The 106,533-nt window shown below is 41.0% G+C and overlaps 2 protein-coding genes and 1 pseudogene across 3 annotated transcripts; 1 reads left to right on the top strand and 2 right to left on the bottom strand.

The window, feature by feature from the left end:
* Nucleotides 1-16,243: 16,243 nt before the first annotated feature.
* Nucleotides 16,244-16,676, bottom strand: LOC124515756 (40S ribosomal protein S27-like; annotated as a pseudogene).
* A 19,122-nt stretch (nucleotides 16,677-35,798) lies between these two features.
* Nucleotides 35,799-57,812, top strand: CASP8 (caspase 8). 2 transcript variants are annotated; one of them, XM_047084362.1, is made up of 9 exons: nucleotides 35,799-35,899; nucleotides 43,533-43,871; nucleotides 48,559-48,664; nucleotides 49,476-49,614; nucleotides 49,721-49,765; nucleotides 50,162-50,226; nucleotides 51,953-52,094; nucleotides 55,632-56,133; nucleotides 57,265-57,812. In XM_047084362.1, exons 2-9 carry the CDS (start codon nucleotides 43,567-43,569, stop codon nucleotides 57,398-57,400), a joined length of 1,440 nt encoding a protein of 479 aa, XP_046940318.1. In that variant the 5' UTR covers nucleotides 35,799-35,899; nucleotides 43,533-43,566; the 3' UTR covers nucleotides 57,401-57,812. The 2 variants fall into 2 exon arrangements, with proteins under 2 accessions (XP_046940318.1, XP_046940319.1); XM_047084363.1 differs by having other exon boundaries at nucleotides 35,820-35,904.
* A 3,159-nt stretch (nucleotides 57,813-60,971) lies between these two features.
* FLACC1 (flagellum associated containing coiled-coil domains 1) lies at nucleotides 60,972-103,285 on the bottom strand. The gene is made up of 16 exons (XM_047085151.1): nucleotides 103,249-103,285; nucleotides 96,125-96,263; nucleotides 95,295-95,369; nucleotides 91,050-91,118; nucleotides 83,489-83,537; nucleotides 81,839-81,972; nucleotides 80,511-80,604; nucleotides 78,762-78,823; nucleotides 77,149-77,246; nucleotides 75,552-75,604; nucleotides 73,808-73,907; nucleotides 71,944-72,047; nucleotides 66,756-66,818; nucleotides 63,279-63,368; nucleotides 63,038-63,147; nucleotides 60,972-61,092 (listed from the first exon to the last, which is right to left on the bottom strand). Exons 1-16 carry the CDS (start codon nucleotides 103,283-103,285, stop codon nucleotides 60,972-60,974), a joined length of 1,398 nt encoding a protein of 465 aa, XP_046941107.1.
* Between the last annotated feature and the right edge of the window lie 3,248 nt (nucleotides 103,286-106,533).

Raw genomic sequence — 106,533 nt, 5'->3', positions numbered from 1 at the left:
GAGGATCACATGGTTTCTATCCTTTCTTTTCTTTTTTTTTTTGATTTAAATTTATTTTTTATTTTTTAAAATTTACATCCAAATTAGTTAGTATATAGTGAAGCAATGATTTCAGTAGATTCCTTAATGCCCCTTACCCATTTAGCCCATCCCCCTCCCACCACCCCTCCAGAAACCCTCAGTTTGTTCTCCATATTTATGGGTCTCTTCTGTTTTGTCCCCCTCTCTGTATTTATATTATGTTTGTTTCCCTTCCCTTATGTTCATCTGCTTTGTCTCTTAAAGTCCTCATATGAGTGAAGTCATATGATTTTTGTCTTTCTCTGACTGACTAATTTCACTTAGCATAATACCCTCCAGTTCCATCCATGTGGTTGCAAATGGCAAGATTTAATTCTTTTTGATTGCTGGGTAATACTCCATTGTATATATACACCACTTCTTCTTTATCCATTCATCCGTCGATGGACATTTGGGCTCTTTCCATACTTTGGCTATTGTAGATAGTGCTGCTATAAACACGGGGATGCATGTGTCCCTTTGAAACAACACACCTGTATCCCTTGGATAAATGCCTAGTAGTGCAATTCCTGGGTCGTAAGGTAGTTCTATTTTTAGTTTTTTGAGGAACCTTCATACTGTTTTCCAGAGTGGCTACAGCAGCTTGCATTCCCACCAACAATGCAAAAGAGATCCTTTTTCTCTGCACGCTTGCCAACATCTGTTGTTGCCTGAGCTGTTAATGTTAGTCATTCTGACAGGTGTAAGGTGGTATCTCATTGTGGTTTTGATTTGTATTTCCCTGATGATGAGTGATGTTGAGCATTTTTTCATGTGTCAGTTGGCCATCTGGATGTCTTCTTTGGAGAAGTGTCTATTCATGTCTTTTGCCCATTTCTTCACTGGATTATTTGTTTTTTGGGTGTTGAGTTTGATAAGTTCTTTGTAGATTTTGGATACTAACCCTTTATCTGATATGCCATTTGCAAATATCTTCTCCCATTCTGTTGGTTGCCTTTTAGTTTTGCTGATTGTTTCCTTCTCTGTGCAGAAGGTTTTTATTTTGATGAGGTGCCAGTAGTTCATTTTTGCTTTGGTTTCCCTTCTCTCTGGAGATGTGTTGAGTAAGAAATTGCTACAGGCAAGATCAAAGAGGTTTTTACCTGCTTTCTCTTCGAGGATTTTGATGGCTTCCTGTCTTACTTACATTGAGGTCTTTCATCCATTTTGAGTTTATTTTTGTGTATGGTGTAAGAAAGTGGTCCAGGTTCACTCTTCTGCATGTCGCTGTCCAGTTTTCCCAGGACCACTTGCTGAAGAGACTCTCTTCAGTCCATTGGATATTCTTTCCTGCTTTGTCAAAGATTAGTTGGCCACACTTTTGTGGGTCCATTTCTAGGTTCTCTATTCTGTTCCATTGATCTGAGTGTCTGTTCTTGTGCCAGTATCATACTGTCTTGATGATTATAACTTTGTAGTATAGCTTGAAGTCTGGGATTGTGATGCTTCCTGCTTTGGTTTTCTTTTTCAAGATCGCTTTGGCTATTCAGGATCTTTTCTGGTTCCATACAAATTTTAGGATTATTTGTTCTAGCTCTGTGAAGAATGCTGGTGTTACTTTGATAGGGATCACATTGAATATGTAGATTGCTTTGGGTAGTATGACATTTTAACAATATTTGTTCTTCCTATCCAGGAACATAGAATCTTTTTCCATTTCTTTGTGTCTTCTTCAATTTCTTTCATCAGATTTCTATAGTTTTCAGTGTATAGATTTTTCACCTCTTTGGTTAGATTTATTCCTAGGTATTTTATGGTTTTTGGTGCAACTGTAAACGGGATCAATTCCTTGATTTCTCTTTCTGTTGCTTCATTGTTGGTGTATAGGAATGCAACCGATTTCTGTGCATTGATTTTATATCCTGCCACTTTGCTGAATTCATGGATCAGTTCTAGCAGTTTTTTGGTGGAATCTTTTGGATTTTCCATATAGAGTATCATGTCATCTGCGAAGAGTGAAAGTTTGACCTCCTCCTGGCTGATCTGGATGCCTTTAATTTCTTTGTGTTGTCTGATTGCAGAGGCTAAGACTTCCAATACTGTGTTGAATAACAGTGGCGAGAGTGGACATCCCTGTCTTGTTCCTGACCTTAGGGGGAAAGCTCTCAGTTTTTCCCCATTGAAGATGATATTAGCGTTGGGTCGTTCATATATGGCTTTTATCATCTCGAAGTATGCTCCTTCTATCCCTACTTTCCTGAGGGTTTTTTATCAAGAAAGGATGCTGTATTTTGTCAAATGCCTTCTCTGCATCTATTGAAAGGATCATATGGTTCTTGTCCTTTCTTTTATTGATGCGATGAATCACATTAATTGTTTTGCAGATACTGAACCAGCCCTGCATCCCAGGTATAAATCCCACTTGGTCGTGGTGAATAATTTTTTTAATATATTGTTGATCTGGTTGGCTAATATCTTGTTGAGGATTTTTGTATCCATGTTCATCAGGGAAATTGGTCTATAGTTCTCCTTTTTAGTGGGGTCTCTGTCTAGTTTTGGAATCAAGGTAATGCTGGCTTCATAGAAAGAGTTTGGAAGTTTTCCTTCCATTTCTATTTTTTGGAACAGTTTCAAGAGAATAGGTGTTCACTCTTCCTTAAATATTTGATAGAATTCCCCTGGGAAGCCATCTGGCCCTGGACTCTTGTTTTTTGGCAGATTTTTGATTACTAATTTGATTTCCTTACTGGTTATGGGTCTGTTCAAATTTTCCCATTTCTTCCTGTTTTCAGTTTTGGTAGTGTATATGTTTCTAGGAATTTGTCAATTTCTTCCAGATTGCCCATTTTGTTGGCATGTAATTGCTCATAATATTCTCTTATTATTGTTTTTCTTTCTGCTGTGTTGGTTGTGATCTCTCCTCTTTCATTCTTGATTTTACTTATTTGGGTCCTTTCCTTTTTCTTCTTGATCAAACTGGCTAGTGGTTTATCAATTTTGTTAATTCTTTCAAAGAACCAGCTTCTGGTTTCATTGATCTGTTCTACTGTTTTTTGGTTTTGATAGCATTGATTTCTGCTCTAATCTTTATTATTTCCTGTCTTCTGCTGGTTTTGGGATTTATTTGCTGTTCTTTTCCCAGTTCATTGAGGTGTAAGGTTAAGTTGTGTATCTGAGATCTTTCTTCCTTCTTTAGGAAGGCCTGGATTGCTATATACTTTCCTCTTATGACTGCCTTTGCTGTGTCCCAGAGGTTTTGGGTTGTGGTGCTATCATTTTCATTGACTTCCATATACTTTTTAATTTCCTCTTTAACTGCTTGTTTAGCCCATTCATTATTTAGTAGGATGTTCTTCAGTCTCCAAGTATTTGTTACCTTTCCAAATTTTTTCTTGTGGTTGATTTTGAGTTTCATAGCGTTGTGGTCTGAAAATATGCATGGTATGATCTCGATCTTTTTGTACTTACTTAGGGCTGATTTGTGTCCCAGTATATGGTCTATTCTGGAGAAGGTTCCATGTGCACTGGAGAAGAATGTATATTCTGGTGCTTTAGGGTGAAATGTTCTGAATATATCTGTTAAGTCCATCCGGTCCGATGTGTCATTCAAAGCCCTTGTTTTCTTGTTGATTTTTTGATTAGATGATCTGTCCATTGCTGTGAGTGGGGTGTTGAAGTCTCCTACTATTATGGTATTACTATGGATGAGTTTCTTTATGTTTGTGATTAATTGATTTATATATTTGGGTGTTTTCACATTTGGCGCATAAATGTTTACAATTGTTAGGTCTTCTTGGTGGATAGACCCTTTAGTTATGATATAATACCCTTCTGCATCTCTTGATACAGTCTTTATTTTAAAGTCTAGATTTAAAGTCTGAAACAAGTATGGCTATTCTGGCTTTCTTTGTTGACCATTAGCATGATAGATGGTTCTCCATCCCCTTAATTTCAATCTGAAAGTGTCGTTAGGTCTAATGTGGGTCTCTTGTAAACAGCATATAGATGGATCTTGTTTTCTTATCCATTCTGTTACCCTATGTCTTTTGATTGGAGCATTGAGTCCATTGACGTTTAGAGTGACTACTGAAAGATATGAATTTATTGCCATTATGTTGCTTGTAGAGTTGGAATTTCTGGTGGTGTTCTCTGGTCCTTTCTAATCTTTGTTGCTTTTGCTATTTATTCATCTATCTATCTATCTATCTATTTATTATGTTTTCTCCCCTCAGAGAATCCCCCTTAAAATTTCTTGCAGGGCTGGTTTAGTAATCACAAAGTCCTTTAATTTTTGTTTGTCTGGGAAACTTTTCATCTTTCCTTCTAGTTTGAATGATAGCCTTACTGGATAAAGAATTCTTGGCTGCATATTTTTTCTGATTCAGCACATTGAATATATCCTGCCACTCCTTTCTGGCCTGCCAAGTTTCTGTGGATAGGTCTGCTGCAAGCCTGATCTGTCTTTCCTTGTAGGTTAAGGACTTTTTTTCCTTTGCTGCTTTCATGATTCTCTCCTTCCCTGAGTATTTTGGGAATTTGACTATGATATGCCTTGTTGATGGTTGGTGTTTGTTGAATCCCATTGGGGTCTTCTGTGCTTCCTGGATTTCGATGTCTGTGTCTTTCCCCAGGCTAGGGAAGTTTTCCACTATGATTTGCTCACATAACCCTTTTATCCCTATTTCTCTGCCTTCCTCTTCTGGGACCCCTATGATTATGATGTTGTTCCCTTTTTAATGAGTCACTGATTTCTCAAATTCTTAAATCGTGTTCTTTTGCCTTAATCCCCCTCTTTTTTTATGCTTTGTTATTCTCCGTAAGTTTGTCCTCTATATCACTGATTCTCTGTTCTGCCTCATCCATCCTTGCTGCCACGGCATCCATTTGAGATTGCAGCTCAGTTACAGCATTTTTTATTTCATCCCAACTAGGTTTTACTTCTTTTATCTGCACAGAAAGGGATTCTAATCTATTTTTGACTCCAGCTAGTATTCTTATTATCTTGATTCTAAATTCTGGTTCAGACATCTTGCTTGTATCTGTTTTGGTTAAGTCCCTGGCTGCTGTTTCTTCTGCTCTTTCATTTGGGGTAAATTCCTTTGTTTCATCATTTTGAAGGAAGAAAAGGAATTAATGAGGTAAAAAAATTACAATTAAAAATATTAAAATTTAAAAATTAAACACACACACACACACAGACACACACACAAAATCGAATAAATGATGCTAGATCCTAAGTGTCTTTTGGTCTGGGTGTTGAAAGGGGCTTGATAGATTAGAGAAAAAGGTGTAAAGAAGAGAACAAGGAAGCATTTTGAAAATTTGAAAAAATGAATACACTGAAGTAAACTAAAATGAAATGATGAAAGTAAAAAAGAATTTGAAAAAACTTACACAAAATTAAAAAATGTAGTACAAAAAATTAAAGAAAAATATTTTTAATAAGGATTCAAAATAAAAATGAATTTTTTCTCTTTCTGTTCAAGAAAAAGAAAAGAAATAAAAAAGAAAAAAGGAAAAAGGAAACAGAAAGAAAGAAAATTGAATAGATGGACCGGTGAACATACTGAAATACGACTGAAATTACTTTGTTTTCCCCTAGAAGTCAAACTATGAAGCGCTTTATAGTCCATAAACTAAGCAGGCAGAGAGACTTGTGTTCCTGAAGAGCGAGGTTGGCCCAGTTGGGCAGGGCTTAGTGTAACGGCTCTGTTTTCCACTAGATGGCGCTGCTTGGCTTACTGGGTGGATCGTTGTGGCGCTTGTAGGTCCATATGTGCATGTGCGGGAGCAGTGAAAATGGCATCACCCAGCTACCCAGTCTCTAGTATCAGAACTCTGTTCTCCCTGATCATGCACCTGTCCTTTGTCTTCAGCTTCTGTCCACTCCCCGCTCTTACACAGTCCGTGACCAAGTCCCAGGCAGCACCTCCGTCCTGAGTTTTGTCTCAGATGTGGCTGTTTTTCCTGACCCCTTACCTCTGAGGGACTGTGGCTTTGACCCGTGCTGCCCCTCTGCAGGAGGGTCTCACAGAGCAATGGCTGGGTGCCGGCCACACCCAGGAATGTTTGTGGGACCACGTTGCTGCCAATGCCCAGAGACTGCCGCTGGGTGCCAGCCTGTCCCAGAAAAAGTTTGCGAGATAGTGTAGCAGCAGCATTTCAGGGATTATGGAAAATTACAACCCACATCTGGCACCAGGCTTCACCCTTAATGACCTTGTTCCAGCACCAGCAAATATGGTTGTTCTCCCAGGTCCACTGGGGCCTTGCTTTTGGGGGACCCACACAGACTTTACCAAGTGTCCTCCTAGCAGGGAACCGCCTCTCCCCGTGTGGCCTGAAGAACTCTGGACTCCACTCTGCTCCTGGGGATTCACCCTTCCCACCAGAGCACCACCAGGTATCGAGTTGTGGAGTTTCAGTCTCTGCCTTCTCACTGTTTATAGTCTTTATGGAATTTAAACCATCTCCTTTCTCCCTTTTTAGTTCAGTCCCTGCAGCTGTTTCCACTTTTCCACTTTCTCTCCAGCTGCTTTTGCAGTGGGAGGAGGGGGGGAAGCTTTTCCCATATTCCACCCCCCCCCGCCCCCGTCTCCATCCTCTCTCTGCATGCAAAAGCGGCTCCCTGCCCTCTGTGGCTGCTCTCTTCCCCAGTTCACCTCTCCGCACTGCATACCTGCTGAATTCTGTGGTTCAGGTTGTGCAGATTGTTGTGTTAATTCTCAGATCACTTTTCTAGGTGTGCAGGATGGTTTAGTGTTGGTCTGGCTGTATTTCATGGACGCGAGATGCACAAAAAACTTCTATGCTGTTCTGCCATCTTGGCTTCTTCCCCCTCAGCTAGTATCTTTATAATTGTAGTTTTAAATTCTAGTTCAGACATCTTATTTATGTATTTAAAATTTTTTTAAATGTTTATTCATTTTTGAGAGAGAGAAAAAGAGTGCAAGTGAGGGCGGCAGAGAGAGAGGGAGACACAGAATCCAAAGCAGACTCCAGGCTCTGAGCTGTCACCATAGACAGCTCAAATTGACAGAACCACGAGATCACGACTTGAGCTGACGTGGGACATTTAACCAACTGAGCCACCCAGGCACTCCTTATTTATGAATGTATTGATTAAAGCTCTGGCCGTACTTCATTCTGTTCTTTCTTTTGGGGTGAATTCCTCCATCTTGTCATTTGTCAAGAGAAAAAAAAAGGAAGCTAGGTCCTAGGTGTGTTTTTGTCTGCTTGTTAAAAGAAACTAGATCAAATATATATAATTTAAAAAATATTAAAAATAAATTTTTAAAAATTGCTTTTTCTGCATCCCAAGAGGGAAAAAAAGAAACACAAAAGAAGCTACATCCTTTTTACCCTAGAGCTGAAGCTTTGTAGCACTCTATGATCAATAGAGTTGGTGTGTGCAAGAGGTTTGTGGTAGTCTTCTGGAGGTGAGGCCTGCTGTGCTGATTCTTGGGTGGACTTGCCCTAATGGAGATGCACCTGTAGGGTGCATGGGGGTGGGCAGAGCTTGGTGTAAGTGGCTCCAGCTTCCACTTGGTGGCACTGTTTTGCTCACAAAGTCTGTCAGTGCTGATGAGCATGGTGAAAATTGTGTTGCCCTGCTCTCTCCTCCTGGAGTAGGGAGCTTGCACCTGCAACTCTTCAGGGAGCCCTGGCAGAAGAGCAAATAATCACCTCTCTTGTGTCCCCAGCATCTGCCAGATCCCTGCCTTCACCCTTCTGCATCTCAGTTCTGTCTGCCAAGTCGCACAGTACTCCTGTGTTTTGTCTCAGGCATGTGGCTAGGTTTCAAAAGTCCAAATTTTAGAGATTTGCGCAACACAGAGCCGAGCAGATCCTCTGGGGGAGCGACTTGCTGTACTGTGGCTGGTTTTGGCTTGTCCCAGAAATTGGTTGTGTGACTGCACAGAGCTTTAGAGTTTATGGTAAAGCACTGCAGAATGCTGGCACCAAGGCTCGCTGCCCCCAGACAACATCCCCATTCCTATGTTAGTGACTGAGGCAGCTCATTGGTGCCCACTGGGTCTTTTGCTCCCAGAGAGGCCATTTTACATCTCCCAAATGCAGCCCAAGCAGGGAAACTGCTTCTCCCGGTACAACCTAGGGGATCCTCAGACCATGCTGCCTGATCCTGGGTCTCCCTCAGCCCTTCTTCCCCAATGGAACATTGCTAAGACCACCAGGTGTAACTCTGGTGATGGTGCAGACCTCCAAAATTTCAGGGTTTGTACTCCACTGTTCATAAAAACTTGCAGTATCCAACCCTTCTCCTTCTCCCAGTCAGTGGTTTTGGGGAAGAGTTTTTCTTGTGCAATTCGCTGTATGCACTTTCACTCTTTCTCTCTCTCTCTTTCCCTCTTGCTCCTCTCTCTGTGATTAGGGCTCCCTCCACATTGCAGTATCCACTGCTCTTCTCTCCTCCAAATCAACTCTCCACAGCTCCTACCTTCCACAATGTGGCAGTTTTTTCACCTCTAGTTGTGCATTTTTGCTCTCTCAGTCCTCAGACTGATTTCTTGAGTGTTCAAAATGATTTGATATTTATCTAGCTGTGTTTGAAGGATGAGGCAAACCTAGGGTCTCTGTATTCCTCTGCCATCTTAATTCCTCTCCATGTTGGTTTTTTTAAATGTAAAGTTTTCTTTTCTTTACTTTTTCCTTTCCTTTCCTTTCCTTTCCTTTCCTTGTCTTCTTTCTTTCTTTCTTTCTTTCTTTCTTTCTTAAGTGGGCTTCACCCCCAATGTGGCTCTTGAAGTCATGACCCTGAGATCGAGAGTCACGTGCTCTACTGACTGAGCCAGTCAGGTGTCCCTAAAAGTAAACTTTTCATTGAAATATTACATAAATACTGAAGATGCACAAGAGTCATAAATGTATAGTTTAAATCATTTTGATTTTTAAGCGTATTTTTTTTCACTTTCTTTTCTTCTCCAAATCTAGAGTTCACTTTTTCCACCAAGTACATTGTTCCCTGTTTTAGTTTGGGGACAAATTAATAACAGAGACTGAGATTATCTTTGCCAATAGTTTATTTAACACAGGTTCACTATGGGAATTTCACAAGCCAATAATAGCATACAGGATAATATCTCTTAATAAGCCAATAAAGAAATAACATACTCCAAATTAATGATAGTTTAGTCACATTATTGCTTCAGGCAAGGGAGATGAAAGGGAGAGACTTCAAATGTAGTTGAGGTGTACCTTTATTCAAGTTGGTACTAGGGAGGGACAGAGTAGCCAACTGAAAGCTGACATCTACCTGCCATGGCAAAGGTAAAAGTCCCTATTGGTAGAACATGTCCCTAGGGAACATTGGCATTGGTATTGGTGGATAAGATCACTGCTTGGTTTTCACCACTGCTGGTAAGAGTTGCCTTTATTGCAGCAGGAACTAATGCCCCAAGGTCTTTGAAGCACTTTTTAGTTATTTATTTATTTTTATTTTTTATTTTTTTATTATATGAAATTTATTGTCAAATTAGTTTCCATACAACACCCAGTGAAGCACTTTTTAGATTAGCAGAATCATCTTGCCCAGAATGAACCATCTCAGTCCTCACAAACTCTCAGTATTTAAAGTTTAAATGTTTTCTTGCCATAGTTGCTTCCTCAAATGTTTTAGTCCCCAGCAACACTCCTCAGGAGCTGAGTTACTGAGTGCTCAGTACCACAGATAAGATAAGGATATCCTGACACAGCTTACTTCAGTTTTATTTTTTTTTCTTTGCCATAAATAAATGGATTTGAAATCATATCAAACCAATCCACAACATCCCCTAAGAAAGTATGCTAGTTGGTAAAGTCTTTAGCTTATTTGTGCATCAATGGGTGGTTCTGTCATCTGGCTTCATCCTGGCTTAGAAAGACAGAAGTTAGAGTTGAAAATAATACTCTTTGGTTCTGTGCCAAAGCCACCTGTGGGCCAGCTCTTTTTGATGATGAAGCAACAGCGTTAGATGTCACGCATGACAAGAGTTAAAAGGTTAGCCTGGGAACAATGGAAAGAGGCATTTTGCATTTTCATTAAACAACTTTGGGAGCAGCCTGTGGGGTCCTGAATAAACATGTAAGAAGAACTTGGACAATAAAGATCTAGGCTGGAGTAGTCAGAGCTGGCTTCCTGGAGGAAGTGGATAGTGTTGTCTGGATTCACACTTTATTTTTCTTTTCTTTTCTTTTCTTTTTTTTTCTTCTTTTCTTTTCTTTTCTTTTCTTCTTTTCTTTTCTAAGATTTTATTTAAATTCTAGTTAACATACAAGTACAATATTGGTTTCAGGGGTAGAATTCAGTGATTCATCACTTACATGCAACACCTAGTGCTCATCATAACAAGTGCCTTCCTTAATGCCTATCACCCATCCTGCCCATCCTCCACCCACCTCTCTCCATCAATTCTGTTTGTTCTCTATCTTTAAGAGTGTCTTATGGTTTGTTTCACCTCTCTTTCTTTTCCCCCCTCCCATATGTTCAACTGTTTTGTTTCTTAAATTCCACATATGAGTGAAATCATACGGTGTTTGTCTTTTTCTGCTTGACTTATTTCACTTAGCATAATACACTCCAGCTCCATCCACATCATTGTAAATAACAAGATTTCATGCTTTTTGATGGCTGAGTAATATTCCAGTGTGTGTGTGTGTGTGTGTGTGTGTGTGTGTATCACATCTTTTTTTGAGAGAGAGAGTGAGAATGGGAGAGGGGCAGAGGGAGAGAGAGAGAGAGAGAGACAGGGAGAGAGAGAGAGAAAGACAATCCCAAGCAGACCTTACACCCAGCGTGGAGTCTGACATGGGGCTTGATCCCATGACCATAAGATCATGACCCAAGCTGAAATCAAGAGTTGGACACTCAACTGATTGAGCCACCCAGATGCCCCCATATCTTCTTTTTCCATTCATCAGTTGATGGACATTTGGGCTCTCTCCATAGTCTGGCTATTGATAATGCTGCTATGAACATTGGGATGCATGTACTCCTTTGTGGATTCACACTTTGGAGTATCGGATGGAGAGTGTTCCAAGATGGGACAACAAATAACAGGGGGGCAAAAATGAGAAAAGTGGGTGGAATAGCATGATATTATCAAGGACCCAATGCTGAGCTGGACTTGAGATACTGTAAAAAAGAGCCTTTAGAGGGCTTGTGGTGTCTTCTGGGAAAAGCAGAGAACTTGTTCTATTTGAAAAAGGTCCCTTGAATGTGTGGACTATCACTTAAGTATCCAAAGGTTATTTATGATGTAATTTCAGGGAATAGTCACTCCCATTCCCACACAGGGGCACTTGAACTTTTATTCTCTTTTCTCTTCTGAAATGCATTTCTCCTCAACTATTAGGTATCTTCATCTAATTTATTTATTTTGTTGCCTGATGCTTTTCACTTTTTGGTTAATAACACACCTTTTTTAGGAGTTCATAGATTCCCATCAGCTTACTTTTCTATGATGTTTCCTCCTTGAATCTCTGGTATCTTGGGCTGATTGTGCTTTGGTGTTATTTGCTTTCCCTTATGATCACGTGTTTCTGTTTTTCTTCTGTCCTGGCTTGGCAATTTTCACCCTTTTTAAGCAAGAGAATCCTCCCAGTTCAAATGTCACCAGTAATGGGCAGTGGCAGTCATTGCCCCATTGTCTGTGAGCTTACTCTTATGAAGCTCCCACTGCAGCAAGAATTGTGAAGCTTTTGACATTTCCCTGGTGGCTTCAGATAGAATCTGGTACAGCATTTGCCTATTGATAATTGAACCCAAACACATGAAACTGGGCTTTCTTCTGCTTTTCTTTCCAATACCAGCTAGACCCTACTCTCAGAGCAGTGGGGAGACTTTTGATCCCTTTTAGCCTATTTACTTGTCTCTCTTGCCTTCCTGAGAAGTGAGTCTATAAATTTTTGCATAGATATTCCTGAGGTCCCCATATTACTGAAGCCAGGTCTGTTTCTAGCATGTGGGAGGTAAGGCTTAGACCTGCAATGTTTCATAAGCCAAACAGACCCATTCCCACTATGTAAAGAATTCATATACCTAACAAAGCCAATACTTCACATTCATTTAATAAGGGGCAAAATAGATGAACAGTCAATTTATATACAAGAAAATTTCTGTTGAAGCAATTACAGGATATAGAAAAAGAAATTTTTTCCAACTCATTTTGCAAGGCTCAATTAGCCCTAAATCTACAACCACCATGTAAGCAACTTTTTAGGAAACTTAGATAAGAAAATCTTATAATCAACACCAAAATTTTTTTCCTTGATAATTTAATACCCCTTCCTGATTAAAAAAATACTAGGGAGCTTAAGTTGAAAAGAAGAATCTCTAACTTGATAAAAATAATTGTCAGATCCAGATGGCCAACAGACACATGAAAAGATGCTCAACATTATTCATCATCAGGGAAATGCAAAAGAAAATGGCAATGAGATATCACCCCACACCTGTCAGAATGGCTAAAATAAAAAACACAAGAAACAACAAGTGTTGGTGAAGATGTGGGAAATAAAGAACCCTCTTGCACTATTGCTGGGAATGCAAACTGGTGCAGCCAATTTGGAAAACAGTATGGAAGTTCCTCAAAAAGTTAAAAATAGAACTACCTTATGATCCAGTAATTGTACTACTGGGTGTTTATCCAAAAGATACAAAAACATTAATTTAAAGGGATACATGCATCTCAATGTTTATAGCAACATTATTTACAATAGCTAAATTATGGAAGGAGCCCAAGTGTCCATCGATTGATTAGTGGCTAAAGAAGATGTGGCATATATATATATATATATATACACAATAGACTATTAGTGAGCCATCAAAAAGAATGAAATATTGCCATTTGCAATGACATGGATAGAGCTAGACAGTATTATGCTAAACAAAATAAGAGAAAGACAAATACCATATAATTTCACTCATATGTGGAATTTAAGAAACAAAAAAAAAATGAGCAAAGGAAAAAAGAGAGAGAGAGACAAACCAAGAAACAGATTCATAACTATAGAGAACAAACTGATGGTTACCAGAGGGGAGGGAGGTGAGTGGATGGGTTAAATAGGAGATGGGGATTAAGGAATGTACTTGTCATGATGAGCACTGGGTGATGTATGGAATTGTTGAATCAGCATATTGTATAACTGAAACTAGCATAACACTGTCAACTATACTGGCATTAACATTAAAAAAAATAACTGTCAGAAACCTAAGTAAAAAATCATACTAGGAAAACTTTGTAGGCATTCTCATTAAACTCAAGAACATGATAAAGTTTTCCACACTGTTCTGGAGGACCTTGACAATTTAATGATCTAGACAACTTAACAAGTTAATTTAGCATGTATATCCAGTGTAGGGAGGGCAGCTTACCTGTGCTCTTGAAGAGGAAAAGCCTTTGTAATTGCATATGGCCAGGCCTGAAAGATCACACATAGGATTTTGGCCTCAACTCTATCTTTTGATTTTTTACAGCCCAAGGAATAAACATAGACTATCCCATCATGGGCCTGAATGAGTCAGATTTTGAGGGACTGTGTTAAGAACCAGGTAATTAGTCTGAGGTCAGAATCAATACCACTCAAAGGAGGATGATTGCACTTGCCTAGAGGATTAAATGTAATCATGAACCTCAATCATTGCCAAGCTAGGAAAAGATGTCCCATATTCCATTTGGGATTACTGTAGAGATCCTGGAGGTTTTTTTTCCTAAGGCTGGTGATGGATTGTTCTATTCTGCCAGTCTCATTGATCCAGGTACAACACAAAGTGCCAGCAGTTGCAAAGACCTCATGTTGGCTGGCTATAAGGAGTCAAGAGCTATGTAGTTATCCAACACTACTTGGGCCAAGGAACTGAGACTGATCTGTTGTGCTTTGAAAGCTGAAGTAGTGCCGTTGATGACCTCAGGTGGTACCTGACCCTTTCTGATTGAAGGACTCTGACAGTAGAAATAATAACTTGGAGTTGGTAATGCCTCCTGGTAAATCTCCTGAGTAACCAGAGTCTGCCTGGTTTTGGAGTTTCCATCCTAGTTGGTGTAGTATGATATGTCTAGCCTGGGTTGGGGGGAGGCTGTTTTGACTATTTATAAGTTTCTTATTATGAAATGCATGCTTCACTGCTAGGAGGAAGGCAGGTGAAGGCCTGATATTTACTAAAGAAATAACATTCTAAAGGGGTGCAGAAAGTGCTGTGAGTGGGCAGAGTCCTTGAATAGAATTGAAAAGTCTGTGTAAGTTGGGGCATGTGTAGAGGAGAAGGCCTTCACTACTGAGGTCAAAAATAGTCCCAGTGGTGGATCCCAGGTCTCTTTGCCAAGATGTTCCTAATGTCCCATTTCTGACAAGTTGACACCTAGGGAGGCATTTTTGCGCTTTCAGTGTCAGATTCAATTGCAGCAATACTTTGGGTTCAGAGTAATATGGTAGGAGTACCTGAGGTAACAGAAAGGTCCATATTTAGAGAAATGCCCATTTGTAGTATTTAGCAGCATAGCAGTCAGATGCTTATCTATGTGGTCAGGTGGTGGGTGACACATCCAGCAATTTGTCAAACATAGGACAGGGAAAACTTCCTGGGATGAGCGTGGCAATAAATTTGGTGATGTGGAAGTCACACAAGCTACTCTGTGGCAGAGGAGAGAGGTTAGATTTTCATCTCTCCCTTCTGCATAACCAAGCTCATAGGTCCAAAGGGGCTCACATCCTATCAGTTGGAGGGACTTCTCACTGACTATGAAGCAGGCAGTCTGTTCTGTACCATGAGCAAAGCTGACACCATTTACCCATCCCCCAAATGAATCCCAAATCTTCTGGTTTGGATCCTCTTGTGACTCAACAAAAATTTCTATTCTATATACAATACTCATTCCATGGGGCTACTGGGGGCAAAGTGGCAGGGTCAACTTAAGGAAAATATTGGGTTAAAAATGATAGGTTAATGGCGATTCTCTTCAAAGACCTTGTAGACAAAGATCCATGCTTTGTACCCTGGAGGGTAAATGAAGAAGGGGCTACTGACTCCCACTCCTTGTTTAATTTCTCTTCCAAATTCCCATCTATGTGAGTCTTCAGAAAGGGGTTGAAGGGAATAGAAGGACCTTGCACTGTTCCTCACAGAGACCAAAAGTGTAAAATTAGAGGAAAGGGCTAAACAGCCTGATCAAACATATGGTGCAAATAACAAGTGCCCTTTCAGGAAATTGCTGCCCTGAGGCCCAGACTTCTCCCCTGCTCACCCCTCACCATAGTACAGCCTGGGGTTATCTTACCCCCCTCCTACCAGCTGCTTAAGCCTGTCTTTTAATTGTCCATTAAAATGCTCAATCAGCCCTGTCACTTGGAGATGATATGGGGGCTTGGAAGCTCCATTATATGCCATATGATATGTGGCTTTGGGCTGTTATTAGATTCAGTGTGCTCAGGAAACCTGAGGAAGAAACAAATGTGGGCTTGTAGGTCCTGGATAGTGTGGCCTGAGTCAATGGAATACATGGGAATGTCTAGGCCAAATCCAGAGAGTGTCAACTGCAGTCAGGATCCAGCAAAACCCTCTGGATGAGATGAGAGGTTCAATATGATTTACCTGCAACATCTGACCCATTGGCTCAGGAATATGTCTCTGGGCAGGGTTTTTTGCCTTGTCTGTGATATGGCAGTCAGGACAGCTTTTCTATGCAGTTTCAAAGTCTTCTGAACACAGTCCATGTGTGTAGTCTTAGTCTAGTGTGAATTCCCATGGGCCACCCTCTCATGGATCCAGAATCCACAACATCTGCTTGTTCTGGGGTAAAGGACATTTTAGTTCCTGTGTTTAGTTGACAAGCATGGTTTGCCCATTGGTTTATGTTTCTCATTGTCAGGTTAGGAGGTGTTCTGGTGAACATCTATGTGGGTAACAAAAAGCATATTAAGAGCAAATTGATCTTTATCCAAATGTTTTGTTTCTACAATGGGGCTTATTTTATATACTAGTTTGAGGCTTGCCAGTGGCCTGACCAAATAGCCAGGCTGTTAGCACAGCCCATAAATCAATGAAATATAGTAGGACTCTTTCACTGAAGAGGACTAGAGAGCCATCCATACTGCATGAGGCTCTTCCCATTGTGCTGAACATTCCTTCTGCACTTGCTAAGGGACAAAATCTTTCAGGTTGGAAGTCAGGTGCACTGTCTTCTAGCCAGATAGAAGCTAACTGTAAAGGACCATCAGTGAACTAAGTCCATGCAGTTCTGAGAGGTTGGTTTTTTTTCACCATAATCAAAACTTTAATGAAAAACTGACACCAAAATAGGAGATGACTATTGTATACCTTACAAAATTAAACATAATTACATTATCTTGGTAGATTAACTGGAATTATTGAACTGATAAGGCTTTCTGCAATATAACACAAATTCAAGAGGTTGTGTGATCATTAGTGTTGCTTTCTTCCAAATGAACACCCTTCTGTGAGTCTGGCCTTTCCTTACGTTTGTTGGCACAACACTGTTGAACAGCCCACACAAAGAACCACCATCTGAGCATGGCTTAAAACTGTGGTAATCTTGTAGCAACCTGGGCATTTTACATCCATAAAACAGGAATTTGAGCTTTGAACTAGCCATTTCTTTTTATGTTTTTTCTTTTCCTCTTCCAAGGACGGGTGGAGTAAATCTCTAGCCAAAGTCATGTTGATCCTTTCGCCACCCCAGCCAGTCCCGATCTCTAAGGCGACACCCCTCCTGAGAGGTCTTTATATCTGGGCCAGTGGCTCCTCTACCAATATGCCTGGTGGGCAGAGGGGGATTCTTGAGACCATTTTATTAGTTGTGAGGCCCCAAGTGGCCCCAAGTGGCCCCAAGTGGTTTTGTCCACACATGTATATACAATTTCTACTTTACTACGGATGATCCTGAGCCACCCATACCCAGCAGTTTGAGACCTCTGCTCAGACTCACAACATGATTTGGATTTCTGGTCTTAAGATTATTTCACAGCTATGGATCATATACTTAGTATTCACCAATATCCAACAACAGGCCAACAATTATCTCTCAAAGGGTGTGTAATTTTTGGCCAAATCCAGGAGCTCATGGGTCCAAAAGCCCAACAAGAGCTTATGACTTGTAGCAGTGTCCTTTTGCCATAGGCTCCAATTCACAAGTGGGGAGGTTGCTGAGATCTGTAACTCAAATGGAATATGTGGTTCTGTGTGGCCCAGATTACACCTGAGAATTTCAGTGGGGTATTAGGACTTTGTATTTACCTGAGTTAATAGCCTAACTGTGTTGCCCCATGAAGGTCAACAGGATATTCAGTCCTTGCTGTGTGGTGTCCTTGTTTGGGCCCACCAGGAAGAGGCATTAAGAAAGCCTCCAGGAACAGGGCTTTTTCCAAATCATGGCCTACCAGTTGATGGTAGATAGCTGGGGAGTTTAGGTGGCCTTGTGCAATGACATTAAAGATACGTTGTAACTCATTTCACATGAAGGAAAAATAATCCTGATAATCAGATGGAAAGATGCTGAAAAAGGCATTTGCAATGTCAACTGTCACATACTAAATTCTCTCAGCCTAGTCAGTAGCCTCTGTAGCAGTCACAATGTCAGGTATCATCAGTGTAAGGGCAGTGCTATGGCATTCAGTCACCTGTAATCAATGGTAAGTTTCCAGGCATCCCAAGTTTTACACAAAGACAGAGTATTGAATGAAGAGTCTCACAGAGCACTTTGGCTTCCTTAAGCTCAGGCAGCCAACATTGTTTTGGGGAGACAAGAGCACTAAGTGCTGGTAGTTGGGCAGATTCATGGTCTTCTACATGCCCCAGTAAGATAGATTGCTCTAACAGTAGCAGTTCCTATCCGGATAGAGGGTGAAGATGATTGGGGATACACAGAGACAATACATCAATACCATTAATGTATTTAGTAGTGAAGGTGTAACAATGGAGTTTGGTATGGGATCAAAAGGACCATCCATAGTTGGGCTTGGACCGAGGTCCTGATGGTAGTGGCTTCAGTTCCAAATCCAGAGCACATTGTCTGTTTGGTGGTCAAATTGGTGTCAGGGGTTGGGAGACCATAGTCACCAGTGCATCAGTATCTAAAAGACCCCTGAAGTGAAATTCTTGCCCATTTTCTCATCAAACTAACCTTGCATATGGCCTCTAGTATCCCCCGAGGACAGAGAGACTTCATCTAAGCCCTAATCTTGTTTACTTTTGAAAATGGAGAGGTTTGGGTAAAAGCTTCTGGGACTCTATGATTCATCTAGGTCATCAGGAGGGATAGAATAATCTGTATTTGTCATAGATCGGTCAGCATGAGATCCTCGTGGTCTGTCAAGCCCCCTATGGCTTGCTGCCTGCTCATAAGTTCCTTGGTGCCTATCCATCAATTTCTTCTTTTGAGACCTAGTTATTGAGTAACCCAACTCAGAGATCTCTTAGGGAAGACCCTCACCTGATTGTCCAGATCATTTTTGCCTTTCTTTCTGTTGATCAAGTTGTGCTATTTTGGTAGTAGCTGCTTTTTCCATGCCTGAGAATTTGTCAGTTATGATCTGAATTGTGTCTCAGATCAATTCACCTGACCTCATGAGGAGGTTTAATTGGGTTTGGAAACCAGCAGGAGAGGCACTAACAAACCCAGAATTCTGAGTATGGTTAACAGTGTTGTCATCTGCTATTCAAAATTCCTCATTGTACATCCAAGGAACCATCAGGATAGGAACCACTGCTTGGGTTTGGAGTGAGGCATGGGCCTCCAGCTGCCACAGCAGCTGCCACAGATGTTGGGCAGGGATCTCCTCTGACACTGCCACTATGGCAAATAAGCTGTCACTGCTGAATTGGGCTATGTCCCTGCTAGTTTTCTGGTTGGCTGCTCCTTTCTCAGACCTTTGGCCAAACAGAGCAGGTTTTTCTTTTTGCTGTTGTTGTTTCTCTTTATTTTGTTCTATATAAGAAATGTTCATTGATGGTTCTATATTTGTAGCCCTGTCCAGTTCTCAGTCTGGCATATATGGGAGATAAAAGAAAACTTACGGGATAAAGCACAGAGTGTCCTTTTTCAAACCTCGAGACCTCTCCCTAGTCTGCTACTTTTTTTGTACCTCTGAGAGTCATTGTGTAATTGCTGAATTATCCTCAGGGTATTTGGCTACACTTGGGGAAGAGCAGGGAAGAGTGAACCTATGCAATTGTGTCTCAGAACTCAAAGTTCCTCCTCATTTTAACCAAGAAAAAATTCAAACTGAATCACATTACAAGGGCAGGATTTTTTTCTGTGTCCATCTCTGCTTTATACCAGAATAGTATCTGGCTTATAATAAAACCTTCTTCCCCCACATAATAACAAATAATATATATATATATATATATATATATATATATATATATATATTTCCCCTACCCAATGAATGAATGTCTTAACTGGAACCTTGGAAGAAAAATAAGACACTGAATGAAAAAAAAAGCATATCATCACATACTCATTAAATATTTGAACTGCAGGTATATTTTCTTATTTTATTTTAGAGAGAGAGAGAGAGAGAGCACGAGTGGGGGGGGCAAGAGAGAGAGAGAGAGAGAGAGAGAGAGAGAAAGAGAGAATTAAACAGGCTCCATGCTCTGTGAGAGCCCGACACAGGGCTCAATCCTACAATCCTGAGATCATGACCTGAGCTGAAGTCAGGAGTCAGACACTCAACCTACTGAGCCACCCAGGTGCCCCTGGACTGCAAGTATTCATAATGATTGCCTAGTCTAACTCCCTAACTCCCTTATTTGGGAATGTGGACATTAGACTGAGAACTGAATTGTGCAACACAGACTCAAGATGGGGTACCTCACTTTCTGGCCTGTGCTCTCTCCACTTTGCATCATGGCCTATCCTGCTGCCATGGCATAGAGAAAGGTGTATCTCATTTACTTCTTGGGTCCTCACTTTCTTCACGTTGATTTGCTGGGTCTGCTTTGCTTGTGGAAATTTCAGAGGATGTGTTCATAGGGTATGCTAGCCAAATGTTCTTTATTTGACTTTCATTATATTTTTGGAGGAGTTTCTTGGCAAGAACACATCCCAGAAAGAAACACCTGCATTTGCCCTCTGGTAAGGTTTATTTAGGATTGTAAGAAGGAACCGATTTATTCTAGAATTTCCTAGGCTGGTAGCCTCTGGGACATCCAGAAGATACTTTTCCTTGAACTGAATATGTATAAATTACACGTTGCCCTTGATATCAACTGAGAATCCAGTTGAGTTCTTGTAGTTTTCAGGTTGAAGGTCCTTCCTTCTGGCTCTGTCCTTTGCCCTCAGCTCCACTTTCCCCCAGGGGTTGCTGGATTTCTCAGAATTCCCTTGCACAATAAATTAATGAATAACAGCCTCAATTTTTAAGGTCTAGATACCCTACTTTCTTAGTCATGGTAATTACTTTTCTCTTTTTCCCCACTATTTAAATAATTAACAAGATAAAGACAAATATCCAGAACAACGGGTTCAATTAATTTGTTAGAGTGGCTCACAGAACTTAGGGAAACACCTATTTATGTTTACCAGTTTATTAAAGAATATGATAAAGAATACATATGAACAGCCAGATGAAGAGATATATAGGGTGAGGTCTGGGAGGGTCCCAAGCACAAGAGCTTCTGTCTCCATGACATTGGGATGCATCACCCTCCTGGTGTGGATGTGTTTGCCAGCCTGGAAGTTCCCAGAACTGCACTACTGGGATTTTATGGAGTCTTCCTCATGGCATGATCAATTGTTAACTCCATTTCCAGTCCCTCTCCCCTTTCTGGAGGATGGGGGAGGGGGTGAGACTAAAAACTCCAAGCTTCTAATCATGGCTTGGTCTTTCTGGGGATAAGCCCCAACCCAGCAGCCCACCCAGAGTCACCTCATCAGAACAAAAGATGCTCCTAGTGCTCATAGCACTTAGGGATCTCTAAGGTTTTAGGACCTCTGTGCCAGGAACCGGGGCAGAGACCAACATATATGTTTTCTAGTACCTCACAGATGGGGACATGGCTGAATGAGGTGGCTGTGACAATGATCACAAGTGGCAACATTATCAGTTTAGGTTTTCAGCTTGAGTGAATCTGTCCGTTAATAGTCACCTCAAGGAAAGATGCAAATTTTCCCTCAGAAGATCATGTGAAGGTTTTTCACTTCAGAGCTATGGCATCAAATGGGGCTGGGCTGCAGAGGGGATGCCAGCCTGTTTTCTGGTGACTGCCCTGTGTGTAACACCCCTTCTTGTTATCAACGCATCTTGGAGATTGCTCCACATCCTAACATTTCTTCCCCTGTTCGCTGGCCTGCCTTCGTGCTGCTGAGCAGAGGCTCTTAATTATTTTTTTTTAAGTTTGTTTATTTATTTATTTATTTATTTATTTAGTGCAAGTGGAGGAGGGGCAGAGAGAGAGGGAGAGAGAATCCCAGGCAGGCTCTGCACTGGTAGTTCAGGGCCCAATGCAAGGCTCGAGCTCACGAACCATGAGACCATGACCCAAACTGAAGTCAGACACTTAACTGACTGAGCCACCCAGGTGCCCCTGGAAGCTCTTAATTCTAAAACATCCTAGCCTATCAGGTTTTGCCTTGTGGTCAGTACTTTTAGGTCCTATAAGAGCCTTCCTTTACTTCAGTATCAGGAAGATATTCTCTTAGGGTTTCTTATAAAAGCTTTATTGCTTTCCCTTTCATATTTAGATTTATGATCCATGTGGGTGTGAGTTTTCTGTAGGAAAGAGATAAAGGCTCATTTTATTTTTATACAGCTGGATCTAGTTGATCTGTCATTATTCAATATAAAGATTATCCTTTTTTCAATTTACTGCAGTGTCATCTTTATCCATTAATTAGGGATCATAAATCTGTGAGAACTTTTTTTTTTTTAAGTAATAGACTTTTTTTTAAGGAACAGTTTTAGGTTTATAGAAAAATAGAGCAGAAAGTACAGAGTGTCTATATATCTCTTCCCAGACTTTCTCTCTCCACACACTTTCCTCTATTACTAACATCTTGTATTAGTGTGGTACATTTGTTTACAATTGATGAACCAATATTGACATATTAATTTTTTTGATTGTTTAAATTTATTTTTAATGTTTATTTCTGAGAAAGAGAGAGAGAAAGAGCATGAGTGGGGGAGGAGCAGAGACAGAGGGAGACACAGAATCCAAAGCAGGCTCCAGGCTCTGAGCTGGAGAGTCAGATGCAGGGTTGGAACTCAGAACTGTGAGACCATGACCTGAGCTGAAGTTGGATGCTTAACTGACTGAGTCACCCAGGTGCCCCTATTATTATTAACTAATGTCCATACTTTACATTAGGATTTAGTCTTTGCAGTTATTGTGCACTTCTATTGGTTTTGTCAAATACAAAATGTCATGCATCCACTATCACAGTATCATATAGAATAGTTTCACTGCCATAAAAATCCCCTGTGTTCCACCTACTCATCCTCCTTTCCTCAAGTTCTAGCAAACACTGATCTTTTTACACCACCCCACCACCCCACCACCCCAAAAACTAGTGTTTATTTTACTGATTGGCCTGAACTCACTGGCCTACCAATAGGAACTGCCTTTATTTTTCTTGTATCACTTTATTTATTTAGAGAGCATGTGAGTGGGGGGAGGGATAGAGAGGGAGAGACAGAATCCCAAGCAGGCCCTGTGCTGCCAGTGCAGAGCCCAATGTGGGGCTTGAAGCCACGAACTGTGAGATCATGACCTGAGTCAAAGTCAAGAGCTGGATGCTTAACCGACTGAACCACCCAGGCACCCCAATTTATTTATTTATTTTTAATTGAAGTATAGTTGACACACAATGTTACCATCTTCTCTTCTACATTACTTTCAGTGATGGTATGAGACATCTCCTGTGACAACCCTGACTAAACATTGGGCAGATCCCACAGTTTTTGGTTCTCTTTTGGTTAGAAGAAAGATATTATTTAGTAATTATGACCCATTTTCACCTACTAAAAATTTAGTTCAGATATTCTAAAATTTCCATCTCAACAGAAGTCAAAGGATCTCCATTACCTTTAGCTCAAGGGTGAGTCCTGGCTAGGGGACCTTCAGTAGGGGAAGGGACTTTTTTCTTTGTCATTTCAGTCTCCACCCACTCCATAGTTTCTGGCACCCCCAGAGTGGTGCAGGGGGACAAGGGAAAGAGGCAAAAGTCATTCTACTTAACTGTAGATCTCTCTTGGCAGTTGATGTCTACTGTCATAACAGGTATCCAGGTTCTGACACATCACACACAGATGTGTGGGGAAATTCCAACTTTCCACAGTTACAGTGGAGTTTTTGAGTTAATACAGAATCCTGCTCATCACAGTCAAGCTCCTAGCCATAGGGATGATCTCCACAATATCAAGGATCTGGCAACCAGTTATTCTGGGTGGGATCCAACCAGAGATTTTGAGCCAGGCAACTTTTGTCCAATAAGAAAATCCTGAATTGTACCTTATTTCCTTCCTAGCTTCCCTCTGCTGAATAGTGGTAACATCAATAATTTTCTTACCTTCTTCATGTTCCAAGTCAGATGCAGGCAGCAGTCTGCATGTTCCTACCGCTCCCAAATACCAGGGATTGCAAGTGAGACTCTTTCAAGAACTTTCTCAAAGCATTCCACTTCAATGGGCTTACTGTAATGGTCCTCTGAGCATCTGTGGTTCATCAAGCCTTCTGTTAGGAAGTACAGTGCAAGTCTTATCTTCTTTCAAGCACCCTGATCAATTTAAGTATCAAATAAAAAATTGAACTTTGCCCCAAAAGAGGGCTGACTTTTGCCTTTGGGAGGTAATCTCTGTGACTTGTAATGTCCTTTTCTTCCCTGGGGGAGCTGGACTATGCCAGAAAGTTTAAAGATGTGATTTATGGTGGGGGCTTTGGGTATCAGCTCAATCTCCCAGAAGGACTGGAGAGGCAGGCAGGCTGATCACCACAGATCCCCAGTAAAGACTCTGGACACCAAGGCTCAGATGAACTTCCCTCAATGGCAGTATTCAGTGCATATTGTCACATCTCATCGCAGAGAGGAGTTAATGTTCTCCATGACTCCATGGGGAGGAGACAACTAAAAAGTCAGCTTTTAGAATCCTTCTGGACTCTGCCTCATCTGTCTCTTCCCTTGGCTAATTTTAATCTGTATCCTTTATAAGATACACACAATCACAACCATGTAATAATACCACAACCATGAATATAACAGCTTTCAATGATCAAACCTGAGGGCATTTTGGGGAACCCCCCTAAAGGTACAATTGCATCAGAAGTGAGGGTGGTTTGTGGACAGTTGCCTAACTCTGTTGTGGTCCCCCCACTCCCCACACCACCAAGCCATTGACTCCACTTTCTGTGGATACTGATTGGATGTTCCATAAATTTAACTCAATTCTGACACTACTTACCTGAAGATAGGGTCAGATCCCACAGGTTAAGGGCTCAGTTCCACAAGACTGCTCTTCCCACCTTCTACTTCAGTTGCCAATAGCAAGTTCAAGTTGTTACCTGTACTTCTGACTGGTTATAAACTGGAGGTTCTCACAATCCCTTCTTTAGGTCCAACTGACTTGTTAGAGGAGCTTACAAAACCCAGAGAAACATTTTACTTACTAGATTGCCAGTTTATTACAGAGGATATTAAAGGAAATAAATGAACACCAAATAAAGAGATACACAAGGTGAGGTCCAGAAGGATCTTAAACACCAGGACTTCTGTGTCCATGGAATTTAGGGCCTGACATATGGATGCATCTTCACTAACCTGGCAGTTCTTCAAACCCCTTCTTTTTCGGGTTTTTATGGAAGCTCCATTATATAAGTATGAATGATTAGATTATTGGCCTTTGGTGATTAATTCAAAATTCAACCTCTCCCTCCTCCCCAGAGGTCAAGAGGTGGGACTCCAACTCCAACTCTCTATTCATGGTTGGTTCCCCTGTCAACCAGTTCCCCCATTCTTAGGGGATTTCCAAAAGTCATCTCATTAACTAAACTCAGTTGTGGTTGAAAGGGGTTTGTTATGAATAACAAGACATCCATTTCACCATTATGGCTCTGAAGCAATTTCAGAACAAATGAAAAAAGACCAAATATTATAACAAAAGAAGCTCTAATCATTGTTATCAGAACTTCCAAATGTTTTGGGTGCTGTGAGCCAGGAAGAGTGAATGAAGACCAAACTATATATTTATTATAAATCATAACATCATACTAACTTTACACTAAGTATTTTTCCCCATCTCCTTCCTTACTAGGACACCGTGGACAAGTGCAAGTCCTTTCTGTCCCACTGGACCCCCTCTTACCTATGCTTCAGTTGTCCTTTGTTAACCTTAAAAACAAAACTGTTATTTTACCAGCAAAAGATGGGTTTATTCAAGAATAGAGAAGTGCAATCCAGAAAAAGCAAGCTATAACAAAACCATAGGCAAGTCTGCAGAACAAAGGAGAGAAACACTCTTTTATGGAGGAAAGGGGGGAAGTTGGGAGGGTCTTTATAAACAAAGAGCCCATTGCAGTAAATTAGGAGTTAGGAGTACAGTGGCTTCTCATTGGCTGAATTGTGACAGTCTCTCATTGACTGGGCTGTTGCTGGGGAAGGAGGAAAGCCTTCCTTTCTCCTGCTGTGGTGGTAAAGTAATATCCGTGTGCAAGATCTTTCTCTACTTGTTGGATTTGCAGTTAACAATGTGTAGTAGGGGGTGAGAGCTCTCCCAACCTGCTGACTCCATTCTTTTTTTTTTTTTTTTTAAGATTCCTAAGTTTCATGAGATTAAAAAAAATTTTTTTTTAATATTTATTCATTTTTTTGAGAAACAGAGCGTGAGCAGGGGAGGGGCAGAGAAAGGGGGAGACACAGAATCTGAAGCAGGCTCCAGGCTCTGAGCTGTCAGCACAGAACCGAACTTGGGGCTTGAACCCATGAACCATGAGATCATGAACTGAGCCAAAGCTGAACGCTTAACCTACTTATCCACCCAGGCGCCCCCTGACTCCATTCAGAATGAGGTTCCCTTTTGTTAATTTTCACACCTTCTGCTCTGATTTTCTCTCAAGGAACTTCATCTTCTGCTCCTGTAGACTATGCAGAATGGGATTGAAAATGTCAGAAAAGCAGTGTGGCTGTTTTAAGGGTAACTGCAATTTGTTTTAATAAGGTATGGTAAGACATGCAGATATGGAAATGACTGTCTTGAGGAGAGAGTTTATATTCACGGATCCCAAGACGAGTGACACACTATTTGGGTCCACATGGAAAAGCACCAGCTTGGTCAGGAGGCAGAGGGAGTGAGGGGGAAATGCAGGCATATTGTGATTTCTTAGGCAAGGAGTGGGTGAGATAGGGTAATCAGGCTTAGGATGAATTTGTTTCCATAATTTCAGTGAGCCCTGGAATATAAGGGGCTGTCCCTAGTCATTTGGTACCTGGCCTAGAGTATTAGGGCAGGGGAATAGTGGCCTGGAGTAAGAGATCTCATAAAAGAGGTGGTTGGGGATATGGACTCCGGATTAATTGATTTGCATATGAAAGACTTGCTCACAGGCAGCTCGTTTGCTCTCTCTAGGAATTAACTAGCTCTGGGAGCGGCAGTCTTTCCAGGATCAGCAAGGCTTCAAAATGTCAAAGCATCAAAAGTACAAAATAAAAGACATGACTAATACGTTGTCTTTTCTTATTACTATGAGGATGTGTTTAGCATATCCTCTATTATTTGGAGATACAACTGTCCTGACTTGTGGATATTTTGCTGAAAGTCTGAACTATCAGGAAAATTTCATTTACTGCCCTTGCACAAAGCAAGAGGAAACAACAGGCCTGGCCATGATACTTTGCATCTCCTCTGATCTGTCCTTGGGGTCTTTCCTGACACTGTAGAGAAGGAAAAACTTTTCCCCTTTACCACCCCTACCTTCTCTGAGTCCCTGAAAACTAGACCAATAAAAGACAGATGAAAAAGAGGAAAAACAGTTTATTAATGCATCAGAGCACACCAAGTGGGAGAAATCTCTGTGATGGGTAACTCAAAAAGGTTAAAACTTGGGCTTTTATAGCATCTCAGCAAAGAATATTATGTACAGAAGTGATAAAACAAAGGCAAAGGCTTTTAGGCTTCTAAGAGCAGCAAACTGGGAAGGTAACTCTATGGAGCAAACTAAGTTGGTGCCAACTTTCCTTCTTTTTCTTGGTCATAAAAATTCCCTGGGAGAGGGGATTGTGGCCGTTTTCATTTCTCAAAAGTTTCTACTTTTAATTAGATAAGGGATGCTCCAGAAGGCTTCTTTCTTCATCTGTTGATTCTCATTTGCCTCTAACACAAAATAATCCTTATGCCAAATGGGCATATTTTGGGGTGGCATGTTCTGATCTCCTATATGTCGTGTCACATGAGAAGTGACTCATTTTCTCAGAAACCAGAAGTTTGTAAAACACTATGGTAAATTACAAAAGAATTAATTTTATAACCTAGCTTCTATGTCTACTCATGACCTTTTCTTTTTATTTTCTAACACAGTTAACTGTCACTGGGTGTTTATCCAATGTTTGTTTAATAATGAGTGAACATGAATGTTACCAACACCTCTAATATGTTATGTAGAATGAATATTATCAGGACTCTTTCATTTAATCTCCTTCTGAATACCTTTAGAGAAAAGAAAAAGTCTAAAAGAAAAAATAACATGCCGAACCCTAGTGGCAGAAGACCCATTTCTAAAATCTAGCCCTTTTGCTCACAAACTGCCACTGATTGTGAGTGAATCAAACAGCCACAGCTCCCAGGGTCAGCCTCAGGGTCAACACGGCATTTTTACTCTTCAGCATTGTTGTTCTAAGAAGCCAAAATGGGCTTCAGAGTCCTTAAGAACTCTGACTTAAACGCACATTGTCCCAAGCGGTATTAAACTTTAGCCTAGATGCAGAGAGTGGTAATAGAGGATTGAGGTGGTTCATAAAGTACTGATGTGAAGAGAGCTACAAGATGGGTTTAGATGAAAAAGTTGTAGAACACATAAACGTTTATACAAATATGCAAATCATTTGTGCACAAACTAAAGTTAAGGTAAATATATGTTTACTTTTGGTTTTGTATAGAATATCCCAAGAAAGATAAATAAGAACTACATTAACCCTCCTAACACAGCACACAGATAATACAGAGTTATCATTCTGGTTGAATGTCTGTTGAGAGCAGGATTTGTAGAAACAGACTATGGACTCTGAGCCTGAGACAATACCTCTGGGGGAAGAAAGAGTGTCCTGTGTGGGGGAAGATACCAAACACACACTTTGCCTTCTTGACAGTCTCACCTGGGGCTTGCCTATGCCTGCACAGTAGCTGTCCTACTGAGGATGTGTATATTTTTATTATTTTCACTAATAGTTTTGAGGGAAAAAAAATCATTGCCCATTTAGAAAAAATGAATGCTTTGCAGTTGTTACTATTACAGATGTTCTTGAAATCCTTCTATATTGGGAACAAATAAAATGAATGTCCTTTGTGGAAAGTGAGAAATGACTTCTTTTAAAATAGAGAAAATATATGTTTTGGAGAACAATTCACCCATCTATTTTAAGAAGCAGTCGCTAGGGCTGTATGTAGATGCAGGAGCTGTGTAGGCCCAGCTCAGTCACTGCATCTTTCTGAGAGCTTCAGTTTCCTAAATGTTTTTGTAACACCTGCTCTGCCTGCCTTGGACCAAAAAATGTGGTTACCGACAAGGATCAAATGAGATAAAGTAAGAAAAATGCTTTAAATTAAAGAAATTTAAATTTAAATTTAAGGAAACTGCATTGTGCCTAAAGAATATATTGTTATGTCATTAAAAGTGGCTCTTGGATTGTGGTGATGGTTGTACCGCTATGTGAATGTACCTAATGCCACTGAACTGTACACTTGAAAATGGTTAGGATGGTAAATTTTATGTTACACATATTTTACCATAATAATTTTTTTAAATTTTTTTTAAGTTCTTTTTTTTAAAATTTTTTTTAACGTTTATTTATTTTTGAGACAGAGGGAGACAGAGCATGAGTGGGGGGAGGTCAGAGAGAGAGGGAGACACAGAATCGGAAGCAGGCTCCAGGATCTGAGCCGTCAGCCCAGAGCCTGATGCGGGGCTTGAACCCACGAACCATGAGATCGTGACCTGAGCCAAAGTTGGTTGCTTAACCGACTGAACCACCCAGGTGCCCCACCATAATAATTTTTTTTAAATGGCTCTTGACATTTGTCTGTAGGGTTTGAGGTGCTGCATTTCTTGGGAAGCAAGACAAGGACCCTTACCTTGTCTAGGCTCAGGCCTTCAAGAAAATATAGAAAAAGTTAGGTTGATGACATAAATATTGGCTCAACATTGACCTCAGTTTCCTCCTTTCTAGATCAGTGGTACGTATTCCTCTCTGCAGTAGTTTCTTTTAGAAAGTAGAGGGGGCAGGTATTGGTAACCAGCAAGTTGCAGAATATACATATTGAAATCAGTGACTATAAACTCTTCCGTCTGCCCATGACTGTCTAATCATCTCAATATTGAAACAAAAATCAAAAGACTTAAAATCCCAACTGTTAAAAACTTTTAGATAGCTAGTTTTAGATAGCTAGTTTTAGTTTTAGATAGCTCGTTGAAGGGAATGAAATAAATTGATTGGAATGCAATCTCTTTTCCTTTCTCTTACCACTCCCTAAAAGGAGTCTAGGGCCAGAGCCAAGGCTGGCTGCCAGAGCCAAAAAGGGCTAAGAGGTGGGGTGCCTGGGTAGTTGGTTAAGCCTCAGTTGGTTAAGCCTCAGACTTCGGCTCAAATCATGATCTCACAGGTTTGTGGGTTTGGGCCCACGTTGCGCTCTGTGCTGACAGACGGCTCAGAGCCTGGAGCCTGCTTCAGTTTCTGTCTCTATCTCTCTCTGCTCCTCCCCTGGTCACACTCTGTCTCTCTGTCTCTCAAAAATAAATAAAATGTAAAAAAAAAAAAAAAAAAACAAACAAAAAACGGCTAAGAGGGGTCCACAAACCAGACTGCCTGGACTGTGGGTCAGTTATATACAACTTTTTAATAAAGAAGCAACAAAAGAATATGCACATTCCAGGGATTTTTGTTTCGTGGTTAGTATTTGTCTTTGACTAATGTCCTCTAGTTCAAGTCCGGATCAATGGCAAGGGTGTGCTTCAGTTACTTGAAAGGAAAGGAGGTTAATCCTTCTAGCCTTTCTTAGGAAGAGTTATAGATCCAAATTTGCTTTTAGCAGATTAGTAGACATGAGTCTGGAGTAGGCCTTCAGGTGGGAGCTGAGATTCAGGAAGGTGGAAAGCACTGAGGCAAGCTAGGCTGTCCTTACCCTGCCCTGGGTGGGGACCAGCTCCCCCAAGCCCTGCTGCAGCTGCAACATTTCCAGGTCTCCCAGCTTCCCTGGGACAAAGGATCATGCACATTACTCATTTTGATACAAATAATCACACACACACGTATCTCAAGACTGAAGTGAGAAACTAGGTAAAGCATGTGAATTAATAATGATCCTTATAGATCACAGTAAGAGTTTAACCAGCTTGAGGTTCACATTTCACTTGTTAGTTATTCATCTTTGTTTTTAGCAAAAGCTAAGACTGGGAGACCCTAGGATCAATACTTTACAAATGACAATGAGACCTCTTGAGTCATTCTCAGCATAGCCCCCTGGATATTTCCAGTAACTCATCCATTTCTAACAGGCGGGGCCTGATTGCAGACAGGGGTGGGGGGGAGGAAGATGAGCCCAAACTCTCAAGTGAGACATTCCTGAGTTTGTGTTCTGGCCCTGCCATTTGTCAGCTGATTGACACAGAATTCTTTCCTTATCTGTACTATATGTCTAATAATTCATACCCATTATACAGATGTTGTGAACTTAAGTAGCAATGGTAGGAGATGTTTGTTGACAACTGTTGAACTCTTAAATGCTTGATCTGTTTTATCCCTTGTGATTCTGCTCAGTTAGAAATTCCAAAGCTGGGGTCTGAAGATTGGTATATTTTTAAACCTCCCCAGTTAATTCTCAGATCAGTTGAGAACCATGGTTGCGTATTAATATTTAGACAATGATTAACTGCTCAGGGTCTGAGAGATTAACAGACCTCATTCCATCACCCACTAGCTGTATGCACTCGGCCAAGTCTCTCAACCCATTCAAGGCTCAGTTTCCTCATCCATAAAATGGGAGCAAAATATAGCATTCACTTTTGAGAATTGTTCAGAAGGTAAAATAAGTTAGGCGACTTATTTTAGGTTAAGTGACTAACCTAAAGTTAGGTGACTATGCCTGGCATGCACAAAATGTTTGATAAATGTTAGCTTGTGCCATTAGGCCAACTCACTTTTCTTAGGTGACTGAGAACTCAAAGACCTTTGACCTTTGTGCATAAGTGACTCTGTTTTAGTTTAAATTTATTGCTCTTCCATCTACATTGTTCATTTCAAATTCTAAGTGTTAGGGAAGGCAGACTACTATGTTACAGTGGAAAAATTCTTGTGTTTGGTCCAACAAGATTGCGTTTGAATCTATGTATCCATTTGAGCCTCATGGGAAAACAATCTCCTCCATTGTGGTGAGAATTGGAGATAATTCATGTAAAGGGTACAACATATAGGTATTGCATTATTGCCAGCATTTTGGTTCTAAAATGCACAAGATTTTGCAAAAGGGAAGAAAGCCCTTAAAAAAATTCAAACAGGAAACAGAGGGTGGGAAGGAGATAGAGGATGAGGAAACCCCTCATGGGGTTTGAAGCTCCGAGTCCTGGGGGACAAATCTCCATGTTACCACCACTCCGGGCTTAGGGATGGAGGAGGCACTGGTTACTAAACCTAAGAGCATGGCCAAGGAGCAAATAGTGTTGTTATCCCTACTCAGGATTGGGCCAGACCCACCTGTTTCCTTGTGTAGGATTTCCCATTTCAGCTAGAGGCTGGCTTTGACCCTAGAAGAGCCTCTGCCATATGAACTCATGGGTGGTCTATGGTTTCAGCATTGAGATTGGAGAACAGAGGGACAATTCCTCTCCCTGGACTTCTTGAGAAGGAGAGTGACATTTTACTTGATACAGGCAGTCTTAGACCTATCTTTGGAAATTACAGGGGTTATCAATACTAAATGTAGTCAATGTAAATGCTTCCCAATAAAACATGCCCAACTTCTAGGTGCAGCAGCAGGGAAATTTTTCCCTTCTTCCCTTCTAGGTTCTTTGGCTAGTCTAATAATTAAATTGACACAGATAGATTAACAAGAGAAGAACAAATTTAATTTCATACCTATGGGAGCTCATAGACATATCAGACTCAAAGAAATGACCAAAACAGGCAGCTTTTATAACTTGTAGGCAAACAATAAATTTGTGAAAAATTGACAAGAGAAAGAAGTTTGGGATTGGAGTAGTAAATTGGTGAGGAAATAACAAGGTTTGCTTATTCAAACTTCTCAGCTCTAAATTCTCTGTCCCTTGTAAGGATAAGGATATCTTTCTACCTCCTGGTACAGGGAGGGTACCTTTCACATGACAGATTTATATCCTGCTTTCAGGGGGAAAAGGAGGGTCAAAGAGTCTTTCTTGCATTGATTATTTCTTAAGAAAGTCTAATTAAAAATAATCCATATGCAAAGTGATATATTTTGGGGTGGCATATTCTGCCCGCCCCCCTCACTAATCAGTTAGTTCAAATGGTGACACATTGTCTCTGTCCCTCTTCTGAATGGCTGGAAATGGGGCATCTGTTCCTTTAAGAAACACTTCTTCTTAGAGTGAGTCATCTCTGTCCTCTTGCTTTAGGAATCAAGTTTATTTTCTAATTCTTTCTGTTGAGGAATTTTCTTTTTGGCTTGCCGAATACCAGATGCTGCTCTTGTCCCTTGTGATTTTTTTCAAGCCTTGCTGAATTTGCTAATAAGTTCTGAATGCCGAGAACAGGAAGTGAATCCCCTGGGGAGGCAGAAAGTGGAGTTATCGAAAGTAAAAGAAAACTTCTTCCTGGAGGTGTTTCCATCCCCACCCCCCCTCATCCCCACCCTGTTTCATGGGAATTTTCTCTGGTTGTGTGGAAAAGCCTTAGGAATTTGTATGAAATTAGGCAGTTCAGGGGTCTTGGCATCGGCACTTGGTGACTGTGATGTTGCTGGGACAGGGTGGAGCAGGTGAGTGGCTGGTACAGAGGTGGCTTCTGAATACCATGTTTCCGGGACTCACTCAGGGGGCAGAGTGGGCACATCTCAGGGTCCTGCCAGGGCCCCAGACCTCTGAGCAGGGTTTCCCTCTGAACCATAGCCTGTGGCCTTGCTACTTTTCATCCCTGAAGGATCTCCAATTCCTCTGCTACATTTCTGTTCTTAGTGTCTCTCCCCCCCTCCCCCAGCCTTGAATACAGACACAGTGTCTCTTTCTTGCTGGGTCAGTTTGGAGATTCATTTTTTTACCTACTTAATTTGTTTTCTTTTCTATTTGGGCAGAGGGTTGAGTTAATTGTCAGATTCTCCCCTGCCCTGTTCTAGGTACTCTCTTCCCATTCCTCTCCCACCCCACTTCCTACCCTCCCTACTGCCTCCCAAAGGCTGCTCTAAATCTTTTGATAATATCCCTGAATTGATCTGTATCTTTGCAAAACATATCATTGTTTTGTGTATATACCCAATTTCTTAACTATGAACTGGAACTAGTACATAAGTTTCCTCATCATTAAATGGGATTCATACTACCTCATGAGGATTCAAGGAAATAATACAAGTTAACTACTTACAATAGTGACTGGTACTACTAAATTCCCAGGAAGTATTAGCAATTATTACTAAGTATTAGTATTATTTAAATTGTATTTTGCTCGTTCTGTTTCTTTTTTTAAATTTTTTTTTTTAAATTTTTTTTTTCAACGTTGATTTATTTTTGGGACAGAGAGAGACAGAGCATGAACGGGGGAGGGGCAGAAAGAGAGGGAGACACAGAATCGGAAACAGGCTCCAGGCTCTGAGCCATCAGCCCAGAGCCCGACGCGGGGCTCGAACTCACGGACCGCGAGATCGTGACCTGGCTGAAGTCGGACGCTTAACCGACTGCGCCACCCAGGTGCCCCCTGTTTCTTTTTTTAAAGAGCAAGCACTCTGGGGCACCTGGGTGGCTTAGTCGGTTAAGCATCCGACTTCAGCTTAGGTAATGATCTCACAGTTTGTGGGTTCAAGCCCTGCATCAGGCTCTTTGCTGACAGCTCAGAGCCTGGAGCCTGCTTCAGATTCTGTATCTCCCTCTCTCTCTTTGCCTCCCCCGCTCGCACTCTGTCTCTCAAAAATGAATAAATGTTAAAAAAATATTTTTAATTAAAAAAATCAAAAAAATAAAATAAAAAGCAAGCACTCTGGCACTTGAAATTCTAGGTTTTGCCAGGTCCCACTTTCTAACTCCTACATACTATTACATGATGGATAGTGTTCACAGTCCTATAGAAGGACTACATAAATTGCCCACCAATCCTCGGGCTGATCCAACCGGCAAACCTTGGCCAATATCTGATAGGTACAAAGTGGGTATCATGTTGCTTTATTTTGCATTTCTCGGGTCATTAAAACTTTTGAGCATCACCTTGTACACTTTGGCTGTTTAAGCATCCCTGTCAAGGAACTCCATGTTCATAGCCATTGTCCCTTTATGGGGTTTCTTCTTCTCCTTGATTTGCAGGAAATATGTGTAGGTTATAGATATTGCTACTCCTGTGGCAGGTTCTGGGAACACAGGCGTGAGAGATATGGTTCCTGCCCTTCTGAAGCTCACAGCCTAGCACAGGGACTGGTCACAAAACAGTGGAACAAATGCTGGGGTGGATGCTCAGAAAGCATCAAGAATCAGGGAATACCTCCTAGGCTATGATTGAGCTACTAATAGGATTTCCCTCTGTTGCTATGTTCTCACTCAGACTTTATGGGCAGAATCAAATGGTAGTGAAGGGCATCGATATTACCACGGCAACTGTACCTAGCCCTCTACAGGTGAGAAGGAACTTTCAGATACTTTGTGTAATCCGCTCAGCCCTAAGGTGAGTCTCTGCCTTCTGAAAGCTTATATTCTATTTGGGGAAAGAAAAAGGAAGGGAAATGTTTGATTTTTTTTCTTCTTTTAACCTCAAAAAACATTTCAACTGACTCACAGCAAAAAGGCTGGGCTAATGTTGTGTTTTGTTCAGTTATATCTCCAGGGCCCAGACTATGGTAAGGACCCCAGAATTCTTCTCTTTGGTAAGGTCATCTGGGCCTTTCAGGTGAAGGGCCTTTGATTCTAGAGTTTTCTAGGCTACTGAGGGTGGGGTCTGGTGGCCTCCTGACCCATGAAGGTGATCTTTGTATTCTGTGTAGATGGGAAACCAGGAGAGTTAGCTGTGGGGGTTAGCAGACCCTCTCAGAGCCATGATGAGGGCTTTGCAGTTATCAGATCTCTCAGAAGTGCTCAACTGATATTTATTGAGTGAAAACATTAAAATCTTCATAATGAACCCCGAAAAATCTGTGAATTCCTGAAATATGGAAAGAAAGGGTTCGTAGTTATCATTCAGTCCAAACTTTCTCATTTTGGAAGGTGGTAATGAGGTCCCAAAGGCAAAATGACCCGTCCAAAATCTCGCAGAGTCAAAGCTCAGGGGGCCAGGTTCCCCACCCAGCCCCCTGTCCCATGTTCCTCTAGGACTCTTTTGAGCTCTGGGAGGAGGTGCTACTCGGAGGCGAGTCGGCCTCAGTAAGCCTATGTGACTCAGATATTTCAAAACAGGAAGTAGAGCGAGCTGTGCCTCGTTCTTCCTCAGTTCTTCTGAAGCTCTTTCTTTAGAAACATCAGGAAACAGGGGTCTGTGAAGAAGCTGCTGCCACTGTGAGGGTCCCAGGATTCGCTTCTTTGGTAAGGTTGGTTGGGCCTGCAAGGAGAAAGGGCCTTTGATTCTGGAGTTTTCTAGGCTGCAGAGGGTGGGGAAACCGCAAGAATTAGCAAGCAGTCCTTTTGAGACCCACGGTGAGGGCTCTACAGATTCTAGATCTCAAGGCCCCCTCCAGCTTAGGTTCGGTTTTTCTGGAATGATCCAGGTATAACTATACAGGGAACCTCATCCTTAATCAAATTGTGACATAAACAGTGGTAGGGTTGGGACCCTGGAATGAGATCACACCATCTAAGTCCAGGTTCTAGCACATACCGGTTTGATTTATAAGGTTCTGATCTGTTCTGTGCCAAAGTGGATTTATTAAGAATTCCTGGTTTTGTGTTTTGGGAGGTTTTTTTTGCCTTAAATTTTTTTTTATTATTTTAATCTTTAAACATATTATGATTACATGCCTTTTGTGGTTACATTCCTTCACTGGCTTCCATCTGCAAGTAGAATAAAATCTAAATCTTTGCACGGCTTGTCATTGAAGCCCTCAAGTGAGATGTTCAAATCTGAGCTTTCCACCTCTCTTACTAGCTTCTTTCTAAACTTTTTATTTTTTTACAATAGTAACATGAAGATGATAATACCAATTTCTTCAGAGGCTTGTAGTACAATGAGTCAAAAAATATTTTTATGTTTATATGCATATGTTATAAGCGCCTGTATATCATAATAAACATTTATATCAAATACTCTGGGACATAAATTTATCATTGAAAATATTAAAGATACTTATATGTTGTATAATACAAATATACTTACGTGGATTTATTATTTAACAGATATTATATAATCAAAAGTAAAAGAAAACTTCCTGGAGGCCATTCCTTTCTTCTGGCTTATATATATTATTCATGAAAATATTCAAATTTATGTATTTCATGTATGTATATAAATACATTACATATATGCATTTATACACACACACACACACACACACACACACACACACACGTGAATATAGTTGGAAGGAAACCAAATGTAACCAAAGAGTTATCTAAATGGTGAGTTTCTAAGTAATTTTTCTTTTTCTTTTTATACTTTTCGGTACTTTCTCTAAGGGGTAAGTGTGACTTTTACTATTTTAAGATCAGAAAAATACAATGATAAAAGTTCTTTTAAAAATATTACTGTAACAAAGTTTCTAGCTCCTGATCTTATGTGGTAAACCTAGGTCCCATAAAACAAGGACCATCCCCCAGTCCCTGTATCTACCGATCTCAGTGTCTAGAGGTGGCTCCTTGGCCAGTAGTGTAAAATTCTGTTGCAGCTGATTCTTTTCCAGGCACTATGACTAGAGAGATGTATGACCTAAACAAAGACTGAATATTATGCCATAGTGTGTCCTGTAAAACCTTGGCCAGAAAAGAAGCCTCTCCAGCATTTTTCCAATGAACTCTCCATTTTGATGTGATGCAAAAATCATTTAGAAAGCATTGTCTAATTATTGCAAAGATAAGAAAATGAATGCGATGAGGCAGCTACAGAGGACAGGAGCCAAGGGCCAATCATATTATAATCAACCTCAGGTCATCCTGGCCTTGTATTGTATGATTATTATTATTTATATACTGTCAGAAAATGCTATTAAATATGTAACAGACACCTTAAGAAGGCTTCAGTAGTTAGTACTTCTAGGAAATTATTGTAAGAAAATAATCAGAGTTGTATATGGAGACAGACATTTTAAGATCTTATTCTATATGTAAGCAGAGACTGTTATATAAATTATGGCCCAATCATATGATTAGGTACTTGACAAATTTTAAAATCCGTGCAGTAGAAGAAAAAAATGAAGATATCAAGATGTACTTACAATATTACCATTGGAAATATCCACTTATACCTCAGAAATATGGTATGATAAAATACAAGGGAAAATATAAATACGTAAAATATTTGGTAGGAAAGATAGTAAAATATTAGATAAAATATCGATTATTTCGATATTAAAATATTATTGTCTTTGGATGGTGAATTATAGACAATTTTTATTTTCTTTTTTATCTTTTCTGTATTTTCTAAAATGAATATAATGAGCATTGTTATCAAAAAATTTGTAGAGGGAAGAAAAGAGATTCTGCTTTCATTTGATTCTTTGGTTCATTTGACTGTGTAAAATGAGATTTTAACAGTGGTTAGAACTGATAAAATTTTTAAGGACATTGGAGCTAATGGTGCTGAACAGGGCTGGACCTAGTTTAGATCCTTTCCAACTTATGAATGAAAATGAGCCTTTAAGAGGTGATTTTAATTTAAATATAAGTTCTTGTAGAATAAGTAATACATGCACCTAGGAAAATCCGAACTGTAAGCCTTATTTTCTGCCTACCCCCTGGCTTCGTCGTCCACTCCACCCCTGGGCGTCTAGTTCGTCTCCTCTGAGGCAAACCGCTGAAGCAGCTGCTTGTGTATTCTATTCAAAGATCTGTGAGTACACAAATCCATGCACCACTTGATAATACATTGTATAGATCTTCCCATTCTTTAAAAATATCTGAGTAGAGTTTCATTGAGCTTCTGATATTGATAAACAGTTGTTTTTGCCCTTTTGTTCTTTCAAGCAGTACAGACATGAATAGCTTTGTACATATTTTTAAGTACATGGCGTTTAAGCTAATGTAGGAAAAACTCCTAGAAGTTAAATTGTGAAGTCATTTTATATTTTTACCGATATGACCAAATTACCTACCTACCTGTTTTTATTTCTACCATCTCGCAACACTGTGTATTGCAAGTTTTGTACCTCACCAATTTGGCAGTTGAAAAATGGTCTTTTGTAATTTCAACTTGCTTTTTTTTTTTTTTTCTTGGTGAATGAGGTTGAATACGTTTTCAAATGTTTGAAAGCCATTGGTTTAAAAAAATAAAGCCACTGGTACTTACTTTTCTCTGAACTCTGTGCTTATGATGCTTATGAACTGTGTGCTTACCTGTTTATGCATTGGATTGGATCTCTTTATCTCTTTTATCTCTTTTTCAAAAAAAATGGACTTACGGGAGCCTTATTTTAAGAAAATAGGTCCTTTTTCTACTTTTTTCCCTAAGTGCAAGATTTATTAATTTTTAAATTTTGCTTGGCTTATTGTTGCAGGATATTTTGGTTATTATTTAAGGACATTTATCAACCTTTATTTGTTGGTTTCCAGGTTTTCTGTTGTACTTACAAAGGTTCTTCACCACGGCATGATTATTTTAAAAAATTGTCCTGTGTTTCTTTCCTGAGTATTTTAATTTTTGGGTTTGAATCTCTGGTCCATCTGCAGCTTATTTTAATGTAAGGAGTTCAGTTATGGTCCATTTGTTTGTTCTAGAATTCTGCCCAGTTGTTTTAACACCATGTGTTGAAAAAGACACCTAAACGTGGGTAGCCCTTTCTGTAGTATGTTTGGCTTGGCCATTTTTCATTGTTAACTTCTAATTAACACATTAATTTCTAATTTCATTGCTAACTTCTAAAAAAGAATATGGACTGCACTATTTCTGCTCTTTGGAAATCTCACATTAAGATTTTCTTTGTGGACAATCTTCGTGACTATTTGATACGTGTTTGAAAGGACGTGCATTTGCTACTGGGAGGAAATACTGTTACAGTTTGTCATTTGTACCACCTGGATATTCCAGTCTTCTACTTAGTCTATTAGACTTTTTATTTTCTAAGAAAGGTGTGTGTGGAAGTTTCCTTCTCCTTTGGGGGCAAATAAGGTCTCTGAGTTCTCTTAAAGTTCTTTTTTAACGTTCAAGTTCTTCTAATATGTTCTTTTCTTTCAAGAACACACATGTGGTAGTGCCGCTCCTCTCCCTGGTCTCCTTTCCTGGTTAATCTGCCCTTGGCATCCCAGACAGCCTCGTTTCCTGCTCCTCCTTCACTTACTCGCTTACAGTACCTTAAACCCAAGAACACACCCAAGTGTTTTTACAGTAGTTTCATTTTCACAGACACTATCTGCATACATTCTTCATAACATATTACAGGAAAAGGGCAATTCTCCTTCCTCACGTCTTCACCCCCAAGTCCTAGTTTTCTCCTTCATTTCCCAGAAGAAACTTTTGAATTTGGTATGTCTCTTCCCAGAACCTCCTTACCTTTTTCTTTTCCGCTTTTGTATGTGTATCTGTAACCACTGAAAGTGTAATAGTATTGTTTTGAGTATTTTTTAAAAAGTGGATGTATGATTTTTAAACATTTTTAAATGTTTATTTATTTATTTTGAGAGAGAGGGAGAGAGAGAGAGAGAGTGAGGGCTAGCACAAGCACCAGAGAGAGGCAGAGAGAAAGAGGGAGATAGAGAATCCCAAAACGGCTCCATACTCTGAACTGTGAGATCATGACCTGAGCCAAAATCCAGAGTTGTCTGCTTAACCGACTGAGCCGCCCAGGTGCCCTGATGTATGATTTTTTTTTTAAATATTGCAATTTCTTTTTCTGTTTTTTTTTTTTTGTACTGTCATAATAACACATCTTGGATAGCTATCGTTTTTATTTTAGAAGATGGAGTACATTTTCTTAACTGCTGCATAATATTCTGTAGTATGACCATACCTTGTTTTATTTAGACATTTCTTTATTGATGGACATTTGGGGTGTTTCCAGTTGTTCAGGGTTACACATTGTGTGGCGGTGACACTCCATGCACATATCCTGTTTAGCACACGTGTGTTTCTATGGAGTGTGGTTTAAGGAATGAGCTTGCTAGTTTGTTCCCTTATATGTCCAGTGAAGTTTGCTGCATTAAAAAAAATTTTTTTTTAATGTTTTATTTTTTGAGAGAGGAGAGACACACACACAGAAAGTGAGCAGGGAGGGGCAGAGAGAGGGAGACACAGAATCCAAAGCAGGCTCCAGGCTCCAAGCTGTCAGCACAGAGCTCAACACGAGGCTCGAACCCATGAACCCTGAGATCATGACCCGAACTGAAGTTGGACACCCAACCGACCGAGCCACTCAGGTGCCTCTACTGCATTTTGAACATATGCTGTTAGATGGTGGGTATATATTTAAGATATCTTTTCTAAACAAAATAATTTTCATGATAATTGATTGCTTTTGTGAAAGATGGAGGCTCTGGAGCCTTTGTGAATCCAGTGCAAAGTGTATCTTCCTAAGAGATTTCTAGTTTCCTGAATCAAGAAAACTTGTCTAAACAAGGATGTAAGCCCTGGGGCGCCTGAGTGGCTCAGTCCGTTGAGCGTCTGACTTCAGCTCAGGTCATGATCTCACAGTTTGTGGGTTTGAGCCCCGCGTGGGGCTCTGTGCTGACAGCTCCGACCCCGAAGCCTACTAAGGATTCTGTGTCTCTCTCCCTCTCTGCCCCTCCCCCACTCATGCCCTGTCTCTCTCTCAAAAATTAACATTAAAAAAAAGTTATAAACAATAATGTAAGCTCTAGGTTAAAAGGGAGAAAAAAGGTTTTGCCCCATAATTCCAATTCTAAGAGTGAGGTAATCAGAATTATGCACAGGATATATAAAAAAGCTTCTCAATACAATATTATTTTTAAGAGTAAAGAAATTGAAAATTCTTAAAATAAATTTCGAGACATCTGGATGGCCAACAGGCACATGAAAAGATGCTCAACGTCGCTCCTCATCAGGGAAATACAAATCAAAACCACACTCAGATATCACCTCACGCCAGTCAGAGTGGCCAAAATGAACAAATCAGAAGACTATAGGTGCTGGAGAGGATGTGGAGAAACGGGAACCCTCTTGCACTGTTGGTGGGAATGCAAATTGGTGCAGCCACTCTGGAAAACAGTGTGGAGGTTCCTCAAAAAATTTAAAATAGATCTACCCTATGACCCAGCAATAGCACTGCTAGGAATTTACCCAAGGGATACAGGAGTACTGATGCATAGGGGCACTTGTACCCCAATGTTTATAGCAGCACTCTCAACAATAGCCAAATGATGGAAAGAGCCTAAATGTCCATCAACTGATAAATGGATAAAGAGATTATGGTTTATATACACAATGGAGTACTACGTGGCAATGAGAAAGAATGAAATATGGCCCTTTGTAGCAACATGGACGGAACTGGAGAGTGTGATGCCAAGTGAAATAAGCCATACAGAGAAAGACAGATACCATATGTGTTCACTCTTAGGTGGATCCTGAGAAACTTAACAGAAACCCATGGGGGAGGGGAAGGAAAAAAAAAAAGAGGTTAGAGTGGGAGACAGCCAAAGCATAAGAGACTCTTAAAAACTGAGAACAAACTGAGGGTTGATGGTGGTGGGAGGGAGGGGAGGGTGGGTGATGGGTATTGAGGAGGGCACCTTTTGGGATGAGCATTGGGTGTTATATGGAAGCCAATTTGACAATAAATTTCATATATTGAAAATAAAATAAAATAAAATAAAATAAAATAAAATAAAATAAAATAAATTTCGATATATCTGCATGCAAGAGATCAAGAAATAAATAAAAATATGCCCAAGAAGAATATTTAGGGGCACCTGGGTGACTCAGTTTGTTAATTATCTGACTTTGGCTCAGCTCAGGATCTCACGGTTCATGGGTATGGGCCCTGCATCCAGCTCTGCATTGACAGCTCAGAGCCTGGAGCCTGCCTTGGATTCCGTATCTCCCTCTCTCTGTGCCCTGTCCCCTGCTTGTGCTCTCTCTCTGTCAAAAAATAAATAAATAAACATAAAAAAAAAGAATATTTAATGGTTGAGGTAAATGTTTATTCTAAATATTAAGTGGGGGAAAATAGATGTATACACCTAGATATGCAACCTGATTCTAATTTTTACATAAATATTTCTGTGTGTGTGTGGTGTGTGAATTATCATAACTCTGAGCATGTTATAATTTACCGTGTTTTCAATTTTCACACATACAAAAACCACTGATTTAGAAACTGAATTGAAAGGCTGACAGAGTCAACTTGGTTCATTTCCAGTCATGGATTCTTGATCAGCTGTGGCTGCTGGTCCTGAGGTCTTTGGGGCACAACAATACATCATGTCTTCCTAGCACTATTATTTCAGTCAGACCTCATCACTTCTCTGGTAGCAGCTCTTCCCATCTATTCTCCACACTTTTATTGTTAGTCCCAGACTGGATGACATTACAGTCTTTTCTTAGTTCCCTGTCACCTCTAGGACAAAGCCTGAGACGTTGCCCCACAGTGTGAGGCCCTTTGTAACAGTCCCTGTTCACAGCTTCATCCCTTTTCCCACCACCCCCACCCCCAAATACTTCATGCTTTACTTTATTGAGCTCCTTGTGCCATCCTGAATTGACTTGAACATCCTTGCCTCCATCTTTCGCATAAATTACTTCTTGCCAAGAATTGTCCTTTCTTACCTCCTTCCTGAAAGTGTCTTCCTTTTAGGAAGCCCTTCCCTTGGGCTGAGTTGGGGCTCTTTCCTCTGTATTCCTACTGTACCCTGGTCACAACTCTTTGACCGTTGGCTAATTTGTATATCTACTTTACAAAGTAGTGAGCTACTTGAGAACAGAAACTTGTCCCTGTGTTTTGTTTTTTGCTTTTTTGTTTTTTGCCTTCTGTCCACAGTAGAATATCTGATGTGTGGTAGAAATAATAGTTTTGATGAAGTTTTATTCCTCATCTGAATGTACTATTGTATTTTGTCCTAGGCTACAATTAACATTCTCCTGACACTTGACCAACATGGATTTCAGTAAATGTCTGTATAATATTGGGGAACAGCTGGGCAGTGACGAGCTGGCCTCCCTCAAATTCCTGAGCCTGGACTACATCCCACAAAAGAAACAAGAACCCATCAAAGATGCCTTGATGTTATTCCAGAGACTCCAGGAAAAGAGAATGTTGGAGGAAAGCAACCTGTCCTTCTTGAAGGAGCTGCTTTTCCGAATTAATAGACTGGACCTGCTGTTCAACTACCTGAACACCAGCAAGGAAGCAATGGAGCAGGAGCTTCAGATACCAGGCAGAGCCCAGATCCCTCCCTACAGGTGGGGAGAACCTTCACAATTCAGACACTGGGAGGTGTGGGTGCAGTGGACATATCTTTGTGGGCAGGGCTGATGGCAGGTGTCTGTGTGGTATGACTTTGGAAGTTCCTTGAAGATGTCCCACCAGGGTCAGATTAAGACATTTAGAGGAAAAAAAGTTAAACCATAAAATAAAAACACTTTTGTTTCCAAAGTGAAATATTACCTATAGGTATGCTGAAATTAAAACAGACATCTTCTGAATGTTGTCTCTCTCTGTTCTGTCTCCTCTTTTGTTGCCTCTGCTCTGCCTCTGTCCATAGCATGTGCTTATTTTGCCTATTATTGGATAAAGCGTCACTACTTCTTACATGAAATCCCCCTCCTGCCTGCTTGTGGATGACTATGGATATTCTCAGTGGGGTGTTAGGCTTTTATTCCACACTGAAAGACTTGTATCACAAAGTTCTCCAATGAGGGGTGTATGCTGCCATTCTGGACAGGTCAGGCTGGACCCCACGAAGACTGGCCCCTGTGTGCTTAGCTTCTGCCAGGAGAACAGTGGAGACTTTGGTCGTCTGTCCTGCCAAACGCCTCACAGCTAGGCCTTTCCCCACCTGTGGGAGAGTGGGTACCCAGGGCTGATAACAAGCCATGTTCTGTTACCTCTTGATGAGTTGGTAACAGACTTTTATTTTTTTTTTTTTTTTTTTTTTAAATTTTTTTTTTCAACGTTTTATTTATTTTTGGGACAGAGAGAGACAGAGCATGAATGGGGGAGGGGCAGAGAGAGAGGGAGACACAGAATCGGAAACAGGCTCCAGGCTCTGAGCCATCAGCCCAGAGCCCGACGCGGGGCTCGAACTCGCGGACCGCGAGATCGTGACCTGGCTGAAGTCGGACGCTCAACCGACTGCGCCACCCAGGCGCCCCGGTAACAGACTTTTAAAATAGAAACACGTTACCAACTTCTCTATTTCAATATCCCCTCTGTAAAGTTCTTTTTAGCTTTCCTTCTGGAAACTTCTACTCAAGCCTTGGCTGTGGCCCATTTCTCAGTCTGTTCTTTCTTGTCATTAACAATGACATGTGTGACAGTAAGTCCTCACAGCCAGGGCTGAAAGCCACTATCTTCTACTGGCCTGTCTATTTATGAACACCCTGGTCCTTAATCTCAGAGATCTGAGATTCTGGCATGTTCCTTATCATATGTTTCTCTACTCGAAGCTTGAGCATTTTGAAAGAGAGATATTCTGGGTATACGAGTTTCCTAGGGATGCTGTAACAAACTACCACAGACTGAGTGCCTTAGTGCAGTAGAGACATTTATACACTCATAGTTCTGGGGGTTAAGAGTTTGAAGTCAAGGTGTCAACAGGCTTGGATCCTTTCAGAGCTCTAGGGAGAATCTGTTTTATGTTTCTTTCTCCCCTAGCTTCTGGCACTGGCAGGCAATCCTTGGTGTTCCTTGTCTTTTAGATGAATCACTCTAAGCTCTGTCTCCTCTCTGTGCCTGTTTGTTGGAATTTCCCTCTTCTTGTAAAGACACCAGTCATTGGGTTAGGGCATACCCTAATTTAGTGTGACCTCATCTTAACAAGATTACATCAGCAAAGACCCTTTTTCCAAATAAAGTTGCATTCCCACATCCAGGATGGGCATGAACTTAGGAGAAGCATTGGGGGAGGACATTATTTAATACTGGATAACTTTGGCTTAATGGAATTGTGACATCTCTATAACAATTTTTTCCATTAAGGCACAAATTAGTTCTAAAAACAACAACCCTAGAATGAGGAAAGCTGGAGAGTCTCATCTTAGGCCCACCATCTTGGTCTTCTGAAAGTTGCACTCCTTCTGCCACGTAAGCAAAGTTGAAGCATATTATCAATGCCACACAATGAGCTGTAACTCTCTGTTGGAGGGCTAAGAGTCCCTACAAGGGAGGATCTATCTGTTAAACTCTTTAACATGTTAGCTTGGGAACAAAAGGTCAGCACAAGTTCTACAGTTAATCATTGTTTGATGTTAGCCAGGAAATAAAAAGTATGCTAGTGTGGCCACTTTCCACTTATAAGAAAGCCCTAGACATTTTTATTTTCAAATTATAATTGCTACCTATAAAATAAGTATCTTATGAACTACCCAGATTTGTTTCTAGATGGTGATGGAAGCTAGTAAGTTTTAGTAATGAGGAAAGTAAAAGGGAAAATACTTTGTAATAAAGTTAAAAGGGACAGTAGCTTTTGATTGGACCTAATCTCAGCCAAACTTAGAAAGCTTTGGAGAAATACTTCTAGGGTAGAATCCATGAGAGGGAGGATGAAGCAGATGATAATACTGAGTAACTTCCAGTTCCACACTAAATTTATTTTCAGAATTTTCATTTTCTTTTTTTTTTTTAATTTTTTTTAACCTTTATTTATTTTTGAGACAGAGAGAGACAGAGCATGAACGGGGGAGGGTCAGAGAGAGGGAGACACAGAATCTGAAACAGGCTCCAGGCTCTGAGCTGTCAGCACAGAGCCTGACGCGGGGCTCGAACTCACGGACTGTGAGATCACGACCTGAGCTGAAGTCGGACGCTAACCGACTGAGCCACCCAGGCGCCCTAGAATTTTCATTTTCTGATTTGAAGTTAGCATGTTTTTGTGTTAATGTTATTTTCCTTTACACCATAATAGTGAAAGGTTTTCTGAATTATTAAACATTCCTTTGTTCGTTCAATAAACATATCCTGAGAACCTATCATGGATTAAGAAATAATAATGCCTGGGGCACCTGGGTGACTCAGTTGGTTGAGCCTTTGACTCTTGATTTCAGCTTGGGTCCTGATCTCACTGTTGGTGGTGTGGAGCCCTGCAATGGGCTCCGCCCTGACAGCACAGAGACTTGTTGGGATTTTCTCTCTCTCCCTCTTTCTTTGCCCCTCCCTGGCTCTCTCTCTCTCTCTCTCTCTCTCACTCTCTTCCAAAATAAATAAACTTAAAAAAAGAAAAAAGAAACAATAAGGGTGTCTGGGTGCCTCAATCATTTGAGCGTCCAACTTCAGCTCAGGCCATGATCTCACCATACATGAGTTCAAGCCCCAAGTCAGGCTCTGTGCTGACAGCTCAGAGCTTGAAAACTGCTTCAGATTCTGTGTGTGTGTGTGTGTGTGTGTCTCTCTCTCTCTCTGCCCCTCCCCCATTCACACTTGGTCTCTCAAAAATGAATAAATGTTAAAAAAAAAAAGTTAAAAAAAAAGAAATAATAATGCCTATTGTGTATTGAATACCTAGTATGTTGCCAAAGATTGGTTTAAGCACTTCAGATAAATATATTCATGTCATTCTCAATATATCCCAGTGGTATATAGAATTATCTACAAGTTTATAGGTGAGGGAAAAAGTACATAACATGTCTATAGTCACACAGCTCTGAGATGGTGGAACCAAGCTTCCAATACCTCAGTAGTCTGGGGCCTCTGCACTTACTGTACCTCATGACTCACTGGGCTTATGGAAACAAAAAGGACATGGACTCTGCTCTCAGGGGACTCAGAGAGCTTCATAAACAATTATAACATTGTGTGTAAACCTTCTGCTGTGGCAAAGGCACAGTGGGTTGAATGCAGCTCTGAAGACACTCAGGTGGTCCCTGAGCTGTTAGTGGATGAGTGGTTGGCTGTCTGCAGATGGACAAGGGAATGTGGGTGTGGGGAGCACAGCATAAGGGGTGAGGAGCAGGGCAGCCAGGTGTGTTTACAGAGGAGATGAGGGTGGGTGGAGAGGAGTGGCCTGAGAAGCTGAAGGGTAGGCTGGGCTTCATAAAGGTCCGTATTCCAGAACCATGTGTTTGCCCTTTGTATGGGAGAGCACTGGCAAGTTTTAATTAAGGAAGTGACGATCCAGTTTGCATTTAAAAAAAAAATTTTTTTTTAACGTTTATTTATTTTTGAGACAGAGAGAGACAGAGCATGAATGGGGGAGGGTCAGAGAGAGGGAGACACAGAATCTGAAACAGGCTCCAGGCTCTGAGCTGTCAGCACAGAGCCTGACGCGGGGCTCAAACTCATGGACCGCGAGATCATGACCTGAGCTGAAGTCAGCTGCTTAACCGACAGCCACCCAGGCGCCCCATCCAGTTTGCATTTTGAAAAGCATAATTTCCTAAGTAAAAACTTTTTCCTACTGAAACAAACTCTTGATTTTATAGTGAGGGACCAAGGAAAAACACACTTCACTTAACTGAAATGAACTGAATGACAAAATTAGTGGAACTTTAAATTATGTTAAGGGGAGAATAGTTGGGCATGAGTCAATAGCTTTCTGTGCCATCACAGCAGCCTCTTTGCAAGAACTCCACTCATAAATTATGTCATTAGCTATCTTTGTTTTAAGGGGAAGTGAACAGAATCAAGTCTCCACTGTGACTCCTTTTATCAAATTGGAAATTATTTATGAAAACATTTCTTTTCTTTGATGTCTGTTTGTTTGTGTATATATGTATGTATGTATGTATTTAAAGAGCCCATGCACAAGCCAAGAAGAGGCAGAGAGAGAAGAGAGAGAATCCCAAGCAGGCTCTGTGCTGTCAGTGCAGACCCCCATATGGGGCTCGAACTTACGAACCGTGAGATCATGACCTGAGCCAAAATCAAGAACTGAATGCTTAACTTACTGACCCTAAGAAACCATTTCTAAAGTGTCTCCATTTCCCACCACAGGGTCATGCTTTTTCAGATTTCAGAAGATGTAAACAAATTGGAATTGAGGTCGTTTAAGTTTCTTTTGAGCCAGGAGATCTCCAGATGTAAAGTGGATGATGATATGGTAAGACCCGGTGTTTCACCAAGATTTGGTCCTGAGGTTGAGTCAGCCAGTGAGAACTGCTGAGACTGGAGAGAGGGCTAGTCTAGTAAAAACAACTTGGACTCTCACTTTTCAACTGGGGGAGAAGAAAAAAGTTGTCAGGTAGCAGTGTTGTAGATAGGATTCCTTTGTATACTGGGAAATGCTTCTCACATTAATTATCAGGAGCATGACAGAGTCAGGAGCTACAGAGGAAGATTGTGGAGGTACAGCCTGGTGTGGGACCTTACAGAGCCAGGAAAGACAGTGGTGAGCTGGAGACACCTTCCCACTTGTGTAGTCTCTGAAATCAACTGGGATCTGGAACTCTATGCATGTGTATGCATGCGTGCATGTGTGTGAACGCGGGACTGGAGGTGAATCAGGTACCAGAGGCAGTGTTGGGAGAGAGACAGTCCCCAGGGCTGTCACCATGGAGACCAGGGTACTGTGTCTTAGCCATGCATCTCAGGCTGTTTCACAGACTTCACACGAAGGTGCCCACAGGTAGTTTCAGCATAGGGCTTGGGGCCTAGGGCCTAGGGCCTGGATGCCATCTGATGTCATTTCTCTATCTTCTCACTTCTGTCTGACTGATCCAGAAAACACAGAATTGCTTTTCTAGTGCTATATGGGTTTTATAAGACCAGGCAGGATGTCCTCTCAGGAGGGTCAGCTTGGGAAGCTAGGGTGGGCTCTCTGTTTGGAGAGAATGGAATTAAAAAAAGAAAATCTAATCTAAAAGCCAGTATGTATCAATCCAGTCTTCCAACTTCATTTCTTTTCCTTTTAGAACTTGCTTGATATTTTCATAGAGATGGAAAAGAGGGTCATCCTAGGGGAAAGAAATTTGGACACTCTGAAAAGAATCTGTGACCAAATCAACAAGAGCCTGCTGAAGAAAATCACTGATTATGAAGAATTAAGCAGAGGTAGAAATAACTTGACAGCTGTATTAGCAAAATGTATTCTTAAATTGGCAAGTCCCTCTATGTCATGATTGTTTCTAATCAAATATGTGTTTATTTTTTAATTCAGAGGGAAGAATGAGCCTTCAAAGAAGTCCAGATGAATTGTCAAATGGTAATATTGGAAATACGGTTTTAAGACTTACTTAATTTACTATCTGACACCCCTATTGCCTCCTCTCCACACCTTTCTACCACATCTACATCTTAATGGTCTTGCTCTCCTAGTATCAAGTAGTAGGCTCAGTGCCTGCTTGTCACCTCTACACATTGAAAAACATAAAAAAGTTGTCAAAAGACATACACCTTGCAGCCCCAGTGTGGCAAGTTCAAAATAGATGAAGAGTTAGTCAGTAAAAAGATTTTTACTTATTCTGTGGACTGCAAGGATATTGCATTCAAGGCAGTCTGTGAATTTTCATTTTAAAGGGGACCTTACGATGTCCTGGGTGCTTTGTGTTTCTTTACCAAAGTATCGTCCCTGCCATGTCTCATTCTCCGTTGCTTGTAGGGGAGGAATCCCTGGCAATGATGGCATTATCGGACTCTCTAGAAGAACAGGACAGTGAGTCACAGGTATGGAGAAATCCCGGTTCCTTTTTTCTCTTCACATTGTAGATTCTAGTTCTTATATTCCTTAGCTTTTAAGCTTCTTAGATAAACTACTAAGGGGCAGACACTTGTGGGAAATTTTGAGAACTATAGAAAATTTTCACAAAAGGACAAATTTTAAAATGTTATTTTTTAAGTTTTAATGTTAACAAGTGTTGACATCTTATTTCAAAACCAAAGACAAAGGCATTGGAATAGTTGGTGGGCAGAGTAAGTGAGAAGCCTCCTATGCAATTCTTTCAGCAGCTGCTTCAGCCTGAGTGGGAGAAAGCTTTGGGGGGAAAAGTCTAGCAGGACTGGGAAAAGCAAGCTTTTCTTTTAGCTTGATATTTCAAAAACTGTTTCTAGTTAGTGATTTAGGTGTAAGCAGCAAATGCTCATGATCTTGCCGGCTCTATATTTTTGTCTCAAGGAGCCGGTGCATGAATTGCCTTTCTAGACATAATTGCTTCGATTTATTAACCTTCAAAGACTCACCAGCTACATTCTGTTTCATTAGCCTGTTCCCTACTCTCTTTGGCGGGAAGCAAAGGAAACCCTGAAGGTTATCAGTCTAGTGGGAGACTTGAAAGTAAGCTGAGAGAGACCAGTTAAAAGTGGGCTCCTGAGCAGATTACCAGATCTAAGTCTGAAAATCAAAGAGTAACCAAAGTCATGTGGCACTTTGCAAATAGCAAAGTAAGTGTGGTCCCTATTGAACTGCTAAACGTACTAAGTGCAAGAGAGCTCTGGTAACTTGCACAAAGTCTTAAGGTTATTAAGTAGTAGAGCCAGGAACTTGAGCCCTTAGTGTGGAGCCCTTTTCTCTACCTCGAGGAGCTGCATAGATTTCCCAATACGTGCTGAATATCTCAGCACTGAGACAGCCCTGGGAGAGTCGGAACACAGGGCCATCTCTGACTGATGCTGTCAGGTACTAGAATCTGGATCCTGTAACCTGCAGCATAGCCAAGACCTGCCTGACTAGTGCATCTCTCTCCTCCAATTGCTGTGGTCCTGAGAGCCAAACTAAGTCATCGGCTTTCAAAATCCAGGAACCACACTATGTCATGTGTGAAGGGCAGACCCTCAACTGTTAGCCCAGAAACATAGATGAGTTGAATGGCTAGCCAAGGGAATCACAAGGTGACAGACAGGCAACCCAAAGACAGCATTAGGATGTTCATTCATTCATCAACTCCTGACAGAGTTTTCACAAATTAATAAATTCTAGGGTGGGAGGGAGGAGAAAGTGGGTGATGCGCATTGAGGAAGGCACCTGTTGGGATGAGCGCTGGGTGTTGTATGGAAACCAATTTGACAATAAATTTCACATTAAAAAATTTAATAAATTCTAGTTCCTGGTGCAGATGTTAGCCACCTTGAGCGTAAACTAAAACAAATAATGAAAATATGCTCTGATGAAAACCATATTAATATATGTGCAAAGTGCTCAGGAGGCCCAAGTACTGGGACACTGATTTTACACACTAACTGTGGGGCAGAAGTCTGGGGAATCATGTGTCCAGAGAACAGGTGGAAACCAGTTCACCAGAGAAACAATGTCAAGTTGGGGTAGGGACATTGTAAGTACACTAGGGTCCCAGTTTGGCTAAGGGGACAGACTGGCTTCTTACTAGGGAGTCATCTATTCACATCTCAAGTGTTTGACCCACAGAGTCAGCTCCTGGGTTGGATTTTTGTTTTCCAGACATCGGACAAAGTTTACCGAATGAAAAGCAAACCTCGCGGATATTGTTTGATCTTTAACAATTATGATTTTAGCAGAGCACGGAAGGATGTGCCCAAACTTCAGAACATTAAGGATAGGAATGGAACAAACTTCGATGCAGGTACAGTAGGACCCTGAAAAGAAGTGAAATATTTCTAATACCTATGTTTTTATCAAAAGGAAAGAACAAAATTGTACCAACAGGGCCACATGTTTCAGAAAAAAAAATAGGTATATTTCCTGGTGGAAGTGAAGAACATTCTTATGTATTTGTTACTTTTCTGCGTTTGGTTTTTAATTTCTTAATTTCATTTTTTGAAGTGTTTATTTATCTTTGAGAGAGAGAGAGAGAGCATGAGCAGGGGAGAGAGGGGAGTACAGAGGATCTGAAGCAGGCTCTGTGCTGACAGCCGAGAGAGCCCGATGTGGGGCTCGAACTCACAAACCATGAGATCATGACCTGAGCCGAAGTTGGATGTTCAACTAAGCCACCCAGGTGACCCTGCTTTTGTTTTTTTAAATTAATTTTTAATCAAAGTAATGTATCTAGGGTAAAATATTGAGTCTTAATAAAAGACTAATAATAAAAAGCAACAACAAGCTTTGCTTTTAATTCAACTAAACTAATACTGCTTCTGTAGAATGTATTAATTATTAGGTGTAAACATTGCTTTGGGATCAAGACCATATATAGGAGTTGCATTTATAGGGGCATCTGGGTGGTTCATTTGGTCAAGCGTCCAACTTTTGGTTTCCGGTCAGGTTGTGATCTCGCAGTTTTGTGGGTTTGAGCCCCGCATCAGGCTGTGCATGACAGTGCAGAGCCTGCTTGGGATTCTCTTTCTCTCTCCCTCTCTCTCTGCCACTCCCCTATTCATGCTGTCTCTTTTAGCTTGATATTTCAAAAACTGTTTCTAGTTAGTGATTTAGGTGTAAGCAGCAAATGCTCATGATCTTGCCGGCTCTATATTTTTGTCTCAAGGAGCCTGTGCATGAATTGCCTTTCTAGACATAATTGCTTCGATTTATTAACCTTCAAAGACTCATCAGCTACATTGTTTCATTAGCCTGTTCCCTACTTTCTTTGGTGGGAAGCAAAGGAAACCCTGAAGGTTATCAGTCTAGTTAGCTGTTAACTGTTACCTGTCTCTGTCTCTCTCAAAATAATAAACTTAAAAAAAATTTTAGGGGCACCTGGGTGGCTCAGTTGGTTAAGCGTCTGACTTTGGCTCAGGTCATGATCTTATAGTTCATGACTTTGAGCCTGCATCGGGCTCTATGCTGACAGCTCAGAGCCTGGAGCCTGCTTCAGAGTCTGTGTCTCCCTCTCTCTCTGCTCCTCCCCTGCTCGTGCTCTTTCTCAAAAATAAACATTAAAAAAAAATTAAAAATATTTTTAGAAGTTGCATTTATTAAAGTTGGGCTATAAGCGTAGATGAAATTGTCAGTCTTTAATAGAAATGGTCTTTTCAAATATTAAACTAGCCAGAAATTCTTTTGCTCAGCCTATTTAGGATAAGATTGAGAACTTATAGGTTAAATGAAAAAATAATTGGCAGCATGTGAAAATAGAAATGGTTACTACTAAAAGTGATAATAGAAATAATCCAACCCAACAACTGTATTTTTGAAAATGCCCTTCGCAGGGCCCTTAGTGTGGCTCAATTGGTTGACATTATGAGTCATAATGTCAGGTAATGATATATATTTTTTTAACTGAATAAAGTTTGGAAAATTAATGTAGGTTGATTTTAATCATCAAGATTCTGCTAATGGTCTCTGTTAACAGTTGTTTATTCAAGCAAATCCATTCTAAGATTTCAAAAGCCACAGAGCTGAAGTCCACTGACTGTATCACTCATCATCATATACCTTGGTATTGGAGAAACAGGCCTTTGATTTTCATTAATTTTCTGTTAAAACACTTTTATTAAAATAATATTTGTATTTCTGGGTTTTTGGTCAAAGGGTAGGTGTAAATTTGCAGATCTCTAGGATGAAAAAGTCTAGAGATCTAATGTATGACATAATGACTATAGTTAATAAGACTGTATTGAATACTAGTATTTCAGGTGAACTCATCACACACACACTCACACACAGTAATTAAGTATGTGAGGAGATATGTTATCAGCTTGACTGTGGTAATAACTTCATGCTGTACACCTTAAATATATATAATTTTTAGTTTTAAAAAAAGAATCAAGCAGCCTGAAAACGTTGAAAGACTTTTACTAGATCTTAGAGCACTAGGGGGAAAAATAATGTTATGCATATAGAAAACAAAGCAATGAAAAAATAATGCGATTACTAATTCCAGGAAAGAAAAAATTTAATAAGAAAAGAAGCATAATTAAGGTATATTTTCATCTTACTATTGATTCAACTAAAAGTTGTAAACAACTGGGGCACCTGGGTGGCTCAGTCAGTTAAGTGTCTGACTTCAGCTCAGGTCCTGATATTGTGGTCTGCAGTCCATGGGTTCGAGCCCCATGTCAGGTTCTGTGCTGACCCTCAGAGCCTGCTTCAGATTCTGTGTCTCCCTCTCTCTGCCCCTTCCCCACTACTGTCTCTCTCTCTGTCAAAATAATAAATAAACATCAAAAATTTTAAAAGTTGTAAACAACTGAATAAGAGTTCATACGCTCATCCTGTGGGGTGCCTGGCTGGCTCAGTTGGTTGAGTGTCTGGACTCGATTTTGGCTTCAGTCATGATCTCATGGTTAGTGAGTTTGAGCACTGACAGTGCAGAACCTGCTTGGGATTCTCTCTCCCTCTTTCTCTGCCCCTTCTCTGCATGTGCATGCACTCTCTCTCTCTCTTAAAATAAATAAACTTAAAAAAATGCTCATCTTCCATAATAGGAACTCAATACATAAGTTACATAAGGCTAAAATTTATAAAATAGTAAATAACAAAGTGCCCAAATTTGTTACAAGATGGAGGCTAATACCAAAAAAAAAAAAGTAGTTAAAAGTTGAAAGTGGTTGCATTCATGGAACATGATTGGGTAAAAGGGAGAAGTAGAAAAGGGATAGCTTTTTTGTAATAGGACTTTCAGTTCTACTTGACTTTTGAAAGGTTCATATCTTGCATTTTGGTAAACAATTTTTGAGAGTGCTTGAGATAAAATAAATATGGATCTTTTATTAAAAAGTGTTTTGGGGTGCTCCTGTGTGGCTCAATTGGTTGAGCATCTGACTCTTGATTTTGGCTCAGGTTATGATCCCAAAGTCATGGAATTGAGCCCTGCTTAAATTCTCTTTCTCTCTCTCAAAAAAATAAACATTTTAAAAAGTAAAATAAATTTAAAAATTTTAAAAATGTTTTTGCTTTTTGTTCTATGTAAGTAATACAATTATTATTTAGATTGGTTTGGTAGTAAGCCTATATAATAGCTTACCCATCTTATAGCCTAGTTGAGAAAAGACAAAAGGCCAACAATAGCACTCTCCCCTTTCTCATTTGCCTCAGGACTAGAAATGTTTTCTGCTAAGGGCAATAAATATTAGAAAACTATGGAATTCAGCCAGGTGATATAAATGGCCTTGCTCTTCAGTTCTGTTTCACATTCTTTATCCGATCAATGTTCTCTCTATTGGGCTGTGGTCTGGGAATTACTGTGGTGTAATATGACTTTTCTTATTTCACTTTTCAGAAGCTTTGAGTAAGACCTTTAGTGAGCTTCATTTTGAGATTGTGAATTTCAAAGACTCTACAGCAAAGACAATCTGTGAAGTTCTGAAATCCTACCAAAGAATGGACCATAATAACAAAGATTGCTTCATCTGCTGTATCCTCTCCCATGGAGACAAAGGCATTATTTATGGCTCTGATGGGCAGGAAGCCCCCATCTATGAGCTGACTTCTTACTTCACTGGTTCAAAGTGCCCTTCCCTTGCAGGCAAGCCCAAAATCTTTTTTATTCAGGCTTGTCAAGGGGATAACTACCAGAGAGGTATAGCTGTTGAGACTGACTCCGAACAGAAGGAAGACTACTTAGAAATGGACTCATCATTTCAGAAGAGATATATCCCAGATGAGGCTGATTTTCTGCTGGGGATGGCCACTGTGAACAACTGTGTTTCCTACCGAAACCCTACGGAGGGGACCTGGTATATCCAGTCACTTTGCCAGAGCCTAAGAGAAAGATGTCCTAGGTAATTTTTGCTTGCTCTGCCTTTCATTCATTTCTAAATTTCTAGCTATGGATTACATAGTTGTACTTTCCAGGTTAGTTGCAAAATGGGAGAGGGGGCAAGTGTTAATATCTTCAGCTCACAGATGGAAAAAAACTGAGGTACTTACTGCAGAGTTTCTTTTATTTAGCATCTGAAATGATAGGGTATCATAAAGCAGGGAATGATGGTAAAGTCAGCTCAGCTTTGTTTTTAGGTAGAACATGACTGAGCCAACTTAACTGGTTTTGGGAGTCTTCCAAGAAGGTACAATAACCCATTTCAATTTTTAACATCCTCCAACTCTGTCAAAGTTGTATAATAGCTAACCAACCTTAAACCCTCTTGGTGTGTTGTGGGAGATAAGTACCAAAGAGTAGAAACCCTTTATATTCCCACTAATTTGGCCTAATTTGAAGCCACAAAATGTGGGAAAATATTCTTCCTTCATTTATTATACCCTAAATGATGGTTTTGTAGTCACAGTTCACACAAATGCACATGTAATGGGTGAATAGCAAGAAATCTTCTAGCTCTATACCTCACCATGCTTTAAGTGTATGAAGAGTGGGAATTTCCCATGGTAGACAAAGGAGTGAATCATAACATCAACACCATGTTTTTCTTTTGTAACCTTGACTACGAATGAGCAGGTTGCCCAGCTGACCTGAGAAGAGAGGCTGGTGAGAAAGGGGTGGAGCAACTGTAGGAGACATTGGGTTTTCCCTTGCCCCAAAGTGATCATTAGATGATCACAGAAGCAATGTTGATCTGAGGCAGAGGATGTTTGGGGGGCACTGAAGCAATTATGGTGGCAAGTGACATAGTACATAGAAGAGTAAGGTACAAACAGATCAGGAGGGAAAGAACTCAAATCTGATGTTGACACCGAGGTTTCTGATGGTCAGTAGAGATCTTGAGTAAACCAAAGATAAGTTATTAAGCTCTGAAGCAACTCCTTTACCTGGAAAGCTTTGATACAAATTAGTTTAGCAACTTATGATTTCCAATGCCTGATGTTTTGAGGGAAAGAACTGTCCCTGAGTACAGCAGATGAGAAGGGTTTGCCAGTGTTGTTTCCCCACAGATGGTCACAATGTTGTTGTTTTTCAGGGGCGAAGATATCCTCACCATCCTTACTGAGGTGAACTTTGAAGTGAGCAATAAGGATGACAAGAAAAACATGGGGAAACAAATGCCACAACCTACTTTTACACTGAGGAAAAAACTCTTCTTCCCTCTTAATTGATGCTGTTTAGTTGCATAACACTATGCTTAATTTATTTGTTAGTAAAATGCTGCTATCAGCTTATTTTTTTTCTTTTGGATGGCAGGAAGGGGAGAGAATGGAAGTCAGGAAAACTTAATTCCTATGCAAATTCAAGCCTAAACCTCTGGCTTTGCAATAATAACTATTAGAGATTGATAGCCACAGGCATGGTTTTAATTTTATTTTTGATTCAATGAAAAAGTTCCTAAAAAACTTACAGTAGATAAAAAATACAATAAGTATAAATGAAATGTAACATCATAAAGTTCAAAAGCAGTGGCAGAATGTTCTTTGTACATCTCTCATCTGCTTTCAACCTAGAATCATTTTTCTAAATGTTTGTGAGAGACACAGAGCATGAGTGTGGGGGTGGGGGTGGGCAGAGAGAAAGACAGACACACAGAATCTGAAGCAGGCTCCAGGCTCTGAGCTGTCAGCCCAGAGCCCCACCCAGGGCTTGAACTCATGAACTGTGAGGTGATGACCTGGGCCAAAGTTGGGCGCTTAGCCAGCAGAGCCACCCAGGTGCCTCTCAACCTAGAGTCATTTGATTCCCTTCAAATTGTTAAGCATTAAATAAATAAAAAATAAAATAAAATAAAAAGGATGTTATTCCAAAGCTTTAACCTGGGACACAGAGTTAATGGTGGTGCAGAGATTTCATAAGGCATAAGAAGACTGGAAGTGGAGAAAGCAATTTCCCACTTGAGGACTCAGAATTAAGTGAACGTTGTTCAAGTATTGGGAGAGGATGTCAAGAAAACCATAATTCTCCTCCTTTCCGTGAAAGAACTAATTCCTCATTCTTGGTTCCTATGAGAATTTGTCAGGCTTACATTCCTGCTAACTGGGTGTGATTCTATGGGGCAGAATGTGAGGTACAACTGTAAAAGGTGTTGTTAAAAAGGAGACAGTAGGCCCCAAATGGAGTCCCTTGTGCTAAACTCCATGTCAGCAAGTTAAGACTTAATACCTAACCAAAATGCAATTCCCCAGGAATATAATCTTTAGTCAATCAACATGGAATCACCTGGTTAGCACTGGTGAAATAATCCTCCTGATTAACTCTTTCCATTCCCCTTAGGAGAGTGACCTAATTCAATTTGATCTTTAAATTTACTCAGTTGAATTTCTGTTGTTTAACAGTATGCAGGGGGATGCCAGTGACCTCCTCTCAAAGGTCACTGAGGGAGATTTTGTGATCTGACCCAGCTAAGAAAACAAACAAACGAACAAAAACCTACCTCATGTGTAATGCTCCCACATCCAACCTGAGCTCTTCTGGCATGTGCGCTGGGCAATCTCAGAAACATGTGAGCCTCGTCTCCTGAGTTATGAGGAAACCCTGATTTCAGACACCATGACTCTGTCTAGATTTAGATTATACAAAACTGAGGAATGATTTTCCTTGTTCTTATTATTTTAAGTACAATTAACCTCACTTTTGAAGGAACTGATGTTAATGGCATGAGTTTTATTTTTTGTACTTCCAGTCTCTCCCTTTCCAAGCCATCCTCTACACTAATTTATAAGTTTTTAAAAAAAATTTTTTTAACGTTTATTCATTTTTTGATAGAAACAGAGAGTGAATGGGGGAGGGGAAGAGAGAGAGGGAGACATAGAATCCCTAGCAGGCTTCAGGCTCTGAACTGACAGCACAGAACCTGATGCAGGGCTCGAACTCACGGACCTTAAGATCATGACCTGAGCTGAAGTCGGACGCTTAACCGACTGAGCCACCCTGGCGCCCCTGTAAGTTTTTTTAAATATAAATTTGAAGATGTAATTTCTTATGTTAAAAGCTTTTTTACCAATTGATTTGCTTTTGTTCTAACAATATTGTATCCCTTTCATGTATTTGCATTTGCTCTTTCTTTATGTGTTAATTCTAAATCTTTATAAACTTAAAAAAAACTGTTTCTTTAAAGAATATTTTTTGAATAGTATTTCTTTTCAATAATGTTTTTAACATTATAAAATAGAATTTTAACTTACTGTTGGTTGGAGATTGTTTTGTTCATTTTGTGTTTGTTTTTTGTCATTGACCTCTCACAGGTGGAAAATGTTTGGATCATAGATATGTTTTACTTTAGTTCCCCAGTGTTGGCTCATACAGTTGTAAATTTTAAAAATTTATTGCCCATCTTTTCATGTGTCTGTTGGCCATCTGGATGTTTTCTTTGGAAAAGTGTCTATTTATGCCTTCTGCTCATTTCTTCACTGGATTCTTTGTTTTTCAGGTGTTGACTTTGGTAAGTTCTTTATAGATTTTGGGTCTGAGTGGCTAAAATTAACAACTCAGAAACAACAGATGTTGGCGAGGATGTGAAGAAATGGGAGCCCTCTTGCACTCCTGGTGGGAATGCAAACTGGTGCAGCTGCTCTGGAAAACAGTGTGGAGGTTCCTCAAAAAATTAAAAATAGAATTACCCTACAACCCAGCAATAGCACTACTAGGAATTTATCTAAAAGATACAGGAGTGCTGATGCATAGGGGCACTCGTACCCCAATGTTTATAGCAGTGTTTTCAACAATAGCCAAATTATGCAAAGAGCCCATATGTCCATCAACTGATGAAAGGATAAAGAAGATGTGGTTTATATATACAATGGAATACTACTTGGCAATGAGAAAGAATGAAATCCTGCCATTTGCAGCAATGTGGATGGAATTGGAGGGTTCCATGGAGGGCTAAGTGAAATAAGTCAGTCAGAGAAAGACAGATATCATATGTTTTCACTCATATGTGGAACTTAAGAAACTTAACAGAAGACCAGGGGGGAAGGGAAGGAGAAAAATAGTTTCAAATAGAGAGGGAGGCAAACCATAAGAGATTCTTAAATACAGAGAACAAACTGAGGGTTGATGGGGATTGGGGGGGGGGGGGAGAGGGGAAAATGGGTGATGGGCATTGAGGAGGGCACTTGTTGGGATGAGCACTGGTGTTGTATGTAAGCGATGAATCATGGGAATCTACCCCCAAAGCCAGTTGCCTGCCCTGTGGGGATTTGAATTCTGATGATTGTTTAGAGAAGGTGGCAAGGATCATCAGACACTTTTTCCAAAATCATAGTATAGGGAACACGATTGAGAAGTGGAGCAGTGGGGACACATGTAAGAGAGAAAGGATTTTTGGAATTGAATCAACAAATTACATTTTTGCTAGGTAAATGCCCCAGGGGGACAAAAGGTGTATTTCAAAATATAGTCAATATTTAATAGGAACAAGTTCTTCGGATCAGTGTTTTCATAATGAAATGTGTAAATGTGGAAGAGAAAATAGTATAATACCCAGAGAAAGTTTAGATCCAGGTATAGGGAACATCACTTTACAATGAAGAGTCTTGAAAGCCTGTATAACTGAGATGAGAATTCAAACATTCCCAACCACTTAGAAGAAAGGAAATTTTGAAAAGGCAAAAGTAGAACCCAGGCAACCCAAGAACTAAACTCATAATATACATTTCTCAAGAAACTCTCACGGGAGTTGTCTAAGCCTATGGAGATGGTGTTCCTAACATCTTTTGTATTGGAGAACAACTTTTCTGCTCATAGTTCTTGTTTTTCATTGCTATCATCTTCTAAATTATCAGAATCATTCTCATACATAGAGAGAAACCTCCCAGATCGTTCCTTATAAATTTCTTCATTCTTCACAATTATTTTTTGCCTATAGAGAAAAAGAACATGTATCACTATAGACTCAAGGATAGAAGGGGATGTAGGATATCTGAGGGGAGAGAAATGTGGTTTCATTCCTTCACTGGGGGCAGCTGCACACATTACTTATAGGTTTTTTTTTTTAATGTTTATTTATTTTGAGAGAGAGAGTCCCAAGCAGGCTCCACGCTGTCAGAACAGAGCCTGATGTGGGGCTTGATCCCATGAACCATGAGATGATGACCTGAACCGAAATCGAGTCAGACGCTCAACCAACCGAGCCACCAAGGCACCCCATACTTGCAGTGGTTTTGAATTTAATGAGAAATGATATTTAGGTTACCAAATTCTCAAATGAGGAATATTCTGCTGAGGGGAAACAGAGTATGCCATCCCAATATACCTTGCATATTGATTACTTGAGTTAAAGTTACTTAAGCAACAGCCAGTGCAAGAAAGGCATTCTGACCCTCTTTGTTCCCCTGAAAGTAGGAAATATATTTTTCATATGAATATACCTTCCCTATACCAGAAGGTAAAGAGATATCCCTATCAGCAGAAATAGGGAATTTAAAGCTAAGAAGTCTGTATACAAAAAACCTGGGTGGCTTAGTTGGTTGTCTGACTTGGGCTCAGGTCATGATCTTGCGGTTTGTGAGTTCAAGGCTCACATTGGGCTTACTGCTGTCAGCACAGAGCCCATTTCAGATCCTCTCTTCCCCTCCCCTGCCTGTGCTCTCTCTCAAAAATAAATAAACCATTAAAAAAAACCCCAACAACTCTGTTACTTACTTACTAATTTAGTACCCCAACCCCAAACTTCTTTGTCTTGTCAATTCTTTACAAATTTATTGTTACTTTGTCTAAAAGGTATAACTGCCTGATTTGTTCACTTCTTTGAGTCTCATATTTTACTGAGCTCCTATACATACAAAATTAAATTTGTTTTTTCCTGTTAATCTGTTTTATGCCAATTTAACTATTAGATCAAAGAACCTAGACAAGAAGGGATAAGTTTTACTACCAAATCAATACAATGAATAACTTCCCTTTATTGAAGTATCTACCAAAAATTTATCCCAATGATTTAAAATGCATTTCCAGTTAACAGTATTATTTCTGACCTAAAGTTGACTTCCACATGAACTAAACACAGATGTATCTAAGTGTAAACCACTGACACCTAAACCCATAACCCCTCAGGGGACATGGTAAAAACTCAGAACTCAGATGGGTTGTTACAATAGCTTCCAATCGTTCATTCATTAAATATTTATTAAATATCTCTTAAAGATTCCAACTGTATGACATTCTGGAAAAGGCAAAACTACAGAGACTGTGAAAAGATCCGTAATTTCCAGGAGTTGGGAGGGGAAGCAAAAAATGAATAGGTGGAGGGCAGAGGACTTTAGGGATTTAAAATTTATTCACAGAACTGAATAAACTCAAAGACCCTCAGATAGGGGCATCTGGGTGGCTTAGTCAGTTGAGTGTCTGACTTTGGCTCACATCATGATCTCGCAGTTCACGAGTTGGAGCCCTGCATCGGGTACTGTCGGTGTGGAGCCTGCTACAGATCCTCTGCTCCTCTCTCTCTCTCTCTCTCTCTCTCTCTCTCTCCTCCCCTACTTACTCTGTCTCTCTCAAAATAAATAAATTAATTACAAAATAAAGATCCACAGGTAAATTTCATGTGCTGTTTTGGATAAAAACTAAGATGTAATAAGGGAGAGGAGTCTAGACACATGCCCTGCACCACTTCAGATGAACTGTCTGTCCTTAGCAGGTGACTTCCGTGGCCAGGCTTTGAATGACTATTTCCCTCCTGGAAGTGCCTGTGCCTTGACTTTATTAAGAAATACCTGGGTTCATCTTCATATCTATTCCTCACCCAAACTCCCTTCCACTTTCTAAAGATAACTCAGCCATGTCTTTTTGAGCAGCATCATGCACACCTTAGATGAATGTTTTCTTCTGTCAGAAGCTGTATGGTGTATTTAAACTTTTCTTCAGTCTCGGCAAGCTTGGTCTGGAGTGTTTTCTCCAGATTTCCCACTGTAGCTTTCTGAAAGACATGTAAATTTTAATTGCTCTCTTTCCCAAGCCAGAGTCATCCAGAGCAAAGCTACATGGCAGAACCATACAGAGACCTGGATTCCTCTGCACAACCCTATCCCCACTCCAGCCAGGACTCACCTCTCTCTGGAGTTCCATCTGGGTTTGGTAGAGGGTTGTGTTAAGTGATTCTAAGATAACAGATTGTGCATTCAACTCTTCCTCCATGACCTGTTTAAGAAGACAACAATGTCTATCTATTTATTCTCTTCTGCAGGGTGCCTGGACTAGAATGTGAAGCGTCAACTTTAGCTACTCCTTCTCCTTCACTGTTCAGTCACTGTGCCCTCTTACTTCTATCTCCTTTATGTCTTGCCCATCTATATCCTCATATGCAGACTCACTATCACTGCCCCAGAGCCAGCCCTCACCAGAGCTCCCGTGGTTGTCACAATAGCTACCAATCATTCATTTATTAAACAAATATTTATCAAATATCTACTCCAGATTCCAACTATATGACATTGGGGAAAATGCAAAACTATAGAGACAGTAAAAAGATCAGTTGTTGCCAGGGATTGGGAAGGGAAGCAGGGATAAATAGGTGGAGGACAGAGGAGTTTTAGGTAAAGAAAATATTCTGTATGATATTGCAGTGGTGGGTACATGGCATGATGCATTTGATAAAACCTATAGAATGCATAACACAAAGAGTGAGCCCTAATGTAAACTATGGACTTTAATTAAAAATGATGTATCAATATTGGTTCATCAGCTGTAACAAATGTACCGCACTAATGCAAGATGTTAATAATAGAGTATATTGTATGTTTGTGTTGGGGGAGGATATGGGCACTCTCTGCACTTTGTTTAATTTTTCAGTAAACCTAACATTGCTCTAAAAAATAGCCTTTAAGAAAAGTTGGTTTGAGAGAGAGAGAGAGCACGCTAGTAGGGAAAAGGGGCAGAAGAGACAGAATCTTAAGCAGGTGCTGTACGCAACACAGAGGTCATGACCTGAGCAGAAATCAAGAGTCAGATGCTCAACCGACTGATCCACCCAGGCACTCCTTAAAAATAGTCTTTTAATTAGGAAAACCACCTACTATTATAGGCACTAGGAATATTATGATGAATAAGAAAAATATAATTTCTACTCTTATGGAGATACACCCTAGTGAAGGGGATGAAAAAAATTAAATAAAAGTCAATAAAATAATTTCAATAATAAATTAAAAACAAACCAAGGATGAAGATAGAAGATGCAGTGTTAGTGTGGGGAAGGGATAAATGTGGAATCTACTACATTAGATAAACGCTGAAGAGACAATAAAAATGATCCAGATGGCTCTGTGCTTTCAGATGTCAGCCTCATTTAACTCCTACATGTCTTCAGAGCTCTTCCCATGGAATAAGCATCTTCTCAAGATATAAACTAGAGAGGTACCATCTCTCACTGTATTTGCATTGTACAAAGCACTGTACTAGGTCATTTAGCATTCTTTTGTTTGCTTATTCATTCAAAAAAATCAGCTGGTATTTACTAAATGTCTGTGATGTGCCAGGTACCGTTCTAGAAACTGGAGATTAGTGGTAGAAAAAACAGACAAAAATCTCTGCTTTCATTCATTGAGTTTATCAGGTTAGACAGTTATAAATCTGTATAGAGGAGCGCCTGGGTGGCTCAGTCAGTTGAGCATCCAACTCTTGATTTCAGCTCAGGTCTTGATCTCACAGTTTGGAGAGCCCCTCATCAGGCTCTGTACTGAGTATGAAACCTGCTTAAGATTCTCTCTCTTCTTTCTGTCCCTCTTCCCTACTCATGTGCTTGCTCTCTCTCTTAAAATAAATAAATAAATAAATAAATAAATAAATAAATAAATGTAAAAAATCTGTATAGAAAAATAAAACAAGGAAATGGAAGTGTTGGGGAGGGTGTTAAGCCTTTATTTTTTTTTTTTCAACGTTTTTTATTTATTTTTGGGACAGAGAGAGAGACAGAGCATGAACGGGGGAGGGGCAGAGAGAGAGGGAGACACAGAACCGGAAACAGGCTCCAGGCTCCGAGCCATCAGCCCAGAGCCTGACGCGGGGCTCGAACTCACGGACCGCGAGATCGTGACCTGGCTGAAGTCGGACGCTTAACCGACTGCGCCACCCAGGCGCCCCAGTTAAGCCTTTAAATAGAGTGGCCCTTCAGAAATGGCATTTGAACAAAACCAGAAAGAGGTAAGGAAGTTAGTTGTGTGGATATCTAGGAAAGAGCTTCCCAAGAAGAGTGAATGTCAAGTGCAAAGACCCCAAGTAAAGGATCCTTGACTGTTAAAAATACAGCAAGGAGTCCAGTGCCATTGCAGTTGTGTAATGAAGGGGAAGAAATAGAAGGAGATAAGGTTAGGGGAAAGAATCATGAGCACAGAGCAGGTAGAATAATCCCCAGCCTCAACACAGGACTGGGAATAGTTATATTCCCACCAACCAGAGTACACAGAGTATTGGGTAGACTACTCAGAAGGGTATTATCTCTGTAGGGGGGAAATTAGCCTTAAACTAAAGACTGCTTTAACTTAACTGCATCCCAGAACAAAGTCCAACAATATTTAAAGAAATACAAAAATATTCAGCACCCAACAAGGTAGTTTGCAATCCACCTTTTTGGTTTGTTTGTTTTGATTACGCTTATGCTCAAGGTGGGGGTTGAACTCACAACCCAGAGATCAAGAGTCGCATGCTCTATGGACTGAGCCAGCCAGGCACCCCCCCGCACCCAACAAGGTAAACTTCACAATGGCAGGCCTCCAAAAAAAAAAAGAATTACCAGGCATGTAAACAAGTGAGAAAATATGACCACAAATGAGGAGCAAAATCAATTAACAGAACCAGAAAGGAATGATAGAATTAGTAGACAAGCTCATTAAAGCAGCTATTACAATGCACTGGGTTTTCCTTGCTCCAAAGCCTATCTGTCTACCATGCAGGACATTGAGGCTTGTTGACCCAACAATGCTGAAGCCTTGCCTAAGCTCTAAGATATAATTCCATGATTTTATAATGGCTAGTCTTTTCCCAAACATGTCCATTCTGGATCCTAGTGTAAGAAGAATCAGAAGGCAGTTCATGGGTTTGAACAGTTTCCCTTCAGGTATCTCCCACATGGAAGTGCCATAATTTGTCCCAGAAGAACAGAATTCTTTGAGGAAGCTGTTGGGGTTGAGGCACATTTGGAATATCAAGGAGAGGCTTGGAATTAGAGTTCCCAGGGTCAGTATTGTACTTTTTAGAGCTTAAGGGAAGAATTTGGTATTTTACAAATCAAGACTCTTTTGTGGTTTGAGCCTTACTAGAAATGGAACGCATTTGACACTGAAGATCACACAGCATATTGTTCATATATTTGCTCAAATTGCTCTAAAAAAACACAAAGGCTCTGTTTTACAAATGACTTTGTATTATAGTTATAAAGTTCTATTTGACTTGTTGAATCCAGCAAAGTCAGCTTTGGGTCTTCCTTTTGTTTTGTTTTGGAAAATTATAATAGATTCTATTTTATTGAGGGTATATAATTTTACTGGTGCATTTGTAAGATGCTAATTCCACAAGAAAAATGAAAGAGCTTACCTGTTTGGTCTTTCTCAGCTCCTCTAATTGCAAGGTGTCCTTTTCATGTTGTTTCAGTAGCTCCTAAAAACAATTTTATTCGGAAAAGGTCAGCACTGGGGTTTCTGGCACTTCTTTCAGAGACTTGAGAAAGCCAGAATAGGATTCCAGAATGTAGTATTCACCAAAGTTTAGATATTGGTGTAATGAAGCACACATTTAATTTGTTGAAGGTAAATTTTGAAAATCTTAATTTATGTGCAATATATATATATGTTTAAATATATATTATATATAAATATATAATATATAAATATATATAAATATATAATATATAAATACATAATATAAAAATATATAATATATAAATATATATAAATATAATATATAAATATATATTATATAAATATATATATATTCTTAAACTCAAGTTAGTTAATATACGGTGTAGTCTTGGCTTCAGCAGAACCCAGTGATCAATCTCTTACATAGAACACCCAGTGCTCATCCCAACAAGTGCCCTCCTTAATGCCCATCACCCATTTAACCCATCCCCACACCTATGTCCCCTCCAGCAACCCTCAATTTGTTCTCTGTATTTAAGAGTCTCTTATGGTTTGCCTCCCTCTCTGTTTTTATCTTATTTTTCTTTCCCTTCCCCTATGTACACTATACACACACAAAAAATCAAAATGGATGAAAGACTTAAATGTGAGCAGGAAACCATCAAAATCCTACAGGAGAAAGCAGGCAGCACCCTCTTTGACCTCAGCTGCAGCAACTTCTTATATGACCTGTCTCCAGAGGCAAGGGAAATAAAAGCAAAAATGAACTATTGGGACCTCATCAAGATAAAAAGCTTCTGCACAGCAAAGTAAACAATCAACAAAACCAAAAAGGCAACCGATGGAATGGGAGAAGATATTTGTAAATGATATATCGGATAAAGGCTTAGTATCCAAAATCTATAAAGAACTCACCAAACTCAACACTCAAAAAAACAAGTAACCTAGTGAAGATCACAATTTCAGACTTTAAGCTACATTACAAACCTGTAATCATTAAGACAATATGGTATTGGCACAAAACAAGACACATAGATCAATGGAAAAGAATAGAAAACCCAGAAATAGACCCACAAATATATGGCCAACTAATCTTTGACAAAGCAGGAAAGAGCATCCAATGGAAAAAAGACAGTCTCTTCAGCAAATGGTGCTGGGAAAACTGGACAGTGACATGCAGAAGAATGAACCTGGACCACTTTCTTACACCATATCACATCAACAAATATTAAAAAGACACCATATTTTCATCAAGGACTTTGTTGTTAATGTACATATTTAATATTGTTGAATATTCATTTATCCACAGATTTATCTTTATATTCAATGCAATCTCAGTCAGAATACCAGCAAGCTTTCTTGACAAACTAATTCTGAAATTTATGTAGAAATATAAGTGATTAGAGGCACCTGGGTAGCTCAGTCAGTTAAGCGTCTAACTCTCGATTTTGGCTCAGGTCATGATCTGACAGTTCATGGGATTTGGCCCTGCATTGGGCTCTGTGCTGACAGTCCAGAGTCTGCTTGGGATTCTCTCTCTCTCTCTCTCTCTCTCTCTCTCTCTCTTTCTCTCTTTCCCACTTGCGCTTTCTCTCCCTTCTCTCTCAAACACAAATAAATAAACTTAAAAGAATGTAAATGATATAGAAGAGTCAAAATAACATTGAAACACAAGAGCAAAGCTAGATTTTTACTCCCTGATTTCAAGCTACAATAATTAAGATGATGGTTGTCTTGGCCTTGGTATGGACAAATAATTCAATGGAACAGAACAGAGTCTATTCCCCCTCACCCCACCCCTCAAAACACAGCAAAAACATCACGGCAACTTAATGGAGAATGGAAAGTTTTTTTCTGTAAATCATGCTCAAACAACTAGATACTTATACAGAAAAAAGTGACCTATGACCTCTATCTCACTCTATACATAAAAATTATTCAAAATGGATCACAGAATCATAAAAATTAAAATTACAAAGCTTTTCAAAAGATAGAATATCTTTGTATCCTTGGACTAGGCAACAATTTCATAGAAAGGACACAAAAAGCTGTAATTTTCCTGTGAAAAGGAAAAAATTAATAATTTGGTTTTCATCAAAATAAAAAAATTCTGCACATCAGAAGACAACATAAGTAAAATGAAAAGGCAAACCACAGGCTAGGAGACAGTATCTGTAACACATATATCTGACAAGGAACTTGTATCCATATTATGTAAAGGTCTCCTACATATCAATAATAAAAAGATAAAGAATCCAAGTTTTTTCAAATGACAAAAGACTTAAACCAACATTTCACAAAAGAAGACATATAAATTGTCTGATAAGCATATAAAAAATTGCCCAACATAATAGTCAGGGAAATTAAAACTGTAATGAAATACCATTTCATACCATTTCATACCATTGGAAGGGTCAAAATTAAAAAGGATGTCAATACTAATTGTTGATGATAAGGAGCAACTGGAATTCTCATAGATTTAAGGTGCAAGAGTAAAATGATACAACTACTATGGAAAATAGCTTGGTATTTTCTTATAAAGTTAAACCTATAACTACCCGAGAGACCAATAATAATACTGCTAGGTATATACCCAAGGGAAATGAAAGCTTGTGCCTATGGAAATATTTGTACAAGGGTGGTTACAAAAGCCTTAATTATAAAATAGGGAGGACAAAAAACGGAAACAACCCAAACCTCCAAAAACAGGGAAATGGTAAACACATTGTGTGATATTCCTACAAAAGAATACTACTAGATATAAAAAGTAAGAAATTACTGATATAAACAAAAAATAGATAAATTTCACAGGCACTGTAGTGTGGAAAAAGAAACTATATACAAAAGAGCATACACTACATGATTACATTTATATGAAACAAAAACAGGTGAAACTAATCTATGATGGGAGGAATCAAAACAGTGGTTGTCTTGGGTCAAGTTTTGAGGGAGATAGGGCTGAACTGGGAAGGAACACAAGACTGATTTCTGGATTGCTGAAATGCTCTAGATTTTTTTTTAAATTTATATCCAAGTTAGTTAGCATATAGTCAATAATGATTTCAGGAGTAGAATCCAGTGATTCATCTCCTACATATGACACCCAGCGCTCATCCCAACGAGTGTCTTCCTTAATGCCCCTTAACCATTTAGCCCATTCCCCCTCCGGTAACCCTCAGTTTGTTCTCTGTATTTAAGAGTCTCTTACATTTTGTTGCCCTCCCCGTTTTTATGTTATTTTTGTTTTCCTTCCCTTATGTTCATCTGTTTTGTATCTTAAATTCCACATATGAGTGAAGTCATAATGATATTTGTCTTTCTCTAACTGATTAATTTCACTTAGCATAATACACTGTAGTTCCATCCACGTTTTTACAAATGGCAAGATTTCATTCTTTTTGATTGCCGAGTAATACTCCATTGTATATATATGCCACATCTTCTGTATCCATTCATCTGTCGATGGACATTTGGGCTCTTTCCATACTTTGGTTGTTGTCGATAGCATTGCTATAAACATTAGGGTTCATGTGCCCCTTCAAAACAGTGCTTTTGCTAAGTGTAAATTATGCTTCATGAGAGAGACAGAGAGAGTACCATTTACAGATTCATAGTCAGCATCATTGGAGAAAAAATAGAAGAGGGGAAAGGATGCATGCAGATGATCAACTCTCTCCCCACTAGAGGAATTGCTACTTCTTATTCAGATGTCTGAGCTCTCTATACCCCAGAAGAACTGGACACACTGCACAGCATGTCCCACACCCACATTACTGTTTTGCTCAGTTATAGTGAATGTCAGAAATGGGCTTTTATTGGTGAAATTAGTGTTTTTTTAATTAGCATGATAGTTGGAAATGTACTCTTAAAAATGGAATATTGAAGGTAGATACTATTTAAATTTTTTTTTTTACATTTTTATTTATTTTTGAGAGACAGAGACAGAGCACAGTGGGGGAGGGGCAGAGAGAGAATGAGACACAGAATCCGAAGCAGGCTCCAGGCTCTGAGCTGTCAGCACAGAGCCCGATGCGGGGCTCGAGCTCACAAACTGTGAGATCGTGACCTGAGCCAAAGTCAGACACTTAACCGACTGAGCCACCCAGGCACCCTGAAGGTAGATACTATTTTAGAGACACTGTCCACTTTGCAGGAAAAAAGTACAGGAATCTAACAAAGCCTATAGCCTACACACTCAGGAATGGTGTCTAAGGTTTGATCCCTAAATGGTCCTGTGTCTGCTTAGGAGGAGCTCCAGCTGCCAGATGCTGACTACAGTGGTTACAGAATCCTACCTCTGTACTACCCTTGCATACACCTCTGATGAGTCTTTCATGTACCTAAAAGTTCAGAGAGCTGGTGGTATAACCGCTTGGGGCCTGCTTGCTAGTAATGCATGTTTATTTAGTAAATGTCTGTATGTCTGAGACCTGTTTTCACTATGATCTGGCATCAGTATCAAGGTTGTAGGGGAGTGATTAACAAGAGTAGCTACATTTTAACCCCTCTAACTTTTGTTTTTCTTTCAATGTTTATTTATTTTTGAGAGACAGAGACAGAGAGTGAGTGGGGGAGGGGCAGAGAGAGCGAGGGAGACACAGAATCTGAAGCAGGCTCCAGGCTCTGAGCTGTTAGCACAGAGCCCAACTTGGGGCTCAAACTCACAAACCGTGAGATCATGACCTGAGCCTAAGTCCCATGCTTAACTGACTAAGCCACCCAGGTGCCCTTACCCCCTCTAACTTTTAGATAGATCCTCTTAATTACTAAGAGCTATACATGACCAACTTGCGTAGTTTAGTTTGCTACACTGCCCTTTCTCTTCAGCTACAGTCAAGAATGAGGAGGACATTCAGAAACTGGGAAAATTTGGCAAAATAGGGAATTTCACGTTTTGTATGTGTTTAGCATTCTGTTATTTCCCACTAGTTTCAGTTTTCATTCCACAGTGACCCTGTGGTAAGACCATGTAGATAAAGGACAGCAAGACTGCCAGTCTACTTGCATATATTTCCAAGGAAGCTGGGAAAGGAAGAATATGCCCATAAAGGCAAAATTGTGCCTAATTACAGAGGCACACCTAGGAACCGGATGTCCCACCTAGGCTTCATGCTCAACCACTCATGTGCTTTGGGCTAAGTTACCTCCTTCTCTCGATTGAAGTTCTCAAAGACGGTACTGTAGGAGTCATTTATTTTCTTCTTTTCTTCTTCTGACTCTAATTCAAACCTTTTTGTCATATTATGTTCTGGGGGTGAGAAGAAATTATGTATATGAGTAAATGTGGGGAAAGCACATGCAGAGAGAAACTGAGAATATCTGAAGGTAATAAAAATTCCAGACTGGGTCAAACTCAAGTTCCTTTCAGCCTGTCATTCAGCCTCTGATGCTCACCTAGAAATGCTTGGGAATCAGGTGAACATGGTGGCAGTTTTCAGTGATATCAGCCATATGGTTTTACTCCTAATGTCTCTGATTTTTGTGTGTGTGTAATTTTAGATCTGTTGCTTATTATTTTGTCCATTCCCTCTGCTGAAGTAACTACGTTTTCTTGGATATTCTTACCTTAAAATATAGCTCTTGACTAATGTGAATTTTCCAGCAATAAAATTTATTCTGTACTTAACCCTGGGGTAGAGGAAGGCTTAAAATGTTTCTGGTGCAGGAGAACTTACCAACTGAGCCCCAAAACCAAAGAGGAGAAAGGAGGGGTGAGGGGCTGACACAGATTTCTTCTTCAGCTTCATGGTGCTGGGAATTATAGGGAGGCAACCCCTAGGCTCATCCTGTGAATAAGCTGGGAATGATAGGAGGCTACCCCTAGAGGGCTGAGCTACACTATGCACAGCTGAAGTCTGCTCTTTCAAAATTGGGTGTAACATCTTACTTAGATTTTGACAACATGGGATGAGTGTGGTATGGGTGGCCAGAAGTCTGGAAGAAGACCTGGGTTATGTTACACCAGGCTTCTGAGTAAAGCCTCAGATAGGTGCAGCTCCTCATTCTTTTCCTCACCCTTAGTTCCAGGGTCTTCATGCTGCCTTCCTGCAGTCAAGAGTCCCGACCAGAGTGGGAATAGCCTTGAAGATTAACTTACCCAGGGAGTTTCTGCATTTAAATGAGTAATTTGTTGAAAACAACCAAGTTTGATATGAACTGGGGTGAGGTAGGATGTGGTATAGGTTTGTAGAGGCTCCACTCCTACCTCAACCAGTCCTCTAGGTCAGGGAGCAAAGTCTCCATAAATTCCTTTCTTCTTTTTCCACTTAGGAAGATGCTTGCTGAGGGTAGGAGGCTCATCCATAACACACTTTTTTTAAAGTGGGCTCTACTCCCAGTGTGGAGTCCAACATAGGGCTTGAACTCACAACCCTGAGATCAAGACCTGAGCTGAGATCAAGGGTCGGACACTTAACTGACTGAACCATCCAGGGCCTCCATAAAACACTTTCTATGATCCAAACTCTGTGCTAGGTGTTGGAAATACTAAAAATATATAGTAATATATAAATGTATCAAATCAACATGTTGTACTCTTTAAACATATGCAGTGTTATATGCCAATTGTACCTGAAAAATGGAGATCCTCTGGGGGGATATGGGAATACAGAGGCTCTCAGTATGATTGTGTTGTCACTCTCCCAACAAGTGAATATTTGAAACTCTAATTCCAGAACATTTTTCTGGAAATTTGGGGTCACTTGTATCCGGGTAACAAGTCAATGCTCCTACAGATGTCCCAGAGCTTGTTCCAGACCATGATGGCTAAGCTTGGAATTGGAGAGCTTTGGAAGGTACGGGCTTATACCCTCAAATAGCTGAGTTTTATAAAAGACTCCATCCTTGTTGTCACTTGTTGAAAACTCCATGTACTCTTGATTCAGGAATCCAGCCCTGTGGCCATCACCTTTAGTGAATCTAAAGCTGATGTTCTCAAGCTAAGACCAAACTTAATGGCAGGTTTTTTTTGGTACACGTGCCATCAAAAAGAGAAGTTCTTGTACTCACTTTGCTGTAGCAGGATCTTTTCCCGCTCCAACTTCTCATCCTTCTCCCATTCTGCCTTCTTCTTCAACCACTTATCTTCCATTTCATCATAAATGCTGTCCTGCAGAGGTACAAAGGCACTATGAAAAGAATCCTGGAGAAGACTGCACACTGGCTCCAGGCACAGCATTGGGCCCTTTAAAGCTTCCCTCACTAGAATGCTTGCTGGGAGTCCCTCTGTGGGTGGTTGGTGGGAGTAAATTCTAGCCCAGCCCATCCAAGGGCCTGTAGAACCCTAAAGTCAAAGGCAAGTTCTGCATGTGTTTGCCCCACTGGAACTGGGTTTCCTTTGAAGACAGGTAGGACTCCCCTGCTGCAAATTCACATGTCAGCTCCCTCTGAATCATGAATCACTTATCAACAGCCCATGAAGAAACAAGGGAAATGCCTAGTAGTTAATTTGAACACTTAGAAAACAATGGTATGTTTTTCAGACAGTGTCTATTTTTAACTCAGCAAATCTAACTTCCTTTGTGGGTGAGGTTAAATAAGCCTAACCTGATGCCAATCCTGTTGGTTGGTTCAGACTTCATGGGGGTGGGACTCCAGGAGGAGGAAGGCCTAGGACCTGGATGCTGCTAGTAACGTCTCAGTACCCTGACCTCCTTTTTTCCCCCAGGTTAGCAGCATAACTCACACTGGGGCCAGACATCAGAGCTCATTTGTAAGTGTTTATGGCCATTTAGATAAAGGTTCTCGTTTATCATTTTCAAGACTGGTGGGCAGCTCAGTTTCCATAGAGGTCAAACTCTCTGGAGAGGTACAGACTGAAGCAAACGTAAGGGGCAGCCTACCCACACATCAGTCTGATGCTTCTCCTAGGCTTTGCTCTAAGATGTTTTCCCTCACTGTATCAAGATACATCTTGAAAAACAAGTTTTAGATACAAGCTCAAAACTGAAACTGTGGATGGCAAATAGAATTTCAGAGGTGGTGCTGGTGCCTGACTTGGTTTCCTTCTTTAAGAGGGTGGTCAACTGTCTTTGTTTGAGACTGAGTTGTGTCCCAGGACTCTGAACTTTTGATGCTAAAACCTGGAAAGTCCTGCGCAAACCACAACTAGCTGCTCACCAATAGGATGGGGGTTTGCTGCCTCAGCCTGTTCATTCCTCGTCTCCTACTCTCTCATCCCACTAAGAAGAAATCATGGCCTGTTTCCCCAGGCCTCCCTCAAATTAGCTGATTCAATGAATGAGTTACATTCTGAGATGGCTAGAGCATCCCAGGCCCAGCTGGTGGGGGTGCAGTGAGAGAGTCTTTTTTGGACGGCAATTTGGCCAAATGTATCAAAGGCCTTTAAAATGTTTATCCCTTTTGGCCCTGCACTCTACTAAAATCAAAGATGTTACAAAGTGCAAATGCTAACAGCAGATTGTCTTGCGGTGCTAATTCTCTTTTGTTGCTGTTGTAGTTGGTTTTTGTATTTCAATTTTTTAGAAACCATGAGCAGGTATTACTTTTGTAATTACAAACATATTGGTCAGTGGGCTTCTTTAGGGACTGGGTGACTGATTCACACATGGAAGCCACCACGGTCTGAAGGTCACTCTTCTCCCTGGGTGTACTTAGTGCCACCTAGAACCAAGGATGCTGGGAATCTGAGGAAATTATTTTCTAGACAAGAGCTGTAGATTCAGCCTGATGTCATCAGCCAGGAATGAGCCTTGCCTCTTACTTTCATAATCCAAGGAGTTCTGAATCTCACCTGATACATATGAAACATATTCTTCAAATACTTATACTCCTTTCCCATTTCATCTGGACAAAAGGAAAACAACAGGGTCATCATTATTCCTCCGAAATGAATGTTTTCACACTCAAGTGTGAGCTCTCCTGTACTCTTCCTCCATCTCCAACTCATCCTCTAGGTGCTAAAACCATGTTGCACCTCAAGAATAACCCTGGAGGGGGCGCCTGGGTGGCGCAGTCGGTTAAGCGTCCGACTTCAGCCAGGTCACGATCTCGCGGTCCGTGAGTTCGAGCCCCGCGTCGGGCTCTGGGCTGATGGCTCAGAGCCTGGAGCCTGCTTCCGATTCTGTGTCTCCCTCTCTCTCTGCCCCTCCCCCGTTCATGCTCTGTCTCTCTCTGTCCCAAAAATAAATAAACGTTGAAAAAAAAATTAAAAAAAAAAAAAAAGAATAACCCTGGAGGCTTATTATAAATCCAGACGCCTGTCTTCTTTTCCTACTCCCCACCTCCACCCAGCCAAACCCACTGAATTCAGGTCTCAGAGGAGAGGCCTAGTGTCTGTGGATAATATGCTTCTCAAGTGATTCTGATGCATACCAAATGTGAGAACTAATCCCTGGGGGTAAACCTACATCTGTGGGGAAAAGAGGAGCAAAACCTTGTAGTATGCACCTGCTTCCCTCTTATTAAAGCAGTTTTATTTATTTTTTAATGTTTACTTTTGAAAGAGAGAGAGAGTGCAAGCAGGGTGAGGGGGCAGAGAGAGAGGGAGAGAAAGGATCCAAATCAGGCTCTGTGCTGTCAGTACAGAGCCCAATGTGGGGCTCAAACCCACGAACTGTGAGATCATGACCTGAGCCAAAGTTGGACGCTTAACCACCTAGGTGCCCCTGCTTCTCTCTTTTTAAAGCAATGTTTCCAGTGTACACTGATTTTGAAAATGATACATGTTTTCTTTAGAAAATTGGAAAATCAGCAAGCTATAAATACCCTCTTTTTAAAAAGTAAGGCAAAATAAAGGGAGAAGATTATAGAATTTCTCCTTCTCCCTATGGAGATTAGTCTATAATCTCAGAATTCTGAAGGATACACATTTTGCCCTTCCCAAGGACAGCATAAATAATGGGATAAATGGCCAACACAACTCTTATGCATTATAAGGCCATATAAATCATAGTGTGCTATTATAATATAATGAAACACCACCATTTTACAGATGATGTAACTTGCTGGATTACAATAATATTATATTTGTAGAGTTAAAAATATATTTTAAAAAGCTGCTTTCACATTCTTATCTCTCTGATAAAGGCAGGTATTATAGTCCTCAATTCTTAGACAGAATAAATGAGACTCAAGGAGATTAAGGACTTGCTCAGATCCTAACACTTGGTTGCAGGCCAGTCTATCACCTGGGCATAGGAGGGACACTGATGACATGGTTTCCCTCTTTTCAGTTTCATTCTCAGTCACTCCCTGTCTCTGAGCTTTAGGAGGACATCTGGAGAGCACAGTCCCAGCCCATCCATGACCACGGGAGTTCTTTGGTCCTAGACCCCCATGGTCAGCCTCTCACCCCTCCCCAGGGTCATTCTCCCCAGTCCAGACCATACCTAGTTTTTCTTGGGCAGCCAGCTTCTCTGCCTTCAGTGTGGCTTTGTAGTTGTTCTCCAAATGACTGACCTCTGCTGCGTGAGCCTCTTTGAGCTCTCTGTGTGACCCCGGGAGAAGGCCACAATCAGTGAAAAAAAGTCCAGAGCTGAGCTGTTACACTCAGTTGATCCCACCTTTCCCCATCACACAGGCAGTTGTGGGCAGCCTGCAGGGCCTTCACTTCCTGACTCATTCTCCTGGCATCCACCCAAAGAAGGTGAGAAGACCCATTTTTACCAACTATTATTTTGAATGGAGCTGGTGGAGACCATAGACTCCTGTGCTAATAGCACAGTATTTGTTTATGGCTGTCTTGGGAAACTGTAGGCTGCATTAGCATCCAGGATAATTTTAGAGCCCAGGGTCTCTTCAGCCTCCATTCCAGGGGGCAGAAGCTGGCAGTGTTCAAGATGAATGTCAAAAAGAAAGGCTATATGAGCTGTGAAGCCAAGAGAAGACATGGAGGAACATTAAATGCATAATAGTAAGTGACCAAAGTCAATACATAAAGCCTACACACTATATGATTCCTACTATATGATATTCTGGAAAATGCACAGCTGTGGAGACAGTAAAAAGATCAGTGTTTGCCAGAGGTTAGTGGGGAGGGAGGGATGAATGAGCAGGGCACAGAGGATTTTTCAGGGCGGTGAAACTACTCTGTATGATACAATAATGGTGGACACATGTCATTATACATTTGTCAAAACCCATAGGATGTACAACACCAAGAGTGAACCCTAATGTAAACTATGCACTTCGGGTGATGGTAATTTATCAGTGTAGGTTCATTGATTGTGACAAATGCATCACAATAGTGCAGGAGTTAATGATTACTTGGGGTGTGCAGGTGTGGGGTCAGGCTGTCTGTACTTTATGCTCTATTTTACTATGAACCTAAAACTGCTCTAAAAATAATGAAAGCTATTATATAACAAATATGTTACTTATTTATTATAATCTTTTGGAAGCAAGTCTATGACTCAGTGAGGGATACTTCTCTCTGCTGGGACTTCTGAGGCTGCTCTGGTGCCCAGCAGGTAGCCTGGAAGGAGGTTTTGAAGGTTTCCTCACCCACGTAGGCAACACACTTCCTTTTACTTCCCCTTGGCTTGTCTTTGTGGCTCTGGCTCCTGCTCCTCCCATACCTTCTTCCCATTCTGCCCAGGTCCCGGGAGTAGCCAGGAGAGTAGAAATGACAGGACAAAAATGAGGAAGAGAAAGAGGGGGGAGGAAGTGAAGAGGCAGGGGAAATAGGAGGAGGCTGGGCTGAGAACAATAGTTGTCTGTCACAGAAATCTCATAGAGAATGAAAACTGGCTCTCCTCAGCAATCAACAGAAAGGGAGATTATACTTGAAACAAAGTAATTGGATCAGAAAGTGCAAAACTAGGAATGACCTTCTCTGTGCTACATTTTGGTGGCTTCACATCAAACCATCTTGCCCATTTCCCCCATCCCCACCTACCCAACTCCATTTGGCACTATCTGAAATCCCAGTGAAACGAAATCTTGCAAGGAAGCAAGAGTCTTAGGGCCTTCAGCACACAGGAGCTTGTGCTAGAACGCTTACCTGTTTTTGTTTTCGAAGTTCTGCTGCATCTCAGCACAGCGGACAGCCATTTCATTGGAGAGCTGGGAGCAACATGGCATTAACGATATAGGATCAAGGATCCCACTCCCACTGCAGTCTGCAATTTCTGAGAAGCCTTCACGTTCATAGGGTGTGCTCTACTCCCCACACTCTCTTCTTTGTGTTCTCCAATCCCAGAGAGCACATCACTACTCAGGGAATGGAGCAATCCTTGCCTTGGTCTATTGCTGTTTGGTATGTAATCAGTTCATAATGTTGGTGCACAGAAACCATCTCTTTCACTAACTGGTTTTATAGGCAGGTCTGGTCTTTTTGTTGGACAGCAATCTCTAAGATCTTGGTCTTTGGATTTCTTTGATACATAATTCAATTAAGTTATCATCTATTGAGCAAAGAGCTTGCCCTGGAAGAGCCAAAGAGGCCCAAGACTCAAACTCCACACTTTCAATGAACTTAAAATCTGGTGTTAATAAAGCCTCTTTGTCAGAAAAGTATGTTACCGCAGGCAAAATTTGCTCATTTCCAGGTGACCTTCCATTTTAACCATCAGATTCTCTGGTTAGTGTCTCAGGAGGAAAGGACACTTCCAGAACAGTCAGCACCCACTGCAAACTGAGACAAAAGGGTTCAGGGCTCTCCCTGTCCCTCTCTGTCTACACACTGGCAGCCAGCACTACAGCCTTCCACAGGGTCACACAACAATTTGGGATGTTCACAGGTGGGAGAATTTTAAGTATCACAATATGAGGTCCCTGCACGGAAATAATCTCTAAATAGGTCTTTAGCAGGGCCAATGATTCAGTGAGTGAAAATGTGCATTTTGCAACAATAATCCACCATTGATGACTGATCTCATAGAACTTATTTAACTTCCTGAGCCTTAATTTCCTATCTGTAGAAGCAGACCACAAACCTGGCAGGGTTTTCAGATAAATATAGTAATGAACCAACAGTAGGGGAGGTCTCAGTGTGAGTCACAAGCCAGGTCACTGTAGGATTCAGACACATCTGGGGCATGTCAGAGGGTGAGGGGTAGGACTGGTGGGAAGTCGACCTTCACAAGTGGGTTTCAATAACAACAGGCAAGTGGGATGTGGGGGAGGCTGTTTCTGAGCATTGCTCTGGTTTATCACTCCAGCCCAGGCCAGCAGGCACCCCTGCTTGAGGTGGGGAAGAAGAGACTATGATAAAGCAGATGGTAAAATCTAAAGGAGTTGTCACCAAAATCCCCAGGAAACACAGAGTGCAGACTGATCTCAGCAAATTCTGAAGTGGGCTTTGGCAATTTTCACAGCAACAGGAAGTGCGTACTGAAGGGTTCTGGGTAGCTTTTGAACCACACTGAGTGCATTAACCACACTATTGCCATTAGGAAGAGACTCGGCACCCTCTGAAGTTTAACTCTCCACAGCAAGCCTGACGTGAGATGGCTGGCACCCCTTGGTGTGGTGAGTTCAGTAGCAATGTACACACTGCAGGCACATAAAGAACTCCTGGAAATTGACTTAGGCTTTGAGAAAAGATTTAAGTTCTTGCAGTCATGGATAAGGATGGAGTCAGAGAAATCCTACTGTGTAGCCACAGTCCTATCTTCAGAACTGTCACCTAGACAACATGGCTCCCACGAGTAAAGCGCTTGGCATCTTGCCTGGAACATAGCAGGTGATCTGAAAAAAACCGGTCTTTCCCCTACCCATAGAGATGTCAGCTAACTCAAGGATCACTCACCAATTTCTGGGCAGATTGATGGTCTCTGTTCATTTGCTCAATGATCACTGTCAATTCTGAGATCTGCTCTTGCAGGTCAGTAATGATATCAGTCCTATGGGACAAGGAATCCTTCTATCATCCACAGAGCTTCCATTCTGTGCCAGTCAGGCACCTCCCTGTACGTGACTATCTCTGGCTTGGTGACAGTCAGGCCATGTTCTGCATCTGCTCCATCATCATGGGGGTCATGGGAGGGGTGGAAGAGTAGTCTGGGAGAAGGAATTAGGCAGCAGGGTGGTTGAGCCTCAGATCAGACCTTTTGGGTAAGCTAGCCTGCAGTGGGGGGTGTGAGTAGGTGGAGGAGTGGATTGGTTACCCGTTGAATAGAAGGGGAAGAGGAATATGTCAGAGATCTATCAGGGTTTGACCTTGATTCAGTAATGACAGTTGAAATGGAGGAGGAAAAATTCAGAGGGTTAGGAAATGGGAAGGTGGGAGATGGATTGATGCTGACAGTGAATCATAGACAAGGAATGGCCCAGACACAGGACAAAGAGGGGATTTCAGAGCATGGCTTGCAGAATAGATAACAATTTTCTGTGTTTCTGGGTTTGGAGCCTCCATGATGTCCGTAAGTTATTTAGCTCTATTTGGTTGAGCTGGAGTAGACAGGGTGGCAGGTAGTGACGTGTGCAGTGCAGCAGAGATGGTCCTCCATTCAACAAGGTGAGGGAACAAGAGAGAGGATGTAGGAGGAGACAAGGAGAGAGAGACATGAATGAGAGATCTAGGAAGTAGAATGGATAAGATGTGGGAGCTGACTTTATATGGCATTGGAGGATAGAGTGGGTAGGGCCTGAATGACAGAGAGGATGCACTGTGCTCAACTGGGGTAGACTCAGCCAGAATCTTCCATGCTATGCCTCTCAGAAGCATGAACTGAGTGACATCTTTGGGCAAAATGAGAAAGAGATGCATACTCAGCTCCCCAAAAACTCTGACTTTACTCTTACTTTACACCCTCCAAATTCAGACTATTTTATGAATATTTCATCTGTTCATCACCTCTAAGAATAATTGCTTTCCTTTAGTACAAATTATACTATACCCAATCACTTTTCAGGTCAGCTGCCTGACCTGACCTTTGTCCTGTTTCAAATGGGATCAGGGCAGAGAGATGGGTGTGGAGAGGAGCAGCACAGGGATGAGGAGTGAAGTGACTTTATAGCACCTTCAGAACAGAGACCCTGTGCATTGGGCATGGAAGTTAGGAGCTTCTCCTTGAGGCCAGGCCAAGCCCAATAGTGATAGCTCTGAGGAGCTGGATATAGGTCCAAGGGCATTACCTGGAAATCTGGACTCTGTCCATGATCTCTGATTGCGACCGCTTTTTCTTATCAAACATTTCATCTCCCAAGGTGACAGAAATCTGCTCCCTATTTCGAATGAGGCGATAACCAGGTGACACGTTTATCACTTCCTGGGCATCAAGGTGGAAGGTAAGATAATATTGCAGACCTGGAGTGCAGAGATTCCCCCAAATCTTCCACTAGAGTGCTACTCACATCTTAGACACAGAGACATGAGGTGGGATCCCAGAGCCCAAGTCCCTCCTGTGCATTCCCCAGTTACCACTCACCCTCATACTCCAGCCCAGATTTCTCTCCTGAGATCTGGTCTCAAGACTCAAATGGTTCCTGGATGTTCCCAAAGACCTCTCAAGCTCAACATGTGCAACCCTAAATGCTGACACTTCACTCGGCACTCAGCCCCAAGCCCTGCACCTCGTCTGCATTCTCCACACAGCCAGAGGCCAGAAGGCAGTCAGACACCACAGAAATTGCTAAGTTTTGGGAATTAGACAGGCCTGAGTTCAAATGCTGGCTCTGCCACCAACTATAGTTATTCAATATCTGTGTGCCTCAGTTTCCTCATTAGAAAATTAGGGTAACTCTTCCTCAAAGGGCTTTTATGAGGAAAGCCAAAATAACAGGAGAAAGTGTCTAGCACGGTTAGGAAAACAAACAAACACATCTATTTTAGTCAGTTCTTCCTCTATTCCCCACTAGACCCAAGTCAGAAATCTGGCAGGGCTACCAGCCTGCATAGACCAGGATAAGATTGTGCCTTCTAGGTTGTGTAGGGCACCCCTAAGGCAACACAAGTCCTGTCATTGTTATTGCCTAATTGTACCCCAGCTTCATCTTCTCCTCTCCACACTCCTGCCCCATGGCCAAAGCCACCCTCCTCTTTCTCTTTGGCTTTGGCCATACCTGCCCAGCTGGCCTCCCTGCCTTCATTCTGGCTCCCCTAAAGTTCATCATCCTCTCTGTCTGGAGGGCAATAACATTTTTGGTTTTTTTCCTGACTGTTAAGGAAATGCATGATCCTTGTTTAAGGGGAAAAAAAGAAAATAGATAAAAATCCCATAGTAAAAAGCACCAGTATTATCCCATCAGACAATGTTTTTTCTAGAATGTAAATCTTACCTGGTACTGTGCCTGTGTCAGACCCATGAAGGTTCCCAGACACTGGAACGATTAGGCCCAAACTCCTAGGCAGCTATTGAGATCTTCCTGGGTTTAGTTCCCATCTCTTTCTCCAGTGTGGTCCTGGCCCTGCTCCCTTCCTCTGTTGTCCCTGCCCTAGCATTTGTGGGTTCCCCAGTGTGACAGTGGGGGGTTTCTGGCACGTGGGCATGAGCTGTACCCTAGCCTGGACTGGTGGTCAGTGTCTGGTTTCCTTGGCACAGTCTTCTTGCCATGCACAAGGCAGTAGAGAGTGGCAGTTACATGCCCTCTCTGAGGTCTGGCTCAGCTGAGTTCAAGTCCTTTTTCTGCCACTTACCAGTTACGCTATGTGCAATAACGATAGCCCCTCCTCATAGGATCATTGCAAAGATCCAATGAGGTACGTACATGTAAAAGGCCTGTGCTTGCACAAAGTAGGCACTCAGTAAATGTTAGTCCCGCTGCCCCCTTCATGTTTTTACTCACATAAGGTGGTTTATTGCTCTCCTCTTGTTTTCCTAAATGGAGTTTCCCTCTGCAAGAGAAAGACGTGCTCAGAATGCAACCAGGGAGCAAAGAGAAGTTCAAAGCTTAGAAGCTGCTCCCTGATCCCAATTGCTCATCTGTAAAAAGTGACATTACTGGGATGATCTCTGAGGCCCCTTTCAGCTCTGAAATATTCTACTCAGGAACTAAGGAATGTTCAATGGTCCCGAGATCATCACAGGTCCCTGTGATAAAAAGGCAGGAAGTAAAAAAGTGGGGAGTTGACTATCATGCCTATTAGAACCACTCCTAAAATAAGGGTCAAGAGACTTGGCCTGAGAATCCAAAGGGCTCTCCTATGTTGCATAATCTCAAATGAGCACACTAGTGACATTTACATTTTCTGCACAAAAGCCTTTCTTATTTGCACCAGAAATTAGTGATATGGGACCCGAAATGGTCAGTATCATAAATTCAGGATAAGTAAATGGTTAATCCTGGTCATAATTAGTTGTTGTTTTCAGGTGTAGAAATGTGAACATATCAGGTATCCAAATATCAAGCATATTTGTAAGGGACTTCACCTGGAAAGTTGAAAGATTGGAATAAGAGTAACCAGTTTCTGATGTGCTGACAACAAGACTAGTTAGGCTTAGGTATATGAAGCTAGGGCATTTTCCCTCTGCTTCAGCAAACACTAACACCCATATACATACAATCAGGCCAACTGCTGTGAAAAGAAACAACCAAAACTGATCTAGGAGTTCCATTTTCCCTATGATCAAAATAACCACAATATCTTTAAGGGTTGTGGAGTGGTTACCAGGGTGAGACTGTTCCAAAGTCAGCTGGGTATGGGGGTGTGGGGTTGAGAGGATTTTTCTTGGTGGAGGCAGTTCTACCTTGGCTAATAAAGTCTGGTTTTGATCCCACATCTCCCACCCCCCCAAATGAGGCCTCCAGAGAGGAACTGAAGACTCCCTTGAGAAAACTAGCCCAAGGATTTGGCTACTGTAGATACTATTATTTTAAATGGCGAAAACATGACTCTGTGTGTTAAAAAACAGACATGCGTGCACCATATACTTTGATAATACAATGGGACTCATATGTAATTGAAAAGATTTAAAACCACTTAAAATACAACTCAGTTCATAGCAACCATATGCTCGCATTCATAAACCAGGAACTCTTTACAATGCTAATTTTGTTTACTTTCTCTGAATTTAGGAAAGCCTTGGGGCGGTGGTGGTGGGGAAATCACTGAGTAACCTGGATCTCTTTAAAAAGCTGGCCATGGAGACAGAGAGGAAGATGGAGGCATAGGAGGATGCTGGGCTCACCGCGCGTCCTGCTGATCACTTAGATTCCACCTACACCTGCCTAAATAACCCAGAAAACCGCCAGAGGATTAGCAGAATGGAGTCTCCAGAGCCAAGCGCAGACGAGAGGCCCATGGAAGAGGGTAGGAAGGGCGGTGAGGCGGTGCGCTCCACGGACTGGTGGGAGGGAGCCAGGGTGGAGTGGTGGCCCGCCGGCCAAGCAGAGGCCCCAAGTCTGGCTTGCAAAAGCGGAGGGGCAGGATGGAGTGTGTTCCGACAGCAAGTGGGACTTAGCATCTGGGAGGTCATAAGTTAACAGCTCTGCTCAGAAAGCGGGAAGGCTGGAGGACAACGGGAGGGAGAGTTGCTGAGCCCCCGGACGACAGAGCTCAGTTTGGCAGGGAATAAAGGTGTTTGCCAGCGCCATCTCCTTCCCCCATCCCCCAGCCAAAATCCCAAAGGGAACCAGTTCCTGCCAGGGAACATGCTGGCTCCGCCCAAACGCCCAACGCTGTGCTTCTGCGGAGCCACCCCTCTGGCAGCGGGTCTGACTCCCTCCCGCTGCCACAGGGCCCCTCCTGAAGTGGATCACCTAAGGAGAAGCGAGCTAAGCCTGCCCCTCCTGCCCCCGTGCACCTTGCCTACCCACCCCAGCTAATACGCCAGATCCCCAGCACCACAAGCCTGGCAGTGTGCAAGTAGCCCAGACGGGCCATGCCACCCCACAGTGAATCCCACCCCTAGGAGAGGGGAAGAGAAGGCACACACCAGTCTGACTGTGGCCCCAGCGGTGGGCTGGGGGCAGACATCAGGTCTGACTGCGGCCCCGCCCACCAACTCCAGTTATACACCACAGCACAGGGGAAGTGCCCTGCAGGTCCGCACCACTCCAGGGACTATCCAAAATGACCAAACGGAAGAATTCCCCTCAAAAGAATCTCCAGGAAATAACAACAGCTAATGAACTGATCAAAAAGGATTTAAATAATATAACAGAAAGTGAATTTAGAATAATAGTCATAAAATTAATCGCTGGGCTTGAAAATAGTATAGAGGACAGCAGAGAATCTCTTGCTACAGAGATCAAGGGACTAAGGAACAGTCACGAGGAGCTGAAAAACGCTTTAAACGAGATGCAAAATAAAATGGAAACATCCACAGCTCGGATTGAAGAGGCAGAGGAGAGAATAGGTGAACTAGAAGATAAAGTTATGGAAAAAGAGGAAGCTGAGAAAAAGAGAGATAAAAAAATCCAGGAATATGAGGGGAAAATAAGAGAACTAAGTGATACACTAAAAAGAAATAATATACACATAATTGGTATCCCAGAGGAGGAAGAAGAGGGAAAGGTGCTGAAGGTGTATTTGAAGAAATCATAGCTGAGAACTTCCCTGAACTGGGGAAGGAAAAAGGCATTGAAATCCAAGAGGCCCAGAGAACCCCCTTCAGACATAACTTGAATCGATCTTCTGCATGACACATCATAGTGAAACTGGCAAAATACAAAGATAAAGAGAAAATTCTGAAAGCAGCAAGGGATAAACGTGCCCTAACTTATAAAGGGAGACCTATAAGACTTGTGACTGATCTCTCTTTTGAAACTTGGCAGGCCAGAAAGGCATGGCAGGAGATCTTCAATGTGATGACCAGAAAAAATATGCAGCCGAGAATCCTTTATCCAGCAAGTCTGTCATTTAGAATAGAAGGAGAGATAAAGGTCTTCCCAAACAAACAAAAACTGAAGGAATTCGTCACCACTAAACCAGCCCTACAAGAGATCCTAAGGGGGACCCCGTGAGACAAAGTACCAGAGACATAGCTACAAGCATAAAACACACAGACATCACAATGACTCTAAACCCGTATCTTTCTATAATAACACTGAATGTAAATGGACTAAATGCGCCAACCAAAAGACATAGGGTATCAGAATGGATAAAAAAACAAGACCCATCTATTTGCTGTGTACAAGAGACTCATTTTAGATATGAGGACACCTTTAGATTGAGAGTGAGGGGATGGAGAACTATTTATCATGCTACTGGAAGCCAAAAGAAAGCTAGAGTAGCCATACTTATATCAGACAAACTAGACTTTAAATTAAAGGCTGTGGGGCGCCTGGGTGGCGCAGTCGGTTAAGCGTCTGACTTCAGCCAGGTCACGATCTCGCGGTCCGTGAGTTCGAGCCCCGCGTCAGGCTCTGGGCTGATGGCTCGGAGCCTGGAGCCTGTTTCTGATTCTGTGTCTCCCTCTCTCTCTGCCCCTCCCCTGTTCATGCTCTGTCTCTCTCTGTCCCAAAAATAAATAAAAGTTGAAAAAAAAAATTAAAAAAAAAAATAAAAAAATAAATTAAAGGCTGTAACAAGAGATGAAGAAGGGCATTATATAATAATTACAGGGTCTATCCATCAGGAAGAGCTAACAATTATAAATGTCTATGCGCTGAATATGGGAGCCCCCAAATACATAAAACAATTACTCATAAACATAAGCAACCTTATTGATAAGAATGTGGTAATTGCAGGGGACTTTAACACCCCACTTATAGAAATGGATAGATCATCTAGACACACGGTCAATAAAGAAACAAGGGCCCTGAATAATACATTGGATCAGATGGACTTGACAGATATATTTAGAACTCTGCAACCCAAAGCAACAGCATATACTTTCTTCTTGAGTGCACATGGAACATTCTCCAAGATAGATCATATACTGGGTTACAAAACAGCCCTTCATAAGTATACAAGAATTGAAATTATACCATGCATACTTTCAGACCACAATGCTATGAAGCTTGAAATCAACCACAGGAAAAAGTCTGGAAAACCTCCAAAAGCATGGAGGTTAAAGAACACCCTACTAAAGAATGAGTGGGTCAACCAGGCAATTAGGGAAGAAATTAAAAAATATATGGAAACAAACGAAAATGAAAATACAACAATCCAAACGCTTTGGGACGCAGCGAAGGCAGTCCTGAGAGGAAAATACATTGCAATCCAGGCCTATCTCAAGAAACAACAAAAATCCCAAATACAAAATCTAACAGCACACCTAAAGGAAATAGAAGCAGAACAGCAAAGGCAGCCTAAACCCAGCAGAAGAAGAGAAATAATAAAGATCAGAGCAGAAATAAACAATATAGAATCTAAAAAAACTGTAGAGCAGATCAACGAAACCAAGAGTTGGTTTTTTGAAAAAATAAACAAAATTGACAAACCTCTAACCAGGCTTCTCAAAAAGAAAAGGGAGATGACCCAAATAGATAAAATCATGAATGAAAATGGAATTATTACAACCAATCCCTCAGAGATACAAACAATTATCAGGGAATACTATGAAAAATTATATGCCAACAAATTGGACAACCTGGAAGAAATGGACAAATTCCTAAACACCCACACTCTTCCAAAACTCAATCAGGAGGAAATAGAAAGCTTGAACAGACCCATAACCAGTGAAGAAATTGAATCAGTTATCAAAAATCTCCCAACAAATAAGAGTCCAGGACCAGATGGCTTCCCAGGGGAGTTCTACCAGACGTTTAAAGCAGAGATAATACCTATCCTTCTCAAGCTATTCCAAGAAATAGAAAGGGAAGGAACACTTCCAGACTCATTCTATGAAGCCAGTATTACTTTGATTCCCAAGCCAGACAGAGACCCAGTAAAAAAAAAGAGAACTACAGACCAATATCCCTGATGACTATGGATGCAAAAATTCTCAACAAGATACTAGCAAATCGAATTCAACAGCATATAAAAGGAATTATTCACCATGATCAAGTGGGATTCATTCCTGGGATGCAGGGCTGGTTCAACATTCGCAAATAAATCAACGTGATACATCATATTAATAAAAGAAAAGATAAGAACCATATGATCCTGTCAATTGATGCAGAAAAGGCCTTTGACAAAATTCAGCACCGTTTCTTAATAAAAACCCTTGAGAAAGTCGGGATAGAGGGAACATTCTTAAAGATCATAAAAGCCATTTATGAAAAGCCCACAGCTAACATCATCCTCAATGGGAAAAAACTGAGAGCTTTTTCCCTGAGATCAGGAACACGACAGGGATGCCCACTCTCACCGCTGTTGTTTAACATAGTGTTGGAAGTTCTAGCATCAGCAATCAGACAACAAAAGGAAATCAAAGGCATCAAAATTGGCAAAGATGAAGTCAAGCTTTCGCTTTTTGCAGATGACATGATATTATACATGGAAAATCTGATAGACTCCACCAAAAGTCTGCTAGAACTGACACATGAATTTAGCAAAGTTGCAGGATACAAAATCAATGTACAGAAATCAGTTGCATTCTTATACACTAACAATGAAGCAACAGAAAGACAAATAAAGAAATTGATCCCATTCACAATTGCACCAAGAAGCATAAAATACCTAGGAATAAATCTAACCAAAGATGTAAAAGATCTGTATGCTGAAAACTATAGAAAACTTATGAAGGTAATTGAAGAAGATATAAAGAAATGGAAATACATTCCCTGCTCATGGATTGGAAGAATAAATATTGTCAAAATGTCAATACTACCCAAAGCTATCTATACATTCAATGCAATCCCAATCAAAATTGCACCAGCATTCTTCTCGAAACTAGAACAAGCAATCCTAAAATTCATATGGAACCACAAAAGGCCCCAAATAGCCAAAGTAATTTTGAAGAAGAAGACCAAAGCAGGAGGCATCACAATCCCAGACTTTCGCCTCTACTACAAAGCTGTCATCATCAAGACAGCATGGTATTGGCACAAAAACAGACACATAGACCAATGGAAGAGAATAGAAACCCCAGAACTAGACCCACAAACGTATGGCCAACTCATCTTTGACAAAGCAGGAAAGAACATCCAATGGAAAAAAGACAGCCTCTTTAACAAATGGTGCTGGGAGAACTGGACAGCAACATGCAGAAGGTTGAAACTAGACCACTTTCGCACACCATTCACACAAATAAACTCAAAATGGATAAAGGACCTGAATGTGAGACAGGAAACCATCAAAACCCTAGAGGAGAAAGCAGGAAAAGACCTCTCTGACCTCAGCTGTAGCAATCTCTTACTCGACACATCCCCAAAGGCAAGGGAATTAAAAGAAGAAATGAATTACTGGGACCTTATGAAGATAAAAAGCTTCTGCACAGCAAAGGAAACAACCAACGAAACTAAAAGGCAACCAACGGAATGGGAAAAGATATTTGCAAATGACATATCGGACAAAGGGCTAGTATCCAAAATCTATAAAGAGCTCACCAAACTCCACACCCGAAAAACAAATAACCCAGTGAAGAAATGGGCAGAAAACATGAATAGACACTTCTGTAAAGAAGACATCCGGATGGCCAGCAGGCACATGAAAAGATGCTCAACGTCACTCCTTATCAGGGAAATACAAATCAAAACCACACTCAGATATCACCTCACGCCAGTCAGAGTGGCCAAAATGAACAAATCAGGAGACTATAGATGCTGGAGAGGATGTGGAGAAATGGGAACCCTCGTGCACTGTTGGTGGGAATGCAAATTGGTGCAGCCACTCTGGAAAACAGTGTGGAGGTTCCTCAGAAAATTAAAAATGGACCTACCCTATGACCCAGCAATAGCACTGCTCGAATTTACCCAAGGGATACAGGAGTACTGATGCATAGGGGCACTTGTACCCCAATGTTTATAGCAGCACTCTCAACAATAGCCAAATGATGGAAAGAGCCTAAATGTCCATCAACTGATGAATGGATAAAGAAATTGTGGTTTATATACACAATGGAGTACTACAGGGCAATGAGAAAGAACGAAATATGGCCCTTTGTAGCAACGTGGATGGAACTGGAGAGTGTGATGCTAAGTGAAATAAGCCATGCAGAGAAAGACAGATACCATATGATTTCACTCTTATGTGGATCCTGAGAAACTTGACAGAAACCCATGGGGGAGGGGAAGGAAAAAAAAAAAAGAGGTAAGAGTGGGAGAGAGCCAAAGCATAAGAGACTCTTAAAAACTGAGAACTGAGGGTTGATGGGTGGTGGGAGGGAGGAGAGGGTGGGTGATGGGTATTGGGGAGGGCACATTTTGGGATGGGCACTGGGTGTTGTATGGAAACCATCTTGACAATAAATTTCATATATTGAAAAAAAAAGCTGGAGATGGATTTAAGCTTATGTCTTTTTTTGTTCTTCGTAGATCTCGTTGAGCAAATGGAGACCTTCCACAGTACTGCATTCACCTCTGAACTGCTCCAAGGGTCAGACTGCAGCTCCTGCGTACTAATTTTGTTGTAATTGTATTTCTCACTCTGAAAAGTAAAAGGTATGGTTGATCCAGAATGATTCTCCTTGACTCCTTTTTCCCTTGTCAACCTACTCAGATTACTCTGATTACACTAACCAAAGTTTGATACTTCATTGATGTCAGTCAAAGCACTTCACATTTTCTCATTTAATGAATTCAATGAGTGGTTAATGGATGCAAACCACAGTGCTCCATACTAAGAGAAATGGAATGAGATGTGATGCTTTTTATTAAAGAAGAGAAAAATAGAGGCGCATAAATACTGAAATTAGAAGAAGAAAAAGTTAAGTGCTACAAAGAATTGCAGATAAAGCAATTTGCCAACTGTGTCTCCCAGGACAGTTGAGAGCACTGGGCCTACTGCCATTTTTCAAGGCTTCTGAGAAATTAAAAAAAAAAAAAGTTACCCAAACATGGTTAAAACAGTTATGTTGTAGTTCATATTTAAGAATTAAGACTTTCGAAATAACAAAAAGTACATTGTATGTTTGCAAAAGAATAAGAGGATTCACAAAAAGGATGTAATTCACAGAGGCCGTATGTTTGTGACTGGAGGCCCAAGTTAACAGTTGGCTGGTGAACAGATTCTTCACGTCCCCATTTGTGGGTCATATCAGTATCTACCCGAGCCCCTTCCTGATGGTGAGGCCATCCCAGCTGCTCCGTTTCCCAGCCTCAGTCAGTGCTGACTCAATAGGACATAGAGACTGGGTGATGTGGAGTCCCAGTAGGGTCTCACTGGAAAGTTATAAATACAATGAACAGGTCTTTGAATTGTAGGGGCCCCAGGTGGCTCAGTAGGTTCAGCGTCCGACTTTGGCTCAGGTCATGATCTCATGGTTCGTGAGTTCAAGCCCTGCATCAGGCTGTGTGCTAACAGCTCAGAGCCTGGAGCCTAATTCAGATTCTGTCTCTGTCTCTCTCTCTCTCTCTGCCCCTTTCCTGTTAGCACTTTCTCAAAAATAAATAAACATTAAAAAAAATAAAAATAAAAAAAATAATAAAAGTACCCACAAAGTGTTCCTCACCATATTGCAAAAGACTAGGACAGTGTTAGCAGGGGCTAATTGGCGGGCAGAGTGGAGCTGTGGTGTGAGTGATGTTGCTCCCAATAACAGGTACTGGGAGACTGAGACCTTGAGCTTGACCATTAATATGGGTCAGATAAGACCCACAGGTGTGATCATGCCAGCAGTGTGCTGTCACACAGAAGGCAGGCACTAAGGACCTGTTTCACCTACACAGCCATTCAACAGATCCCTTGTTATGAATGGATCCCACTCCAATCAGGCTTTATCACCACTACCATTGACACAATGCTCTTCATGTCACTGATGACCCACAGGCCACTTGAACTCAACAGTATTTCTTGGCCCTCATCTAATTACTTATCAGCAGTTGTTGACACAGATAATTAGAATCCTCCTTCTTGGAACATTTTTGTCATTTTCCTTCCAGGATACCAGGTAGATGATTTGTCATCTACCTCACTGACCACTCCCTGTCATTCTCCTTTTCGGGGTTTCTCCAACCTCTCAACATTGGAGTGCTCTGGGTCTCCGTTCTCCCACCTCTTCCTACCTCTGGCTCTACTCCCTGTCTTGGAGATCTCATCTGATCTGAGGGCTCTAAGTATCATGTATATGCCAACGACTGTCAAATGTATATCTGCAGCCCAGAGCTCTCTCTCAGACCCACTTATCCAACTGCTTACTTGACATTGCCACTTGATAGTAAGAAGCATCTTGAACTTCCTATGCTCAGCTCCTGACAAATGTGTACCTCCCCGCATAGTCTGCCCCAATCGCAGAAAATGGAAATTCCATCCTTCCTGTTGCTCAGCTCCAAATCTTGAAGTCATCCTTGACCCCTCTTTTGTTTTGTTCTCATACTTAACACCCAACCCATTAGCAGATCCTACCGGTTTCTACCTTCAGAATATATCCCCAATGGGACCACTCCTCACCACCTCTGCTATTTCTACCAGGTCAAAGCACCATCTTCTCTTGCTTGGATCCTTACGATTACATCTTAACTGGACTCTGCTTCTACCCTTGGTCACCGTAGTCCATTCTCAATGCAGTAGCCAGATTCATCCTTTTGCAGGGTCAGGTGGCTCAGTTGGTTAAGCATCTGACTCTTGATTTTGGCTCAGGTCATGATCTCACAGTTTGTGGGATCGAGCCCAGCACAGGGCTCTGTGCTGACAGCGTGAAACCTACTTGGGTTCTCTCTCTCTCCTTTCTCTGTCCCTCCCCTGCTCATGCTCTCTCTCTCTCTCAAAATAAATAAATAAACATTAAAAAATTAAAAAAAAAAGATTAGTCATTTCCAAATGCAAGTTGGATCATGTCACTCTTCTCAGAACCCTCTGATGGCTTCCCATCTCTTATGGGCTAAACTGTGTCCCCCCAACATTTATATGTTGAAGCCCTAACTCCCAGTACCTCAGAATGTGACAGTATTGAAGACAGAGCCTTACAGGGGGATTAAGTTAAAATGAGGCCATTATGGTGGGCACTAATCCAACCTTACTGGTGTACTTATAAGAGAGATAGGACACACAGAGAGACACCAGGGATGTGCATACACAAAGAAAAGACCATGTGAAGGAGCAGAAAGTAGGTGGCCATCTGCAAGCAAGGGAGAGAGTCCTGAGAGGAAACCAACACTGTGGGCACCTTGGTCTTGAATTTTAGTCTCTAGTACTGTGAGAAAATAAATTTCTGTTGCTTAAGCCACAGTGTCTGTGTTTTTTTCTGTTTTTTTTTGTTGTTGTTGTTTGTTTGTTTGTTTTGTTATGGCAGCCCTATAGGCTGTGTCTTTGAAAGTAAAAGCCAAAGTCCTTATACTGGTAGGAAGCTTTACTGTATGAGTTTCCTATTGCTGCTGTAACGAATTACTACAAGCTCAGTGGCTTAACACAAAACCAACTCATTATCTTACAGTTCTAGAGGTCAAAGTCTGGAATGGGTCTCACTGAGCTAAAAAATTAAGGTGTTGGCAGGGTGATATTCCTCCTGGAGGCTCCACAGGAAAATCTGTTTTCTTGACTTTCCTGTTCCTAGAAGCTTCCTGTGTTTGTAGCGGCATTTTTTTCTCCATCAAAGCCAACAACTGTATCACTCAGCTTCAATTGTCACATCTCTTCTTTCATGAATAAGGACCTTTGTGATTACACTGGGCCCATCCAATAATTCAGGATGATCTATCCATCTCAACGTCCCCTGATTAGCAAGCATAATTCTATCTACAACCTTAATTCCCCCTTGATGAGTAATAGAACAGAATCATAGTTTCCAGGGATTAGGATGTATCTTTGGGGGGCCATTATTCTGCCAACTACATTCATCATCTCTGCTACTTCTCTGACCTCACCTCTCCCCATTCTCTGCTCACATCCTCCACTCCTGCCACATGGGCCTCTTTGCTTTCCTGGAAAAGACCAAATGTGCCAAGCAGGTTCCCACTCAGGGGGAATTTGTATTTGCTGTTCCCTCTACCAGGAGTGCTAGTCTCAGATATCAGCAGTCTCCTGCTGCCCCCTTTACATAAGGATTTTCCCTGAAATACCCATAGAAAATAACAACCCTGCCTTCACTATCCCCTCCTCCCTTTGCCTGTGTTATATTCTACATAGCACTGGGATGCACTGGGATGTATTAACTTCTTTATGGTCATTTCCCCCCTAGAATGTAAGCTCTGGAGCAGGGACTCTTCTATGTTCACTGCTGTCTCCTGGCACCTGAAATAATGCCAAACAAATAGTAGGGGCTCAATAAATATTTTCCAAATAAATTGAATACACAGATACATGCCTAGACTAAGTTATACTTCTAAGCTTAACAAAATATGGATAAAAATTTAATTTATGAATAAAAATAGAGCTGCCATCTACCAAAAACCTTAGACATAGAACAGTAATCAGTAAAAAGGTAAGCCACCACCATAAATGCCTGGGAGTTTCCCCAAGGCTCTTTGCCTATGACATGCATCATGTATTGTTCCCTTTTAGGGCAGGAAATAGTGGCTGTCAGGGGCACCCCTAATTGAGAGCTTATTTGTTGTGACTTTGAAAGTGGGTGCAGAGCACCACACAATTTGCATGCAGGATCTGAGGTTTGGGGGAAATCATTGTAGGTTCTGGTAATTCCTTCCCCATGAACATAAAAATACTTACTTTGGGGCAACAACAGGTTTTGCTGTGGGTTGGACACAATTTTGTTTTTTTGCAGCTGAAGGAAGAGGAGTTAGCCTGAAAATGCAAAATAGATAACAAAAAAGAGAAAATTAGAAATTCAGAAACCTGTTTTAGCATTCCCAGATTAGGTAGATGCCCATCATGACCCCAAAATGGGAATACATGCTCTGACTGCTGAAATCTTTAAAGTCAGGAAGGTCTTGGGGAGTCTCTAGAAGAAGACTTGAGAAGGTTCATTTCCCAGGGGACCCTGGATTGGCAGCTTGTCCCCCAGAGCCCAAAGCTCTTTTTCTCCCGAGGGGGGCTATCAGGTCCTTTCTTTGGAAGCTGACCTTTCCCTGCTGCACAAACTCTGAGATATTCTCATTTATTTTTATTATTCATTTCTTTCTTTCTTTCTTTTTCTTTCTTTCTTTCTTTCGAGAGGTGCAGGAAGGGGCAGAGAGAGATGGAGAGAGAGAGAGAATTCCAAGCAGGCTCCATACTGTCAGCACAGAGTCCAATGTGGGGCTCAAACCCACAAACTGTGAGACCATGACCTGAGCCAAAATCAAGAGTTGGATGCTTAAACAAGTGAGCCACCCAGGCACCCCTGAGACTTCCTCATTTAAAATGACACTGAGTCTAAGCAGGACTGGCAAGAGCAATGTGCTGCCAACAGGCTGGCTGGGAAAGCTGTGTAAAGCTAGGCTTTCTGGCCTTCTTGGGATTTTGTTGCCTAGTTGACTATTTGGATATATTGAAGAGAAAGAAGGCTGCAAATGGAATTCAAGGGCCCTTGTTCTACTCCATCCATATATAATCCTTACTTGGGCTTCCCTGTGGAGGTCTTTCTTGGTGGCTGAGGGGTCTTGATTAGCTTCCGTGGTCCCAAGTTCCAAGGGTCCCAGCAGGTACAGTAGATGAGAGGGTTGGGGTACATGGCAGGAGCTGCTAGATCAGGAGGTCCTGATTGAAGTGGGAAAGTAACATCAGAGAAAGTAACACCATTCAGAGTCAAAGCAATGATACTTAAGAGACAAATTAGGAAATACCCAGCAAAAGCCCAAAGCACACATGGTAAATTCTGGGAGCTGTTGATCTGGTGCAGGGTCTTGACTATAGAATAACATCTCACTCCTTGGCACCCAGTGGACTTGACTTGAAAGCGGTTTAAAATTTGTCACCATTGAGTGCATACTGTGATCCAAGCACACAATAAGTGATCAATTATTGTTATCTCAATTTTACAGATGAGGATACTGAGGTTCAGAATGATCACAGGGGTAGCAAAAATCTCCTAGGCCCTTCTTCCATCAGGCCACATTAGCTCTCACTGAAATGAGGAGAAATCCCTACAGTAGATCTTGCACAGAACTTCCTGAAAAATTAACTCTGTCACTCAAATTACAGTGCAAGTGAATGTCTCAATTTCTCATCCCTGTTCACCTGCCCGAATTATAGATCAAAATCCTTCCTTCTTAGCTCCATGAAAACAAAACCAAAAAAATCCCTATTACAAAGGTCTGCGTGAAAGACAACTATCAGATAAACATGGAAACTTGACCACATTTGTTTATTTTATTTTCCAGAACCCCACAAAAATGATAGTACAAGATTGTGAGAGTAGAAAAAATATATTAGTCTCTGCCCCCAGTTCCTGATACAGGGCTCCTGAAAACCTTGTGAATCCCTAAGTGATAAGAGCACTAGGAACATCTGCTGTTCTAATGAGGCAACTGTGGGTGGGCTCTGGGATGGAGGCTGGTCACCAGAAAAACCAAGACATGTTTAAAAACTTGGAGATATCAGCCTCAGCCCCTGCCCCATCTTCCCAGGAGGGGAGAGGGGCTGGAAATGGAGTTAATAACTGATCATACCATGAGGAAGCCTCCATAAAACTCCCAGCAGTATGGGATTCAGTGAATTTGGGGTTGGCAAAGACATCCACACTCAGGGGGATGACACACCCTGACTCCATGAGGACAGAAGCTCCTATGCTCAGGACCCTCCCAGACCTCACCATATGTATTGCTTCATCTGGCTGCTCATCTGTATCCTTTATCATATCTTTTAATAAACTGGTAAATGCAAGTAACTGTTTTCCTGAGTTCTGTGAGCTGCTCTGGTAAGTTAATTAACCCAAGGAAGGGTCACAGAAACCTCTGATTTCTAGCTTATGGGTCAGACACACAGATGACAACCTGAATTTGCGATTGGCATCTCTGGTGGGGGTGGTGAGTGCAGTCATGTGGGACTGAGTACTTACCTGTGGTATCTGGTGCTATCTCCAGGTAGAGGGGGTCAGAATTGAGGTAAATTGTAGGATACCCAGTTGGTGTTACAGAGAATTGCTTGGTGGGGGGAAAGCCCACACACATCTGGTGTCACAAGTGTTATGAGTATGGTAGTCCTGAGAGAGCAAAGGAGACACACAGGAGGAAGGACTGGCTTTTTTCCTAATTCAAGGATTAAAAGAGGTTTAATTTGACAAGAACAGGGAGGGTGGGAAAGGAGATGGAATTGCACAAGGGCTGTCCATGCAAGTTTGACCCACTAACTCCCCCTATCAGCACACCATAGGAAGATGCAGCCTACACACCTGCAAAATGGGTATGAACCAGAAGGGGCCAATTCCCACAGTGAAGGCCCCCAAAGACTCAGGACATGGAACTGATGGATTACTGGATAACACTGACAGACCTCTGGCAGATCTGTTGGAGCACGTAGTAGGCAGATAATGCACCCTCCCCCCCAGACATGTCCGTGCCCCCATCCCTGGAACCTATAAATATGTGCAATAAGAGGACTTGCAGCTGTGATTAAGTTAATGGTTTTGAGAAGGGAGATTATCCCAGATTATCTATGTGGGCCCAAGGTAATCATAAACCTTATAAAAGGGAGGGTAAGAGTCAGAGAAGAGAATATGATGGTGGAAAAGGAGGTAGGAGTGGTCGTGGAAAGGCCACAAGCCAAGGAATGTGGGCACCTCTAGAAGCTGGAAAAGGCAAGGAAATGATTCTCTACTAGAGCCTCCAGAAGGAACCAAGTCTTGCCAACACCTTGATTTTATCCCAGTAAGAGCTATTTCAGACATCTGACTTCAGAACTAGTAAGAGAATAAATTGCTATTGTTTTAAGCCACTAAATTTGTTACAGAGCAGTTGTAATAGGAAACAGAGCAACTGAGGTGATATTACCAATAGAAACATAGAAACCTGGGGTGCCTGGGTGGCTCAGTCAGTTAAGTGTTCAACTCTTGATTTCAGCTCAGGTCATGATCTCACAGTTTGTGAGATTGAGCCTGGAGTCAGGCTCTGCACTCAGAATGGAGCCTGCTTGGGATTCTCTGTCTCCCACTCTCTCTGCCCCTCCCCTGCTCATGTTCTCACCCGCTCTCTCAAAATAAATAAATGAACATTAAAAAAAAAAAAAAGAAGAAACAAAGAAGCCTAAGAAAATAAAAATTATATAATGACTCTGGGTTAAAAAAATATTATGTGAGAAAGTAAACATAGTTATAGTAAGGTACACTCTCATATATATTAATATAAACACTTGATAATTACTTTTAAAAAAGTTAATTGTGACTAAATTGGAAGAGCAGAGGAGGGAATGGAGGAAGGATATATAAGTGCTAAAACCTCATCTACCACACCTGGAAGTCAACAGACAATGTCTAAAGCTGAAAAATTAACAAATGGGGTGAAGGCAATTATTCAGACATTAAATTCCAAAAGAAATAGTTACAAGAGCTGAAAATAGTTGCCACTAAGGAGCATGATGAAGAGTAGAACTGAGAAGTGAGGGGCAGGGGGGTGGTGGCAGAAACTCTAACTTTTCTTTTTTTTAATTTTTTTTTAACGTTTATTTATTTTTGAGACAGAGAGAGGCAGAGCATGAACGGGGGAGGGTCAGAGAGAGAGGGAGACACAGAATCGGAAGCAGGCTCCAGGCTCTGGGCCATCATCAGCCCAGAGCCCGACGCGGGGCTCGAACTCACGGACCGTGAGATCGTGACCTGAGCTGAAGTCGGACGCTTAACCGACTGAGCCACCCAGGCGCCCCTAACTTTTCATTAATAAACTTGGAACACAATTTAAATTTTAAATGTTATCAGTGGATTATTTGATAAAAAATAAAAGCCAATGACAAAAAATGTTAGGAGAACCAAGAGACCAATGGAAGGATTACAATGATAGCAGAGTTCACTCAAATTTCCAAGTCAGTGACTGGTTTCCAATAGTATACTAGAATAAATTTGCTTAAGAATCAACTGAAAAATGAAACAAATGTTTTTCTGTAACATGACTGATACTTGAGAAACCCGGTTATATGGCCTAATGATTTTAGAGCTAAAGGGAATCATAACTTGAGTCCATTATACAGATGAGGAAATTGAAACTCAAAGAGATGAAGTGATTCCTGGGCCACCTGTAAATGCTTATTTAACAACAAAAATACTTACAGACACTTGCTGTGAGCACTGTGCTAGATGCTGGGGAATATTTAACACTTGTACTGTGCCCTTAGGGAACTTGTGGTCAGGAGGGTAGCCATTAGAAAGGGAGCTAAGTTGGGTATGTAAGCTGGTGCAGCCACTCCGGAAAACAGTATGGAGGTTCCTCAAAAAACTAAAAATAGAACTCCCCTGTGACCCAGCAATTGCACTACTAGGCATTTATCCAAGGGATACAGGTGTGCTGTTTTGAAGGGACAAATGCACCCCCATGTTTATAGCAGCACTATCAACAATAGCCAAAGTATGGAAAGAGCCCAAATGTCCATTGAGGGATGAATGGATAAAGAAGATGTGGTATATATATGCAATGGAATATTACTCGGCAATCAAAAAGAATGAAATCTTGCCATTTGCAACTACGTGGATGGAACTGGAGGATATTACACTAAGTGAAATTAGTCAGTCAGAGAAAGACAAAAATCATATGACTTCACTCAACAGATGAACATAAGGGAAGGGAAACAAAAATAATATAAAAACAGGGAGGGGTACAAAACATAAGAGACTCATAAATATGGAGAACAAACTGAGGGTTACTGGAGGGGTTGTGGGAGGGGAAGTGGGCTAAATGGGTAAGGGGGACTAAGGTATCTACTCCTGAAATCATTGTTGCACTATATGCTAACTAATTTGGGTGTAAATTTAAAAAAAATAAAAAATAAAACAAGTTAAAAAAAAAAAAAGAAAGGGAGCTGAGTGAGCTGTGCAGAGACTTCGCCTTGGAAGAAAGACAGGATGTGCAGGTGGAGGCAGGTACAGGACGGACTGGGTCCTGGTGCTTGGTGGCACTAAGGTCAGGGCTAGAAAGGAGGCCTCCTAGAAAGGAGGCCAAGAGACTGGGTAAACAGTGAAAGCCTAAAGACCAGATGACAAGGCTACCATATGTAACTGTTTGCATTCTGCTGTGCATGGGGACCTAGTCAGGAGATCTCAGGGAGACAGGGTCAGGGAAGCAGTTGGGGTGGAGCGCCCTAGCCAAGAAGATGATGCCACAGGGGCTAGGATTCAGGGGAGAGTCTGAAAGGAGGAGGCAGCGAGAGCAAGAGGTGCTTTGGACCTTGTATCTGCTTTCTGCGAGGACAGGGGCCAATCGTGAACTTGGAGGACTTAGCGGGAGTTCCTGGCACAGGAAGTGAGAGTCTGAGGAGGCCAGCTCCCAGCAACTGCCTTCTTTATTCAATTTCTTTCCTGCCCAACCGGACTGTATGGTTCTTGAAGGGCAGGACTCCACTATGTCATTCTCTGTGTCCCCATGGAGCCTGGCAAAGTGACTTGTCCACAATGGGTACTTGATAAATATTTGTTGCCTAATAAACTGAGTGGCTGTAACCACAGGGACCGAGTCAACAAGGAGAAAGGAGATCCACAGATAAACTGCAAAAATGTAATCACTTTTACAATATTATGGATAATATTAAAAATTAGAATTAAAAAAACAAAATGATTGGTAAATTATTGAAGAGTAATGGAGTTTTACACAGATTTTAACTGATTAAAGCCTGTAAGAACGTGAAGAAATGCTTAAGAACAAAGATATTAAGTGGTATATATGCAATGGATACAATTACATACAAGTATGTACCTATATGTACAAAAGCTAGAAAATAATAAAAAGTGAAAATTGGGCTAGAATATCAGGATTATGTTTTTTTCTCCCTTCCCAATTTTGTTAATTTGTTTTTTATTTTAAAGTTTATTCATTTTGAGAGAGAGAGAGAGAGAGAGCAAATGGGGGAAGGAAAGAGGGAGAGAAAGAATTCCAAACAGGCTCCGACATGGGGCTTGAATTCACAAACCGTGAGATCCTGACCTGAGCCAAAATCAAGAGTTGGATGCTTAACCAACTGAGCCACCCAAGCGCCCCCTCAACATCCTTTACTAAAATTTTCCTTGTGTTTTTGAGTCAGGTGGGCATGATTTTGCATAACAGCTCCTCTGCTCCACTGCCTGTGGGACCTCAAGACATTTACTTTTACTTTTCTGAGTCTCAGTCTCATTTGCAAAATGGGGACATGGAAGTTCATGCCTCACTGGGCTGTCATGCACAAGAAATGAGGCCATGTCAGAAAAGCTCTTGGCACACTGTCTCGTACACATTAGGTTCTCAAAACCTGCGGGGCGCCTGGGTGGTGCAGTCGGTTAAGCGTCCGACTTCAGCCAGGTCACGATCTCGCGGTCCGTGAGTTCGAGCCCCGCATCAGGCTCTGGGCTGATGGCTCGGAGCCTGGAGCCTGTTTCCGATTCTGTGTCTGCCTCTCTCTCTGCCCCTCCCCCGTTCATGCTCTGTCTCTCTCTGTCCCAAAAATAAATAAACGTTGAAAAAAAAAATTAAAAAAAAAAAAAAACCTGGTAACTGAGTTTAGGAATATTATAAACCCTAGTGATTTTTTGTATACTGAAGCTTTTATCCCTAATATTTGGAGATAATAGGTTTATTTGTGTGTGTGTGTTAAATTGAAATGGGCTTACTGTAAAGAAAATCATAATACAGGAAAGCCTAAGGGAGCAAAAATTATCTGAAGTACTAACACCTAGAGATGACCACTGAAAATATTTTGGTTAATAACTTCTAGAATTCTCTCTAGACTAAAGAAACAGACTTAAATAATGGGAAAAACTATACATGCATTCTATATATGCATGAACTTCTTTTAATGTCAATAACTGTGGATATATCTTTTTTTATAGATTTAAAAAAATGTTTATTTTTGTGTGTGAGAGAGAGAAAGCAGGGGAGGGAGAGAGAGAGAAAAAAAAAAAAAAAAAAAGAGAATCTCAAGCAGGTTCCACACTGCTAGCACAGAGCCTGGTGGGGAGCTTGAACTCACAAACTGTGAGATCATGACCTGAGCCAAAACCAAGAGTTGGACTCTTAACTGATTGAGTCACACAGGCACCCTGACATATTGTCATTTTTTTAAACTGAAGTTTACTGTGGAGAAATTTTTTAAATGCACAAAAGTAGAGAAAACAGTATAATGAACTCACCCATCATCCATCATAAATTAGCAATTTATGGCTAATCTCACTCATTTATACTCAGTCCATTCCTCTAATAACATATTATTTTTAAACAAATTTAAAACAAATCCATAATTCAAATTATACTTAAGGCAAATCTATAAAACAAGTCTAAGATGTATTTCTATATCATTATGGTTGTGTGAATTTCTATCCTACAAACATATCCATTTATATTTTTAGCCAGTTTTGTATTGATGAACATTTGGGTGTTGCCTTTTTTTTTTTCTATCGTAAACAATGCCTTGGTGTATATTCTTTTGCTTTTAAAAAGTACAGGCCTCTCCTTCCAAACACTTATAGGGATAAATATTCAAAATATTTAACAACTAGTATAGACATGGCTATTGAACAATCAAAAAAGGCATGGCTATAGGGCTGGAACAGGGTCCTGCAGCACTCCACTCCTACCCTTGTGCCAGGCATTAACCTTTAGTTGCCTAATCATGAGGAGGTCTGGGGGTACCAGAGGAGGAGCTGGAGCAACCAAGGTGGCAAGGAGGACATTTGAATGGCTTGGAAAATGTATATAGTTGATCCTTGAATAAAAACAGTTTGAACTGTGCAGGTCCACTTATACGCTGATTTTTTCCAATAAATATATTGGAAAATCTTTTGGAGATTTGTGACAATTTGAAAAAACTTGCAGCTGAACCATGTAGCCTAGGATACCAAAACAAATTAAGAGAAAGTTAGGTATTAAAGTAAGACTACAGTATATAATACATATAAGATAAAAATATATCTTAATTGACCGTATGTTATGGGTAAAGCTTCTGGTCAACAGTAGGCTGTTAGTAATGTTTTTGAGGAATCAAAAGTTATACCAGGATTTTTGACTGCATGGGGGTCAGTGCCCCTATCCCCTGGCATTGTTCAAGGCTCAACTGTATATATAACCAGTATGGCAGTATTTTAATATTTCAATGACTACATACCAGCTAAACATCAGCCCTCTACTTCCAGTACTCTCCCACAAGGAAACCACTGTTAACAGGCTTTTTTGAGGCGTATACTTCCAGAAAAGTTCTATGAATATGAATATATATGTACATAAATATATTATACATAAAATCTCAAAAAATTTTTACATAAATCAGAGGTATACTTTATATACTACACCATGTATTTGCTCTTTTTACATAACAGGATATCTAGTAGCTATTTCCGTATCAGCATACGTAGATCTACTGTATCCACAAGTGGCTTGATGTTGCGTTGTAAGGTTTTAAGACTATAGAGGGGTGTGTGTGTGTGTGTGTGTGTGTGTGTGTATCTATGCAGGCACACCCATGTGTGATGTAGGATTCTTTCTGCCTATTCTTTTCCTTTCCTGTATTTCTCCTTGATGATTTTACCCAAGGCTCAGGGGACTGAATGTGTCAATTGGTGACACTGTAGTCACCAGTGAGCCAGCTGAGCTTTCAGAAAGGTCACTGGTTAGTGCTAATAACCAGACACAGAAAGTACATAAAACGACTTTTCCAAAGAGCTTACCTGGAACTTCTCAAAGATTTGTTTCTCCCATGTGGTCCTTTTCCAAGTCAAGAGTCTTAAAGACATCACAATTTTATAGAGAAACTGTTTCTCATCGACATAAAATTAGCATTCATTTTAGATGAAATCCAGAAGTTCCAGAACTTGAGACTTTGGTTGTTCCAAGTGATTGAAATGCCGAAACAGAAAATCCGCAGTACGTGTAGGGCAGACAGACAGACTTGCAGTGAATTCAGTCAAAGGCTTTTACAAAGGCTGAACGGGCGTCAGCACAAATTTTCTTTCTAAAGACAGTCCGGTTTGAATCTTTCAGTATTGCCATGAAAGTCAAACTAGAGGAGAAAGTCAACCTTTCATTCAGACTCTCTTGACTTGGGCCTTGAGTTGTGAGATTTGTCCTTGGGAGATGGCAGGTGAAGGTTTGTTTCTTTTATTGCTATGGAAACAGAATGGCAGCACCTCATTGGCTCAAGCACTCAGCTCTTAAAAAGAAGGCTGGAGAAGCAGCCAGCTAACAAATTCTCTAAGACACAAGACAAAATATGCTTCAGATATACTTTCAGAGGGGGGCACCTGGGTGGCTCAGTCGGTTAAGCGTCTGACTTAGGCTCAGGTCATGATCTCGCAGTTTGTGAGTTCAAGCCCCATGTCGGGATATGTGCTGATAGCTCAGAGCGTGGAGCCTGCTTCAGATTCTGTGTCTCACCTTCTCTCTGCCCCTCCCATGCTCATGCTCTGTCCCTCTCTGTTTCTCAATAAACGTTAAAAAAAGAAAAAGAAAAAAAAGTAGGACGCTTAACCTATTAAAAAAAAAAAAAGATATACTTTCAGAGGAAATAGAATTAAACTGCACTCCTAAACTTAATTGGCCTATGGCAGTAGTTGCCAGACAGGAGGAGGATTTTATGTTCTTCTGTCATTTGCTTACAGAAACCTAAAACTCTGAAGTAGGCAGTTTCTTCTTTGAATTTCAGGCTTTGAAATCTGTGAAAGTATAAATCCCCTAGGGCAGGAATCCTTTTCAGTTGCCAAGGAGTTCGAAATTTTTCCCCCTTAAGTTTTCCTAAGCAGAAAAGCTGCTTTTTCTCATTATAAGAAAGAAATATGCCTGCTTATGATAGACCAGGGGCTTTCATTTTTATTCTACTGCAATTCACTATAAGAAATATATTTTACATTTTATGATAAAAAGTTGCATGAAATAGTACCTTTATTACATGCTATTCTCATCTATTTTTTTCTTCAATTTAAAATGAAAGCTCATTATAAATCCATTTGATTGATTTCATGATCCACTGTTAGGTCACAACCCATAGTTTACAAAACATTGTTATACATTCATCCATTCATTTGACTTCACATTTATTATCTACTGTGTGCCAGGTACTGTTGTAAGGTGTGGGGATATATTCAGTTTGTGTGCCCACAGAGCTTAGAGACTAATGGGAAAGCAGATAATAAATTCAATAAAAGCACAATGAAACTTAAGGGCCTCACCAGATGCAGTGGAAGTGTACAGCAGGGACTTCTAATGAGTCAGACAACAATTTTAGTCACAGAAGGGATTTGATTAGTGTTGCATATTAGAAATATCAATTTGACTGCAATGTTGAGAAACAATTGGAGAGGCCAAGTCAGGAAGCAGGGAAACCAGTTAGGAGTATGTGGCAGTGGTCAAATGAGAACAATGGTGGCTTTGGCTGAGGGAGCTGCAGTAGGGATGGAGAAGGGAGGAGAAGTAAGACTTGGTGATTGATCAAATGTCACAGGAAAAAGGAGGAGGCAATGATGGTTCATGGGTTTTTAGCTCAAGCAATTGAGTAGATGGCAGTGCCAGTTTATTGAGATGAGAAAGTCTCGGGGATAAACAGGCTCAAGGGAACAGATCATGACTTTGGGCTTGGATATGTTGAGTTTGAGGTGCCAGGGAGAAACTCAAGTGGTGATGTCCATTACAGAGTTTGTTCCATGATTTGGGAGTTCAAAAGAAGAGTCTGGGCCAGAAACACTTTAGGAGTCTTCGGGGTAGATTTAAAGGAAAGGGATGGATGAGATCACACAGGTAAAGGGTGTAAGAAGAGAATAGGTTCTACAACAGAGCCCTGAGAAATATCACCAACACTTACGACAGTACTTCTTAAAGCTATGTTATAGTTCAAATGTGTATAACCATCATTTGAATGAAAGAAAAAGGTTCAT

The sequence above is a fragment of the Lynx rufus genome, unplaced genomic scaffold, assembly GCF_022079265.1.
Source record: "Lynx rufus isolate CCGP_SWC_20201006 ecotype Redwood Valley unplaced genomic scaffold, mLynRuf1.p SCAF_2, whole genome shotgun sequence".
Classification (NCBI taxonomy): Eukaryota; Metazoa; Chordata; class Mammalia; order Carnivora; family Felidae; genus Lynx; species Lynx rufus.
The sequence above is the reverse complement of the archived record's forward strand: the minus strand, read 5'-3'. Positions and strand labels throughout refer to the sequence as shown.

Coding starts and splice junctions, on each gene's coding strand:
- CASP8 (XM_047084362.1), top strand. CDS start 43,567: ATGGATTTCAGTAAATGTCTGTATAATATTGGGGAACAGCTGGGCAGT. Junction 49,615..49,720: donor TTATGAAGAATTAAGCAGAG/GTAGAAATAACT, acceptor TTTTTAATTCAG/AGGGAAGAATGAGCCTTCAA. Junction 56,134..57,264: donor CTAAGAGAAAGATGTCCTAG/GTAATTTTTGCT, acceptor GTTGTTTTTCAG/GGGCGAAGATATCCTCACCA.
- FLACC1 (XM_047085151.1), bottom strand. CDS start 103,285: ATGATTAGGCAACTAAAGGTTAATGCCTGGCACAAGG. Junction 91,119..95,294: donor AAACCTGTTGTTGCCCCAAA/GTAAGTATTTTT, acceptor TTTACTTTTCAG/AGTGAGAAATACAATTACAA. Junction 77,247..78,761: donor AACTTCGAAAACAAAAACAG/GTAAGCGTTCTA, acceptor GGGGTCACACAG/AGAGCTCAAAGAGGCTCACG.